This window comes from Parus major, chromosome 2, assembly GCF_001522545.3.
Source record: "Parus major isolate Abel chromosome 2, Parus_major1.1, whole genome shotgun sequence".
Lineage (NCBI taxonomy): Eukaryota > Metazoa > Chordata > Aves > Passeriformes > Paridae > Parus > Parus major.
In genome coordinates this window covers 85,903,380-86,047,558 of record NC_031769.1, presented here as the reverse complement: position 1 = coordinate 86,047,558, position 144,179 = coordinate 85,903,380, and the positions used below count along the sequence as shown (strand labels likewise).

At 38.5% G+C, this 144,179-nt stretch overlaps 2 protein-coding genes across 4 annotated transcripts; both read left to right on the top strand.

Moving 5' to 3' along the window:
- The first annotated feature begins 7,003 nt into the window (after nucleotides 1-7,003).
- On the top strand, nucleotides 7,004-24,314 carry FRRS1L (ferric chelate reductase 1 like). Its single transcript, XM_015619985.1, has 5 exons — nucleotides 7,004-7,238; nucleotides 8,968-9,052; nucleotides 9,525-9,663; nucleotides 12,799-13,045; nucleotides 13,517-24,314. Exons 1-5 carry the CDS (start codon nucleotides 7,031-7,033, stop codon nucleotides 13,687-13,689), a joined length of 852 nt encoding a protein of 283 aa, XP_015475471.1. The 5' UTR covers nucleotides 7,004-7,030; the 3' UTR covers nucleotides 13,690-24,314.
- A 1,761-nt stretch (nucleotides 24,315-26,075) lies between these two features.
- Nucleotides 26,076-105,342, top strand: TMEM245 (transmembrane protein 245). Of its 3 annotated transcripts, XM_015618536.3 has the most exons (18): nucleotides 26,076-26,573; nucleotides 36,083-36,200; nucleotides 37,357-37,458; nucleotides 38,362-38,469; nucleotides 43,458-43,682; nucleotides 47,788-47,957; nucleotides 52,750-52,773; nucleotides 58,246-58,350; nucleotides 59,725-59,807; nucleotides 61,988-62,078; nucleotides 62,874-62,972; nucleotides 64,871-65,002; nucleotides 71,939-72,061; nucleotides 75,958-76,103; nucleotides 93,423-93,523; nucleotides 94,840-95,014; nucleotides 97,167-97,361; nucleotides 98,403-105,342. In XM_015618536.3, exons 1-18 carry the CDS (start codon nucleotides 26,115-26,117, stop codon nucleotides 98,446-98,448), a joined length of 2,502 nt encoding a protein of 833 aa, XP_015474022.1. In that variant the 5' UTR covers nucleotides 26,076-26,114; the 3' UTR covers nucleotides 98,449-105,342. The 3 variants fall into 3 exon arrangements, with proteins under 3 accessions (XP_015474022.1, XP_015474023.1, XP_015474024.1); XM_015618537.3 differs by lacking the exon at nucleotides 52,750-52,773; XM_015618538.3 differs by lacking the exons at nucleotides 52,750-52,773; nucleotides 58,246-58,350.
- Nucleotides 105,343-144,179: the final 38,837 nt, after the last annotated feature.

The following is a 144,179-nucleotide window of genomic DNA, read 5'->3' as shown; positions in this document are numbered from 1 at the left end:
CCTGCAATGTCTTCCTTCAGCATGTGGCCAGAGCACAAAAGGCCTAAGGGAGTGGAAAAACTAATTTCTCATGGTCCATAAGAATACTCAGAGGGCAAATTTAAACTGTCCATATCACACAGTAAATATTGTTTAATTGCTCTTTCTATGTCTGGGTTCAGAGTTTGTGCTCATCAACCTTTATGGAGAAAAATGTTGCTGTCCCAGTGTGGCCTGAGCTTGGTAAAGCTGTTGGGTGTCAACCCAGCAACACCGTGACTGCCTGTGGGTAGTGGCAAGAAAGCCTCTGTTTAGTGCTCTTTTGCTCTCCACTGCTACATTTTTGGGTGGTTGACATATGTGAATATTTCACAATGGCAGGGAGAGGGCTCTGTGTACATGTGGGAGAACCGGCTGCCAGAACAGGAGAGCTTGTGCTTCTCTTCAAGTACCAGATTGATGTCTGGATTTTTTCCTCATATTTTTTTTTTTCCCAACTGATGAACAATGTTTTCAGTAAATGCTTAGAGACTGTTTTCCTGTCCCAAATTGGCATGGCAACAGCGTCAGAACAAAACTCAAAAGCATCAGCTTAATGACATACTGAAATGGCTTCGGAATTCTTAGCATGCTCTCATTTTTTTGAAGTGTAAGGGAAAGGATTATTGCAAAGCATGGGGAAGGGACTACTACACAGCATGGGCTGTCGGAAACCTTTCCTCCAGGCAGGTATTGAATGCCAAATGATGATAAGCCAGTTAAATACTTATTTTTAATTAATCCTTGTAAACATCTGTATGAAAAAAGACTGAATTGACCCTAGGATATATTACATTCCTCCATAGCAGAAACAAGAAAACAAGTTCAGTATTCTTTATGGCTTGGGTCACATGAAGATCTTAACCAGAAAATCACAACCATCTATCAATGCTACAGTTTTTTCAGTTAGTAGAAAAAAGAGGTGTAAGAGTGGCTAGAGATCCCCAGCTTCACCTCAAACAGCCATCAAATATGATGTTATTAACTCCACATTAAATGGTATTAGTGTTTCTTAATCTTGTATTTTGCAAAATGTTTTGCCCTGTTAAATAACACTGCTTTATTAACATTCCCATATTCTAGACTGTCTGGATAAACAAAGCATGCTGAACTCTCAGTTCATTGATTTTTTGAGGAATAAACCTGACTTTGCTAATTTAAATATTAGTAGCAGCTTACATAAATTACAATGTTAAAAATGTCTCTCTTTTTAACAGAGTTAAAGAGTTTAAAAGCAGTTCAAAACAATATATCAAGAGTCTACAAAGTTGTATGTTGTCATGCCACTTTCAGGTGTATGGGATCTTTTCTACATCAGAGTAACTTGTTCTGTGTTTGGTTTGTCCCTGCATCCATGGTTCGAAGACTCCTATGCACCTCGAGGATGTTACCAAAGCCTGGAGTAAAGTTTTTGAGAGGTATAACTCTTCTCCATTAGTATGAACTTCTTTGGTACCCAAAGCTTTCCGCATAACTAATTTTCCCTTGTTTTTATGTGAACAAAAGAACAGATTATTTTTTTTTATTTTTTTTTTTTTATTATTAAAAGTCAGTGAAGCCACTTGTGCATCAGACTGGCTTCGTCGTCTGTGGACATGTCTGTAGGTAGTGAAATGCAAGGAGGGAAGCTTGAGACAAAAGCAGGAATTTGGGCTGGAATTTCCCTTCCTCGCTGTGTAACTCACCCTACCGCTTCAGGAAGCTTTTCCTTGCTATTGCTTAAGAACTGAGAAGTCCGACTTGCAGTCCCGCTAGTTTTCCAGTCACTTGTGTGCGCTCCTTGTTCGGGATGGTCAGCAGGGATGATCCCGGCTGCCTCAAGCTCCCCGGACTGGCTCTGAGAGGCTCCCCGGGCAGCGTCCCGTCCATCCCCCTCCTGCTGGAGCGAGGGAAAAGCCCCGTTTCCCCTATGTTTTTCGGGGAGCCGGCCGTCGCTCGGTGCCGTGGTGCCGCTCGGCGGCGGGCGGCTGCCACTGCCAGCCCCGGCTGTCCCCGGCGGCCCCGGGAGATGCTCCGGCACACGGCAGGTGCCCGGCCCGGGAAGCTCCTGGCACCATCTCTGCCCGGCATAAACCGGCTGTCTCCTGGGGACACTCAGATCCATCTCCTCGATTTCTTCTCTCTCGTCTGCCCCTCCTTCCCCCTCTCCTCCAAAACACCCCGAAGCTGCACTTGGGGCTGTAACGCAACGCGTTGTTGCATTTGAGGAGGGGAGAGGAAGCACCTGTCCTGCAGCCCCGGCCGAAATTGAGAGTAGAGAGCGCTGGGTGTATTTGGGCAGGGGGCCAGCAGCACCAGGAGCAGCAGGGAATGACTGGGATGCTTTTTCCATAAACCAGACTTGGAGCATGTTCCTGGAGTCTGGGGGCTGCTTTTCACCTGCACTCTAAAGACTCCAAGAGAAACAAAAAACTGCCCTAACGCCGGAATTTATCCATGTTTGAGACAAAACATACTCTCCAGTAGCCTGTACTCAGGAGGGGCAAAGGCCTATGTCCCTCAAATCCCCTGGCTGAAGATGCCTCAGTCAGGACATATAGAAAGCACCTTCACTGCAGAGGAGTGAGCCAAAAGCAGCTCCTCTGCTGCCTTCTCTCACCCACTTGAAATCACCTAGAAGATAAGGGCAGCATTATTATTATTACTATTATTATTATTATTATTATTATTATTATTATTATTATTATTATTATTTTGACTCAGAGATAGCTGTATTAGGATTGGGAAAAGGCTGTTTTAAGTGGTTATTTTTATCCAGGCAAACTTACAGGGCTTTTACTGTAACTCTTCAGATGAAGTCTCATGAAGGAACAGTTTCTCTTTTTCTTTTCCCCCTCATTTCTGAATTCTTAAATAATTAGGATAAAATGACATTGTCACATGTGGAATTAATTGAATTAATGCTGCTTAAACTCTTTAAAACATTCCTACCTAAATGAACTCTTTGCTAATACAAGCTGAATTTTTCTGCTCTCCAGGCCAACTATTGCACAGTAAGTAAGTGGTATTTATGCACAGGGAGGCCCCAGTGTAATGCTCTTTATTACGAATTCTAATAAAAGGCTGCTCTGTTTTGGATCCTAATTAGAATAATACTAAAAATAACCTCTTTGTAATGAGGACTTTTTTTAAAAAAAAGTGAAACATTTTGCTCCAGAATCTCCTGGTGCAGATTGTGCCACCATCTGGTAGATCTGGCTTTCAGGGTAGGTATACCTCCCAGAACTGCATCCCAGCTGGGGTAGTAAAGGCTTCCAGAAGGTAAAAGAATGCAGTCTTGGGAGAAAAGTTATAAACTACCTGATGTAAACCAACACACACATAAACACCCAAACAAACAAAAAAAGCTGCAGTTTTAATATACCTTGGGAAGGGTACATATTGCTTACTGAAGCAAAACCCTTGCTGATTTAGTTCTGGACTTAGTCTTTAGATTGGTGTATATTAGGCTCATAGAAAAGAGCCTGGAGACATTGTTTTTTCCTACATTAGATTAATTTTACAGAAAGAGTGCTGTTGTGAGCAGTAATGGCTGCAAAGACATGATTACTATTGAAGCAAGACCAGACACATAACTAAGCGACAGCAGAAAATGAAAAATTCAGCAGTGCTGAGCAAAAGATGATCTAAGGATATAACATAGTTTTTATTTGGATGATAGCATATTAAGAGTTTATATTTTCTTGCCTTTCTCCAGAAGACCTGAAGCAATACCATGCCTCCAAAAAGCTCACTCATCTCTTTTGTGAGCAGCTTTCAGAAATAGCACACATATTTTTCCCTTGTAATGCTTTGGTTTCTCTAAGGCAGATACTTCGTTTTCACTTTTCTCATAGGAGATGTACTTCATCTATTGGCATTTGACATATTTTCCATCATCATTCTGTTTTGTGGGCTGTGAAAAAGCTCTGCTTTCAAGAAATTCCTACCATTTTTTCTCCCACATTTTAGTCTGAGTAATGAATACCACAAGCAGGCTTCTGTAGAGCCCCAGGTGGTTAATTAGAGCATGGGATAAATGACTGCTAATGAAAACTTATGAGTCAACAATTTCTCAATTTATTGTTGTGTAATAAAGGAAAGCCCAAGATAAATCACTTGTAGAGTAGATACATTCCCCACATTGAACAAGAGCATTGTAAGGGTTTGAGAAAACTGCACAGGAATTACAAACTCTGGTTCAGGTTACTACAGATTCACTGTAAGAAAACTGCTGTCTCAGGAGCTGTTTTCTCAGTCAGCACTGATGGATACATACTAATTTTTCAGTACATGCTGATTGGGTGGAAATGACCAGGAGAACTAAACAAGATTTTTTCTGAATGTCTGTTATATAAAGTATGGCTTATCCCTGAAACTTTAATTTCTAGTCCAAAAGCCAAAAAAATCATGAGCCTCCAGGGGAAAGGTATACTTTGAATGACAAAAACAGCCAAGAAAGAAGGCATGGTGGGCCTCAAGGATAGGCTGGGGATAAATCTGGTCTCCAGTCCTGGGTAGACGCCCACAGACTGAGTGCTAGCACCACAGAATTCCCCAAACTAGAGCAATCAATCACCCAAAGAATTTGATTACTAGATTCCTCTAAGGCAGCGGGCGATGATGCAAGAAGTGGTGGAAATGCTCACACCTCTAATTCAGCAAAAGCAAGAAGAGTCTTGCTGCCAGAGGATGGCAATGCCTTCCAGCCTGATGTTCTCACACTGCTTGTTTGTGTCTCCTCTAAGAAAGGCGTTGCAAGCTGAGAAATATGGCATTCAGAGAGTTCAGGCATTTGAGGGTTAAGGCTGCTCATGCAATTACAGTTTGGGCTCTTTCTACTACTGTTTTGTTTTTTTTTATGACAACCTCAATTACTTAATCAGATAAGGATCTTTCTTGCAGTAGTGATGGCAGTGCTGTTAGTTGCAGGGTAGACCTTTCTGCCTAGTGAAAACTGAAGGTATTCACTAGAGCTCCGCAGGTCTCAGTGTGATGTTGCTTCCCATGAGCAACCCATTTTTGAGATAGGGACAACCTTCAGACAAGCACAAGAGGTTCCACTAAGCAACAAAAATTTCAGGAGTATTTTAGTTTTAACTTTTAAGGATTTACTAGGAGGAAGGTCAGTTTTTTAGCCATAGCTTCACTTTAGAAAATCAGTGCAGCTCCACTGTAATCACAGACAGTTATTTCAGCTGCCAGATTTAAAATGATAGGTGTCATGTAGGCACAAACAATACATGACAAATATCCTTAGTGTTTATGGTAACTGTGAAGCATTGCCCATATCTCAGTGTGCTAAAGCTTGTTTCCAAGGAGGAAAAACCAGCAAGCAGCTGACAGCTGCTCTCTCACTGTGCAAATGCTTCTTCACAGGCACCACAACCCTCAGCTAGCTATTTCAAAAAGAGAGATGGGGGGCCTTCATCAGAGTTAATTACTGCCAGAAAGCTGTAGCCTTACTTTCCTGTTAGCCTGATTTATAAGGGCTTTTCTATTGCCATTTGTTTGCTTGTTTTCCACTAGCCTGCTAAAGTTTGCCAAGCTCAGCGAGGTAGGAAGAAGGGACTTGACATTTTGCAGTTGAACTTGCTGTTGCTTTCCTATAGCTTTTTCCATATGCTACTGGGAACATGTTGAATTTGCGTGCAACTGGTATTATTTTTGCAAGTTATTTTTTTTCTCTGTGAAGCTATTCCTCTACCTTCAGTGAGAAATAGCGTGCTACTCCACCAGACTAAACCATGGAGATGTGAATTACCATCCTCCCTGTGATGCAGCTGAGAACACTCCGTGTATGACAAGCAACTGCTCAGCCCAAGGGAATGAACTTAACCCTAATGCAGCCTAGGTCTTGGGCAGTCTCTGTGCCCCATCAAAAAGTAACTCAGACATTGATAGTAACTCAGTAACTCAGTCAGTAACTTAGTCATTGATATTAAAAAAGGAAAACATTCAAATTGAGGGTTATTTTAATTTCTAGAGTACTACTGACCACTGTGTCTTCTTCTTTCTCCCTCCTCCCCCCTGATGTTTTGCTAAATTTCATTCCAGACTCTCAGAGGAGGAAGTGTGGCCATGCATAATAATATAAAAATGAAAATGTTGTTAGATAAAAATATAAAAGACAGCAATCCAAACCCAAGAAAAAAAGCCACTTTTACAAATGCAGGGGATGAAAGGGCATGGTTCCTCCATCAACTCGTGGATACCAGAGCGCAGCAAGAATGCAGCTGCATGCTTAATGCCTAGTTGCAAGTCCAGCTTCAAATACCAGAGCCCAAGACAACTTCGAGGGCAACCTGGGATTTCCTTCAGTCCTGCCAGGTTTGGAGTATATTGGTATCTTTGCAGTTACATTGTATAAAATAGAAAGCAAGAACATGCAATCAGATAACAAAAGCTCACTGCCATGGGGTTTTACCTGAAAAGAATGTTAAGTCGCGCTGGGTCTCCAGTCCCATCCCAGAAGTCATTAAAATTATAGTAATAATAATAAAATAAATTTTAAAAGATAGGAAAACAGCTAAGTTAGTCCGGCAATTACCGAGCAGGATTTATCACGTCCTCTTGAAGCACATGGCAAGAGGCTTTAGTGAATCGAGGCCACGGGGGCAGCCAGGAGTGGTTGGGTACTGCCCCTCGACAGCCGTGCCCGGGCGGTGGGAGACGTCCCGGCGGCCGTGTTCCTGTGGGGTGGGGCGCGCTGCGGGATGCGGGAAATCAGCGATCCAGGGAAGGCCACCGCGCAACCCCTGGGCGGCGGTCCCTGCCGGAGGGCTCGGTGCTGCCGGGGCTGTGCCTCTGACCGCCCGCGCATCCCTCTCCCGGCGCATCTCGCTCCCCCGCGCATCCCCGCCGCCCCGACACCTTTTCCCCCAACACCCTCCCACGCCGTCCCTTCGCCCAGCACCGCCGCGGTCCCTCCGGCACCGCCCGTCCCCGGGGCTGGATGCCCCCGGCGGCCGCCCCCGCTCCCCCGCGGAGCCGCGCTCGGGCGCCGCCGCCTCCCCGCCCCGCCGCCGCCGCCATGGCGGAGCGGAGCCGCGGCGCTCGGCGGCGGCTGCTGCTGCTGCTGCTGCTCCTGGCCGGCTCCGCCGCCAGCCCGGCGGAGGAGGGCGGCGGGCGGCGGGAGGCGGGCGGCGGGGAGCACGGCGAGGAGGCGGCGCGGCACCACGACTCCTCGTACGGCACCTTCGCCAGCGAGTTCTACGACCTGCGCTACCTCTCCGAGGAGGGTGCGGCGGCGGCCGGAGCGGGCGGCGGGGCCGGGCGGGGCGCGGCGGGCGAGGGGCCCGGCCCGGCCGGGGCCGGGAGGGAGCGCCGGGCCGGGCGGGCGCAGGGGCGGCGGGCGGGAGGCTGTGGCAGCGTCGTTCAGCACGAAGGCCAGCGCCCGCCGCCATCTTCCGCCGGCCGGGCGGCCTCAGCCTGCGCTGCCGCTCGGCAACGGGACCGCAGCGGGGGCGGCTGCCCTGCCCCGCTCTCCGGAGAGCCGCCGCCTCTCTCCACGGGCATATCCCCGGACACGGGCATCCCCCCGGACACGGGCATATCCCCGGACACAGGCATCCCCCCGGACACGGGCATCCCCCCGGGCGGGAGCTCGGGCTGGGGGCTGTCGCCTCCCTGCAGAGTGGGGCCGGCCGGCGGCGCCTCGCCTTCCCCTCTTGCAAAGCTTTCCGGGCTGGTAGCGTAAAAAGGAGCCCTCGGTTGTGTGGGCTTCGAAAGGACATGTGATGCCGTAAAGTGTCAAGGAGCAACGTGGTCGTGGGTTTTGGTGTGGTTTTTTTTTTTTTTTAAATTTACGATGGCGGAATGTTAAAACTCCACTTTTGCGGCAAGGCTGCATTGAAAACCATTTGTTCAGTGGATTTGAAAAGAAGTAAGGAGTGAGAAAATTGCATGTCCTGTGACCTGTGTTTCAGTAATGCATTGATACACACAGCTGTGAAATTCTGCAAACTTATTTATGCGGGGTAATTGACCCGGCCCTCGACACAGTTAGTGGAACTGTGATTTGCAGCTTACAGCATACTTTCTCCATTGCCATTGTCAGAAATCTAGGGAAGTGAATCAGGGCTCCTGAATGCCCAAAATTGTGTAGGTCAAAAGTTTGTGTGCTGATGCTGTAACTAACTGCAGTGTTAATTTCCTACGCCATGAAGCACTCTTCCTACTCAATGAAGCTTTTTCAGAGGACTTTCTAGTTCTACAGCTAGCATTTTGGTTTTCATCTGTCTAAGTAAAAGAACATCCTGTTAAAATATCTGTGCTTATGCAACAGACACCAGCTCCCACAAGCCGAGACTGGATAGGTCTGCTAGTAAACGTTCTCACTTTCTCTTTGGTACTATAGTCCAGCAGACTGGATTGCTTGGAATCATAACTCTCATTGCCTGCTCTTCTGGGTCTGCCTTCACAAGTGATTGCAGGCCAGAACTGCAGGCAATTCCCTGTCCTGATACTCTCTTACCTTTTATTGCAATGTGTGTTTTATTATTCTTCATAAAGGAGGATGTATTATAAGATCCTCTCAGTATCAATTTCTACAGCTCTGCATTTATACCTAATGCTGTCATTTATGGCTAAGGAGTCAGTTGCCTTATGGATTTCCTGAGGGGACTAGGAGTGCACAAAGAGAGAGCTGAGCGTAGATCCCTAATTGTTAGTTGACTGCAATAGTCCATGGTCCTGCTGCCTTATGTTTAACTTTTGCCCTCCAGCATTCTTATCCCTCCTTGATGAAAGTAGGAAACCTTAGAAATTTTTTGTTTTCAGTTATTCATGTTACATTGGTATCTGGATCCAGGACCATCTGAGCAGTGGATTGTGTACATCAGAAGGTAGTCGCTCATCTGAACAGTTCAGTTATCAGCAAAGTAAATGCTACTGGAACACCTTCTCTTTAGTATTGTTGATTTTTAGTCCTTGTATTTTATTTAGTAATGGTTTATTCTGATTATACAGGTTACCCTTTCCCCACTGCTCCTCCTGTGGACCCATTTGCAAAAATCAGAGTGGATGACTGTGGGAAAACCAAGGGATGCTTCAGGTCAGTCTGAGATAAGAGTGCAGATACCTTTATGTTTACAGATGCTGGCTGATAATATTGGAGACTTTGGTTAGTGTTTCATAGTCATTTTAATAAATGCTTGTTATTTAAGAACATACTTTGTAGTACAAGCTATATTATTTGAGGACAGTGTTTAAGAATACATGTCATAGTTCTGGACCTACAGTTCTTCTTATATTTTCGTGAAGCACTTTAAAAAAAACAGAGCAAGGAAGGTCAAGAGAGTAATATTTTGTGTTATTGTTTGCTGTACTGTTTGAATACTATATATTCTTACACTAAAAGAGTAATAATTGCGAACAATAAATGCTACTTTATGCCCAGCAGAACATATGCTTTACTGCCATTATACCAAAACACATTATTTTAGTTTTTTCTTATAAAACCTTTATTAAGTTTTGTAACAGGAAATTTCAGGGAAAAAGTTCTGTATATTTCCAATTCCATTTAGGTATGGTAAACCTGGATGCAATGCAGAGACTTGTGACTACTTTCTAAGTTACCGTAGAATAGGAGCTGATGTTGAATTTGAGTTGAGTGCCGACACAGATGGCTGGGTGGCAGTTGGATTTTCCTCAGACAAGAAAATGGTAAGATATGAACAGTTTTTTATGTGTGCAATATATGCACTTTCCTGTACTAGGATACAAATGGTTTATATACATTTATATATTTGAGCAGTGAGAAACAGAGCATATAAGGTAAAACTAACTTGTTGAAAAGAAAGCACCATTCAGTAGCCCCCCTGGGAGCACTGCCTCACAAAAAACTGCTTCATCCTTCCTAACATCTCCTATTCCTCCTTCTGTGAGAACTACAACAGAATTTCAGTTCAGCTCTGAATGTTTGAATGTCACTAGCTTTTTGCCTTTTAATTAGAAAAGCCCTCAGGGATAAGCCAATTCACATGGAAATTTTCTGTTGCACTTTATGTCAGTGTAATTTGGGCAAAAGACACATCATAAACTGAATAGCAAATAATTTTATTCTTCAGAAAATCAGCTGACTTTCAACAGTATAAAATTTTATTTCACTATTTAACTTGGGAAATTTTTGTGTTTCTTTCATACCTATTTGTTGTTCCAGGGAAGCCACAAATGTGTGACAAAACGACTCCTGCTAATTTAAACCTTTATACTGAAGAAGGCAGTCTTGTTAAAATTTCCTCTCTCTCTTCTGGATTTTTATTGGGTTCTGTACTTATTCCTGTACTTTTTCATTCAAAAGCTCCACTTTTCATTGAGTTCCAGTGAGCAAAACAGAAGCATGTAATATGTGGACTTAAAAAGCCTGTGCAATAGGTGACTCATGCAAAGAGGTTTTGTGTGTGATCCTTGGTAAAATGTTTAGGATTAAAATGAAGTTTATAATATAGGTGTTCATGTATAGGAACTCTCCTGAGTATATAGAACAATACTGGACCTATGTTGTAAGTCACAAGTCAAAGAAAGGACAGTTTCTTGTAGTGTTGGAAGTCTGAAAAAATACAGGAATTAGATGTCCTGGGCTAGGATCCACAAAAAATGAACTGGAAGACTTGCACTGGCTTAACAGGATTTTTACTAGACCCAAAATGAGAAATAGAAAGAAAATGTGAAGATAAGTGCTTCTCAGTTGTTACTACATATGTTTTAATATGACACTGTAAATAAACACAATGACAGTAGAAGGTCTTTTGTATCATAAAGAACAGTTCATGTCATAAGAAACAGTGTGTGGTTTTGATGTAAAGAGCATCTCTGCAGCCAAATTTTGGGAAGAGTTTAGAAGCTTGCCAATGCAGGTGCTCAGCAGGGTTTTCAAAGCAGCTGAGTACCTTTAAGTATTTGTCCCCAAGCTATCAGATTGTGTTACCAGTTTTGTGACTGTGAGGTACCTGTGGTGGACCCCAGGGTCCCACTGCCTTCCTGTCATCAGCCACTTGGAATGCAGACACAGCAAGCAGCAGGTTAAGGCTAAGCTTTTGGTAAAAAGAATAAACAAAGTGTAAAGTAAAAGGTTTTGCTTCCAAATTTGCTCCACATATGTAATGCCCATAAGTCAGCTGGGCTAAGCCAGCTAGCATCTCTCAGTTCCTCTCTGGCTCCCCTGCTGACTTCATCTTTTTCATAACTTCCAGGATGTTTCGGTGTCCTGGGATGCACAGGCTTTGATGATAAGTTGGCTCTGGGTCGGAACAGCTTATCTTTGAGAAATGGGCTGTGCTTTGGAGGCCCTAATCAAAATGGTGTGGCCTGGATAGCTTCAGAAATTAAGGAAAAAAAAACTACTTCATGTCCTCAATAGATTTTTTTAAAGTCGTATGACCTATTTCTTTGTCTCAAATAACATTATGCCTTTCCACTTTAAGGCTTTTTTGCCTTGGCAGTATTTTGAAATATCATTCTGTTAACTGAGATTCAAAATGCTTTTTTTCTTTCCTTTTTAATCATTTTCCTTCAGTGTAAAAGCACCTTTATTTTTGCCTCTTTGTACTTAAGAATGAGGGATTTGTGCTTAGACGTATAGAAGTTAAACTTGGGAAATAAGTTACGGAGAGCAGTGATCGTCTCAAGATAGAGGGTGGAAAGGTTGTCTGCAGCAGCACCAAGGTGCAGAAGCTCTTCAGGCATGTATTTTACCTAGTTGTCCACTCTTTCCCTTCACTTCTGGCACATCTTTTACAAATGCACATTGCAATATTCCCATAGTGCTGAAATACACCCTTTTTGTCTCTTTTCCCTGTAATAAAGAACTGAGGAATGATCACACTAGCAAGCATCATGTCTTTCATCAGTTTGACATATCAGAAAGATGAGTATGGGAGGAGTAGGGCCTGTGCTTAATACAACACTGATAGCTGTGGCACTCATCCAGCTTGAATAGTGTTCTAATGGCTCTTGCTGCTAGGGCTTCTATGAGATGGCACTCCTGAAGTTAATGCTCATCCCTGTGCTCTACCACACTGTCAGTCACCTTGAGTAACTATTCCAGCAACTGCTTTTGTATTTCGATGAATGACCTCTACAAATAAGTGTCTCCTTCTTCCTTCTGTCTGTTGCTTCTTGGGTGGCTGTTTATGCTAAGTGAAGAAGCACATATTGATTATCTTTTCTCTTTTTATCTTGGGGTATACTATATTCTGTTATTACATGCTGAACATTTCTTACAAGAAATAAAAGAGATACGAATAATGATGTTCCCTTAAGTGAACATGAGAAGAGATATAGAAAAGATTTACTGTAATTGATGCTATTATTTTCTCATATGTAGTAGGTTTATTTCCTCTGTCTCACTAAAGTATATTGGTTTTCTGTAGTGTGATTTGATGCTGTGGATTTTGTACACATCAGGGACCCAAACTGCCACATTTTATGAAGCAGTATGCCAGAACTTCACAAATAACAAAAGAAAACAGCCTTCCACAGATCAATTAATTATACGATGTCAGAGTGATATCATATCCCACAAATATATGTTAAGTAAAATAACTCTTAGAAAGATCCAAAAGAGAATTCAGAGATAGTAACAATGTGTAACTATTGCTACCCACTTAATGTGCTTTTCAATCTTACTGAAGACACTTGGTTAGGGGAACAAATATTTGCGTATATATAACTTAGAAAGAAGGAAAGAGCATCCCAGGTCTTGATTAGTTTTGAGTAATTAAAATTACATACATAAATCAGGAAGAGTATTATGACCCTTTTGCTTCCCATCTTCCAATTTTTTTTTTAAACTTGTAGGGAGGAGATGATGTCATGGCTTGTGTTCATGATGATAACGGAAGAGTCCGAATACAGCACTTCTATAATGTTGGTCAGTGGGCTAAGGAAATCCAGAGAAACCCCGCTAGAGATGAGGAAGGGGTTTTTGAAAACAATCGTGTAACATGTCGATTCAAGCGTCCTGTGTATGTTCCCCGAGAAGAAACTATCGTAGATTTGCACTTGAGTTGGTACTACCTGTTTGCTTGGGGTCCAGCAATCCAGGGTAAGTTGATCTCTGTGTTACCAATTAAATTGATGTGCCAAAATTAATAAATGTCATTCAATTGCATGATGCTTTTTAGACATGCCCTCTCCCCCTCTTTTTTTTTTTTTTTTTTTTTTTAATGAACTACAATTCTGGCAGCATGAGGCTTAAAAATGGATAAAAGATGGAAAGAAAGAAGTCCAACATGTCTTATTTTCTTGGCTATACATCTACTATCCCCATTTCCCAAAGCTGAGTTTAGAACTTCATAAGCTGAAGTTCTTAATTTCTTTAAACATGCTTGTTGTTTACTTGAATTTATTTTATTCAGTACTTTAATTTCAGAAAGCAATGAGCCTAGTCCCTGACAGTGTAATATTGCATGCTTCCATAGGTTTGCAAATTATCTGTCTGCCTACCTGTTTCTTCAGTAGAGTTATAGAAAAAATTGCATCTGACGTTACTTCTTTCTGCCCTTACCTGCTAAAGGTTCTATAACTCGTCATGATATAGACTCTCCACCCGTGTCAGAGCGTGTTGTCAGTATTTACAAGTATGAAGATATTTTCATGCCTTCAGCTGCCTATCAGACCTTCTCTTCTCCATTCTGCTTGCTCCTCATTGTTGCACTGACCTTCTATTTATTGATGGGAACCCCATGACCAATGGAAAACATCAAGAATTTGCCAGTGGAAGTTTCTCAGGATGGACGGCTATATGGATGGACAATGCATTTTTCTATTGGAATTTATATCACATCACCATCCTCATCTAGCTGCTTTTGAACATAGTTAGCTTCTCAGAAGAGTGAAATAACCATCTCCCTTGAGTGGCAGAGTGGTGACAAATCATTTAAGAATAATCAGTGAACACATAGGAGAATATTTTCAGTGTTGTGATTACTTGCTTGAGGAACATGAGATTTTTGTAAAATCAATGTGTGTGTGTGTTTGGGAGGGGTGCCTGTATGTGTGTTTAGGTGAATTTAGTGATGGACATCTTATCAAATAACAAAATTGCCTTCCAAATTGCTACAAAAAAGCAAATCTGCTAAAACACTGCAATGCTGCTTGGTACTTCTACAGCAGACAGCACAACTCGAAATGCAGTTTCTGATCTTAAGATCTGGAAACCAACACAGCAGTATAAAAGCTGCTCTTCAGTAGTGGACAATTCTCCCAATTTTTTTTTTTTCTTTATGTTTATCAAGGTGTACTTGCTGTGGTACTTTCCAAAACCAAACTTGCATACTCAAGCATTATGATTTTTTTCTTTCAACAGAAAGAGTTGATGAATGTCTGTATTGTGTTTCAATAACCTTTTTGAAAGAAATGGCTACTTCTTTTAAGAATGAGATATAAAGTGATTTAAACCAGGGCAAGGGAGAATACAGCAATATAAATTCTTCATACATAGGAAAACCAGGTGTAAAGCACGCAGAATATAAAAGTTTCCAACAAGCCATAGGATGTCCTCCTAAGAGATGAAATCAATTTTTCTCTTTTTATGAAAAAACAGCAATTTTGCTGACATGTAAATATATTTTTCAGTAATTGTGCAGTAGTATGAAGTAATCCCTTTTTCTGTGTTGTATGCCACTAAATCCTGTTCATACTAAGGGTGACTGTGGGCAGCTGGTGTTATCTTACAAAGAAATATAAGTGAAATTACTTGTAAGGAAAGACAGGGATTAATAAGAACAGCAGTATCGTTCATTCATCAAACCAGTGCTAAAATACAGGCATTGTGCAAAAAAGATGAGCTAAAAAGGAAACTCATTAGCTGTTTTTAACCAATAAATAGTAGAAGAGGAATGCTAAATATTACAGAGTTGAAAAGTTCAAAATGCATTTATGAGCCACAGAATATTATAAAATCTTTGAGTGGAGAATTTCTGTTCTTCACGTAATAGGAAGCGTATGACACGTTTACATGTAGCAGTCAAATGTGCTTAGGTAAGGTTACTCATTCACTTTCCAACTTACACTAAAATTCTACTTAGGTAGAATTAAAATCTAAATAGTGCCAAAGTTTTATCTAATGTGTAAACTTGAGAACTCTCTAACATAGAATCTGGTAAAGTATATGTAATGAGACTCCTTTCTATTCTTATTGCTGCATGGAGTATAAAATGATTAACGAGCTTGGCTGGGTTTGCATCATTATTCACAGACTGATGTTTGTAAACTAAGTTTTTTAGGCTCAGAATTCTTCAAATCTATGCTTAAGGTATATGAATTAGATTGAAGATGAACTTATCTTCATAACAAACACTTTATCCCTATTTCAAAAGATTGATAAATATTTTATATTTTCATGGATGTCTTTAAGGATTTTTTCATTTAAAATTACTGGACTAGAGTTCAGGAGAAGGAAGAGAAATTCAGAGGTGAACTTCTAAAGTGTATACAGTAGCTTTATTTAGTATAAATTACTTCTCTCAGGTTGGTTAACTTACTCATCATCTGGTCAAGTAGAGACCACCTAATAAGGCCTGCTTTGGACCACAACAGCTGTGTAATTTAGCCTTAAGATTGGCTGGAGCAGATAAGCAGAAGCCTGGATAATAAGCTTTACATTTAGCAAACAGGTGAAGTGAAGAAATCATTAGGGTAAATTCTTTCTCCTTTGTGCTAATTTTAGGCAGCTAAGATATTGCAGTTCTTAGAGCCTAAGGGTTGCTTTAGTTTATGGCTTGTTTTTTACTGTTTCAGCCATTTACTTGATTACCCACTAAAGGGCTAATTTAATAATTTAAAGGTACTGAACTTGGATAGAAATCCTGTTTGGCTCCTCTTTTCTTCTTTAATAGAACTCTCAATTTAAGATAGCCTGGTTGGACCTGAGCATGCAGGTATGTTATAGATGACAATAATAATACCAAGGCAAAATTGTGTGATAGCTGTCAATCTGCTTTCTACATGTATGGAGTCAGATGTGGTTAAAATTCAGGATTTGAAGCAAGAGCAAAGTATTTTACTTTATTTTTTTTCCTTTTGAAGAATACTTGTTAGTGTGCTGTGGTTTTGTCATCATATTTTTTCTCTTGTTGAAGTACTAGCACAAATGTGCACTTCTGAAAAATATTTCACCTAAGCTCACAGTACTTAATTAGCCTAATAAAGTGTTTCTAATCAAAAGGGAGGAAATAAAAGGCCACAGGAAGCAGCAAAACAATCTATTATCTGGAATTTAAATGGATGGTTGACTTTAGCATTGAGTTTATCTAAGAGTTCCTCTTCACAGTGGGAAAACCAGGACTACAGAATTCAAGCTGACAAATAAAGAAGGTATGAGTATCTAGAAATTGGTAGCTAGGATGAAATCTGAGGAGTAAAAAGTTATAAGGGAAACATGGTGTGTAAGTTTGTATGGTACTTGGTAAGTCTTAACATTTAAGTGGACATAGTAACTTGTCACGGAAAGTATTTTGGCTTTCACATTTTGCCTTTGTTTTTCTTTTTAATATTGAAAAGCAAGATTTCTTATTGTTTCTTCTGTTACTTCATAGTAACTTTGTTGCACAAAGTTACTAGGAAGTAAGTCTTCAAAGTAATTTTTAATTGATTTTGGCATTTCAAAGATTTTTTATTCTATTATTTTTTCTAATAAGTTTTTCTACCAACACAAACTAGAAGAAAAGCCCTGCTTTGGAAAAGGAGGCAGATATTTTCTTCTCCAAATGACTTTTTGGGTTTTTTTAGTGCAATTACTACCAAACAACTGTTAAAGAATGAATTTCCTAAGTGCTCTAATTTTAAGATTTTTTTGCTGCAGAGTGACTTAATACAAAGGCACTGAGTTTAGAGAAGGCATATTTAGAACATTGTGGTGTTTGGAAATTTGACTGTGGTTACAAATTTGAAAGATTTTTTTGTATATATTTTTTTTTTTAATTATCAAATACCTGGGTTTTTTTTAGGTATAGGTGAAATCTAATTGATTCACACACCCCCCCCCAAAAAAAAAAAAAAAACCAAAACCCAAAAAAACATGTATCTGATTTGGTAATGTCATTGGATAATGGGCAATACTGTCTTCTAGTATTACAGTGGAAATATTCTGGTTTTGAAAGAGAACATATTGATGAGCAAAGTTTGGACTCCCTCTGTGGCCTTGTTTGTCTTGATGGGTTTTGCAGTACTTGGGTAGTAAGAAAAGAAACACTTTTGGCCTCCCCTATCTGAAGAAACCCCCAGTTTGGGTTAAATTATGTTAAAGCTGCGTTTGACACTGACTCTCCCAATCTTCAGCACAGGGATTAGAGAATGACTGGAGTGTGTCATCAGCATGACACCCAGGCAGTGATCTTGAAGCTCACTTGGGGCACCATATCCTGGGTCTGAACCAATAAAAGAGTCCCATAACTGCCTCTGTGTAATAAAAACTATGCAGTTATTTCTAAGTTACTGCAGTAATTAATATAACTTCTATAAGATTAAGGGAAGGCACAGGCCTTCCTTTTTTTTATTTTTTTTTTTTATTTTTTTTTTGTCTTCTCCTTGCCTTACTTTCTCATCCCTCCAATGCATCAGACATTTACTGTCTAGCCTTTCAGATCTTTTCTGGGTCCATTGGAAGTTTGCATGCTCCAGTACTCCAGAGCCAGAATTAAAGTTTATATGCAAATTATGTAACTTTTATAGCATTTCAATGGTATTTTGTGACTCTGTAGTTTCATTGGTTTGGCACACTGTTGTGTAGCAGCGAACTTCCCCTCACCCTCGTCTTGTTTTAACATCTCCAAGTAATTTCCCCAAAGTAAAGTATTTGGTAATAGACATAACAATAAGGAAATATGTATTTCAGAAAAATTACAAAAGGTCTAATACTGGTTATATTCAGTAGTAACTATTGTGTTAGTGTTTTATACAAAATATGACTTTGCATACAGCCTTCGATTTATGATAGAATCAGAAATACTTTTAAATATTACAGTGTTTCAGTGCTTCATGGAGCTGTGGATATACATAGTTTACATGAATTGGTATGATCCTTTTTAACCCCATGCAATGAAACTGGCAAAGCAGTTTGCTTGAATGCTGCACAGTGAGACATTGGTGACTCCAAAGAGTTTGGAACAGAAGAATGGAGAGACTGCTAGTAAATGGACAAATGACAAGGAAGGGCTAATGCTTTTGGCATTCTTTCTATATTTGTATAAATTTACATATGGCAGTGCCAGTCTGGCACTCTTTATCCAAGCAAATATTTCTTGATGTAGGGTTAGGAAGGAATAGAGTATGATTTGAGAGATTTTGCCTTTTAGGCAGGTCCCTAAGGGCTGATGTGAGCATCACATGATCATGCCACAAGATGTCCTCTGCTGTCAAGCTCCAAGGTAAGAGCTGAAGGCTTGATCTGGCCTTCAGAGATACAAAAACTCAACAAGACCCCAGAGGCAATAGCAGCAGTTGGCTGCAGCAGGGAGTATCTGCTTAGTTTGTAGAATGGCTGGTGAACAGGTACCCTCTGCTGGCTGCAGTCCGAGTATAAAAGATGGGGGATCTAAATCTGAACAGCTTTGTACATTAGCTCCTCTGATTTAAAATTTCATTATCAGTATTTCTGTAGCAGTCTGTTTGGACAGCTCTCCCTCTACCTGCCAGATATGGATCTAACTGGAAGATTTTAAAGAAAATGTCAAGTCCCTGTGTACAAAAATTAATAAATAAGAAAATAAGTTTTTTAACCATATACCATCTTTTTATATTCTTTTTCTTATCTAGTTATTGATATGCAATTTGTATATTGAGGTGTCTGATTTTTGCAAATACAGAATAAGATCTAGGTAAGCCTTCCTTTTCTAAACATTTTTATTAATATGAAATAATCACTTTGCTAACTTTGTTTTCTATTTTCACAGTAGGTTTGATAAAATTACATGTGCTTAAACATGGTTATTTAACTTACCTAATTTGGGCTCAGATAGTGAGGCAAAAGCAGTGCAATTTTGAAATGTCAGAGAGGATGTGTGCAGCTTGTGGAGTTGATAGGTGTGAAAATGCAGACTTAAAAGATATTACTTGCTTTGAAAATCTGTTATGACTTGGCAATAGCAACGAATCTGCTGTAAAGAAAGGGACAGATTTTTTTTTCCCTTGGATTACTAAGTATTTTGAGTAGAACTCATAGACTATTTCAGGTTGGATGGGACGCGTAAGGATCTTGGAGTCCAACAAACACTGTGTTCCTTACAGGACTGCCTAAAATTAACCCATATGACTCAAGAGCATCATCCAGATGCTCCTCAAACTTCTCTGCAGAGCCTGTTCCAGTGACTGGGCACCCTCTTAGAGAATAACCTTTTCCTAAGGTCCCCTCAGAATTTCCCCTGACTTGGTTCCATAGTCATTCAGAATTGTTGCTTTTGGCTGCTTTCTGTGTTTCTTAGCTTAAGTAGGAATGTTCTTCCAAACCTGTGTGAGGTTGGAATAAGTGCTGGACTTAACAAACTGTATCTTAGAACAGCTGCTGCTTCACATATGCTCGTTCTGATCTGCAATTAGAGGCTAATCAGGAATGTCCTTACACGATGAACTTTTATGTGGCATTCTTAAGACATTTTCTGTAAAGGTGTTGTACTCTTTATGGACCAGAGCATTACAGAATTAGCAGTACTTTCCTGAGCTATTTCTATATGATTCTTAAATTGATATTTGCATTTTTGAAGAATTAATTGGATTTTTCAGAAGTGCTGAGCAGCTGCAAATCTGTTATGGCTCCAATGCTTACTCAGGGAAGCGAACATTTTATGGTAACTCATGATTTAGCTTCATATCTCTCTCTTAGTTTTGACGTCATTCAGTTGGATTTCCTATGGTGGTGTTGGTGGAAGATTAAATAAATGAAAAATTTACTTAGGTTTTGTGCCAAGGAATAAAAATATTCCTGTTGACTTTTCACAACAGTGATCTGTAAGGTTTAGATAATGAAAAGTATTCTTCACAGAATCGATGTTTAGGAAATATGATTTAGGTGAAGGTATTTGTGTGTGCATGTAAAGTCTGAGAATCATACAAGGATTATCCAAGAGTCTAAAAACAAAAGGCTAAATTCTGCTCTGGAGACAAGACAAAACACAGAATCTTACATGTTGCCCGATTCCTATCTGATTTTGGAGAGACAGAATTATTGAGGAAAAAAATATATAAACCTGAGATATTACATATGTGGGAATTATATTTGCAGTTCTTATACACACACCTTCTTTCTTCAGTACAAAAATTAGCCTCACAAAAAGTAGCCTAGTATGTCTTAGACATATTACAGTGTTATTTCCACTTTTTTCCATACAAGCTGGAATAAAAAAAAGTTCAGTAAGTCAAAAGAAAGTTGTCATAAAGAGTATTAGGGTAATAGGAAAGGAAGCACAGAAGCCACAGTTAAACCTAGGAGGGAAAAAAAAAAATCATTTAACTCCAGAATATGATGTCTGCTTCTGAAAAACCTGACTGTACATACAGAAAGCAATGGGTTCTTTGTCAGTTTTCTTACCTTTGGTGATATGAAATGAATGATGAGTATTGAAATACAAATAAATACCACAATAGAATTCTTAAAGCTGCAATTATCATACAAATCTTGACAAAGAGATTTAAAGATGAAATTTCAAACCTATTAACTCTTTAGAAAATTAAAATAGTGGGACCTTGACATTTGTGTGTGATGTCCCCAGCCTTTATTTAGACAGATATATTTTATTAGCATATTGAGTTTGTTTAGGTTATAACAGATGTCTGGTATGTCTTGGTATTTCTGATTTATATATCCTGAGGTCTGATTTGCTTTAACCTCTTTGCAAATAAGCAGGCTATCGTAACTGTGTGAACTTGTTTCGTACTACATGAAGTGTAATGGTTGAACCTGTCTACCTTTTGACTTTATTCACCGTTATCAAGACTAATATACAGATAAAAGATACAAATAAGAAACTTGTAACTATAGTGTTAAGTGGTGTTCTGCATTCTCTATGCCAGGCTTCATTCTCTATGCCAGTACCCAGCAGCCATGTGAAGTCAACAAGCATTTGGTTGGATACAAGTGCAGAATGGAGGTTTTGTAGTCCAGAAGAATTTGCCAAACTTCTTTGTATTTGTGGTCTAGTCTTTTCAGCAAAAATTACACTGAGTGAATAGATAATGAAATTGCAGTAACCTATGGGACTACTTTACAATCAGTGCATGCCCTAAAGTATTGCTTTGTAACATCTGTTTTATACTAAATGTTGGTGTTCAAGTGAGCCTTGTTAGCTATTTGACAGTGACAGACAATGATATTTATAAAACTGTTGCAATAAATGCCGTTTTAGTCTAAGAAAATGTGTGGTATGGCATTTATAAAGGGGGAAAAAGTCTCCATGAGATTAAAGAAGTCTCTGCTGCTGCCTATGTTAATAATTCATTCCCATGGCATGGGCTTGAATTTATTAGCCTGACTAATTCTATTTAAGTCAGTGAGGCTGGTCACATTAGCAAATTAACAGTTGTGAAAAGACCACCTTTTTTTTTTTTTTTTTCACTATGTGAATCACAATGAAGCTGTAAGATGGTGTCTATTTTAGCAAAGTATTAACCACATTGTCAGTTTCTATAAGGATGTAGAATTTAGAAGGCTCCTGTGATGACCTCTGTGCTGTGTTTTTGTAATCTATTTGATACAAATACGATCAAGTTGCAATATTACAAATTTGGGTGTTCTTTAACTGTCTTTACCACCCTGTTCCTTGGCCAGAATGGCTTCTGAAGCAGCCAGAGCAGGCTTTTGGAGAAAAGAAGAAAATGAAACTATATTAGAAATTGGCAACAGAGAAGAGGAAGTGCCATGATACTCAGCAAGCAAAAGCAGCTGTAGAAGTCTCTCAAACAGGGATGCTTTGATTTGTGAGATCTCTCAGGTCTGAGCAGGTATTTTAGCGCCTTACTGGTGGACTGAGAAGAACAGTTGGTTCAGAACAACAAGAAATGTACTGCTTTTACACTTGTGGTCTGTTTGTTGTGTTTGTAGTATTATTGCAAGCTTGTAGTTGCAGGCTGCAAGAAAGGATGGATCATGTGTGTGACAGCTACTTGTGCATTGTCCAAGCCATCATCATCAGTAGAGGCATTACATATACCAAATAGATTTAAATTATATTCTGTTTGTCTTGCAGTACATGACTACTGACAGATTGGTGAGGAATTTGTCACATTTGTCACAAACCTGATGAATCCCAAACATTCTTCAGATTACTGTACATCCACCTCTTATTCTGTGCATTCAGCTATCATGTCAGGTAACCCTGCAAGATAGTGCTCTGAATTTTGTCCATCCACAACGTCCTCTGGGTGCTCTTTTGCATGTTTTTTTCCAGTGACTGAACATTTTTCTGTCGGTGCTATTGACTGCTCTGCCTTAAAACCATGCATTTTGCTCCCCTTGTTAACTGAACAAGATTCACAGTCTTCTGTGTGAATCATCCAAGTGTCACTCTGCTGATAATCTTGTACACTTTAACAGAGATGTTGAACAAAGTTGTTTCTGCAATAAAGTCAAGCTATAATCTCTGGGTGCAATAAGACATAATGTTCCCAAGGATTGGTCTTCATTTTATTTTCATCAATATTTTGGAAATGACATTTAATTTGGAGCCTTCTCATCTTAGCAGTTGAGCTGCATAAAATAATATTTTTTTCACTAGCCCACAATGCAAAGATATTTGCAGATGACCTAAAAATGCAAGGTTTATATCTTAAATCATTAACTTTTTTTTTTCTTTGCTTCTGGTACTAGTGAAACTATAATAGTTTACATTGAGCATTTTTCATTGCTCTGAAGATGGTATTACTTTGTCATTAAACTAAGGTGAATTTATGAAGTGAGATTAACCTCAACTGAATGTTCACAGATGTTGACTAACACAGGTTAAAACAAATAAAGTCTCTCATGCAGGGATAGTTATTTTCTAAACACACAGGCCAGTGCTGACACCTTGTGGCTTTGTTTCTGACTTATTTCATAGCTCCATCTGGTTATGTTGTAAATAATGATTAACTTGAAGTTGCTGGCATTGTCTATCTCCTCTGCTCTGTGGCTGCCTCAGTGCCCAGTATTTTTGTATCGTGTGTAAGACAGCTTGGAACTTTGGTCTGAGTTGACAGCATATTGAGTGAAAAAAGAGCTAGGGGTGTCTCTGACCTCTTGAACAGGACTTGAAGGGTGTCAGTTCAGATCACAAAATCATGGGTGCTAGTGCAGAAGAAGACAGAAGTTACCAGTTTATCTTTTACCAATTAATACCTGATTTTATACTTCCCTCTACATAGGAAAGCACCAAAGACTGTCAGTACTTATCACATGTATTTTTAGGTACCTACATATTTTCTCCACTGATGTAAAAGCATTCCTTTGCTGCCCTCTTCACCCCTGAAGAATACAGGAAAAATACAATCAAAGAGACTGTTATAGAATTTCTGGCAGTATAAACACCTGAGATGTGCTATTTATCTTTTGTAAAAACGCCTAAATCAAATGTATCAGTGCAAGTTATACCTAAATGGGCATCTAATATAAAATCTCTTATTATTTCAGATCTTAAACAAAACCAGCTGTTAAGTTGCCATTTGAAATCTGCTGTGGAATTAAGCTATAGAGGCTGAGGTGTGTCTTGTGAAGATCACACATACTCCCTCAGCTGTCAAAGAGATTTCAGAATTCAGAGATTGTTTTCTGATGTTTATGGGTCATGTCCTTGTTCTTAAGTGATCTTGTTGTGGTGATACATGAAATAGAAATCTTCATTTTATTGCATTGTTGTTTTTTTTCTCTTTCTAATATATTTAGTTGTTTATAATGGATGGTGAAAAATATGTTTATGGAAAGGTCTTAAACAGTAGGGACCAGATCCTTGGCTTATGTAAATCAATATTTATAGCTTCACTTAAATCAAGGAGATGACATAAATTTCTGTTTCTGCAGAATATGACTGAGTCTGTTAAGAGAAATTAAGAAACTAGTAAGGATATACCTATAAAGATTTGATTTGCTGTCATCTCTGTTTAGCTAACAGGATTAGAGCTCTCCACTCTCCCCTTGTGTAAATCTTAATTGACACTTGCTAATTGAACTTTAATGCAATAAAGCTACTGTAATTAGCCATTAGAGCTTGGCTTCTGAGCTAAAGAGAAAAGTTCAGGTCATAATGCATTCTTGTTACCTACTTCAGCACCCTGCCAGGAGACAGATCTATCTGATCAAAGAGCTGTGAGTGACAGTATCAGTTTAAGGTTCAATAAAAACTTCTCATATGGACAACTGCTTGTAATCGTCTCATTATCATCAGGATCAAACAAAGTGCCTGTAGGTTTATAAGTGCTTTCATGGCATGAAATTAAAGTACTTTGTTGAACCTACACGTGATCTATTCAGCAAAGGGAAAACAAGGAGCTGCAGGAGCTCAGAGGAACCTTTGCAAGTGTGAACTTCTGTGTAACTGGCAGGAAAGGCTTTGCATGGACAAGTCAGGACTGCAAAACCTCAAAAAACTGGCTTGGGCCCAGCTCTACCTACAGCTTCAGGATTGCAGCATCGTCACAGGAAGTGTGTGGAAAACCACTACCTTTCACCCTTGGTATTATGATAGGGATAGGTCTTATCCAGCCATTGTCTTGGTATTCCTCTGCATTTAAAAGCTAGGTATGAATAGGGGTGTTCCCACTTTACAAGTTAGACAGCTGCGCTCAGGATAATTTTAGCTTTTTAACATCTCCATCATGCAAGAAATGCTCTGCTAAAGTCCTAGTGAACTCAAATCTAGTGTGAAGTTACATAAGGTTAAATGTGCATGTAAATTCAAAATAATACAGGAATTTGATTATTTTCTTCCTTTTTTTTAGTATTTGTAAACTTTTTATATGTTTAGTGGTATGTGATCTCTTTATTATGATGTACACGATATGCTCTATCTCCTTGAAAATAAAGATCACTCTGAGGGTTTTATGGCAGCATTACCAATAGCTTAAGTACCTGCTGAGGGGTAGTCTTAAGCCATGGAAGGAAAACTGTTTGGGAAGCACGGTGCCAGCATTTAGTTCAAATGTTGACTTCCACCCTTGCAAAACTCGCTCAGACCAAGTGTATTTATTGCAGATGCATTTAGACACCTATAAAATGTTAGCAGCTGCCTTCATGCCTGGACTCAGGCGTGTGGTGTATGCCAGCTGAAGGAAATTAGCTCCTCTCTAGATTATCTGCAAATAGCATTTGATGCTACACAGTGTCATAAACATCAGGTCCAAAAAACCAGATGGAGCAACTCCTTCTTCAGTGGGCCTGACTGCCAGTAAAAGAGCAGATGCTTCCTCGTTAAATAATTTGTTGCCAGGACGTGTTCAGACAAGACAAAATCCTCCAGCTGGCCTAACCAGTCTTGCTCTCCACCATGCAATGACACTTCAAATCCCCGACTTCGTTCCATTCCCCGACACTAGAGCAGCAGTAGTGACAGGAGTGTTCATGGCAGCAGGACGGAGCTGCACTTCTGGGGTGCCGCAAGCTGCTGGGCTCTTCCATGCTGCAGCCTTTGGCCGCCTTCTTCAGCGAACGCCATGACGGCGCTGGGCAGCCTCGGCCCGCGCTCGGCGGTGCCCGGGCGGGGTCAGGGCCCCCGGACGGCCCCGCACGTTCTGCCGGGGGATGAGAGCGCGGCCGCCGCTCTCCCGGAGCAGAACTACATTTCCCAGCTCGCTTCTCGGCCGGCACCGCCCCTTTCCCGCCGGGCTGGGCGCACGCCCGGAGCCGCGCGGCGGCGGCGACACTACTGCCCGGGGCTCCTACGCGCCCTCGGGCACGACCGCCCCGGCAGCCCCGGCCCCGCTCCGCACCCGCCGCGCCCGTGTCCACCATGGCTGACAGCGCAGAGCCCGCGGCTCCGGACGCCGGTCCCGCCGCGGCTCCGGACGCCGGTCCGGACGCAAGTCCCGCCGCAGCTCCGGACGCCGGTCCCGCCGCGGCCCCTCCGGGCTCGCCGACGCGCGAGCGGCGGGCGGGCGGCTCCCCCGGCGCGGCCGTGCCGCGGCTGCCGCTGGGCGGCCCGGGCGGGGCGGCGGGGATGTCGCTGCCGCGGCTGGAGAAGCCGATCAAGCAGGCCTTCTACAACACCGGGGCGCTGCTGTTCGCGGGGCTGTGCTGCGGCGCCGCCGTGCTCGTGTACTTCATCCTGGAGGCGTTCCTGCGGCCGCTGCTCTGGGCCGTGCTCTGCGGCACCTTCCTGCACCCCTTCAAGACCTCTCTGACGGCGCTGGGGCGGCGCTGGCTCGGCCGCCTGCACCGCTCCCGCACCCCGGTACTGCTGGCCGCCCTCCTCCTGCCCATCTGCTTCGCCGACTACGGCGTGGAGGCGCTGGGCGAGCAAGTGCTGCGGCGGCGGCGGCTCCTGCTGCTGCTGGGCGCCGGGGGGCCGCTGCTCTACGGGCTCTACTGCCTGGGCAGCTCCCTGGGCGTGCAGGTGCTGCTGGCACAGGCCGCCCGCATCATCTGCCAGGGGCTCGACTACTTCAGCAGCCAGTGGGTGAGTGTGTGAGGGTGTGTGTGAGGGTGTGAGTGAGTGAGTGAGTGAGTGAGTGAGTGAGTGTCGGTGTTCCGCGGCCGCGCTTTAGGCATGCCCCGCTTCTGGAGATGATGTTAAGTCAGAGGTGATTCAGACGAGTTCTTGGGCAAACAACCCAGGCTTGTTGAGGACTAAGGTATGTATTAAAGTGTTGTGAAATAGCAGCACTCCACAAGTGACCCGGGGTGAGGGAAGGCACCTTAAGGCTTTTTTGTCAGTGTACTGTGTAGGATTTTCTTTTTCTTTACAGAGTATCAAACAGTGCAGACGCAATTTGAACGTTAAAAAGTAAAGCTGTTTCACTTACAGATGTCACTGGTGGTGACAACCCTGGGAAACTACTTTTCCCTGTATTCCGTTCAGTAGGTAGGATAGTTAGAACTTCTGGCAGAATTCTTCTTCACTTCATTAGTTATAACAACTGAAAATACAAAAAGTACTACATACCAGAAGCAAGTGGATGTGTGAAAGATCAGAAGATCAGTAAGTTATACTGATACTCTTGTTAAATACTGATTTACAACTAGCATACTCAGATTTCTTATTGTCAAAGACTTTTCAAAAGCTGCTCTATTTCTTAAACAAACAAAGTCTGCCCTTTCCCTGGGTAACAGTGTTCCTGAATGGCAGAGGATATTTTGACAGACTACCTCTAGTGTGAATAGAATGGACAGGAGAATGTGTTTAGCCTCTTGAAAGTAAACAGGAGGAAAAGATTTTCTTGACTATATTTGGTGCTGGAAGATGTCAGAGGACATGTGTTTCTGGTCCGTTTTGTCCTCAGAAGTATAATTAGGACTGCGTAGACAGAGATGCATTCTCTCTTTATAAAGAGGCAAGATACTACCATGTTTACTTTCAGCTGAGTAGTAGGAGAACTAAAGCACGGCCTGCTACTAGTGGGGAACTTTGACTTGTTGCCACATAATTTGCTTGGTAAGCTTAAGATTTTTTTTAAGAACTTTGCACTGACCTCTTTGTTTTATTTTTAATAAATCTATAATATTGCTGCACTAACTGACTTGGCTAAGTTAGGCTTTTATTAAAAGTTTGTTTATTAAGCAATACTTAATACTGTGAAAATACAAGGGTACTGAAGGAAGCTGCACTTATTTAAACTTACAACTATGGCTGTAATGCACTGCTGGATGTCTGTGCCTGCTCAGTGCAACCTTGTTTAGCAGTCTCTGATCCTTCTAGTTGGCACTGGTGTTTCTGATTTAACACTTGTGTTTGTAGAACTGTGGTAGGATTTTAACGGCACAAAAGATAGTAAGCTCCCAGAACTCTTCAGACTTGAGTTTCTTGGGAAGATTTTGGGTTTGTGTCAAGGTAACTGATCACAGATCTCTTTAAGCAAACCAGTTGCTTTCTAAGCAAGCTGTCTGTGTCTATTTGGGGGGGCTTTTTAGGAGGAAAAAATTGTGGGCTTTCCTTTGTGAATTACTGCAACTTGGTATGGCATCATCTGTACACTTTGCTGAGTTTTCTTAGTCCAGTTTGTGAATTTTGAAGTTGCTTGGTGTGTATTATCTCAGATCTGTAGAAGGATAATTTAATTTTATCCATCCTGCTGAGGAGCCCTGAGCTGGATCAGTTAATAATGTCAGTTTTAACTTCAGTTAAGCACTTTAAAGCCCTTTAATTGCCGTGTTATATTGCGGGACTCTATTTGCATGCTTATGTTCTGCTTGTTAGCTGCACAGGGATTTGGGATATTATGAGTTGGTTTCTCCATTGTACTGTTCTCTGGGCTCCGAATGCTCCATGGTTCCTTCTGTATGTATGATTGTCTTCTCCTGTTCTGATTCCCTCTCCTGTACTAGAGAAGTGAGTGGATACCTATTGTTAAAATTATGGGCATTTGGAATACTGATTTGTTATTCTGTAACTAATGGTATTTTTATGGCATCTACTACTAATACTGAGACAGAAATTCTCCTCTTAAGTTCTAGAAAAAACAAAGTTCTTCAAATGCAGTAATTGCGTGTGACAATGACGTGGTAAGGTGTACCTTGGCACCAGTATGTTAAAGAGTTTTTCTGTCCCACTGTCCTCAAATCTGGCAAAACCATTCATGGCGTTGATGAGTCAAGATTCAGAAGTGCCTGTATTCCATCTGTGGTTCTTAAGTCACACCTGCAGTTCAGGAATTTGAGTACCTCCATGTTTGGATTGTTTGATAGCTGATTGCAAAACATTGCATTTGAAGAACAAGTTCAGGATCTTAGGCTGGTCTACAAGCATCATGTTCCCATGGTCTCCTTTCCCTTCAGGCTTTATAATCTTTGAAGAAGCTAGCTTAAGAAATGCAGTTGGCTGCTGGGCCTTAAATTAGAGGATGGTTAAAAATTCCAGATTAGTTCCTTGTTCTGGCTTCAGACTTCTCTTGGTTATTTGCAGAATTCTTATGCAGAGGGCCCTGCACGAACGGCATTTCATATTATAGGGAAGGGGAATGTTTTTCTCTATAGTTTTTTTCTTGGAAAGGATGGGAGTTTGTCCCATAGTGGTCTGAATACAGTCCTACATGCTTTTGGGCTGCAGCAATTTCACTGGTTTTGCAGGAGCTACGCCTATGACCAGCACTATATCTAAAAAACAATTTTTTTTTGCTTTGAAGAGGCAAAAGGCTAATATATATCCAATGCCAGCTATTCATTATATTTTCTTCTTTTTTTAGAAGAAGAATTTACATGTTCACATTTATTTGGAAAATGGGTTGTTTGTAGATCCCAGCAGATGCAAAGAATTACACAGCTGCTCTATTTTGGCTCTGAGGTTCATCTTAGTAAATTAAATTTGATGCAGAATTTTCTGTAGTGAACTTGATTACAGGGCTGACGGAATCTTTCTCTCTGACCAGCCCTTCTTCTTTGATTTGTTGCAGGTTATTGGTCAGGCTCACAACTGTGTAGTCATGTGTGTGTGTCAGTGTATTTTTTTGTCTCTGACTGTACTAGGTATAACTAGGTATAATGAGGTATAGGGTGTTGTTTTGGGGGTTTCCAAGCAGATCACTTAATCTTATCCTCACCCAGGTGCTGGACGGATCTGGAAACACCATTGCCCACCATTGCCATGACTGCTGTATTGGAATATTGTCTGAGTACATGTTACCTATTTTTTCTGGTGTACTGTCTGCTTCCCATCAGGGATTCTGTGAAAGACATCCACCAGGGAAACCTTTGTTTGTGTTGGCACTAAATGTCAGGAGTCCCCAGGCAGCCCTTGTAGATTGAAATTTTCCAAGCAAGCATCCTTCCTGGCAAACACTTTGGGTCCCATGCTCTGAGATATTTGGCTTCCACAGTCCTATTGAATATCACCTGTGGGGGAAAAAAAGCATCTATGTTTTATCAAGTTCACATGATGGGGCAGTTTCTCTTCTAGTGAAGGAAACGGCACAGTTCTGATTTTTAATGTGCACACAATTTCTATTTCTTTGAGGGTTTAGGGTAGGTGGGCCTTATTTTTCTTCCCTTTCTTCTTAGAGCAGGCTTGCAGGTTTCTAAAACTTGCCCACCATAAAAAAACCCCAAAACCAAAACAAACATTTGAACAAGCTCTTAAGTATTTTTTCTGCTGTTTATAATCCTTTATCATTATGATATTCTGGGGTGTAAATCATAAGCCAAGTACTGACTGTAAACACATCTTACCAAAACCACAGCTTTTGGTTTGTTTTCACAACTTTGCTTGGGTAGAGATAAACTACCCAACTACTGTATAGAGACTACATGTGGCCTGTTTGAAAACAAGATGAGGAGAGGCAGGGGAAGTCTGGGATGTTGATAGTGTTTTCTTTTTTACTGTTGTTTTTCACTTCCACACCCAACCTCAGTTTTGGAAGAGCCTACAGTGAGATTGCTCTCTTGGAGAGGCTGAGGAGCTTGTTCTGTTTTATATGCAGGAACTACAGCCTCAAAGCTGGCACTAACCTAAAGCCTAATGATATGTGCTACATAATATTAGTTATTCTTTTGTATTTATATGTATTGGTTGAACACAATGATGTTTCTTTTTCCATCACCTCTGAAAGGAATGAACATTGCGGAACTGTCCAACAAAATTTTAACTCTGCTCTATATAACAAAATAAGAAGTTGAAGAAATTGTGTGTGTTGAGGAGCCATCTCTTGCAAAAGTGTTACCTTGAAATATGTCAGAGGAGTGGTGCTCTGTCTGCAGAGTATACATATATGTATGCATATATATATATGCATATACAGCCTACCATATGCCTGAGAAGGCACATGAATTTGATGTGCTCTGGGAAACATCATCTTGCAAGAGAATCTTGATAAATTTGATTTCTGAATAGCATTTTTATTATGAGTTTCTCATGAGTAGTTTTTGTATTAAGACAGGAAAAGTGAACTAAAGGGGAAGTATTTTCAACATCTATTGGTGCAGTCTTCTGGATATCTTAGATTTAATGTTTATTTTTCTTAAATTCAGTGTGGGAAATGTTGCAGGATACATTGACAGTCATTTTTAGCCCATGTGTGGCAGTGTTGATTTTGAGGGTCAGTTTCCCCCTGCCCCAGGGTTCTAGTTATAAGTTCATACTTTCATCCCTTTAAAAAGGGGTGAAACACCATGTTTCAGTTTCATCTGGTTTAGTAGTCTGTGTGTTTTAATGCCAAAAATACCAACATGGATATATGTCACATTTGGGGGTTCTAGAAGAAACAGAATGGGCACACTGTTCTAGTTCTTTGGACAAGGAGTAACTTACTTGTGTCCACTTTGAACCTGCTTTAGGTAAATGACAGCTTCCTAAGTATAGGAAGGAGGGGGTTGTCTTTGCCTTGTGCTGAAAAGTAAGTCCTACATGTGTGATTAGTTGGAGTTTGGGTATTTTCTTACATGTTTGATAAAGGCTGTCTCCATTCTGGGACAGGTAGTTACACACTCTTATTCTTCCAGACTCTGCACATTATGGGATGTTTCCTCCCGTGTGCTAATGAAAATGCACTTAAGCTACATTAAATTAATTTTGGTTCTGGAAACTGGAGTCAAAATGACGTTTTCATAGTTTGTCACCTGCCTCATTATATTTGATATTGTTTAGAAAACTATTTTCAAATGAACAGGGAGATAGAGATCTTTTTCAAAGGACAACAGCTTTTAGCAGTGCATTTAATGTCTTTTCTGGCTTCATTTTTTAAGTCCAGCACTTCTGCTCAGCTTTTGTGGTAGGTTCATTGTCCTTTGTCAGCCTACATCACCACTGAGGAGGGCAATGTAGAAAACTGGTGTCATAAGATCACCTCTTTTAACCATCTTTACTCTGCAGCACTGTTTTAAAAGTTCACAAAAATGCTGTGTTAATGCTTGGTTAATGTTTTTAATGATTTTTTTTATTTTGATAAAAACTAATGAAAATCTCTATTTCCAAATGAAAATTTTGTTTTAAAATATTAAAGGTAAAGGGAACTGATAAGGTAGTTTGGCCTTTTTTTTTTTTGTTGTTGTTCAAAACACTGAGACTGGAAAATAGAAAACAATTTGAATTAGATCTGTAGTTCCATCAAACGGTTATAAATTTAAAGTTCAGTTAAAAATCCCTCAAACAAACTAAAACATAAACCAAATTCTAAAAAACTATCAGGGAAGGAGCAGCCAGGGGAAAAACAATTTCAAAATGGCCAGGTGAGAGGCTAGAGCTGCAATTGGAAGAGGAAGGAGTTCAGACACTCAGTTTTGTAGGTGCTGACTTGTTAAAAACTGAAAAAATTTGGCAGGTTGGCATGGCATGTATTAAAAGAAGTAACTGCTGGTTTATCTTCTCAGTCTTCGCTGTTGTGTTTATTTGTGGGGTGGTTCATAGAATCATAGCATATCCTGAATTGGAAGAGAGCCAGAAGGATCACTGAAGTCCCACTCCTAACCCTGCACAGGATCACCCCAAAAATCATACCATACGCCTGAGAAGGCACATGAACCAGGTGGGAAATGTATTTGCTGCTGGATGTTGAGTTGTTGGGGCAGCATTCCAAGGAAGACTAAATCATTCCAACAGCTTTGCTGTCTTCTGCAGTAGGAAGCTCTTCTTGCTTATTCCACTTTTGACATATGCTTCTTTTGCTCTGTTGTTGGTGCCTGTCATATTTCTGTGAGCCTGTTTTGCTACTGAATTACATGTAGTTTTTTTATGAGCTTAGGGAGCTTGAGCTGGCTAGATGAATGTTGAAGCTGTTGTGCAGAGGAGGTGGGACTGCCCAGCTGGCTGTAGGAGACAATGAATTGCCACTTTCAGTAGTAGTGAATTACTGAATGCACTCATCTGCAAAACCTTCTCCACAGAGGTTAATTCGTTGATAGGAAAAAAAGGAGGGAACTGTGTAAATAAAGATTTTACTCTCTAAGATAAATCAGTATAAGTGTTGTCAAAAGCTGAGTAGTCAGAGTTTGTTCTTGAGAAATGAGGCCAAAGCCAAAAGAGTGGCTCAGATTTTCAAATCCTTCAACTTTAACAGGAAAGGGAAACAAACTTTCAGTAATGTTGATGGTAGTTCATGCTGATAAATCCTTGACTTTCCAGCACTGAAATTTCAAAGAAAAATCACTAAAGCAGATGCTTGAGTTTAACATAAAAGCTGCATCTTTCTCTGGTGTAATTTTGTCTCCAGTTGGCAGTTTAAAGAAAACTGAAGCCCTTCATAGTTGCCTTAGACACCTCTTAAACTGTACCACTTTAATATAGAAATGAATGCTGAAATCCCAAGAAGTTACTCTACGGTCTTAGCATTATTTATTCAGAAAAGTGGGCAGTTTTACATGTCTAAAGGCAAAGCAACACGTTGTTCAGTTTGTGAGAGATGCTACAAAATTCAGAGGAGTTGTGAAAAATGAGGTCATTTCTGTGTGTTAAGACAACAAAGGCAGGGGAAGAAAGAAGGGCAGTTTTTAGGATTAAACTATCCCCAAATTGTTATATATGGAAGTTGTGCATGTCTGTGAATAATAATTGTGATTGAGTAGTGATTTAAAATCTCAGAGTACATGGTGAAAGTTAGGCATCTCCAGCTGATTTCATCTTGATAAATAGTTGATGATAGCTAATGCATTCTGCAAAATCTGAAGTGTATGTATTAGTTACCTGGTTAACTGTACACTCTTACAAATCAATAATTTTGGCTTAGCATGGAATCTTATCAAGCACAGTTTTAGTGCAATAATTGCAATAGCTTAATTTTAGTGAAAGTAGACAGTCTTTCATTCTTTTTTTCAATTATGTCAATTCTTGAGAATGACATCTTATAGTAGAGAGGCTGTTAATTCTCTAAGCTCTTCAAGCCAAAATCTTTGGATACCATCCAGAAAAACAATGGGAAGGATTATGTAACATGCTTTTAAAGGGTTAAGGAAAAAAAAAAAGAAGTATGCTGTTGCCAAGTTGGTATGGGATGAAATCCTAGTCCATGTCAATTTAAGTTAATTTGCTTTGTCAGTTGCTTTCAGCTATGAATTGTTGGAAGTAGGCTACCCTAGTTCCTGTGCACTGGTTCTTGCAGTGTAGGGATGTGCTTGGCCATAACATTAACCAATAATGATTATGATGACTGATTATTCCATGGTGTCACCGAAATTAAACAGATTGCCCCAGTCAGTTGAATACACAGTTCTTTTTACAGGGCCTCAGGAAGGTTATTGTTTATCTCTGAAACAGAGTGACTGGTAAAAATATAAGCTGTTTCTCTCTATTCAGTAGAAATAAATATTTTTACTTGGGTCATTTGCCAAGCTTTTAGAAGAGGGAACTGATTAATTATTTTAACTTCAAACACAAGAAATTATTAAATATCTAAACCCCATAAGGTTTAGTTACATGCATGGCTAAAAGCGGTGCAATGTGTTTTGCTTTGTTGGCTGTTAAACATAGGCTTATACCCTGCTAGCCTCCTACTTTTGGCTTGTGTTTAAACAGAAAGCTTAAATTACTGAATGTACTGAGTCTTCTGTTTGTAGTTTATCATTAAATTTAAAAGCTAAAGGGAAAATTGGCTTGGAATGGGAACATTCGTCATATGAAGATGCTGTGCAGCTGATGTTAGGGAGTAGGATAGTATCTTTGTGATGAGTTATCTCTTGCAATTAGAGCTGTGCTGTAAAGTGCCTTATAAGTGAATTTATGTTTCAAACCTATGCTGTTAAAGGAGTGCTACTGTGCATTAATGGTAAAAAAATTTGTTTGTGATTTTAGTCTTGGTGTCCGTGGGTTATGTTAGTTTTAGACATTTATTTTGAGTCCACACTTGGCCATAAGCATTATGGAACTCTGTTGATGCTGAACTGGAGATAAGTGAAAAGTTGGAATGATCTACTTAGATGAGAAGTATTAGTGTGTAAAGGCATACCTTTTTTCATGTATCTTAAGTGATTTTAAATTACCTTGCAGATACGATCATTCCCTCTGAAGTTATCAGGAACCATCACTCAGCTGCTTTTCTGCTCAATTCAGTACAGCTAAGATTTCCTCTCCAGCAATTAGATACGTGGCAGTAGTCACACAAGCCTGTTTTTCACAAGGACTGTTGTGTTTTCAGCGTGTGTTGTATAGTGTGCAGAGTAGAGGTGAAAACTCTTCTGGTGTGTTTTGCCTAATTACTTGTTTCGTGTCTCTCTGTGCATTCTTTCTTCTTACAGTGATGTCTGATTCAGCAAATGCTCTTAATAGAAATTTTGTTCAAACTTCATTTGGATTTATGGATTTATAAGTGTAAATTTGGAGGTGTACTTCAAATGGTGATGGATAGGGAATGTTCATTGAATTTGAGCCAGAAATACCTTTAGTTATTTAAGAATGAAACACTGGGTTTTAATCTTTACAGGTTTTCATGCTTCTTTTATTTCACATTCTCTCCTGAGTAGCAACTTTTCACCTCCTGTTACCTCTTCTGTTTCTGCTTCCTTCTTCTTTCTTTTCAGCATTTTCAAGTTCAAATTCATCATCTCAAGGTTCTTGACTGCAAATCTGTATTGTGATTTATCTGATGAGTAGAGTAGTAGAAGGCAGTTAGAAGCAACAGACCCAAACTGTCACTGATGTCTTGCCGTTCTTCCTTTTTTTAGTTCAAAAAATGAAAAAAAATATGTGTCACACATCCTGTAAAGTCATGCGTTTTGTGAACCAACACCACGGAGAAAGAGCAGTTTTTGTTGTGCTTCCCGATAACTTCTTTGGCTTAACCTCCCTTTTGTTTCTTTGGACTGAAACACCGGAGCTGGCAAACTGTTCTGTGCAGGAATGAGTGCAGCTGTGCTCGCCAGCTCTGTCTCCCCATGGCCACACAGGTGCTGTTGATGAACTCATATAATTAATTGAAATGTGGGCTTCTTAAAGACTTACAAGCTGACTTCAGTTCTCTGTCTGTGGCAGTTACGGGTGTGTGCATAAGTGTACACACATACATGAGTACAGTAGAGCTCTCTTTTGATGTATTGTGTATCTTTTTCTTAAAGATTTGGACACTGGTAGTTGGTTACTTGCTGATGGTTTCATTCAAGTGGAATATAAGCACTGAACGTTACTTAAAAGCAGTGTCTGTTCCTGTCTGGATTATGCTGCTCTTTCATTTAGGTGAGTAACAAGAAGTTACTATTCTGATAACTGAGGGCTCTGTCAACAGAGGTCCCTGCTTGCTCTTCTGCTGTATCTGTGAAATAGTCTTAGCTGAAATGCAAACTGTTTTGTCTGTTCAGTAATCCTGGCTGCATCTGTCCAGAAGGGAGCATTGAAGTAGGGAATGGGAAGGCATCAAGATGCTGAGCAACACCTTCCACTCCTCATGCCTAATTTGTACTTCCCATGATTTTCCCTTATTTGGTTTGCAGACGAGATACTTCTTGACAGTGAGGAAGGACTGGGGTCACATGAGGCTGTCTTTAGACTTTAATTTATGATATTTTATTGACGGCCTGCTATTAACAAGTTAGACATACTATTAAATGCAAAATGCATTTAATAGTAGTAACAGAAGCAAAAAAAAATAAATTCTATCAGTAGTCAACAAGCATATCATAATGATATCAGCAGTATAAAATACATTTGTCAGTAATCTATATAATCTGTTTATATAAATGTAAGATTATAGTTATCTTCTAGACTTAGGTTGCACATTTAATGTAATAGATTATCATCTTATGTTCCCAGAGTTTACAGAGGAAGGATTGTGCAATTAATGTAAGACTACCATGATATAAGGTTTCACAGTGATTTACTTTACATGATTTACTTTAGCAGCAGGTTTCAAAAGTTGTTCTGACCATGTGGGGATGCTTCCCTGAGGTTTAAGCTATATGTAGTGGCTTTGGATTTGCTTAAATTTTGAGTCTTGTATTTACTGGAAGTACAGGCTGAATAGGGAAAATCCAAGAAAAATCCCTTTCAGTGGAGACCTAACAAACACACACTTTTTGGGGGAACTTGGCTTTTCTCTGAGATCGAAAATGCTTTAATTTTGTGTGTATTTTCATGTGATTTTGAATGTTGTTTTCAAAATGGTTCTCTATATCAATATACTGTCACTGAAATTGGAAGAGTAACAATTTGGTTTGTTCATTGAGAAACTTGTTCATGTTTGTTTTCTGTTTTCCCTTTTCTTTAATGCAGAAAGCCTGTTTATGACTTCTTTGTTTTTTGGTTGATGTGCTGCCTTTCTTGGTTTTGCTAAATGTAGTGTTTGTTAAGAGTGTAATTTTTCTTGTAAAAAAAATCTCAATACTGTATCTTTCAGCTTCTGTGGCAGGTTCCTGGAGAATTCCTGTATTTCTGGTTATAGTTGTTCTGATGACAGTAGGCATGTTGCATGAACAGCAGAATGGAAAGGAGTCTTCTGGTAAGGAGAAGTTACCGTTTCTTTTATTGTTGGAGGCAAAAAATCACTTAAGTCATGTGAAATAATCTGGGCTGTATCCCCGTAAATTCTGTAGCAAATGGATTGCAAGAATTTACTATAGGATGTTTAGTGTGTTGTAATGTGGTTTAATCATGCTGAAGTGAAGCTTGGATTCTTTATGGAAGATTACTGAAGTGGACTGATGTTTCTTTTCCAGGGTAAAGTAGCATCTCATTATTAAGCCAAATTCCTTGAGTTCATAGATTTCAATATGTAGTTCCAAGCATGAGGGTAGCCAGTGCCATTTGAAATCAGAGGATAATTTAGAAAGAAATGAGCAGTGTGGGTTTAGTAGATCCTGTTGTACTGGGTATGAGAGAAACCAAGACAATTCCTTCCAGCAAGTTTCCAAATCCAGTCATTTGTTTTTAAAACAGTTTCTTAAAAGTATGTTTTGTGTTTAGATTTTGAGAAGAATAGTTTTTTCCTGTTGCAAGTGAGTTTTGAAAAAAGCAAAGGCATTCTATATTCCTGATGAAGGAAACCTTTTTCCTGCGTGGCTGTTTTAGTTGGTTAGTAAGGCTGATTAATTGGTATAAATTTTTTTTTAATAATCAGACTGCCAGCAACTGTGAATGTGTTGGTTGGTAGCAATTCATTATCAAGAAAAGCACTAAGCAAATAACTGGTTTTGAGTTTTGGCTGCAGGTGTATTGTAATACTAAAATTAATAGCACTCATTCCTGTTTGATCATATTGACTACATATAATACATACTAAACACTAACAGTGTCTATCCATATAAATTCTATTGCCTGACAGCTCCAGTGGATATCTAACACCAAATAAAACATTTTGAGACTTAAGCTTTTTGTTACATACTTACACATATATATTTTACAGGTGCAGAGCTTCCTGGTCAGATGATTTCCATTGCTGCTTCAACAATTGCCATGGCAATTTCAATGACAGAAGATGAGTCCAATAATGAACATTCCTCCCAACCCTCAGGTGACTGAATACTCTGTAAGAAACATTTGAATTTGCTCTAAAGGCATGAAACTGGAGGAAATTCAGAGAAAAATTCAGAATAGTCCATAACCTCTTCATTTTGTCCAAAATTGTGTCCAAATTGTGAATCGGGTTTATCTATTAAAAAAAAAATGTTGAGAAGATGCAAGTATAAAAGCTGTTTAGCAAAGGGTAATTTATGTGGCTGTCGAAGGCCTGATTAGAAGGATATATTATTGTTTTGTGGGTTTTTTTTAGAATGAAGGTATAGTTTTTTCCCTGTTCTTCACTGATAATTATTTTAATTTTCCTAGCCTTTTGATTTGTTGGCAGTTATATGTTCCATAGCTGGATTTCAGGACCAGGTATAGACAGACTGCAGGAATTTTTCTGTAAATTGCAGTGAGAAAAAAACCCCACCACTTTAAATATGGCATGCTCAAAGTCCTTCCTATAGTGAGTTTACTTGAGTCACATGATACTTTCACTTGGAATATCACAATTGGCTTAAAAGGGTTCAGATAAAGTGTTTAAACATCCATCACTGATTTTGAACTTTATCATCATCTTTTTTTTGGGTAGGTCTTTGATGAAATGTGATACTAGAAAATGAAGCTATTACTGAGATCTCTGGAAATTTAAAAGTTTCATCCATAAACCAAACAGATCATTCAACCTGACAGAATGTGAACTTCCAAAACATAGTTTTTAAATCTAAAAACGGCAGCTTTAAACAACTTACTCTTATTTTTTTTATACATTTTACGTGACTATCATCAATACAAACATAGAAGCCTATGGAATTATGTCCTGAAACTTGAGATCAGAACATTATGGTGACAGTTCTCCTGTATTTCTGTGTCTAATCTTTAATTTTGGAAATGAGAAATACTTTTTTTTAGCTGAATTTTGAAGTCTGGAAAGGTAACAGATGCTCAAAAATGGGCTATGGTTGTAAGTAATGTAAGTGGTTGTGTTCTTTTGTTGCTATTTTTTTAACTTACCAGTTCTTAGTTTTTCCACTTCTTTAAGACAGTTTTCTTTCTTTTTTCAGTAAGTTTCTGTTTACAGTTTTTCAAAGGTGTAATATATATCTTTTATGGGTTTTTTTGACTTCTCTTGAAACAGCTAACCAGATAAGGTTTGTTTTTTTTTTTGTCTTGTGAATTCAGTTGTTTACCTTCACAGCAGAAAAAAAAATAATGAAAGTTTTCTTTTAACTCCTATCAACAGTTAAAATAATTTCCAGCAATCTGGTAAAAATTAGTATTCTGTTCTGTGGTATGTTAAGCATAATTTTGGCCATCTTTGGTTTGGATCTTTGGTGAATGATGATGAAACATTCTTATACAGAAAAAGTTTTTCTCACAGGCTTAAGAACTTACAGCTTTTTTGGTTTTCCTGACACTATATTAAATCTGTTACAGAACAGCCAGGCTTAAAATTATTAAAAGACCATGAGGGGATAATAAGCTTTGTTGATTTTATATTTTTTTCTGAACATGCATGTTTTTCCACATTTTATTGTTGAATACTGGTATTTAGTATTGGGAGTGAGGAGTTTAATGATACCAGTTCTTGTGGTCTTAAGTGGTCCTTCCTGGTCTTTCAAGAGTTTCCAGTGTGTACAGCAAATTAAAAATATGCAATTTCTGAAGAAGATACCACTGCAGTACTTTGTAGACAAGATTCTGTTGTCTTGTTGGCTTTAAATATGATAGGTACTAAAATCCTTAAATGAAGTCATGACACTCAGGTTCTCTTTTGCCCTCACTTCTTTGTTTTATTAGAAAAAAGCATAAGAAATATTTTTCACGTGAAATTACAGAAGGATGTGGTTCTTCATGAAGGAGTACCTTCTCATCGTGATGTTCTGAGGACTTCTGCATTAATAGTAACAAAATGAATGTTTTCCTAACTTATTCCCTTTATAGAGCTACAGACACCTGCCTTTCTGTTTGTGTTGCTGTTTCTTTGTCTTCTCTCTGGGGAGGAGAATAATTCAAAATTCTGTGAGAACAAGAAATTGATTTGACAGAGAACATACTGTGTAATGAAAAGAATAGGTCTTTAATAAGAACCTGGAAAATTTGCTCTTTTTTTTTTATTGTTCAAAGAAGTACCATTCATTCTGATTTTGCTAGAATTTTTTCTGAGTGTTGTGCTATCTGTTTATACTATCATACCTTCATTAGCTGGAAGATAGAAAGGTGTTTTTCATGCTCTCAAAATATCATGAAGCCCACTAATTGGGATTTTACAGAAACTGAAGTTACTCAAAATCACTGTGCTGACAGTTCTTTTTTTCTGTTTGTGTTGACGAGGCGCTCACGCCTTGGTTTGCAGAGCATATCTTGCCGGAAGAAGGTGACTTTTCATTTGCAATTTTGGTTCTTTTCTGGGTGGATCATCTTTGTGTGATGGTTTATGAGAGTCATCTAAATGGCAGTTCTGATGCAGACCTGTGTTTGTCATGAGGAGAATACTGGGTAGGGACAATTTAATTTTGTTGAAAGTGGAGGAGAGCTGCATTCTGAAAAAGCTGTGTTGCCTCAGGATCCCCTATAAGGTTTTCTTTTTTTTTTTTTTCCATTTCCCCCCCTTTACATACTTTTTTTCTTCCTTTTTTCCATTTGTTTTTTCCTTTTGGTTTTTCCTTTTTTTCCCCCTTTTTTTCCTTTTTTACCCACTCATCTCTGTCCCTGTCTGTTTTGTGTTCTATGTACAGTCTGCTTACAGGGAAACTAAGAAAGGCTGTTTAATTGTTACTGCTTTTAACATTACTGTTGCTGTTAATTAATTAAATCTTTCTTCATTGCAAAAATCTTTCAGTCAAATTTTTTGTTAGTTAAAGAAGAAATGTTCTTTTTTATTTCCTAAAGTTGACTCTACTATGAAGCTTTTGGGCAAAATATATTGTATAACTTTAATCTTAGGCATAGACTTCGGCTAATCATTCTGTTTTGGCTTTTAGTGCTTCCTTTTGTTTGATAAATTTTTTGCTTGTTGTATTTTATATAACTTTAGCATTCTTTGCTTTGCTCCAACATAAGAAGCAAAACAGCAAGAAGTGTTGAATAAATTGAAGGGGAATATTCTTTATTATGGTTTCAAATTTGTGTTCCTTTAGTGCATCCATTTGTTTCTGTTAGCACTCTTCTGCTTTATTGCATATAGACCAAGAAGTACAGGGAAATCATAGGCCCTCTTCTATATGACAAAAATATTTTTGTCTTTTTAGGAAAATTTCTGTTTACAGGTAACTTTTTCTCTCCCCTTACAAAATATTATTTGTAATTTGTATAGTAGGGCTGGCCGTCATCCCATGGAGATACACATTGATTTGCCAAGAGCCTCCCCCCCGAAGCTTCTGCTGTGCTTAGCTGCTTGCAGAATTTCTTCTTTCAGGTTGCATGCCATAGTTCCTTTGTGAATATTCTGAACTTCACCAAATACATAACCAACAACAATCTGATGTTTCTGTCATCATCCCAGTGTCAATCCCAGCTGAATCAATTGATTTGCACTGTTGTCCTTGTGTGGTGGGAGAGGTGTTCCTAAGCTGTAGTAGTAGTTCCACTTACCTCTAGAACACTGCAGATTTCTGCAGCAAAAGAGAAGTATTCATCTGCTGTGTGAGGATGCAGTTTGTCTCTTACTGCTGCTGTATGACAAATGAGTCTTGCCTTTTTGAACATTTTAGCTGTCATGCTTAGAAATGGCTTTTGTGACCCGCTGCAGCTAGAAACATGTGTGTGGAACACGAGTGGTTTGATTGCTGTGCATGTAGGATGTTGTATGTAGTACAGTTTTTATGCAGTTTTTCTTCATGGGAGAAGATGTGTCTGTGACACAAGTCCAGTGAAAGAGTTGTGTTCATCGTTTTCCAGCTGTGTGGTATGTACCAGCATATTAAATTGCCTTTTATGCTTCAGCATGGAGTAAATTTTCAGGTTTTCCTGTGTGTGCATTCCTCTGCTATGGCTGCGGACTTTTCTTGAGTAGTGATGTGTGAGAAATGTGTGCATTTTGACAACAATACAGGGCCTCAGTAAAAATGTGCTGGTATTCTCAGGGAGATATTTTACATAGAGTAGCTGGAGATGGATTTGGTGTCATCCAGCAACTGAAAGATTAAATAAATAAATAAATTGCCATATTCTGCATCCAAGAATTTTAATTTAAATATAATATTTTTGCATGAAAAGACCATTGTTTATGTATAGGGTCTTTAACACATCAGTTTACATTTTTGAATTTAATTTCTTGTTTGCTAACTTATGAGTGAGAGACTTACAAAATTTGTTATCCACTAATTGGTGCTTGATGTTACTAATTGTTACACAGAGCAAGGAATTTAGGGTGACAGTGTGAATGCTGCTATGTTTGTGTTGTAAGTGATCTGGAAAAGTAGTAGTGAGACAGTTGTAAGATACAAGCTTTCTTTTCAATATATACTCTGTATTTTTTGTTCTGTTTAAATGAGTTTTGAGCAAATCTAAGATTCCTTTTTGAGTGCTTGATATAAAAAGAAGTGGAAGATTTATTTTAAGACTTCAGATTTCTTTTAGAAGTTAGTTATATTTAGTGTTTTTCATGGTTTTATGCTTCTTTGATAAAACATATTTGGCTAGTAATTTACCTGCAGTGACAGGAGCCCTCTTGGAGGCTGTAGCAACTTTACATCTCTCCTCCTCTCAGCACTGCTTGGCACAGTGATGCAGGATGTGGGAGAGTTTACACAGCCTTGTTCTAGTTTTGAAAATGCAGATCAGTGCCAAGGCTGTCTCAGTCTTTTAGATGAATTAAAAGAAAAAAAACAACCCAAAACAAGCAACAGAAACACAGCCTTCTGCTGCTATCCCTTCCTTCACCCCCACCTTCCAAAAAAAAAAGAGATGTAATTTGGGAATAGAGAATGTATTCTATTTTGTAGTGAATATTAATGTGATAATTTCTACTTCTTTGTTTGCATGTATTTGTTTTAGGAGCAACAGCAGAAGGTGATCAGCCTCGACCTCCACAAGCTTCATCATCTTTCAGCTCCTCCTCTTCATCATCTTCTGGGAACAGACAAAGACCTGAGATTGGATCTTTTCTTAGAAAAAAGAAAACTAGTGATATTTACTTTGTTACTCTTGTGTGGGCGATTGTCATTGTTCAGATCTGGCTGAATTTTTGGATTGTGCAGCTATTGCCAGTGCCTTTTGCAGGTAATAATCCAGTTATTAGAAATGTGTGGCATCATGTTAAATAAAATAGGAGGAAAGGCTTTTAGGCTTGTATGAGTTTTAAATAAAAACTTTTTCAGGACTTATTAAGACAAGATGAACTACAGCTTAAAAAAGGATTGATGTGCACTGTCTATTACCACATAGTGGACAGCTCTGTTAAATTGCTTTGTCTATTGACTGTTGTAGTTACCTGAAATAATACAGTGCCTTACCTTACATAGTCATAATACTTCTGGTTTAGACCAGTTAGTTTTTCTTCCTCCTGATGTCATTTCTCTCATATTGTTGCACCTATAAATGAAGAATATTTTAGCTGTTACTCAGCTGTAAAGTAGAGCTCATGTTAACTTTTAATTTCTGTAAAAAGTGGGTTTCTAGGCTCTGTGGACAAGTCACAAGATAAATTTGGTTCCAATTTTAGCTCTGAGGTTAATTAGCTTTGTTGCTTCACATCTGCATGAATCTCTTCTATATATCAGGTGGAAGAATTGGAGTAGTTATGATACCTATTGAAAGACAGTATTTTAAAACTGGATGCCACTTTTTCCTCTATTCTTTTGGGGGGTGAAAAGGGAAGATGGGAACTCTAGTAGTATGTGTGAACTACTATGAATTGGAAGGCACTCCTTCCCATCCCTCTACTGTAAAGAAAGTGAGTTTCCTAGTTTGCTTGGATTTTCTCTAAACTTCAGTTAAAATGCAACTTTTTAGCATTTTAGTATGGATCAATAGCTACTTGAATGTAGCTGTTTTCTTTTTTACTAAGTGTGGTAGGTTGGCCCCAGCTAGTGGCCAGATACCCTCAGAACCAGTCATTCTCTCAGTGTTTTAATGTGGGCTTATCCATGAACTTCATTCCATTTAGGGAAGTATGGGCTCAGGATTTTCCTTATCCCTAGCTACAGTCCCTCAAGAGGTGCGTGTACCTTCTCCAGCATGGATCCTCTGTGGGCCATGGTCGCTTGGAGTGGTGGTCCTGCTCCACTGTGGAGCACTTCTGCTTCCCTGGCCTTTTCATTACCTCTCTTCCTTTACCTTACCTTCCATTACCCTCTGTTCCTTTTTCCTCTCTAGTCACTTTTTCTGTGTTCCTTCCTCTTCTCCTTGCCCAGGGATTTCTGCCCTTCCTTAGAAAGATTTCCACTGAAGCACCACACCCCTGCCTGGTGGGCTCAGCTTTGCCCAGTGATGGATCTGTTGCAAAGCCACCTGGAACTGTGTCTGGCAAGGCAACCCTTGGGGTCTCTTCCCGTGGAGGCTCCCCCAGAGGCCACCCTGCTACCAAAACCCTGAGATCTGTGCACAGTACACAAAGCTAGTGTAAACCATCTGGAATTTGTGGCTTGAGGTCATCCTTGCAGATTTGAAGGGCTGTGAACTCTGGGGCATGGAAAAAAGAACAGCTGCACCTTTGGCTGTGGCACTGTGGCAGCAGCTAAAGGGTAATGTGATGGCAAGACATATAAATAGCTGAATGCAGGGTAAGAGCAGAGAGGGGTTTGACCTTTGTTTCGTTCCAGTACAGTTATTACAGAATGAACTTCCCAGTTTTGGTTGTCTGGGTGTCATGGGAGATGGCAATCACAAGTGAAAAAGGAATTAGAAAATAAATTATAGACTAATTAGAAGCAGAGCTTATGTGGCTAGTTCATTGAAAAGTCAAGGAGTAACCTAACCACTCTTCAGAAACACCTATGTGTAAGGAGAAAGGGAAGCAGTAGTTTTACAGTTAGACAGCAGTGAATGGTTTTAAGCTTGAGCCACACAAGTCTAGATTAAAGTACACATCTATGAATGACACAGATGAATACTGCTCTTGACAGTCATTAGGTCTAAAATAACTACCCAAACAATAAACTTATGCCAAAAGAGAAATTACTTTTGGGAATATTTGTGACTTGTTGCCTTAGCAGTGACCCTGGGCCATGAAGTGCTTTTTTGAGGTCTATAACTGAATCATCAGAAAAATATTACACATAGGCAGTATAATGATGAACAGAGCCAAATTTAGAACAGTGGATTACATTAAATATCAGAAGGTGAGTGATGATAATCTTCATGGCTAAAAGAGAGGTAATAGTAAAAATACTAGGAAAATAAGAAGGCTAATAAAGCAAGTTTCCTTGCAATGATTCAAGTTTGAAGAGACTAATAACAAGTTGAGGCACTTCCTCAACCTTAAAGAACCTTAAAGAGGATGCTTCTAGTATGTAAAAAAACTCCAAAAAACCTCCCCAAAACTTTAAATAGAAAGGTATTAATTTTACCAGAGTTCCTTATGTTGGTAAAGAGGACTCATACAAAGTAGCATTTAGACTATTAGAAACATCTTGGTACCATTGACATTTTTCCTTGAATGCTTTTGTACTTCAGTTGGAATGAAATGGTCTTTTAAAGTTGCTTAGTGTAGAGGGTGGGAAAATTAGACCATAATTACACCATAAAATGAAAAGGTGAAAGAACTGCTGTGAATTGAAAAGCTTAGCAATGAACCACGTTGTGGAACACTTTTAGCGTTTTGTTCAGTGATTTCAGCCTGGAAATCCTGTTACTGTCTATTTTTAAGATCTTTCATTTACTTCTTTGTCCTGTTGTATCTTTTTATTTTTTTTTTTTTTTTATTTTTAGATGACTGTCTTCAGGTAATTTTCTGCTTCCTACAGATGTTTGGAACTTGTTATTATGCAGAATTTTTCCTGTTTTGCTCACTGCTTTCTAATAACAGTCCTTTAGTTTTTCATCTTTTGTCTCTTTTTAACTTAATATAATTACATCATGCAGTTTGATTGACTGCAGCACCTCCTTTGCAATGAGTGTACAGTCATTTATTTTAGAAGATACTGTGTAAGCACTTACTCTTCAATAATAGTGGAATATTAGAATGCCATTTGAGGTATGTTGTTCACCGTATAAAATGGAAGCCTGCCAGGCTTTTCTGAGCAGCAGTTTGTGTTGTGACCATGAGCTGCATTTTGTCATGCAAAACTTCAGTCTTTAAGTTCAGTGCTATCACTCACACTTTATTTTCTCCTTTTTTGTATGTTTGCTGCTCATTTTAATAGAGAAATTACTGGATTATTCTGTTTCTTCAAGACAATAAATCCCATATTTGCCACATGGTGGTGCCAGAGGGTAAATGAATAAACGTCAGCAAATTGTTGCATTGGCTCTCCAAAGCAAGGCCAAGAACATAAACTATTACACGTGTGGCTGGCAGTGAATAAGCTCTTGTGGAACTTGGATAAATGCCCTGTAGGCAGTAAAGTTAACCTTTTTGGCTGTGTGTGCCGTTTTTCACGTCTCCAAGTAGAAACATGATGTGAATTTTTGATGAGGAAGTGATGTTCTGCCAGCTGCTGTGGAGCTCATGTATGGCAGTAAGTAAAGAATCTGGTTTGGAGAATAGTCACAATAAAAAAAAAAAAATAAATCTAGAAGTAAAGTTATTTGTAGTGACAGGAAGTTCAGTATCCTGTGTTGCCAAGATAAAATGCTACTCTCAAATATTTTTTTTAGCATTTAAAAGCAAAATCTATCAGTACTATTTGAAAAGAAGATTTAAATAGATGCTTCTTGCTGTGGAATTCTTTGTGATGTGGTGTTTCAGTTCTTCAGTTCTTCAGTTCTTCAGTTCTTGAAGGAAAGATACAGTTTAACAACTTAGAAGGCCTAACACTTAAGAATTTAGGCTGAAAATTTTCTTTTATTTGTGAAGTTCTGACTGTGGTACTTTATGTGAAGTCATTTGGTATGGGGTGTGTGTGTGGATATGTATTAAATCCACTGGTCTGGAATCATGGAATGGCATCTTCTTATCCCAGGCCTTACTCAAGTCTGTTAGCTGCATTATTGTGCAGTGTGCAGTCACTTTTCTTATGCTGTCATCTAAGTTCCATGTGGATAAGCGCAGCTGCAAAGCCAGTGAGGAGATTAGTACTAAAACCAATGGAAAATTCCAGAAGTTTTTAATGGGAAATAAGTATTTTCCTTTCTTTTTCATCAATCTTCCAGAATATAATAGGTAAGTAGTCTTGTGCTGCTCCTCTGAAATCTCTGATACTTAATTTCCTTCTTGTCATTACAGTTTGGGCTCTTAAAAAATTCGTGGTTCATTTTGGAGTTTTGAACTTCATGGCAAAGCACTGCAAAAGTTGGTGGCAACTTGTTGAGAATTTTGTTAAGGAACGTCAGGAAGCTCTTGCTCCACGGCCCATCAGAGGACTTGGAAGTGTTATGCTAAAGCTTGACAGTAAGGTATTTCTACTTACTTCCTTAAGCAACTTGAAAGTTTGTTTTATTCTCTGTTCACCATATATGAGATGCTTTAATTCTAAAATAAATGTCTGTCACTAATGGGGATATGTCTTTCACGTGAAACTGTAACTGTTTTATGGTGTATTTTAGATTATGTCTCTTCTGTCACTATTCACACTTAAGCGCACATTTGAATTTGTTGAATGGTTGCATGCAAACCTTGACAGAAGTCACTTTTAAAATGTTGACTCAGCTTTATAAGGTTCCTTATCTGAGTAAGGCAAAGTTTTCACGGTTTAATCACCTTACCTAGTTACAAAGGTTTTGAATTTAAACCTAATGAGCTTTAGTCTGAAGGATAAGATGTTCCTACTTTTGTGAAAATCTAATTAAAAATCAGACCATTGTGTTTGGTAAGTAGGGCCCAAGTTAGTTCAGACATACTTGTCTGTAATGTGTGGAAGCAAAGTTGTTGTACACAGTAGTATGGTGATACAAAAATGAGCTCACTCTGTAAGTGAAGAAATATGTGGGATAAAGTATTGGGGAAATGCCATAGAATAAGGCTTCTGTGTTCCCCTCCTTTCTTCCCCATGCAAAATATGCCTACATTTGCATTGCAAATAGTGTAGGAAACTATATAAAGTTTCTTTCATTAAGAATTAAAAGTTTTCATGTAAACAGATTATTTTGTTTGTAGTAGCTATGGCACTGTGTAAGAATGTGCTTTCTGTAACTGTGTGCTGAAGTATTTTCTGCTCTGGAAAAAGCCATTATCTTAGGACTTCTGTAACTGGAGAGCTGAACCCTGAATCCTGTAAGTACTCTGATACATCAGAGCATCTGTATCTTGGCAGATTGGTCTTACAGTTTATAGCTCTGAATTCCTACAGGAGAGGGAGGAACTTAAGCCTGGATCTAATGGGTGAATGGATGAAAGATCATCAAAAACATTAAATGGCTCTAGGGAGTAAAGTAATAATTTCACAGGGTTCATTGAGGAAGAATTTGAAAAAGGAAAAGCCTTTCATTATACAGCTATAAACACAATAAAGTGGTGTTCCAAGGAAAGTGAAAATTACTAACATGGGGATAAAAACTTACATTATACAAAGCTTTTATAAAAGGATTTTGTTCTGTAAGAAGAAGTCTCTAGACACAATGTTGAATGTATTGTTGTTTCATGAGTTGTCAAGTTTGGTATCCTTGTATTGCATAACTGTATGATACAGTATCCTTCCTAATTTCAGCAAGTCTTTTCTCCTTAAAGATGGTAGGGCTTTAATGTGCAGCAGAACCTCTCTCTCTTCAGCTTAAATGTACTTAAGGTCAGTTTATTTACGTGTTGTTTTTGTCTAAGCAAAAGAATAGTGTTGGCCAACTCATTTCCCCATCTCCCTTCACCCCTCCATTTTTTAGATGACAGCTGTATTCCTCCTGAGTCTGCACTCTGTGTATTAAGCTTTCCCAGACATTACAAGAAGAACACTTGATAATCTGCATGATTCTGTTGTCCTCATTGGTGCCTATTCTAATTCTGTTTCAGCCAGCATTTATCATGGGTGGCTGGGATTATATGTAGTTTTCCAGTGCATATCACACTAATTCCATATATTTTTAGTTCTGTTGGCTCTGCTTTTTCTGTGTATTGTAGGATGATGGATGCATACTATCTCAGAATTTGGGAAGCAATACCACAGACTATTGGCATTTGACATTTTTTGTATGGAAAGGGCAAGACGAGCAAAAATGACATCCTTGCAAGATTTTTTAAGTTGGATTACTGAAAGTTTTGACGTCATAGGCACTGTTGAAGAGGAAGTAAAAAATAACGCAAACACAAAATAGAAATTTGGGGAGTAAATTGTTACAGCTTACCTTTTATGGGTGTGCATGAGAAACCAAGACTGAGGGGTCATTCCCTTTGCAAATAGAAGTTTAGTTTTTAATATTTTGTTTTTAGCTTATTTTCATGGGAGATTAATCTGCTTAGGGTTTTTGTTTGGTTTGGTTTTTTTGTTGGTATGCTAAGTTAATTGGAAACGGAATCTTAGCATCAGGATGTATTGGGACTCTTAGCTAAGAACAACAAGCCATTAACAAGGTCTGTTTCACACAAATACTTAATGGTACTATTTGGGCTGGAAAACATGGTATGCCCAATTAGGATATAGCTCCAGATTTGAGTGAAATGTAGTAAGAATGAGGAACATATCTTAGAGTGGCATGTCTTTTTCCCAAACAAATTTTAGGAGGCTAATGTAGATAGTCTGAAGAATAATCCACTGTGAGAAATGGGTGGGTAGTGCTCATGCATGCAAATCTGAACTTTACTGATTATATCCATTTTGAAACAAAACCATCAAGAATAGAACTGCTTCTCTTCTTTAACAATTCTCATTTACCCCTGGTTATCCTGGGAGTGCGGAGAAATTTGAAATGAGAGAAATTATGGCCAAGAGAAGAGAAAGGGCATTGCATTTTCTTCATTCAGTCTATGTCTGAATGTGTCTCCTTTAAATATGGACTATGCAAATTGGATGTCATTACTGTATTCTTTAGTCTGTGGCTGTGCATTTACCTTATGGAGAGTCAACAGACAGCAGTTCAGATGTGAGAGATTTCTTGGAGGAGAGAGTATGGAGGCTTCTGTTGTCAGCCACCAAACCACACTAATTGATAGGGTATTATGTGCGTTCTTATCAACAGTAGAAAATTGATAATTTACTGTTTTGGGTTTTTTTTATTTTGAAGAAGGTTGTTGTCTTATATATGGTAACTGCAGTTTGATTGTAGAAATTGTGAGGGAGTTTAGTAGCATTGGCGGTGGCTCAGCTGCATGCACTAGACTTTTACTTGTTAGAACGTACTAATATTTTACATGCATGCTTTCTGATTTACTTGAATGAATCATGTAGTTGTTATATGTTTTTTCCAGGTATAGTGCACTAGAATTTTATATGTGGATTGTTTAGTCTGTTTGGATTTTGGGTAAAGTCAGCTTCTATTTCTTCTGGTACCAAGTTCAGCGCATAGTTTAACCAAGCACAGAAAACAAGCAGAGTCTCTGCCAGTACTTATATTATTATAGAAAATACTTTCATAGACATGTAAGATCTTAGATTAATAGTTTTCCAATAAAATACCAGAAAAGTGGCTGTAGACTTAATAATTTTGGACTTGAAGATTAGAATTAAGCTGTAGCCTATTTTCAAATGTAGGTTGATTACATTTGTAGAACTACCTTAAACATCAGTAGTGGTAAGCTGGTAGGTGGGTAGAACCTCACAGGTATTGTCTTAAACATTTATAAAAAATATTGTTGTTTTGGACATACTATGTTCCTAATTACTGTATCTATCACCCAATTCCCAGAGGCTGAAATTATAGAAAAATACCAAAGACTTCCTTTCTCATTCTGCTAAAATCTTAGGGCTCATTTGTTGTATTTTGTAATACAGTGGAGCAATACAGCCATGAGATGTAAGTTTTTTCAAAAATGAACCTCATTTACAGATAGTAGGTTTTGAAGTGCAGAAGTAAAGTTAAAAGTATGTAATTGAATCAGAAAACAACTTCCCCTTTTTTACAGATCAGTTATTCCATATGTGAAGAGGTAAAAATAGAAACAAATTCTACAGTGTCAGTTTGAAGATTTTGAAGCTTTTAATTTGTTTTCTCTAACTGTGACTCTCCATGGGTAGCAAAAGCTAGTAAATGTGGGTGCTTTGTGACATATTTTGTTTTCATTTTTCCTGTTCGTGTTTCTTTGTAAATCTGCTTCTAACTTAATCAGCATTATGAGATTTTTGTAAGTTTGAAATATTCTTACCTTTTTTTACATTGGGAGCTAATGTAATTTCTGGGAGCTGGTGAACATGCTAGATTTACTGAGAATTCAATGGTCCTGTTTTCAGGGAGAAGCAAGCCTAATCTCTAGCAGATGAATAACAACATAAAAGCTCTTCACTGTTGTGATTATGCTACTAATTGGTTAGTAATGGTTAGAATTAAGAGTATAGTCCTACATAAACTAGGTTCTAAAACAGGTATGCTTTAGCATGTGGATGAGCATCAGTAAAGAAAAGTAACTTAGTGCAAAAGGAGAAATTGACTGTTGAGAAGTGCAAGAAGAATTACATGAAATCTGTACATTAATATGATCTACAATTTGCTGTTGTGTGTATATCAGACTTAATTATGTATTTGATGTTGTGCCATTGAATATGAACGCTTTAATATGAATGTGATACCACAAAAACATAAGAAATCTGTTCAACAATACAACACAGTACTTTCCTACAGGAGAGGGAGGAACTTAAGCCTGGATATGAAATGCATAGAATGGAAATATTTGAATGCCTGGATGGGAGTATTAATGCCATAAACAAGTACCTCATGTTAAGATTTGGTGTTTTGCTGAAATAACCTTCTCAGAGTACAAGTCCTGCTCTGAAATCTGTTGGTAGCTCTCAGTATAATTAAACTGGAATTGTCCAAATGTGCTGATAGCTCTGTTAATACCATTAAAGTTGTTCATATTTGTTATATCCCTCCTTGTTTCAAAAGTGCATGTTAATAGTAAAACCCAGGTTCTTGCATTAGAATTTGTTATGATCTTTTCTTCCTATTGCAATTTACCTTTGTGTCTAGAACAATTTCATTTTCATTCTGTGGATGACTTTGCCTGCCTCTCATTGCTTTTTTTCCCCTATTACTGCATTTTTCAATAATTTTCCACTGTATTGTGTTTTTTTCCCCTTTTCTTCCATCTCCCCCTGCCACTGACAAGCTGTGGCACTGGCTTAATAAGAAGGTAAATAAACAGAAAAATTGTGATTCCAACTAATGGATTCTTTGGTTTTGGGGAGTTTGATTTTTTCTATAATTACTTTTTTTTTTTATTTTGCAGCATGAACACTCCTTAACATGCCTTGCTTCATACAGATTTCTCTCTCAAATGCCTCTTTTCCAGCTCTTGGTATAAGCTACTGAAGGTCATATAATTGTCTGATCTCTTCTACTCCAGTGAATGCACACAGTTGAATGTTTAGCACAGCAGAGTATTGCATTATCTTTTCTATGGGGGTAGAGTGATTTAGGAGCACTTTTATTTAAGAATAGTTGATCTCCACCTGGTCCCCACTTGTACACCTAACAAAACCAGTTCTCTCCCAGTCTGGAGAGCTGTTCTCTGCTCAGAGAAAGCATCAGTTAACTGAATTACATGGGGAGTGGCAAGGGTGTGAAGCACAGTTGTATAGCTGTAAATGCTTGCAGAAGTAAATGCATGGACTGGTTTCAGTGAGTGCTGTCAATCTTTTACTTTTGAAGTGCCAAACTTGCCTGTGTACACAGGCATAGTATGTAGTGTACCAGGAGTGAATGCATATAAAACTAGACTTTGCAGGGCCTCAGAACTGCTGAGTTTTAACAAGTCTGAAGGGAATATAAAGGCTAGTTAAAAAAAAAAAATAAATAAATTAGTATAGCTAAAACATTTTTTCCTGTTGTGTGGCTTTTAAAAGTGTGTGATATGTTTTCATGATTCAGTTATAACTGTCCATGAAGACGAGCATTTTTAATGTTCTTTTGCCATTGACTGTATTTCTCCTGTTTTAAAGTTAAATTTTTATTTCCCAGCTTTGAAATTTTTATCTTATGTGAGTGACTTGTGGTTAGTAAATAAGTGCAATCATAACCTGTCATAATTTTTTTTTTCTTAGATACTGTTCTGTTAGCAGAGTTCAGGTGAAGAGCTGAGTTTGGTGAGCCACAAGAGAAAGTGTAGTCTCAACTGCTTTTTTTCTGGCTAAGAATTTTTCATTTTTGTTGAAAATTCATATGAGTAGAATGGGTTTTTTTCTTTAATACTGGTAGGCTGTAAGAACAATTTAACTGTAATAGCTTTAAATGCTAAAATGTCTGGATTTCATTTTTAGTTTAGAAATTTACCTTATTTGGCAAAACCATGTGGATGCAGTTTCTTAACAGAGTGTGTTCTTTTAGTTCCTTGGAGTTATCTTTGAAAACTGTCTGTTTAGTTTACAGTTTCATAAGTAGAAATCCTGAAAGCCCTATAGTATTACATACAAGGTTGACTTCTGTGCTTGAACATGCAGTAATAATATTATAATCAAGATTTTTTTAAAAAATGAAAAAATATACAACTAGTGGGTTCATTTTGTTGTGTGTAGTGTTCTGGTGATTTTTTTAAAAATTAAAAAAAATGTCACACTCTACCAGAGTCAATAAAGGGGGTAAAAGCTGTACTGCAGAACACTAGTTTCAGTTAAAAGGTGATTCCTTTTCTGCCTTTCTCCTTTTTGCCTGTCTTTGAAGGGAAGTACTTCACAGACCACAAAGATAAATTTCTGATAATCCAGCAAGAAATTAAAAATCAAATGGATATGGCAGAGTTTGAAAGGATGGTTGATTATGACTGCTAGTGATAAACCTTGGCTTTTTAATTCCTGTTCTTGGTATATATAGCCCAAAATATAGACTAGATTCAGTTAGTCCAGCATAATTTGTTCTTAATAACATTGTCTATGTCAGGAGTCTTTAGAAGGAATTGCTAAATTCTTCTGTTGCTTTTGGAGGGATACTGGTGCAGGTAGACTTGAGACCTCACACAGACTGTTCTCTACCTTTTCTAGCTTAACTACTTGGCTGACTCATTTCAGCATAACTTTGGGATGTGTTCTGGTTACAGACTTCCCCTTATTCTCTACCATTAATGAGATGGTATCCTCAAATATTAATTAACTAAAGAGAAATGAGAAGTCTAAGGAATGTCTTTTACAAAAATCTTCATAAATAGCAGAGCTGTTTACAGAAAAAAATAAAAGTCCATGTTGTTAATTTTATGTAGACTTAATAAAAAATGAAGTAGATGCCTCGGTGTGCTTTGCTCTTTGGGTAATGTAGTAAATTAAACATACTAGAAAAACTACTGAAGGCTATGCAGTATGAAACCTGCAAATATTAATTCATAGATGATGTATCATATTGCATAACATGAAGAACCTGTCTAGATAGCAGGATTTCTGATTTTTAAGTATTGACTGTAGTTCTGTTACAGCTTAGCGTAATACGGTTTGTGTCATCATCCAAAAGTTGAAAGAGGGTGTACTTGCAAATTATTGAGGAGCTTTCTAATAGGATGTAACTCAATCATAAAAAGCCTTTTCAGAGTGAGCTAAATTAAAATAAAAACCTTGATAACCTTTCCTTTCAAAATTGTGACAATTAAAGATAGTTTTTTGTGGACAGTCTATCACAGATCAGTAACATTTCAGTTTGGTTTTACAAGTGTGACCTTCTGTAGCTTAGGAGCCTGGCTTTTCTTTACCTTTGCATAATCTCAGATGTTGTGGCAGCCTCAGCTTTCTGCTGTTGACTAACCTTTAGATGAAAAGCTTGGAACCAAATATAAAACTTCATGACCTCTGGCTAATGAATGCATTTAGTCAGTACATGTTTGTCTCTGTGCATGCCCATGGTTTACAGGAAGGGTGTAAAGGGAGGTCCGGCAGGGTTGGGGTAAGAGTGAAGTCTGGACCTGATTCGGTGATAAGTACAACCACACAAGCATTTAACAGTGCAGCTTCCCTGCAGTGAGTGTCATATCTGCACCTATGCATTTTTTAACCTGAGTGTGAAAAGGTGAGGGATTGATAAGGAGGTATGGTGGGTTAATGCAGGGGAAGGAAGTATGTCTTAATAGAAGAAAAAAAAAAAGTAAATATAGCCTTAAGTGAATGTTGTCAATCTGCTTTTATTTGTACAACACTCAGTCCAATCCAGTCTTCTGCTGTGATATATCTGTACCACTTACATAACTTGGATCCCCTTAAGTCTGTGTTGAGAGATGAAATTGCAATACCTATAGGCTTGCCAAAGCTAAAGGCAAAATCCTTTCATCAGGCTTCCTTGGGCTACCTGCCTGAGTAAATAGAGACAAGGTGGGCTTGCATGGCTGAGGTTGCTGCTGGTACCAGTACATCATCAGTGCTGCCATGACATAACTAACTAGATTAAAGGTAATCCAGGATTCATGTGCACTGCAGCTGCACCTTTGTGGTAGTCCGGTCATATCTGAACCCTCAGCATGAATTTCCAGGAAAGATACCTTGTCCATCATGTGCCATCTCGGAGAGAGTCCTCATCCTTGTCTTTTGGAGCTTGACATTCCAGTAGTTGGTCAAATATCTAAAGCATTCAACCTCACCTCCACTGAGATTTCACCTGTTGGATACCACTCACACAATCACTGAGCCTAGCATTTTTGGAAATCTCTGACAGTACTTCCAGTTAAATGGATTCAGTGAATCTGATTAAGGTGCTACATGTAAGACTACTGGATTTCTTTTAACTCTGACTTAGAAAGTAAATAGCAGTTTGAACTTCATCTGAAATGACAAGGGCAGCTTTAATTTTTAATAGCTTTGTTTTGACGTCCACGCTATAAAATTTTCTTTCCCTGCTTATCCAGTGGTGTTTTCTTGGTAATAGTTTTTGTTTCTGTCCTTTGAAACAAGGACTTTGATTTCTTGCTTCTCTTGCATAATCATTAGATGTACATGAGGCTTGGAAGGACACAGAAAATCCCATTTCAGTCTTCTTTCCCAAGAGGTAACCCCTATATATACACCAGATATATGCCCTATGCAGGAGATACTCAAAGTTTTTCAGAGAGCTGCAGTACTGCTGCAGGCAGGTCACCTCCCTCCAGCACTGGCAATGCATTTCTGATGGCTGAAATATTTTAGCAATGCTGAAAACCAAACTTAGGTTAAAAATACCTAAGACAAAAGATTTTTCACGCTCCCTCATGTTTTCTGAGTTCCTTTCTGCAGTTCTTAATGTAGTGCAGACTTTGTTACAAGAACTTAGTTAATTTAGATCAAACGAGGAGCTGGTTGTAAAAGCTTGAAGTTCAGAAATAATTACTTGATGTACATAAAGTGCTCAGATGCTACCAGATGAACACACACACAAAAAATCCTTACTTTTTTCAAATAGGAGATCTAACTTCAGTGTTGACCAATTTAATCATCACACAGCAGTCTGAGAGGTTCATTGTTCCTGGGTCAATTTCATGTGTAGTGATAGGGTAAATAATGAAGAAAAAACTAATGTAAACCATTAGCATGCATATTAGTAGTATTATAAGATCTCTAACTAAAAAATTACCAACTTAATTGTTAAATATATAAAGTGTACTTGAAATTATTTGTGCTTTCTACACATTGGCTTTGACCTCAGTTCTCGTAAATCACAAATTTTACAATTGTGCTGTTGCTTTTTCCTTTAGTAATGCCAAATGGAGTAGAAATAGACCTGGTATTTGAACCATAGGAGCTAGAAAAATGTATTTGGTCATGCTTGCATGTGCTTTCACGGCTTTTTATGTAAATAGTCAATTTGTGTATGAGGTGAAGCTCAGCTTGCACTGTTCCAGAGCACTCTGCAAAGTCGTGTGACTGAGCAGTTTCAATGTTTTGAATGACATTATCGGAATTTCTCTACTCAAATGTGGTTTCACCATTTGCTTATGGACATGTATAGATAGAATGGGCCATTTTGTAAACTGACAGAACAACAAACGTGCCTGTTTCCTGTATCGGTCAGTTTAGCTGATGCATGCTTAATGCTGAGCATCCTCCCGAGACTGGAAGTGGATAGAAACAGTTGGTGCTGAATAATTGGCCTGATATTCAATAATGTAGAACCCCACCTGTCCCGTTTCAGTTCAGAAGGTGATGAGACAGCTTTAAAAATTTTATTACTTGCAAAAATACCTCATTTGTCATTTAGATGGCTCTTAGCTATTCAAATCTGAAAGTTACGGTTTTGCTTTAAAGTATACCTTGATTGCTTTGAAGTCCTGCGCAGACAGCATCTGTAAGTTTCAAAGTTGCTGAAGGACAAGAAACAAAGACAAATTTCTGGGTTCTAGCTGACATGAATGTCTTCTTTAGGTGCTTTTCTAGGTCTAGTAAGTAACTGTCGAATTACTGCTTGCTTTGCAGAGAGCTTGCCATGTTGTGTGGTAATGTGTACATATTTTTTTGCAAAATCACATCATACCATGACCTTAATCATGCTAACATTGCTTGTTAATTGTTCATTTCCAAGCTTGGGCATAAATGCTGTTCAATTAGAGCCTGATTTTGTACTGTGATTGTAAATAAAAATAACAATACTGTCGCCTAACATACAGCATTGCTTTCCTTAAAGATTGATTTATGTGCTATAATTTGTTCTTTTTTTTTCTGCACAGATTATCGTGTGGTTGGAGAAAATGCTAGATAAAATAATCAGCATTTTCATAATATTTTTACTGGTGATAGGAACTCTTCTGCTAGCTCTTCTCCTTACTGCAAAGGTACAGTGTGCTAACAAATAAAATCATAGAGCTCATTTTAGTTGCTGATGAAGGTTCCTGATACTTGTACAAGATTTTATAGCTTAAAGTATTTTTCTAAATGTTTAGGAAATAATTGCTCTGCAGTTGAACTGGTAACAATTCCAAGACTATAATATATAGAAAAAATATATAAAAATCCCAGTATTTATATTTATTTGTATTTCTCTGGTTTTTGCCTATATTACATGGCTAATATGTAGACATTTGGAAAGACAAAATTTATTCTAGTAAACGAATTACTAGCTTATGTATTACAGGAACAGATTGGTTTTGCATCCTGTTGACACTGTCCTTGTCAGCAGAAGAACCACTTCAAATTTTTTTCTCTTTTATTTACCTCACATCAGAAACATTTGCAAAATAATTATGGTGTGTTTGTCAACTTTTTTGTCCAATTGCCTGTAATAACCTCATGGTATCTTTTTCTGAGTTAAATGTACTGAGATTCATGATCAGGTATTCTCTGAAATTGATTTTTGGTTTATGGTTGAATTTGGATGGGTTTTTGTTTGCTCACCAGAAGAGGTCACTCATGTACTTTTTTTCCCTTTTTCCTTAATGGAGCTGTATTCATACTTGAAACAGTCAATGGAGACTGAATGCTTGACTTGAATACAGTTAGAGAACAAAGATCAGTGGGTTCTGATGTCAAAAATGTAGGCATATGTAATGTTGAAAACTTAAAGTTGAAGACTTAAGAAGTTGCACAAACATTCCTGACTAAATCTCCCGTATATTCATAAAAGGACTTTTAAGATATTTATAAAAGGTGTATTTTAGCATTCTTGCTGAAGACTTTGTTTGGTCAGGCATTTCATAGCAGGGCTGGTCATATTAGAGCTAAGTATTGATTAATTTTTACACTTCTTTGATCCATGTTATATCAGATATACCAAAAAGGTATATCTGAAACTTTGTATTTTATTATTGTTAATATTTAGTATTAAATTATATATAGTTAATATTTAATATTAACTTTGTATGTAGTGCTTCTCTTTTCAGCACTGCTGTTAGTGTTGAATCTTTTTCCTCTGATGTGATAAAGTTTAAATTTCCATTTGCTATTACTAGTGACCAGAATTTATTATTGTATTACTAGGTGCTTCTTGTGTTAATGAAACTTCTTTGTTCATAGCAGGTTGTTTGCACTGGAAGACTTATTCTTCAAATGTACAAACTGGTCACTGTTCCCCTTCTCACCTTCCCCCACCCTCTTCCTTCCAATCCCACTCCCCCTCCTCCTCCCCACCAAAAAAACAAGAATTATTTCAGAATCTAGGAAGAGTTGTAGTTTGCATTGCATAACATTTCTCCTCTCTCTCTTTAAATTAGGTACATCAAGAGAGCGTTCACATGATTCAAGTCACAAGCAGCTTGATCAATGAGACAGTAGCCAGTCACCCAGAATGGGCAAAGTAAGAATGCTGAAGTTAAGCGAATAGTATAGGGTGGATGAACAAGCTTCCAGGTGCTCTTATGCTTAGTTTTTAATTTAAAACATCCCCTAGGTGAACAGAAATGTGGGTGTCTCTCTCAGGCAGTTTACTGAGTTTACAGTTTCGCTGTAAAAGCTAAACTCTCAGACAGCAGGGATCTTTACGCATCACTCTGGGGGCCTGTCAATGTACTATCTGATTTGAGGGCTGGTTGGATTTTGGTGGTAAAGAGCAGCTGTATGAACTTTTCTAGCTACAGTTGTGGAAGAGAAACTTGTATAGTGCAGAGAATAAGGAGATCTGTATTTTTTCCCTTTCTCCTATGAAGGAAAAGTGCTCTCACTTTCTAGAGCACGCTTGCTCCAGAAAGTTTCAAGATAAAGTTAAATTATTTTTTAAATGTAGGGAGATGTATGTGGAGTGCATTTGAAGGAACAGGAGTTGAAGACATTGTTCCTAGAGTGAACCAAAGAAAAGTTCAAGGGTGGAAAGAATGGTGGATGGGAGGAGTGAGGTGTGAATCAGTTGGGCAGGCCATTTCTGTGAAGAGTAGATGTGTATAGTGTGGACTGTGAGAAGTCTGTAGGGTTTAGTCTCTGTAATGACTAAGGTAAGCACCAAGACAAGTAGCGAGGCAGAGAGAAGGTTTTGAGAGAAATGCATCTACAGGAAACATGGGCACACTGGTGAGCAAAGGAGTCATTGCATGAACATCAGAGGGGGAATAGGTGAAACTGAAAAGTGTGATTTTAAGGGGAGCATGCACCAGATGGCTATCATTCTGCTTCAGCTAAACAGACATTGGGCAAATATGAGATACCAATTTAATGCCATCAAAAAAAGATCTCTCCACAATAAGAATGCTTGTCTCTTTCAAGGTCACATTCTAAATAAAAGTGATGGTGTTTTAAGAAGGTTGAAAGAAAGCAGATGCTATATTATAAGAGCAAAACAATTTTTTCAAAAACAGCACTAAAAGGATATAGTTAATAACCACTGTAGTAATATACATGCTTTAGCACTACTAAAGTAATCACATTCATGAAAACAGAAGCACTTAAAGCACTTGGGTTTATTCTTTCATGGCATCTCCTGTGTTATTTGGCCTTTCTGTTTTGTAAGATGGAAATAAGTGGGACTAATGAAGGTGGAAATTTGGCTGTCAGAAGCTTACTTACATAATGAAACTGCTGGAGCACTAGTTAAATAATTTGCAGAATTCTCATGTAACTTTTTACTTCCAGTGTTTGCATCCAAATTTGAAGTATCCATAACACTATATTTTAGTTCATTAAGGGTAAGAATACCTCTTGCCAAGTCCATGAGCCTTTACTAGCTTTCAGAGCTTGATGCTCTTATTGTGTTTAGAGGTGAGTGACAGAAATGTCTTGCAATTCCAATCCGGAACATTTCTGAAGCGTTATATGAACAGAAGAGCTTCCATGTTGATCTTCAGTCAGGTGAACAAATACAGCAGTTCCATTTCCTGAATGCTTTCATTTTGTTTTGGAAGGGCTCCATCAAGTGCCATTGAATCAAGATGTAAAAAGAAAGTCAAAGCAGAGATTGTGTGCCCTGTATTCACAAGTGGTGAAATGCTGGCAACTCAGTAGGCTACATTGTTTGAAAGTGATGTGAGTCCCTGAAGAAATTCACAAGCAGGTGGTTTGGTGAGGACTTAGAAATAGCTGATATCCAAACCTTTTGTCAGCTGGTTGCTTTTTCATGGAAACTATGTTAACTAGTTACATTCAACTTGTAATTCAAAAGGTTGTTTGCAGGTAGATGGGACAGCTTCATACAGTGTTTTCAGGAAACTCTGAGGAAAAAAAAAAAAGAATGTCATGTGAATAGCACACATACAGATTGAAGAGCAGGTCTCTTTTGAAAAAGTTGAGATATCAGTTCCATAAAGGTTTCAGAAGCCTTGGAGGATTTTAAATGCAATGACATGCCCTGGATTTAACTGTGCTTTGCTTATGGGAAAATCTGTTCCTTGATATGTAGAAGGAAACATTCAAGTTGTGATAAGTTTGTATGTATTTAATTGTAATGATTTGTTGTTTCAGAAGGTTAATTTGGCATGTGTTTTGGGTGTAATGAAGTGGGTATAATATATAGCAGTTAACTTTGTTTTCCCTCTTTAAAATCCCCCGCAGCTGGCTCCCAGAAGCTCAGGTCATTCAGAAGGCGCTCAATTCTGCAGCTAACAACGTATACCAGTATGGCCGAGAATGGATCACACACAAGGTAAGGGTGAGCTGTGAAGAAACTCCAGTTCTTTGGGGATTTTTTTCATTTCTTGTATTTCCTAAAAGTAAAAAGAAATAAAAATAAATTTGTCAGTAGTTCTTTTCCATGTATTTAACCATTTTATTGACAGATCTATTCTTTCCACTCTGGTTTGGGACTTTTGAAGGAAGAGTGGGAGCGATTTCAGTAGTCTTTTCTGTTCAGAGGATAGTTTCTTTTTAAGAACTGAAGAATCTGTCATCATTCTAATGATTTCCAGTGAAAATGCATCAAATAAAATAGAGTAATTTTTTTTTTAACTGGCTTTAGGTGTCCTAGTGTAGACAATATAGACTTCTGTTGTGACCACTGCCCCTCCCTCTCTAATTTCTGTGTGGGCTGGGTGTGGTACACTGCACATTTTTTTAATCCTCACTTGTGTAGTTAAGCTAACTTTCTTCAGATGAAGTTGACAGGAATTTTATTTATATATTTGACATCTAGCGTACATCTCAAATGATTTTAAATATTTACTTCAAAGATATGATCAAGGATTTTGGATTAAGCATTTTAGAGACAGCATTTGTTTCTCAGAGCAGAAAGAAGTCCTTAGTGCAGCAGAATGTTTTTTAGCGAAGTCTTTGTATCGTGAACCATGTTGTCTGAGGTGTGTATTTCATACTGATAATAATTTTTCTATTAACTTGGTTTGAAATGTGCCTTTACAGACAGTCTTATGTTATTCATCAAGCTTCATCAGTGGGTGCCTGCTTTGTTCTGTCCTGTATAATAAAAGATTTTTATGTATTTTAGCTCCATAAGATTTTAGGAGAAAAAGTAAATAACACTGCTGTGATTGAAAAGCAAGTGCTGGAGCTCTGGGACAGGCTTTATCACTCTTGGTTTGTGAAGGTGGGTAACTTATTTAAACGGTATTCATATAAACTATCACTTAGTACTCTGAGATAATTATGCTAAGTATGCATTTCTGAGGAAGAGATTACCAGAAAGCTGGAAGGTTGAGTAAAGGTCAGTAAAAAGAAGGTAAAAATTTCAAGGTAAAATTTTCAAGTGTGTAAGACACTTCCTTCTAGAGTCACAGTTTTAGTATAGCCAGAGCTGTGGCCTACACCTAAGTAGTTAAGTGTGTTTTTGTGTGTGCCATGTTACAGTTTTTTTCACTTCTTATAATTAGTATTTCATAGTTTAGCACTTTCTGCTGAATTTTTTTGTTGTTGAGGTCTTGGGAAAAGGCAGCTGGTCTTCTGCATGATTTGTGTAACTGTTATTAATTTGAAATTGTGAGAAAGTAATTGTCCTCTCGTTAAGTTTCTTACAGTGCTTTTTTGCAGCCATCTTATAATGGGCTCTGTACACTGAATCCTGAAAAGTTCCTAAGAGTTAAATCATTGTTATGCTGACAATGATGTTGCCTTTTAAAGGATAAAGCAATTCTTTAGCTGTTGTGCAATGGAAATACCAAGTCCAGAAGTCATATTCCTGAAATACTTCTGTATATTTAAGTGACTGCAATTATATTAACACATTTCTTTATGCAGTTATTCTTCAAATACGTCTAAAGTTCCAAGAAGACCTCTGCATTAAAGAAATAACAGTTTTGGTATAGAACTAGATGAACAGATGATGGGTCTCCATACAGTTTACAAATACAGAAGGCCTATTGGAGGGAGATTGTTGACTACTCATACATTTCTACTCTAAATTGCTAGCTCAAAAGAAAGATCTCTCTGTTGGCAGTGGATTGTTGTAGAAGGTTGCTAATTGTGCATCACAGCATGTAACAGTGCATCTAGAGAGAACTGGTAATAAGTGGAAAACGTAATGCTCTTAGATAAATCAGTGCAGGGACTGCACTTGGAATGTTATTTGCCATATGTGGCAAAAAAAAGATACTGTCATTTTGAATGCAGGATACCAAGGCTTAAAGTGTGCAGAAAATTTTAACAAGTAGTGGAATTCTCATTGTAAATATCAGAGTTAGTAACTTGAGAAGTCTCCTATTAAAGACTAGGATGTTGTAGTCGGCAGGTTTGCTTGAGCTTGCTTATAGAGAATTTTGGCATCCTCTGAAACACTTGTCACAGTCCCAGACTGAGTCAAATAGCCTCATTCAAAGTGGTAATCAGGTATGATTCACTGGACAATAGGCAACTTCATAATTAGGGAGGATCCACTTAAGTAATTAGCTGTTGTTTTATGGCCATGTCCTGTTGTTTTGTTGTGTTGCAGTTACAGAGGTGTGTAGTCAGAAAATATCCTTGTGCATCCAGTTTAGGTTTTGGGTTTTGTGTGATTGAACATTACCTGTAGAGAGGTAGAAAAGAGGTAGAAAGAAGTAGAGGTAGAAAGAAGTAAGAAAACTACTTGCTTGGACTTCTGCTTGCATTTTTCTTTATGGGCTATGCTGGGAAAACTTGTATGTTGCAAACACTAAATTATGTAGACAGTAACTGAAATCATTACCTCTTTCTTGTGTGCTTTCATTAAGAGCAAAATAGATACCGTTATATCAGAAAAGCAATAAAGTTAATTTTTAACAGAGGTGAATCAATACAACACACACATATGTAATTAAATGGGATAATTAACTACAGTTTTCTGTCAGATTTTAATTTTTCCAATGTACAGAGTATTTCCAGATATTTTTGGGGATGCTAGTTAGAGCAGCTCTAAGTATTTAGATGCATGTTGGATCTATTCCTCATTAAGAAAACATCAGTCTAAAGCATTAGCTTTTGACTATCTCATATCTAAATTTTATTTGAATGTCTATTTTCTTTGTTTTTGAGAATGTAACACATTCTGGAAGACACAAAGGACACAAATGGCACATAAACCGTCAAAACAGCTGGCTTGGAGATATTCTGGACTGGCAAGATGTTGCATCCTTTGTTCATGATAACATCGAAACATTTCTCTCCGTACGTATTCTTTGCACTTACTTTGAAATTGGCCTAATTTTTAACTGATAGTAATTTCTCTGTGGAGTGCCATAAGGTTATGGATTGAAGTAAATGGAAAATTATGGCTGTTAGTGTTATTTACAATTATCTAATCAATTATTGAAAGCTTATTTAAGATATAACTGTAAAATAAACAAAAATGTTTATGATAAAGAAGCTCTTGTACTTTCAGTATGGATACCAGCTTCCCAGACATCTTCCTGAGGCACATTGTTACCTGTGTCACCTGCAAGTTGATTCTCAATGCATTATTTTATGTAGTCTTTTCTCTTTAAAGAAGAAACCAATTGGTTTAGGTTATAACTAAAGAAGCTATTGACTTAAGAGGTTGTGAAAACAAAATCGAGCAATAAAAGCAAGGGTCTTATCTTTTTTTTTTTCCCCTCAAATTATTATTATTTGTTGGGTTGAAAGCAGGTTATTATTCTCTTCTTTTGTGAAAGTCCTGTGGAGAATGAAATTAATGTTTTACACAGTGTGAATTCCTGAATAAAAACATTTCACCTTATGAGGAGAAAAAGAGGAAGAACTAAAAGCAATCCAAATTGAAGTGCTTCACTAAAAAATCATGTTAAATCCAAAATGCTTAATACACAGAGTCAATCCCCAATATAGTCTATCTTTGACTTGAGCTGTTGTCATTACTAGAAGTATCTTCAATTTTGGAACACTATTATTTAAACCTATCTGCCACTATAGCATTCTAGTGGATGCAGTTAGAGCTAGTATTTGCCTCCAAGCAGTTCTTGATTTAGACTGATAGGCATGTGTGCTTTTTGTGTCCTCCCCCAATTGCTCCTTAAGTTGTTACAGCTTCTACTATAGACAAAGATGTGAGACAAGGAAGAGTTGAGAGAAACTTTGCTGCAGTAATCCTTTTTTCAGTTAATTATGAAATTTGCTTAATACTTTCTCAAAGTTAGCCATGCATGCTTGAGGCAGAGGGTTTAAAAATGCACAACACATCATGATTTAAAATAAATGTGGAGTTTCCTTCTAGGCAAGAGGCACAGAAGGAGGAGAAACTACCTGATAAGAGTGTGTCATTTGCAGCATTGCTGCACAGTGTTCAGAAACCATGATGTAAAGTGTGCTTCAGTAATCTAAGCAGACTAGAGAGAGGCGAAGCAAAGTGTAAAGAGAATAAATATTTAAGAATGAAAAACATTAATATTAAAATTTTCATCTAGCTAACATGATTGCTTTACTTCTAAAACTTGGTTTAGAAGTTCAAGAAAAAAGTGCCAGCAATTGACTTGCCTTCCTGTTTATTTCCAGGAACTATTTACTCATCAGCTGTGAGGAAACACCTGTCTTTATTCTCCATATACTCATGTCCTTAATAGCAGACTGTAAACCAGTCAGCTTAGTCTAAAGCTCAAACCCTGATTTCACATCCTTAATGAGCAGTGTTTTCTTTCCTGGCTTGCTCATCTACAGTGCATTGCATAAATATTACTCACACTAATATTTTAAATTAAAATTGACAAAACTACAGTCTCTGTTCTGGTTTAGGTCATTAAAACTTGGAGTTTATGAAAATAAGAATAGCTTTTGCTTAAGTCTGGTATGTTAAAGCAAGTTTCTTACCTAGCCTATGATACAAAGCAGCCTTACTGTATTCAGGATTTATGTTCTTACCAGAGCATGAAAACCTTTCTCCTGGTATTTTGAAGTGGAACAATGGGTTACTAGAATGGATTACTGAATTGGGAGGCGTTACTGTTTTAAATTATGTGAGTGCTTTTGGGAGCGTATGTTCTGGGGATTTAATTTTTCTTTTGCTTAAGTTCTTTAGTTTGGGTTTTTTGTTTCTTTGGTTTTTTTCCTATTTTATGGAACTTTGGGTGGGGTTTAGACCAGATTAGATGGGGCTTTGAGCAACCTGGTCTGAGGAAAGGTGACCTGCCTATGGCAGGACGATTGGGACCAGATGATATTTAAAGTCCCTTTCAACCCAGACTGTTCTATCTTTTTAATTCTTGTTTGAGTGTGTTGTTCATGGGGACAGTGAGGTTGAACACTTGAAATCAATGCTAGCTTGAAGTTCTTAAGAATATAGCAAGACACAATACAGTCCCAAAGCTGTGTTGACAGTTTTTTTTAATGTACAGATAATTTAAAGGCAATGAGATAGCTGTAAAGAACTGGGTAAAGAAGCGGATATACAGCTCTAATGAGATTTCCTCCACTTTTGGAAAAAGAATAAATGTGTATGATTACACTACTTGTATGTAACAAATATTTATGCATAGGTTGGGTTTACCAAAAAGTAACTGTCTTGCTAGCCCCTTCTTGGCTTTCTGAAGTATTTCAGAATAGAACAAATGACAGTTTTCTCTGAAAATACAGCTATTTGACAGTGTCATATTACAGCCACTAGCAGATAAGCTCTTCTCCACTGATGGAAGTCATAGGAAGTATTCCTCCTCCTTAACACAAGAAGGAGTGTTTGCTGTAAGAAAAATGTTAAGGCAAGACAGATGCTAGTTGTTCCCTTCAGGCTTTTCCTGTATTGGAAGAAATTTTCATTTTAGAGTTGAAAGTATATAATTGAATTACTGATGTAGGTGTGCTGGGGAATTGCTGGTGTTCATTTAATTTGTAACAACATGCATGGATTCAACTTTGCAACTTTGAGTATCAGGTAAAGCTCGGAAGGCTTCTGTGCCCCCTTCAAAATGTGCTGTTCATTATAGCAGTTATGCTTAGCTGTAGTTTGATGTAGGCAGACCTTAATTATTTTAAAGTAATTTATTATATAAACATGTAAATTGCTTGAAGATTTAATATGAAGATAAGCTCATAGTTTGCTTTTTTTCCTAAAGCTTTGTTGTTAGCAGCATTGCTGCCTTTTTCCAGTATTAGAAGCAGTAGTGTTAAAAACCAGCATAATATAATCAGTGATGTGTTTCTGAAGTGGGGTTTATCTCATCTCATTCTTTGCAGAGAGAGCAAGAGTGGAGCCTCACTTATTTTGCACCCCATACTCCACTCTAAGGAAGTGTATCAGATGGATGAAATAGGCAGCATGTAGCTGGACTATTAAGACTTAATTTCTGAAAAATAAAAAAAGACTCATTCTTTCCTCACTCATCTGCTCTTCCATTCATAACCCTTTTTCTCCATTTCTTGTATGCTTGTAGCATTAAGAAAGTGAATTGCTGCTGGCTAAATCTGAATGATGACTCAGAGCTCCCTTGATGTTACATGAGACATTGCTAACATCTTCTTAATTTGATCTTTTGGCTCCTTGCACAAGAATACTCATCATTTCACCAGCAGGTGGTATCTCATTCAGAGATCTCCCAGACAGGAAGACAGAAGACCTTTCACAAAGATACACAGCAAGTTTCAGCTTAGTTAGGTTTCCCTTTCCGTGCTTTTAGCATGACTGATCTGTGCATTTTAAATCAAGTCAGTTTCTCAAATATTTCACTGAGATACTACAAATCCTAATATTTTCTCTGGCTTCAGCAATTTCTTCAAGTAATTTCATAAGTTTATAGCAACTCAGTCCATTTCTCAGTAATATATCAACTAGCACGTTGAGTTGGGTTTTTTTTTTATCTTTGTGTCCAATTTTTTTCCCTTTATACAGAATGGAGTTAGGTACACAGTTTTATGTGACTTCCAGTTTTCTGACTTGAAGTTCTCAGCAAATTACTGTTCTGGTCAAGTGCCTTTTACCCTCATTTTCAGATGTTGACCAGTTTAAAAGTGGCCCAGAGGACACCCTAGATGCCTGAGAACATTGCGTACAGTTTTGCTTTCTTGTCTGTTACATATTGGAAAGGTACAGTAACTGATACTGATGGTAGCACAGTACAGTGTGATGTATAAGAGAGTCCTGAATTCTGTACAGCTTTGTAGCTCTTTTAAACACTGATCCCTTACAGCTGCTTACAGAGCAGTGGTCTGGGGAAAGAGGTTTTCTGTTATTTAATAGTAAAAAAGTAACTAAAAGTAATGTAACATTATTGCATAAATATTCACACTTTGTTGTGCTTTGCAGAACTCAACTGGGAAGGTGTTAACAGTTCTTTGTGTGTAGTAGGTGAGCTCATCAACTCTGCTGCAGTAGGCTCTGGGAATCAAACAGCATTATGAACTCTGAGGTGCAGCTGCATGTAATTTGATTTTGTGAGTGGTAGGGAAGTATTTGAGCACTTTCTGATACTGTATTCAGTAATGATTCATGTCTGCTATGTCTGTCTCCTCACCTTAGCTATGAAAAGCTTGTATCTTGAAATTTTAATGGTACATATGTGTAACGAGGAATTACTCTCATTGGAGACGAGTCCTAAAAGATGCAGTTGCTTTCATAGGACATACCAAAGCTGTAGAAAGGCACTATCTGCACTTAGTCTAAAGCAGATGCTGGTGATAACTAGTCCTACAGTTCCAATTACTGACTCCACCAAACAAGGATGTTCACTTAGGAGAACCATTCCTTATGCTAATTGAACAGCCTGATACCTACATTTAAACTACCTGCAGTTGTACATTCCTGGTTATCAGCCCTCTGGATAAAGCTTCTAGGGAAAGTGTTCAATAAATCCTGCCTATACTGGAGAAACATCCTATTTTGAGGAAAACTTTCACAGTCTCACAAATTCTGTGCTCTCCTCTGGCAGATGGAAGAAGTTCCTCTCCTTGTGAACTCTCACTGGTATCCGTTCAGCTTACCTGTTGCGAATGAGGGTTTTAACAATTGCTGTGATTACTAGTCAGAAGGCTCTTAAATCCAGCTAGTTTTACTCTTTGGAGCAAAACTTTACTAGACCAATTTTCATTAACAGCATGCTTCATGCCAATGATTTGCTTAACAGTCTCCTTATCATTATCATTATGTACTGAAAGTGGTCAGTCCATAAAAAACATGTCCTACATGATCTGTGAGGCTAAAAAGCCATCATGATGGCACTGTGTAGTTAGCACCAATAGAGGCTGTCCTTAATGATCTGAGTCACAAGAGTCTAAATGATCTGATTTAAGAGCTCTTACATATGCAAAGCTGGAACTTGATGGGCATAGTTTTCCCTCAAATTAAGGAGTTTGTCCTTTCATAAGGTGTTTTTGTTCTGGACAACTCCCACCCCTTGACCCCTGACCTGCACTATATGCTGTGATACTTGGGAAAAGTATTACTTTTCCAGGTCATTACAGGTGCCTTGTCCTGTTGTTAGCCTGTTGTGTTTTTACCCCCCTTTCTTAGTTCCTTCTTAATTTTCTTGAAGGAAAAGCAGTCCTCCTAGCTCGTATTGTTGTGCATCTTCAATGCTTTCTTACTGAAAGCACTGCTCATGTTTAAGAGGCCTTTGTTTTCAACCTGTATCCCTATTTTCAAGGCCTTTGCTGCTGTTCTGTGATTCAACTCCACACTATAGCAGAAGACCTGTGGCACAGAAGCTCCTGTTCAAATGCCAAGTTCTAGTAAAAAGCTTAAATATCTGTGAGGGAACCTTGCATACAACTTACGGCCTGCTATTAGCAATGGTAGCGATATCCTTCCTAAATACCAGCTGGAAGGCCTGTGCTTCAGCTACAAGCCATTCCCTCAGAATTCACTGTCCTCTGTGTCTGCAGTCCTCATGACATAATGTGCACATGAAAATGGGCACATGAAATGCAGGAATTTGGTGCACTGCCGCACCCCCAGAATGAATTCATAGTCCATAGAAGAAGCAAAGGGACAGGTACCAGTGGGAGAACATTTTTTAGCAGTGTCCTCTTTGCTTCTAGCCTCTCTTGAATTCTCAAGAGACACTAATAAAATCTGTACAAAAGATGATCTTTAACATCCATAATTCCCATTAAATAGTAGGAAGCATGAACTGAATTGGTCTTTCTGTGTTGTAATTCCCTGTCATTTCCTCCAGCCCTTATTCCTTCTCCAGTTCACGCCTAATGAATTATGTTTAATATGATTCACTCCTAAAGGAGAGGAGATCACATGCTTACACTCCTTTGTCTGCTCTACAAATGCTGACTACTTAGGAAGGGTTTTTTTTTGTTTTTAGGGAGTTTTTGGTTGGTTGGTTTTGTTTTAATTCAGTCTAATTGTGATTTGTTAAACCAAGGCTTACAGTTGCTAATTTTGAAGTCTTGTCTTATGGCTTTGAACCTGAAGAGCTTTTGTGTCAGAGCTTTTACAGTCTTTCCAGTTACATTAGTTAGTCTGAAAGAAGACTTGTTTGTGATCTTGCTTCTTTTATATGTTAGAATCACTTTGGCTTATACATTCTTACTGTATTCCTTCTGGATGAAATATTTGTTTGAAACTAGTGTGCATTGCATTTAGGATGCCTCTATGTGCCTTCTTTTGATGCATCAAAACTAGTCTTTACTGTATGTAACCATAAGCAATTGGTTCCCCAAGCCAGTACAAGTTTTAGTAGATTATCTAATATTGTTGGATTTATTTTAAGTAATTACTTGACCAACTGATGCAGCCTTATTCAAAATCACAACTTCTGCATTTCTCTGCAAATATTATTAAAAACATGCATTTCATTACCATGAAAGCTTTTAACATCAAATTTATTGAAGTATTAATTTGATTATTTGACTGGGAGCATCAGATTTATTTCTACCCAGTTCTGCTTTTGAAAAGGTGAATATTTTCTCCCAAGACAAGATCTATTTGACAGCAGCTTTGAATATTGAGAGAAAAATTCCAAAAACCGTATAATCAGCTACATAGAAACTTATATTTGATAAAGTGGACGTTTTCACTTGATAGAACCTGCTGCAGTGTAGGAGTGAGGGAAGATGATTTTCTTTTAAAGTGATCTTTGCATAGCTTGATGGAGATGAATCACTCAGCAAGTAATTCTCTGTCCTTGCTAATAGCACCCAATGTCTAACTGTGTCTTCTCCCTCCTTTTTCAGATCCTCGAGTCTCTGTGGATAGTGATGAGTCGCAATGTGAGCCTCTTGTTTACCACGGTTACAGCATTAGTGACAATCCTCTTCCACAGTGGGACAGCTCTTCTCAATTTTGTGCTTTCAGTGGTAAGTAGTATGTCATTGATTTATGTGGTCCATTTTACTGGAGTAACCTAATTGCACATATTGTAACAATGAAAACTCAAACCTAAAGCATTGATAAAATCTTCTAAACTTATCTAATACCAAGATTCTTTAAGATTTTACAAATTTGCTTTTTATTTGGAATCATTCTTGATGAAGGGCAAGATTAGGAGGTAGTAAGTCTTCCTGTCATTCTATTAGTGGGAAATTCTTGTTTCAGGCCTTGAAGGTACTAAGCTATAGCTTGTAATATCTTGCATATAACTGCTGAGGAAATCTTATGCTATGTCTGCATAAGCATATCTCTGTACAGGGCATTGCTTTCAGGAGATGGAAAAAAAAAATTGCAGGGAAATCACCAATTTAGTTCTCTAGTTGTCATATAAAAAAAAAAAAAAAGATTGCATGAGAGTATTTTATTTCTTCTTTAGTCCACAGCTTCACCCAAGATGGCACATATAAAACTGTGTCCAAAAAGTTAGCATACAAAAATTGCAAGCTTGGGAATGAATTGCCAGTGATTTCAAGGCACTCAGGCTCAGATGCAAAATTTATTTTCAGATGCCTTATGACTTCTAAAAAGTTTGTTGTATGCTGTTGCTGTGATGCATGATCCTGACTTTTTGTCTTGCAGCAGAGTCCTGCCTCTTGCTGGGGCACAGTGCAGTCAGCTGAGGTAGTTGGGATCTTGCTGTGTTGTAATTCTTAAAAATTAGATGCTTGAACTGTACTTTTATTTTTTCATTTTTCAGGTTTCCTAGTTGCTACAGAAAAGTTTGGAGTGGCACAAACTAACTTAAATTTTCCAACAAGATAATGCTCAAAGTGGTTAACTTTTCTACTGATTCCATTTCAGTCTGGTTTTAGTCATCTTAAATAGAAATTAAAATACTGAATTTTATGTTATGTTTTAAAGTTTGTTCTTTAAAGCATGGAAATAATGGACACCTTGTTCAAAACCTCCATTTTTGAATAATACATCATCTATCAAAATATTAAGTAGGAATGTTGATCTGTGTATCACATCCATCCATGATCCAGTAAGACTGTGTTCAGATCTTCAACAGACTTATGAAAACTGATTAGTTACAGAAATGTCACTTGTATTTCACTTCTGAATACAAGTTCCTATCTGCACACACATGCACGTGGATGTATGTGTATGCCTTTGTGTGGGTGTATAATTATGCACATGTTTACTCACATATGCACAAACACTTTCATTCATTCTGCTCATATTGTGTTACAAAGTTTGGAAGAGAAAAAGCTCCATTTGGCTCATGGGCATCTACAGTCCTGCAGGGAATGCACAGATTTTGAATGCTGTTAAAACACACAACTAAACAAACAACCAGAAAATCCAAAACAAGCAAAAAACTCCCAACAAACAAAAACCCTGAAGCTTTTCAGCAGAAAATAGAGAATGAAAAGCAGATACAAAAATATTTACTGAATCAGTGAATCTAATTCACAAGCAATTAGGTTGTGTATTTCCTGACACCTGTGGAAATGTTGAATTATGCTTTTGGGTAGAGAGTGCTTACCCAGGGTTTTCTCCTTGAATTCAGTCTATGCCTTCTCAATTTAGAGTATTTAATGTTTTCAGCTACAGGACAAATTCTACAGCATGAAATTGTAATCCATCAATCGTTTAACTATGGAAAGGTCTTACTGTTTTGTCTTTGGTAAATTCTTCCACATAGTCATTGGCAGGATCTTAAATTGTTGCTTAGGAAACAATTTAGGTATCTCAGATATCCTGTAAAAGAGGTCTGAAAACTTTTAGCGTCCTGTTGCTCTAAGACAGTACATATCTTTTGGTGTTGAATGTAGTATTGAGGTTATTCTACTTTTTGGAAGAGTCAAAAAGCCATTTGATAATACATTATAATATTCTGTGACTGCAGCTTCTTTTTGCATGTCTACACCTATTGTGCTAAAGGAAATATGTTAATTTTCCAAAAGGCAGATACTACAAAATTCAGTTAATTTTGTATGGTGCTGTGGTTACATCCACCTTCTTCTAGCAGAAATTGAATAGGGTTTGTACATTTTCCTGGCTTGTAATTCAGCTTAACATCATTTTATTCCACTGCTGTTCATTCTCAGCCATCGCTTTGGCTTTTACCCTTCAGGTGTGTATGTCTTTCTTGTGTCTTCTTAAAAAAACAAGTTTCTTCTGTAAACACTGGGGAAGAACAGTCAGGATAAGCAGATATTATACTTACTGTGCTTAGAGCAATGTGCTGCTCTCTGTGTTGAAAACTGCACATGCAGAAGGATCTGTAGGCTGAGCTCAGTGGAAGACACAACATCATCCAGGTGCCTGATTCAGTATAGAATTTTCTAGTGAAATCAGGAAATATTATAGTAGCTTAGAAATGGCAGAGCCCATCAAGGAAGAAAAATAATTGCAGAATTACAAAGGATGTTAAAATGTGATTTTAAGATTCTCTTACTTGAAGCTGTTACAAAATGTAGCTAATCCTGCTACTGAAACTAGATTATTTCCCATTAAAGCAAGGCTTAATTATTGTTACTATTTTTTTTAAGCTCAAAATGAATGATAACAGCATGCTATTGAAATCTGCTAATATAATTACTTGTTTTATTAGCTAGATTGGTTTATCTCCCAAGGCAGATGCTAAACACCTGGGGAAATGGAATATAGCCTAAGCTAATATATGTTTTGGACAGGGGTCATTACAGGTCAATAGTTGAATGTGACTTTCAAGTTAAAGTCTGTGAGGGTAGAGTAGGGGGAAAATGGTAGTAGCATTTTACTGAGTGTAAAGAAATTAGGAGCAGAGACAGATGTCATTTTGAGATTGGTTATGATATATTGCAATGCTGCCTGCATTTTGTTTTCTGAGCATTTTCAGAGGGATTGAAGGAAAAGAGCATGAGGTGTCTGCAAACTGGATAAAATGCTTGAAAGTAAGAGATTTATGGGGATTAGCTCAGATTATAAACTGTTTGCCATATTAAAAAAAGATTAAGATGTGGTTTATTCTAGAATACAAGTAGGTTGGAAACAAGGAAAGTGAAAGAATTCATTTTAATCTTGGGAGAAAAGAAAAATATCTGAGTCTTGTGCACGAAGCAGATACAAGCCATAGTGTACGCTTCTTGCATAAATAATGGATTTTTCTTGTTTGAGGTATTCTGTTTCGAGATGGACACAGTTCTGTGATTTATTCTTAACTAAGAAGTTTCTGAGGCCGCTAACAGGAAAATAAGAGAAGCACAGTTGACTGCAACATAGAGGAAGTTAATCCAATCTGGTTGTAATTCTTTTGTCTTTTAACTGAAACTTCTGTAGTTTGAGATTCATCATCAAACTCAGAGGAGGAATATTCACTTAGGATTGCCATCTTAACATGAAATTTATGATTGTGAATTTTTGTGTAATGCATATCTGATACTCAGCTGCATAATGACTCTTGGGACAGCTCAAATTTACTTGGCGGTTTTGTTTGCTTGTTTTGAGAATAGATATAACTATTCAGCAATTTTTTGATCTGTTAAACATGCTGAAAAAGAGCCAAAGAACACAACAACTAGAATGTTGATCAGCATTCTAGTTGTTTGGTCTAGATGTGACTTTGGAGAGGGGCTGAATAGAGGTAGAAATTTTACAATGTCTAGATGTAAGTGTTAAGTCATTTTTGGAGCAGAGGAGGAAACAATTATTTCAGCTCTGTTTTTCTAAATCCAGGCTTGTAGGAATATCTTGTTCCCTTCCAGTAAAATTCAATATCTGAAGCATAGCTTCAATACTATGAAGTATTACTTCATAGTATTGAAGTAATACTATATACTCCAATTCTATGAAATATTTATTACCTTGTAATTTAAAACTTCAATTTGTTTTGCAGGTGATTTTTCTGACTACGCTGTTCTACCTGTTGAGCTCCAGTGATGAGTATTACAAGCCAGTAAAATGGGTGATAAGCCTGACACCTTTGTCTCAGCCAGGTCCCTCCTCAAATATAGTTGGCCAGTCTGTGGAGGAAGCAATAAGGTATAGTGCTGATTTCTTGTCCTTTGTTGAAGATTCTTCTTTAAATTTGATGTTCAACTGGAAATAATTAAGAATTGCAACAGCTTGCATTTCAAAGATGAGTTGCAATAAAGATTTCAAGAACCTAGCATTGATGATTTCTCCCCCACTTTGATTGTTAATAAAGCAACTTGATTGGACATGGCTAAAATTTTTCAGAGGTCTGTGCTGTCATGAATATTAGTGTTATGTAAATCTGCTACACCCATGACATCCCTAATTCATCAGGAAGCAGTGTTTGTGGTTGTGTTGGCAGTAACAGCTGATGCAGCTCAGTAGGAGCAAATGCATGCAGGAAGACAGTAGAAATGGAGGACCTGACAGCAGTGCTGTACGCAGTTCAGAATTATTTCGTTTGAAGTATTTTGTCTAATATCAGAGAATAAGTACCCATTTGTACTTGGAATATATTAGATACACTTCTGGAGTGTATTTTCCAGTTCAGTTTCACCTGAAAGAAATCTAGTTCATGATCTCCGTAAACCAAATTCAACATCAAAGGGAACACCAGGGGAGCGCTCTCCTTATCACACTTGGAACACTAGGTGGGCTGCACCTACAGAGTGCAACCACAGTGTTTCATGCTTAGTCACCATTTTTTTTGTGTTGGCTCTAATTTAATTTAAGTAATTTAATTATTTCATTAATTAAAGGAGAATTTTTTAATGTTTTAAATATGGTTCGTAAAGATTTCACAGTAAAGCTGTTTTGGGGTGTTGCAGTAAAGTTCATTCATCACAGATGAATGAAATCACCTTTCAGCTGTAGGCAACTTGAAACACTGATATGCTGGTAATGTAATAAACTGGATTTTAAATAAGGTGTTGAAGTCATAGTGTACTTTTTAAAAAGTTGATGGTCTGGACAAAGTGAACAGACTTTGTGCTGAATTCTGTATAGCCGTTGCCTCTTACGCCACTGCTTTCTGTGTCATCTTGTGCATACATACAATACATGAGTAGGCTTTAAACTGGGGAGGTATTAAAGATGCTTTCCAAACTCATTGCTAAATGTTTGCCATTTTAACAATGGCAAGGTTATATTATGTTGCATAGGATCTTGAACAAGAGTGCTAACTGCTGTAGTCATTTGAAATGAAGGGGCAGTTCAGGTAGAAAGCAACAGATTTGGAATTCTGCCATAAAGTTAATAGCCTTTCTCTTGACTGACTGCTATTGAGTTTTCATTGATCACATGGTTAGTATCTCAGTTCTGTCTTTTCTGAGTAGTGTGAGTGGATTTAGAAACTGATACTTGTCTCACAAATTGTTCTCTTTAGCCCATGGTAGAGGGGAACAGTGTGGAAAAGTAGGATATGGTTTATCTGGGCATGCATACTATGTGAGGAGGATTGTATTAAATGCAGTTACAAGCTTACAGGTATGTGACATATGTGACCTAATGTATTTCTCAGAATTGGAATGGAGGAAAGAAAGAAAATCATTTTAGAGAAGCCACAGGAAAATGAGTAGGAAAGAGCCAGCATGCATCAGTAACTGCAAATATGATGGGAAAAAGCCAGTGTTTGGAGAATCTGGAGAATGTGGAAGGGGAAACAGCTTGTCATACACAAGGGACCTCAGTCTGTGTATTCACTAAGCCTGAATCAGTCACTCATATTTGGTTGGAGTAGCCTGTACTTGGTGCATTATTTGAATTCTTTGGAATGATTCTTCTGAGATTTTCAGAAGTCCCTCGCTTCTCAGTTGTACCTAAGGATTTATCCTAATGATTCTCCATTAGCTTGCATTCCACTCAAAACTTACTGTGATCTTCAGTATGTAAATATGGTGAGTGTCTTAACAATTTCTCATTAATTTATCCATGCCCAATCTGTTGCCATATGAAAAACAATTGCTACTTCAAGCCCTGTCTTTTGTCCCAGAGAAGCAATAATTCTTTCTTTTTGGAGATGAGTTGTTGTTGCGGGAACATAAAAATGGCTTTTTCACCTCATCTGTAAATGGCATGCAAAATGGATGTTAGTGCTTGGTTGTAAGATGGAAAAGGCTCCATTTGTGTTATGAATTGTCAAATAATGAAACATCTGTAGTTGTTTTCATCATTGGACTATGACAGCATTACATAGTATGAATTCACCCTCAAAATATCCATGCTTTCAAGTTGACCAAAAAAATTAATAAATCTCAAAAGTCATCAGCTGTGTTCCAGCTCCCACCACTCTTCAGCAGGACATGTGTAGTGGTTTACATTCACTGATTTGAGTTTCCTGGCCAATGCACCAATTAATGTGGTGGGTTTAGCGCTGGCTAAACCAGTGCACTTATTCATTTCTTGCTTGAGATATGGATTAGGAGGAGGGCAAAACAGGCTCAAAACTTAAATAAAAGGTATAAAGAAAACTTTATTAACAGAAGAATAAAAATAATCAGACTAAAACCTTCAGAATACCTTTCGTCCCCTCACCCGACTTCTTTTATTTCCCAACTGACAATGTAGAGACCAAACCTGTGATTTTAAATCAGTTACCACCTCTACAATAGTCTTTCATCAGTTCTTGTAGGGAGAGGAGCTTTCTCTTGCCATGCCATGCATGGAGACTTCTCCGCAAGAAACAGTTCTCTCATGGCTTTTAATTTCCACAAGTAGAATCTGCCCAGGAAATAATTTTCAACCATGAAATTCCTCCCATTTTCCCAGCCTTCCCACAGCTGAGTTAATGGGCCATGTCAACTTACAGGGTATTATTTTAAGGATGAGCTGCTCAAAGGCAAAGGTTCTCTTCATCTATCTTTGAGATTACCTTAATCTCTGGGAACAGAGGTCTTCTTTCCCTGGGGACAAAGGGTCTTCATCATTCTCATCTCTCTCTCTGTTCAAGCTTCTCATGGGATCACAACTCCTCAGCCTCTACTCTGCTTCATTATGGATACCTCTGCTCACATCTACAGTTTGAGCACTCCATCCCCCCATACTTTCTCATGAAGTAAAGGAGATATTCCAGTATATCATAGTCCATCTCCATGGCCTTACCAAAAGAACTTTCAACCTCAATACTAGAGCATCTCCTCATCCTCCTTCCATCTGGGACTTGTCTCCTTCTTTACTGACACTGGTGTCTTCACGTTGTCTTTCTACATGTCATCACTCTGTCCTTTTCTCTCCCTTGAGTGAGGATCAAGGTTTGCAGGTCCCATCTCTGTAGTAAAAGAATTAATATCTTGTCCAGGCCTGCAGATGGCTGAAGCAGTCACAGTGATGGATTTCAGGCTGCACTGGGCTGCTCCCTCTGCCCAGCAGCAGCTGGGGCTGTGTGGGGGCCACGGCAGAGGGGGCCTGGCCCGGCCCAGAGCCACTCCCTGGGCCTGGTGGACCCCGGCTGGGCATGGGCAGCAGGGGCAGGGCTTAGTGTCAGCCAGATGTTAGTTGTGAACTGGCCCAGCTGTGGCTGGGGCCCCGTGGCCTCCAGTCTCCCTGCCCCAGCCAGGCTGTGCAGGCCACAGTGGAGCAGGGCTGGCCCCACCAGAGCTCAGTTACCTTTCAAGGCCAGAAGCAAGAGAAAGATTTCCTGGGCTTGCCTGTTTTTAAAATGTAGAATTCACAGAGGTGGACCCAGCTTCTAAATGGTTTAATAGGTTGTCAATTCTCAGAGCTAGCCAGCTATTGGTGTTCTCCAGGCACAGAGGAAGCTCTTAGCAGCTTCTCTCAGGAAAATCACTGCTGTGGGTTGTTTCTTCCCTCTTCACCAATATCAATTAATGCAACACCAGCACAACATATCATATGCACAAAGCTAGGACAGCATCTAAGCAGTCCTGTCTAGAGGGCAGGAATTGTCCTGGCAGGAGACAGACCTAATCTCTCTGTTGTACATAAACCAAATGATATAATCATCCTCCATGTTGTCAGTCACTTCTGTGCTCTTTTACTTAGACTGTGTTTGTGAAAAGCACTAGGAAACTTAGATGTAATCAAGAAAGTCTGTTCCCTTGTGTGCTTTGCCATTTATTTCAGAGGGAAAGGGCAAGGGGGAAAGGAGGGCAATTGGCAACTCATTTCTGTAGCCCAAGAAATCCCTTATTTTACAGATGTTACCCAGCAGGGTCTTTAACAAAGAGCTTTTCCCAGTTCAGTTTCTCTCACTGGAACTGTGCCGTGGTTTTTGTTGTTTTTTTATTTTATGGACTATAAATAGCTATATATTTTATAAATACTTTCATAACTGCTTTGATGATGAGTTTGAAAATACAGTGACAGTTCTCTGTTCACACAAATAGATTTATGAGCAGTATAGGGGTAAGAGCAGCTTTCCAGGCTGCTTTGAGCCAACTGTTGAATCTTAATGTTTCTGCCAAAATACCACAGATTATAAATTTGAACTTGAGTAGCAGGAAAAAGTAGGTGCAGCTGTGGTGACACTATAGGAGTTTTGAAGAAGCTCCACCCAAGGGCAAGTTGTGGGAAAAGCATGAGCCTTGCTTTGAGGAGGTGACTGTCCTAGTGGGACCAGAGGACAGCAGTGACTGACACTTGCTCTGACTTCAGGAAGACTCGTGACAGCTTCCCACAGTAATCATCTGGGTGAGCATGAGCAGCAGAAGGGGACGGCTGTAGGAGCACTGCTGTGTGCCCAGCAGGACAAGTTCCAACTCTGGGAATGCTGCTGTTAGTGGTATGACTCAGGACAGTGATGGTGCTGTTGCTGGTGATGGTCTGGAGTGAGAGCTTGGGTAATGGTGTGAGAGTCATCTTCTGCATGGCTATGGGTGTCCCTTCCCATCTGTAGAAGGCAGGACAGCTGATGGAAGGATTCCCTTGCCATGTGGGGAAAGCAGCAGCTTAATGGAAGGAAAGTTCTCTTTCCCAATCCTTCAGGCCTCAGTGCTGAAGAGATGACACCTTTTCATGAGGGACAGTGGGAAAGAAGGGGCCGTGCAACCCTTGACAGTCAACAAAAGAGTACTTTTCTAGGTCTCTCTAGGGACTGGAAGGCAAATGGCAATCTAAGGGGCTATTTGCTGCTGGTTTGGTCTTTTTCCATGTTGTGAATGTGACTGAAAGCTGGGAATTTGCATTTACCCCAGATACATGCCTTTGACTGAGCTTTCCCAATTCTCACAGGCAGTGCCACCTGCCTCCAAGCAGCCCTCCACATGGGAACTGGCAGTGTTTGAGCTATGGAACAAGCAGAGATTTGCCAATTGGTCATAAACCAGCTTTCCCAATTTTGCGTTACTTTCATAATGAAAATGCTCCTATGATTTTAGACTAAACACTTGTGTGCGCTTTGTTGTCATATACTGCACTTGCTTCTCCTCATTGTTGCACCTTGTGGAAGGCAGAATTTAATCTACAGGGAAGGGGAGAGGTCAGTAGTTATATGATGATTCCCTAAAACACAGCAGACAACTTTGGAGGAAGATTACTACCAATGGCATATGTGACCGCAGAGATTTCTGACTGATATATGAAGTACTGGTTCTCTTTCAAATCAACCAATGAATTCAGAATTCCATGCTGGAATTTCATGAGCCATTGCCTGTAAATGAGGTGGGAAATAAAAATTTAGGAAAGTTATAATAATCCCAAGTACTGCTAGTGCATCAGCAATAAAAGAGCTTCTGTTCTCTAGCAGTTTTGGTCCTTCAAACCCAGTTGTTTTCCTTCTTTGGTTTGCAATCTCAGGTCTTTCTCAGTCTAATTTTCTTGGTGCGGCCACATTTCATTACTCTTTTTTTCTTCTTGAGATACTCTTCATTTGTCCTTTGCATTTCATCTCTCCACAAGTTTTCTTGGGGTTTGGGTTTTTTTTTTTTCTGTTTTCCATATTGCATAAGTGGGTATCAGGATAAAAATGTGATGGATTACAAAGGTAATATTTCATCATGTGCAAGAGTCTGCCTTGACTGACAGTGGTGGTCAGTTGCCTGTAAATATAGTAAATACATGATTTACTTTGAGTGATAAGTCAGCCATAGGAACAAAGAAAGGGGAAAGGGAGAGGCCTGAGGACTGTGGCAGAAGGATTATTCCAGACTAGGTTGAGCTGCAGGAATTCTTTTGGCACCACTGTGTCAGGTTTAGGAAGATGATTTGCTTTAGAAACATGAGGACCACTTGGACCAGTTTACTGTATTTAGATAATTTTAATCCTCAATTGTAGTTAGTGATTTTTTTTATTGTAGCTATAATTAATAATGTAGTATTTTGAAGGCTGAGGGGAATCATTATCTGCCCATAACAGTGTGGGAATTCCTTTGTTCAGATGGGTACTGTAAAATAAAGTAGGTTCATGAGTAATCTACTTTATTGCTTAAGTAGGAATATTTTATTCTTTACCCTTGCAATAGGGAGGGGGTGCTCTTGTCTGGATTTTTATTTTTGTTTCATTTTTGTCCTGAATGGATGAAGCAGTAAGTCTCCAAATCACAGGTTTCCAAGTAGTAGCATGCACACCTTTGCCTGAACCATTTTCCTTTCCCTGAGCAGCATGTCGTTCTCTTCCTGAATGCACCATACCCTTCTTCCCTGAAGCTCCCATTCTGCTTGCTCTGGTGGAGATATTGCACATTACTAAGTTGCATGTTCTCACGGCCTCAGTGCAATTTAGTGTGTGCGATACTTTCACATGAGTGCATGCACACGGGTATGGCTGTGGCTTAAAGTTACTGCAGCTTGCAGTTTTGGTGGGGCCTAATTACATTGTGAAATGGTCTTAAACCCAGATCAGTGTTTGAGTGATGCCTTGAAACGTGTTAGTGGAAGTTTGTTCTGTAATGCCAGGAAGATGAGTACTGTTTGTTTTCAATTTGAGAAGGGTTATCATTATTTGCTTCATTTTCTTCATTTGCCATGCACACCTCAAATTTGATCAGATGTTTCGCTGGTTATAGAAAAGTTACTTAAAATACTAAATATTTCTAAAAAGGAAATTGTTATCCTTGGCTGAAATTGGTTAGAAAGTCGAAAGAAAAATGTGATGTGAAAAAAACCTAGAGTGTCTTGATGGATAAAATAGGTTCTTAATGAAATTTCAACTTTTATTTATTAACATCTAAAGAGATCTGTAAAGAGCTAGCATACAAACAAACAAACAAACAAAAATTCTCAGCTGTTTAAACATCTAATTGGTTTGCTGTGGCATCCTGGCAGTGATTATGGAGAAAATGAGACAATGATACAATTCCCACAGAAAACAATAATCTTCCAGCATGTTAAGCTAATGCTTAGAAAAAGCAAAATGTGTGATCTTGTTTATTTTACTGCAACATTAATAATTTCTTTCAGATTAATTTTTCAAATATAACAGTTAACTGATTATGTTTTGACACAATTTTTGCATGCAGTGAATGTTCTTTAGTAGCAGGAGTTACTTCCTGCTGAAATCTTTTGTAACAGGAATGCATTTAGTAGGACATTAGTGAATTTTTTCAGGCTTTACTTATGGTGTATGTTATGAGATGGAAATAGAATTGAGCAGTTGTCCTAATGATTCTGTCTTAATCGTGAAGCCAATGGCATCCTGGCTTGTATCAGCAACACTCTGGCCAGCAGGACCAGGGCAATGATTGTCCCCCTGTGCTCGACACTGCTGAGGCCACACCTCAAGTCCTGTGTCCAGCTGTGGGCCCCTCGATGTAAGAAGGACATTGAGGTGCCTGGAGCATGTACAGAGAAGGTTAACAAAGCTGATGGAGAGTCTGGAGCACAAGTCCAGTGAGGAGCAGCTGAGGGAGCTGGGGGTGTTTAGCCTGGAGAAAAGGGGACTTGGGGGGACCTTATCACTTTCTACAACTGCCTGAAAGAAGGCTGCAGCCAGGTGAGGGTCAGCCTCTTCTCCAAGGCATGAGAGGAAATGGCCTCAAGCAGCACCAGGGAAAATTCAAGTTGCACATAAGGAAGAAGTTCTGCACAAAAAGAAGTTGTCAAGCATTGGAGTGGACTGTCCAGGGAGGTGGTGAGATCACCATTCCTAGAGGTATCTAAGAAACGACTAGATGTGCCATTTAGTGTTATGGTTTAGTTTATATAAACCATATGGTTTACATAAACCATAGTTTATGGTGGTGATGGATCAAAGGTTAGACTTGATGATCTTGAAGATCTTTTCCAACCTAAATGATTGTATAATTCTCTAATGAACTAATTGCCTAGTTTAAGCTGTGAATAACAGACAAAACATATTTTAATTACATTGAAGAAAGGAAAGCTTCAGTTGAGTTATTGGAAAAAGAGTAGAATGTGGTCTGTAAATCTATGAGAGATGCCACATTCATATGCTGAACCAAACTGGCAGTAACCATAACCTGATTATCTTAGTGGGGTAGATAGTAGTATTTTTAGGCTTCCTATTTTAGTAGCAATAAACACATGACTTGCTCACACCACTTTTTTAGTCTTAAGTATTCTCATATTTCCAAAAAGAACCACCATAGGATTCATCTTTACATGTACTTCCTTTTATACAGAAAATACTTGTCCTTAATCACCAAACCTGTCTATGCATTGCTGTATGTATACGTGATTTCAGTCAGTTATTCAAAGAATATTTCAAAGAAAATTAGATCTTTGAAGAAAATTTCAGAAAATAATTTATTTGCTCATACTTAATCTTTACTCCAAAATTTACCTAAAACTATGAAAAAATGTTCATTATTATATACATGTAATTTTGGTGAAGCGTGTCACAGTCTGTAAATGTAATCTGAATTTTACATTTTACTACCTCTAGTTCACAAGATTATCTAAGTGCATAACCTGATGCTGAAACAGACAGTTATGGTCTCTCTGCCCTGCAGGCTATTACCAAACACATTGAGAGGCTGCTGAGAACTCCTGGCTTTATGAGGGACAGTGCTGATATTTTGCCATTGGCTTCTTTCATATTCCAGATGGTGTGTTCTGTATGTTCTAACAGCAGTTCATCTTGGTGCATATTTCTCGTGTGTAATTCTGTGGCTGTCCAGTGTTTTTTAAGACTGAAAATATCTGTAGGTGTGCAGAAGATGTGGGTTAGTGCATGTGCGAGCATGAGCACACTTAAACACATAAGCAGATTTCCCTGCAATCTCTGAGAGTAATGTAACTACACTGCATCTTAGGTACTAGTCCCTTAATTATGTGTTACACATAGGCTTTTATATATATACACACTACTTTTGTTTACTACAGCACCAACTTTTCAAAAGTTATTTATATGTCAAAACCTATTTGAATGAAAGGTTAATTGGTAATGACAAACTGTATCAGCAAAGAGTGTGATGCTTAAGTTACATCTGGAATTTAGATCAGCCAGTTAGCTTTTCTCTTTGCTTCTACAACAGGCTAACTGGAAGGGATGGAAAGAAAAAGATTGTTGAAAGACTTAATTAAATATATAGGGGAAAGATATTCCGTCAGGTATTTCTAAGAATAAAAGTATAATATTAGAATTATTTTTAGTACAGTGTTGCAGGGTTCTATATTTGCATATCTAATAATTCTTCATGTGAGATTTAATGTTGCAGTATATGTTATTATAACCTTGGTTAGATTTCTGCTATCTAAAATACAGATCTGTTGCAGGATAAGACGGTAGCACGAAGTCTTACATAAAACTTTAGTATTTCCTGATATTTCAAAGATTTAACATCACAGCTTTAGCTTTTCACTCTTCCGAGTTATAAAGTCAATCCATTGTTTATTATCTCCATCAACATAAACAATGAAAATACTCCTTTCTTTATGCTTGTGTTTCCTAACTTTATAATAGGAATAATCTCAACAACCTAGGAGTTTCTTAATAGAAGACCACAATGGATCTCAAGCAGTATTGACTCAAACTAGCTGTTGCTCTCCTTCATGAACTTTTTATGCTAAAATGGAAATCTTAAAGAATTGACATCCTTACAAGTGGTGTGGAGAACAATAAGTATTAATGCCAGTGCATGCTAATAACTGAGTAAGGCTGAAGGGGAGTGTGTTCCTGAACAGCAAAATATTAAAGGCCATGGAAATGAGAAACTATCCTCTTAAAAGCTGAAGTTTTCACTAAATAAATGAAAGGATCATAACCTTCAGCAGATAGAAATTGCCCTAAAGTGTGAGGGTGGTGCTGAGTTGGATTCATTTACTCAAAGCTCCACAAAATGCTATTAAACCAAAGTATAATTTTTCAAATGCGGCAGGAGCAACAAGGAGTCAGAGGGCTGAGGGATGACAGGGGGCAGTCAGCAACCACAAGGCTGCTGCAGGTTGTTGCAGCAGGGAGGTAAATTGATGCTGTTTTGCTTGTTGCTGTGAAGGTAAGTGAAAGGAGTCACATTGTAAAACCCTTTTTATGGATGAGCTGAAGCAGAATCTCTCAGAAATTACAGTGACTGTAGAAGAGCTTCTAGAAAAAAACAGAGTAAATGAGCAATAGCAAGTTGTTGGGAGTGACTGATGATAACTCACTATAGAAATATCAAGGACTAAATTAAAAAAAAAACAACAAACATGTTCCAGGAAACCCAGGAAGTACAAACTTGTAAGCTGGGTAGATATTGGTACTGTACAGCTTAGTAGAAACTTAAGGACATACCAGCACCTGGTGAATATGATTTAGTTGCAAAGAATCAGTGGAGTTTTCACAGAAGAAAGTTCTGCATCATTCCTCATGTTCTTTGAAGTGTGGGCAAGCAAGACCCTTAATAAGTTCATCTGTCTGCTATGTTCTACCAAAACTTAATAAAGGCTTTTTACAGTAACACTTTCCTGAGACTTTTAAGGATAAGGGGTATTGTCTTTCTAAAGGAAGATGGTAGGTTTAAATTAAATATAAGGAAGAAATTCTTTACTGTGAGAATGGTGAGACACTGGAACAGGTTTCCCAGAGAAGTTGTGGATGCAGCAGGATTGTAGACAAACTCAGTTAGAAGAAAGCAGGTTCTGGGAAATAAAATGTCTGATGAAATGTAGTGTAGATGAAAGTGATGCATGTGTGGGAGAACCAGTCCTAACTTCACACATAAACTGATTACTGCTGTGCTGACGCTTATCACTTGGGAGCTATATTTTCTGGTACACAGGCTAGCTCAGTGCTTGGTAATACTTAAAAAACAACTGCTAGGCATATCAAACATTAAGATTTGTTACCATAGGCCTAGGCAACAGAAACACAGAATAGTACTCCCATTGTATGAAGCTATGATTTTCCTATACCCTGAGTTACTGTGTGCCATTTTGTTTCCTGCATCTCAAAAAGCTAGGAGTGCAACAAGACTGCTTAGAGAAATGAAGGGCATGCATCAATTTCTCTGTGAGGAATGACTGAGCTGACTAGGACTCTTCAGCCTGGAAAAAAGGATATTGCACAATTGAAGTTTGTAAAATCAGAACCAGTGTAAAAATGATGACTGAGCTGGATTGCCTATGACTGATCTGTTCTAGGATAAAATCTTAGTGTCACCAAAAAGCAACCAGGCATTTCCAAAAAATATGTTGGTTCATGCAGCAGGCAGTTGGGCATGGGTAAGATCTTGCAAAAGAATGCTGGAGTCGCAGCAACTTTCAGGATTGAACAGGACTAAGAAGATATATTAACTGAAGATTAATTAATAGAAAGCCTACATGAGGTTCATAGCATTCCCTGAGGTGGAAGTACAGGTTGGAAGAATGCTCAGGGGGGATTGTTGAAGAGGTTTGTCTGTTTCTTTTGTTCCCTTAGCATCTCCTTCTGGACTCTACTGGAGATAGAATGCTGGCTAGATGGATCTTTGGTCTGAATAAGTTTGCCTTTTTACATATTATGTTCCAAGATCAATTTTAAGATGAGTGCAGTATTGCACCTAGTAAGCATCATCTACTCATGAAAAAAATCTGGAAATGTTAGAAATACGTTATTCAGAAATAACTGGTCCTTTCAAATGTGCTTCTCAGGAGAATAATTGTAAGTTTACAATTACAGGTCAAAGTAGTAATTAAAAAATTACAAATGCAATGGCATTTAAAATAATCAGATGTAGAATTTCTTACAGGTTAATTGTTATTTTTCACAGAATGTAGACATTTCTCTGTTAGGGAAGAAAGTCTGTGTGCCATGGTGTCCTTCAGACAGTCTCTAATGGTGTTCTGATAAAGTCATTGGAGCCTTGTCCTGCCTTGGGAGGTGTATGCAGTATTTGCATCAGTTATACCATCTGGAGGAATAGTGCTTTGATAGAAGACTATCACTTTATCTGATTAGTGCCATTACTAGCCTGCATATGTTGGGGCTGTTTATGTTCAGGTGTATCATTCATGAGGAGAAATTAATTTCAGCAGCAAAACTGTTGAAATCTTGTCATGGAGTCATCCCTGAAAGTAATTTGCATATTTATATTGCTTCTGAGATGATCTTACTCCGTCAAGAAACACTTCCTGCCACTTCTGCTTTATTCATAGCTGGAATCTGTCTTAGTGCACTTAGCTTGCTTTCATGTTAAATTTGAAACTGAAATATAAAGAGGGTAATTTTTTATCCCTAAAAGAACAGAGCCCTTAAAGAGAGTCAAAGAACAGCTTAAGAGGTTTTTTGCAAAAGGACTTCTTTGAGTAATTCCATTCTCCAGTGTTCACCTGGTGATCACTTGAAATTTGGGGGATCATTGTAGAAGAATAGGTTGGCCTTTCTAAAGATAATGGCTGTCATTGGTAACTTTTCTTTTGCAACAGATCTTGGTGGTGTGTGAAGAGAGAAAGTCCATCACACACTACCAAGAGTTCTTTGAAGTTATGGTGACAGTGAGTGTTAATTTCAGCTGGAGTAAGACAGCACTGTGTTCTTTCTCTCCAGCCATGAATGTTTCTTTCCTGGTGGGAATGCAACCATTTAAGCCACCGCTTATGAGTTGTCTGAGTGGAGACCTGAGCTGTTTTGTTAAAACTAATCCATCATGTAACCATTGTCATGAATTCATTGTAAAAATGAAAAAGCTGAATTCATTGTAGAAAGTGTCATGGCACATAATGAAGACTGTGCTGGCAGGTAGATAGAGGAAGAGTCATCTGGGACAGAAGTGAATCTTTGGAACAGGGGAATGGGAAGGCTCCTTTCCTGGGACACTTCTGAGATAACCTGATCTGAAGATAAATTGTGAAACCGTGCTGTGAAGTTTTGAATGCGTTTCACTTAAACTTTGAACTCCCTTTTAAAATATAATGGTTATATTCTCAAAAGAAACTGAATAGCTGAGGTCTCTTAAGGCATAGTTTTGAATTACTTCTCTATACAGAAAGGTTTACAACAAAGGGTGTAGTACAATCCTTCTAGTGTCTACTTGGAGAATATGGGAAAATACCAATCAGTGGTATGAGGAAGATGTGAGATCTTATTCTAACAGTATTTTTGACCGAGGGTGTTCCTGTTACCAAGCTTGCATTTTAATTGGATTGTAAACTGTTGTATGGATTATAAAGTGTTTTGTAAGGAATTTAGAGAAACACTATTTCTTGCAAAATTTTTCAAACATGAATACCACTTCTGTCTAGCTTATACTCTTATGCCCATTCACAAGCCAGGGTTCATATGCCTGTTAATATAAATTTAGTATAATAACCAGAAAATCCCTCTTCTGAACTTATGATATGCTTACTCTAATCTTTCTGGTAACTCAAATTCTCATTATTTCAGCCCATATGTTCTCCTTTCCTCCAGTGTTCTGGGAACAGAGAGATCTAGAAAATCAAATTAACTCCAAGGTCAAAAAATCCATGATCTGAGCTGATGGGCTCTTTTCAGCTGGGGTTGTGGCAGTATTAGGTTGAAATTTTTGAAATCTCATTGTATCAGTAACAGTGAACAGACTTTACCTGCAGGCTTTGTGAAGAGAACCTGAATTCAGGTGCACATACATTTGATATAAACCTCAGTTGTCATAAAAGGAAAGCTCTAGACGTTTTATGGCCAATCGGTAAAAGAGAAAAAAATCCACAAAACCTGTAAATTGAAAAGGTGGCCCTTTCCCTTGTGGAGTCTACAAGCAAATTCCCTAGCTTAGGGACAGAAATTAGTCAAAGAAACTTTTACCCAAAGGAAAAAAAAAAGTAGGCCAGCTGTGCAGAAGCATTTCACAGAAGCTTCTTCATTTTTAATCTGAATAATGTGAAGCATGACCCTTGTCCTCTGATTATTTTTTTTTTTAATTTTACATGCTTTTCAAAGCTCAGTAAAATGGAATATGTATGTCTGAGTATGCTTTATGCCAAATTGGCATGAAGTGCTCATAAATTACACATTTGCAGATGACAGCTCTTGCAGGTAAAGTGGTTCATCCAGATACAGTGCCAAAGTGAGACGTGAGCAGCAATTGGATTTTCTGATTTCTGAATCATACAATTACTCTTGTATATTAAAGGAAGCTGTATGTGTGCCAATAATGTATTAAGAGATGAAACTTACTGTCATAATTACCCCAAGAAGGTCTGCATTTTACAGATGGTAATAAATTCATGCAGCACTGGCATTAGCACACCCACATCATCTTTAAGCTCTGGTATCTCAGGTGCAGAGTAGCTGAAGCAAATTGCTGATAAGATTCTGGTTAGAATTATTTTTTTTGCTGCCTTAACCATGAAGCAAAATAGATATGAATTTCCAGACTTCAAGATGCAATTTTTAGTTTTTGTGACAGTTACCAGAAAGTAACAAATACGACTTTTCAGAGAGATTAAAGTTCTCCTGGTCCATACTTGCCACAAAATAGTATCCTCTGTGCCTTTATTATGACGTTTTATGACTTCAGTAGAGGCAGACACAAACAAAGGGGAAGGAGAGGAGGAGAATGAGACTAGCTGCAGCCTCTCTCGCTTTCCTGCTTGACTACTGGTGCTTCCCAACATCCCAGCACTGTGTGATGATTTCTCCTCTAAATTGTATTAGTTGTATTAGAAGCATAAAGCCAGAGAGATGCTGTGCTGGTCTACAGTCTGTCAGAGGTATGCACTGTTTGGCCATTGAAATATATTATGTCAGCTTGCAGAATTACGTCAAGCCAGGACTACCTCTTAGTCCTGGACTATTTTTCTGTTGTTCTACCAGTGCATCTGACTGCTAAGTCCTTGAACTGAGACTAAGAAAGCAACTTGTTTTATAGACACCTTCAATGTTTTTTTCCCCTGGGTTGCTGTCTCTCTTTTGGTTACCATAATAGCACTGTGTTCCTTTCTTTTGTAGTCTCTCTGGGAAAATCTAAAATGATTGCTTGTAAATGGATATTTGAATTTCAAGTGAAGTTGATACTTCAGGTACTTCTCACAAGCTGGAGGCCTGTCTCACCTCTTGTACACTGAAATGTAGTTTTGGAACATGCATATAGAAATTGTTAAGACCGTGTTAATTTTACTACAGTACAGAAAACATCTTTTTGGGAAAAATAAGGAGCTACTCAAGGATTGTTATAAAATATTTTTGACAACTGTGATGTATTTGTGTAACAGGTCCTTAGATGAGAAAAATATTTGCCGGAAGATTACTGCACACATTCTTCTTAAAAGGATGTTATGCTCCTATGATATCATCAGAAATAGTAGATATGAATTAAATGTCACAATAAATGCAGAAAATTAAGACTGAGCAGCTAAAAAATGAGAGTATTTGAATTTTTAAGGCAAACTCACCTTTAGCATTGTTACTGTGGCCTTGGGTTTTGGGATTTTCTTGCCTCCTTGCCAAATTATTTTTTATGTCTGAAACATCTTTTCTTATAGCTCAAGTAGAAGTGAGTATGTCAAAATTAAAAAGTATTTTCAAAATTCATAGATTTTAGAATTTTTGACTTGACTTTCCATTTTAATATAATAAAAGTTCATCAGAACTGAGAAGTGTTAAAGCCTTCTTTTACTGAGGCCACCACATATTTGTAAATGTTCCCTGCCTTTCTTTTTGCACCATGTAATTCTTTCCTTTCAAAGATTAGACTTGTTACTTCAGGTCATTCTTTAAAGCTTGCTTTTTTTCTTTATTTTCTCATTCCCTCTTTTGGAGGGGAAAATGGCTAGTTGTTTCTGGTTAGTCTCTTAAGAGAATCTTGCATTTTGAACAGTAGGGTTGATTTGTAGGGTTTATTATGCACTCATAGCTTCCAGTGAATGAATTTCAAATAAGAGAATTTTGATTCTGAGGTCATGTAGAAATCTAAAAGTGAGGCCTTAGGTAGGAAACAAGGGCAAAAATATTGACACTGCCTACAGAAGTAATAATGAAGATAGTGGCTAAAGAAGCAAAAACTGGAAATCTTGGCATTCTTTTTGGTAGCTGAGAAGAGATTCTACCTAGTAGTTTAATATCATAGAAGGTTTCTTTGCTACAAGGCTTTATGGACTCAATGGAGGAAGGAAACTGTGCTGTTAAAGACCTTAGATCAGAAAGGGCTGGTTTTCTGTGCCCTTCAAAGATTCCTGTTGTATGTTTTCCTGTCCTCTTTGCCCTGCTGCTGGAGTTCCCAAAACTGCAAAGACACAAACACCAAGAGTTATAACCTGACATCAGGAAACTTCATGTTTGTCTCTGCTGAGAGGGTGTATGTGCCACCAGTTCTGCAATGATGTAGCTGTTAGAACTGAGTTGTGGGACTTGGTTACTTGGATTCAAGCTGAAATAGTGATTTTAGGAAACTGCACTTCTTGAATATGGGTGAAAAACTGACATAATACATTAATGAGACTTAGCAATTTGAGATTATGGTTTTTGTGACTGCAAACCTAAGGCATGGGTTTCCAGTTCAGTTACAGGATATTCCACATGTGTACCTGCCCTAGTGCTGTAAAAATATCACAGAACTTAGCTGCCTGCTTGCTGTCTTATGAAGCTGTGGTCACACTTAATAGAGGAGAACTCTGGATATAGATCCACCAGGATTGAATTGGGTTACCAGTTTTACTATTTAGTTTATAGTAATGTAGCCCAGTAAGCAACCTAAAAGCTGGGGGGATCCAGTGAAAAAGAGCAGGTAGAGAAATGTAAGCAGATAAAGAAAATGAATGAACACCTAGAAGTGGAAAAGAGGAAAGACAAAGTAGTTAATATGTAGAATGGTACTATTTCTCATAGAAAAGAAAGGTTATTTTTGATAGAGAATTAGTCTGATATTGAGCAGTCTCTTTCAAGGAATTTATCCCTGGAACCCAGTGTTTTCTGTGTCTAAATGCTCTTAATTACACGTGTGGTGAATATTTATTCTTCTCAGAGGGAACAGATGTATAAAGGGTTCAGTGTTACATTTTGAGATGTGTTATTTGTTATTCAGAGCAACCTCTGTGCATTTTTATATTCTTGAATCCTCTTGCTAATAAAAATTAACAGAGTTTCTTTGATCATTTTAGAGGTGTGTTTGATGCTTCCCTCAAAATGGCTGGGTTCTATGGACTCTACACTTGGCTGACTCACACTATATTTGGGATTAACATAGTCTTCATACCATCTGGTAAGGATTTGAGCAATTATACTTATAAATAATACAATGTAATTATTTATTGTACAAAATGAGAAATATTAAGTGTTGCTGACAAGCTTAGATCTGGTCATGCAGGGTATGGCTGTGGGAAGGGCGGAGAGAAGGCCTTGATTGCTGTCTTACTTCCGAGCCTTGCCTTTTTCTGTTTTCACAAAACATTCTCTGCCAACAATTTTACCTCTTCTTTCTGTTTTGTTTGCTGGATCCAATTCTTTCTCCCTTGTATTCAGTCCAAGTGTTTTCAGTTTTTAACTTTATTCTACCTGTCCTGGCTTCTGTTTCTTTCACAGTTGACACATACTGATTTTTCATCCTAAATGCAGTGAGACGTGGTATCATGGAAATGCATGCTAGAGGAACAGTTCTTATTCTCAGTATCATTGTGTGACTGTATTACCAGCCTCTGGTTTTCTTTTATTATTTAATCTTAGTTTTGGAAATGGCTGGACAGTTTCTCAGAGAAAAACCTTCTCCCCTGTTCCTCTTAGCCCTTCCTTCTCTAAAAAGAATGATAATAATAGTAAATGCAAAATGTTTGTGTACTAGAAAGCATAAGGGGAAGCTATGAAGCAACAAACCCCAATATAATGGGAAATGGCTGTATTGTAAAGTGCAACTACATTAAAGGCAGTGACTGTCACTATACCTCTAGTCAGTCTTATTTTTTTCCACAACATGCAAAATCTTAAAAGTTTTTGCTTTCTGGTTAATGAGACCAAAGAAAAAATAAAAAAAAAAAAAGAAAACAACCCACTTAATTATGCTTCGTATTATTTTTATTCCTGGTGCATTAAATTATAGTGGCAGCAGATCTGTACTGCTTTAGATTACAACAGGTCTTTCTTATAAGCAGAAATGTGTACACACATTTGCATACAGAAATATGTAAGTCATAAATCTCATATTTGCCTGCTTTCTCGCTATTAGGGATGACTGCAGGAGATGCAGTAAGTTAGTGACACTTGGGTTTGTTTGCTTTCTTACACAGTAAGAAGTGTATGTGATTGGTATAACTTCAAGTTTCCTTAAACTGATGCCTCTTAACTCCTTATGACTGTCAGTTGCTGAAGCTCTTTTGTACGGGGAATGGTGGAATTTTCTTTTTTCCTAAACTGCAGCTATAAAACACCAGGAGCCTCATGTGGCACTTCTTCAATGCTTTATTTATAACAGTTGATGGAAGTGGGACTTACTGGTGTGGCAAAAGTGTCAGAATGTAACTGTAAATATATTTGTGAAATATGTTGCTGTGATCTTTTTTTCACTTCTGCTTCTGTGTGCTCTAGCATTAGCAGCAATCCTTGGAGCAGTGCCATTTCTGGGGACATACTGGGCAGCAATCCCTGCAGTCCTAGATTTGTGGCTTGTGCAAGGACAGGGATGCAAAGCCCTTTTGCTCTTGGTTTTTCACCTCTTGCCAACCTATTTTGTAGATACAGCAATTTATTCAGATATATCAGGGTAAGTACATTGAACGCTTCTTAAAATAAGCATTGTAAAAATGATTGACAATCACTGATGCCTTTAATTAAACTCATTTTTCTGAAGCATGCAAAACAGTATCTTCAATCACAGGAATAACCTCATAATAAGCAGTTTTTCTGGCCTAAGTGCCTTCTCTTTCTCAGGCCTCTTTTCTGTGAACTTTGACATTTCAGAGGTCTTGAGCTCAACATCAACAAAATGAACTCTTTATTGGGATTGTTAGAATTAGTTTATATTTTCTATTTATCTAATTATTGAGTAAAGGTGTGTCACATTTCCTTTTTATCTCCTAATGCCAGATGATGCTGCAAAGCAGATAAAACCATCAGCTATTTAGAGACCAAAAAAAATAGAGTTAATGTAGAATAAGGACATAAAGTGGTTCAGTTCTGTGTTGTTAGAAATTAGTATTTTTGTTTACTAAATATAATTACACTGAACAGAGAGTATGATATGATAATATACCCAATTAATACTAGTTTTCATAGACTGGCTTTAGTTATTTTGCATTAATTAAAGCTAACAGGTGAAGTACAATCAAATTACCTTTTTTTTCCAACAATAAATTACAGATACATTTAAGACTAGGAGCTATTTAAATTGCTAATAATTCTTCTGCTTCCTAGAATACAGTTTTTTTGAACTGTAGAGGATGCAAATTCTGTTTACTGTCCAGAAAATATATGGGAGAGGAATTGATTTTCTGACAGTGGAGGAAAATTGTATTATTCCCAATAAATTGAACAGTAAGCATCATGATGTCTTGCAGATCAGATTAAACCTATTTGAAATAGCTATAATTAGGTTATGCAGGGTTTTCTAGAAGGACTACCTTTGTACTGTAGTCCTATTTCATCAGGTGATCTGTTGTTTAATTTAGAAAACTAGGCAAAAGAATGTTTAAGCGGATGCAAATGCTGGGAAAAAAATGAAGTTTTTAAAGGTTTAGAGGTTAATAATTTCTATTGTTAGAGAAACATAAAACTTTAGGCCACGCTTGTCCCCTTGGGAGAGCAATCTGGTCCTGCCAGTAGGTTAAGTTTGATCTGGGTGGGACATGACTGAGGTGTGTATGATTTAATAGGTCATGTTTCATGGCCTCATTTTGCATAGAGTTGTGTTGAAGGCAAAGATTTACAATTTGGGTGGTTGAGTGGAAATTAGGACCATGATAGAAAACTCAGGAACTGCTGGAGCTCCGAACTGACTAGCTGGTATTTTCTATATATTATACTCAGAATTTAGAGGAGCTTCCTGAGAATTGCATGCCAAGTTTCAACTGTAGTTTTTCTTCTGCAATTCCATATTGCCGTCATTATTTTAGGTATAAAGGATGAAGAATGATGAGCCAGTTTTGTGTAAATGCTGTTGGTAGGATTCACATTTTGTGGCTGAGCACAGGTGCAAAATGTGCATCTGAGACACAGAAAATAGAAATGGCATTTTTTACTTGCTGCCATAAGAGCTCTTATCAATAAGCTCTTCTGGCTCAAACTTTCCAGTAAATATTAATATGTTCATTAAAATCCAGTTTTGTTTTTCATCTGAGAAGGTTAAAAGCTAATGATAACACTCAATCTGAGAGGCTTTTTTATAACAAAATGAGAAGACATGGATATCCACATCTTTAAGCCTGTGTTCTTTAAAGACTGCATGCTAACTGTTATTTAAAAGATGCTCTGCAAGTTGCTATCATCATGTAACCCAGTGGCTTTGCTCAGGGGTCCTCATAGTGCATGTTGCTAATTGTGTTAAATTTCAACAGTTCTTGACAATAAAGCGTGAACAGTCTATTTAACCAACCATCTTTCCATTCTCAAAATGGAAGTGTGTTTGCCACTAAGTCCTTCAGACATTCTTCAGCAGATGTCTGTAAAGTAACTACTCCACTGTGGATCTTCCCAGCGTTCCATGCTACAACAGTGTTTGATCTGTTGCGCGAACACAGCAGAGCACAGCTTGGAACCTTTGTGCCATTCTGACAACAGTTTATAGTGTAAATATGAGTAGCTATAGCTAGCTGTGTCGTTTCCTAAGCTTAATAAAACTTCAGTATTAATTCACACTTCGTAATCGATAATGCTGTGTTTTTGTTGATCTTAATTTAATTTTATTGTTCTTGTGGCAGAGGTGGTCACCCTTACCTAACAGGCCTTGCAGTAGCTGGTGGAGCATATTACTTGGGGCTGGAAGGGGCCATCATAGGACCAATTCTACTTTGTATACTTGTGGTTGCTTCCAATATATATAGTGCCATGTTGGTGAGTCCAACAAATTCTGTGCCCACTCCATCACAAGCAACGTGGCCTTTGCAGATTTACCGGTGAGCTCTGAATGTCTTACTTGTATGAATTATGTTTTCACAGACATCAGTGTATACATGCACAGGTGTAGGGAATGTGTGCCTGGGTTTTATGTGAGTGTGCACTCACATCCACATGACTCTTGTAATATTGGAAGAGGATTCAGCTGTTCCATATTATAGAATGAAAAAGTATGGCTGAGTAAAGACTCACTGGAACATTTTTGTTCCAGTGGAACAAAAAAAACCCTGGAATTTACTTAATGTCTCAGCCTCTTACAGAAGGCTCCTTTAGAAAATTTACTGCTAATTCCTTTCTGTCCTATAACTTAGATGTTGCTGTTGTGCTAGGAGATGATTTAACATAATTTTTGAACTCTTACTCGTGGGTATCTGGGTATCGTGGGTTCATTGCCCTTAAAAAGGGGCCTGGCCCAAAATACTTCATTTTTATGTCTTAATGTACAATACTGAAAAATATAAAAATACCTAGATTTTAAAAGATGTGGTATCATTTATGCCATTTTTCCTTTAAAAGTATGGTCCTTCATAATGTCATTATTGAAGTTATGAAATTATGGAAAATAGAAATGTATCTTTAAACTGTACAGTTAGAAATGGGATAATAATATAGTTAGGAATAAACTCATAATTGAATAAAGACTTAGAATTGTAAATCACATTATGACAATATTAACAACAGTAGCTATTTTAATGTTTCTACTGTCTTGTTAAACTATATAGATTAGCTCATTATACATATATCTTGAAGACGATTCTCTGCTTGTCAGAAATAGTTCTTTGTCTTATTCACATGAATAGTGCTGTCTTTTTTCATCTGGGTAATTTAGGAGAAACAATGCTAATTGGACCTGTCTGTAGTCTCTGGATTTTAAAAGTTACAATACAGTTGCCCTGTATGACACAGATAGAGCTTCCATGTACACAAAAAAATCTTCACGTGTGTTTGGTTGTCCTTTATTATAGGAGACAATTGTTTGGAATCACTGTGCAGATTCGTGTCTTACTTTTCACTTTTCTTTTCGTCCCTGCACCTCCCAGGTCACCTAGAGAGAGTCCCGAGGAGATGAAAATGTCTGCAGAGTGATGGAGGTGCTGGGATGCACCTCTACAACATGAGGGAATCTGTCTTCTGTCTTGGGTTCACAACAGCCATGGCCTTCTGTCCCTTCCCAGCTGTGCCTGGGGGCAGCTCACAGGGAAGCATAGACTGGGTTTTAGGAGAAAGCACTAGAACATCTGCTGGTGTTGCATTATTGTGCACTTTGCTTCGTCGAGAGAGAATGTCTACTTCCCATGGCTTTGCATACCAACACACAGTCAGCTGCCTTGTTGAAGACTTTGAAGACCTTCTGTCTTATCAAAAGAATAGTTAAGAGGACAGGTACATCCACTGGAGTTATTATCTGCTGAAGTTATTAACTTGGCTTTTATTTATTGGGTTATTTGTCTTATTAAACTGTAGTAGCTTTAAAGAAAGCTGTACTTCCAAAATATTTATTATTAGGCAATCTGGTGGCAAAGAAGGGCAAACCACTCATTGTGAAATGAAAGTATAATATAATAGTTTGCTCCCCCTCAACGTGTTTCTTTATAAGCTTCAACCATCATCTGTAACTCATAATAACACTTAAATATTATTCTTTTACACGCACTGAAATTTAATGTTGTTGGAGACTGGTATTTTTTAATACCTTCCTGATATTAATAGAAATGGAAAATGTTAAATGTGGGTTTTCCTCTTACTGACATACGAGGACTTGTTTAAATAGTTTAAATCTTGCCCCCATGTGCAGCGAAATCTGATAATATTTTGCTGTTTGTCCACCCTCCCAGTGGAGTCATCTTGTCAACTAAATTTAATCAAAGGCCTTAAGTGTTTTCAGAAAGTAGTAATGTAGGATAGTTGCATCTCCTTCCAGTAACTGGAAGAAGTTTAATGGGGATTGTTTAATGCTGGTTTTCAAATGCTGTGGCTGAGTTCAATTCACTTTTTAAACAATTTTACTACCAGAAAGAAAGGGGAGAGAGCATGGATTTGGTTTACTTTAGTTGGGGCTTTTTAATCCTGTAAGTGTCTGGCCAAATAATTTTACTGAGATATAGGATATATGCTAATATATTAAGGTTTATCTTATTAATAAACAAAGATCCTGAATTTCTGAAATTATGTATTGCCTAGGTCACAGTGTCAAATCCTCTAGTATTTTTCTTCGATACGTAATTTTGCTTAAAATGCAGCTTTGGTGACATTTAAGGCCTTTTGTATTGATTGTCAAAACATTTTGACACAATGGATCTTTATAAACAGATCCTTTTTGTAAATGGGAAGTGGGGTTTTTTGGAAAATATTTCATACTTGCACAGCTTTTCCACAAATCCAGTGAGGCCCTAGGTACAAAGTAGCAGATGCACTTGCTTAACCAAAGAACCACCATTCAGTTTCTGGTAACTTGAATTGATTTCAGAGGTTGATTGATAATGAATTGTACAAAATACAGGCATGCCTTGTATTTGCTGTTGACAGTAATTCAATGCTTGAAACAAAGGGATCTTATCCAGGGATGAAGATATCTAAGATGTGTGCACAAACAGCTTGCAGTAACAGAGGTGTTTTACTTGACTTCTAGGAGTGCTGACATATTTGAAGGTTCTTTCTATGATATTGCATGTATTTTTACGTTGTTTTGAAAAGCACATTGCCATTGCAAAGTGATTGGAAAGTACCCTGATACTGAATAAAGTCCGGCTATAGGTTCACAATAAACAGACTGCCTAACAAGACACAAATAGTCTGTTCCTCAGATTCTCAAAATAAGCTGCTGCAATTTTACTGATGAAATTCTATGTTTTAAGTGAGAGGGGTTGAGTATGCTGTTTGTGCACGCTTGCATGTATGTGCTTGAGGGACAAACTTGGGCTTAATTTACTAGGTTGACTCAGGTTTATCAAAATAAGGAAACATCCCATTTAATATTTTAAATTCTGAGATATCTGCACATCACTTTCAACTAACTGAATAAGAAGAACGTGTTGCTTGAATCACATATCTGTTTTATCTTCTTGGGTTTTTGGCTTACAAAAATGCTTAAATGAAACACATTTTTATAATTGTTGCTGGCGAGGGTGGAGGATGTGGGAAAACCTGAGGCTTTCCTAAAATACTTCTGCAGCTTTCTAACCAGCTGGAATGAGACCACCATGATATTTAGGTAACTATTGTATTACTGGTTTTTTTAGTTCACACTTTTTCACTGAATTGTGTTCTTGTTATAGCTTGTAGACAACATTTAAAACACCTCTTTGCTCACTGGTCAAGACATGTTTATTTTCCACATGTCCTATCCCATTTTCTGGGACAATCTTTCATACTCCTGTGGTACTCTACTTAGTAATTTTGAAGAGTCATTAAAAAGCATTATTCTGTTTGGTTTTAAGTTGTCTTCTTCCCCTTCAATGGATTGCCTTAGGTCAAAGAAGGGTCTCTGCTATGAAGATTAAAACCGTGATTGTGACACCGTTAACTTCAGTAATGCAAATGAGTAAAATTGCCTGAGAAGATACTCTGCTGTTTTGAAATGTTCCTTTTCCAACGTGAAATCATTTTATATAGAGAATTCACATCTGATGGAGTGTTGTTTAGTTTGTCCTCCTTTGAAATGAGGCTTCATTTTGATGCTTTCTGTTCCAAATTGAGCTCAGACTTGCCAGGAAGAACCATCCATAGTACATCCTTACGCAGTAAATGTAGCTTCAGGAACTCATGCTGTGTGCTGTATCTGATTGAGGAACCAACTGTATGGTTCAGTAATGGTGCAGTAACATATACATCCAAAAAGCAAAGAAAAATATGGAACAAAACTTCCAACACCTTGGAATAGGAAATAGTCACTGATTTTCACCATGTTTAGAAAAAAACCACAAAAATAACCCCCAAAGCCACAATATACCACCTTATGAAAGGGCATACTTCCATTTTTTGGGTTTTGTGTTTGGCAAGTGTCTAATTACCAGCAGAAATGGAAGACCTTGTCGTTGGGTATTTAACAATCCATATTATTTTCTAAGCAGACTCAGCTGTAAGAACAGTTTAGTTTAGATCAGTCTCACATTAATGTGAACATAATCAAACAGTCATTTTGACTTCTGGTCTTTGAAAAGTGCCAGTTCATGGTTATATTGCCTCACCTGCAAAAACAACCAGCAGTTCAGTGGGATAAGTTTTTAGTACATTGATTGTAGCTTTCAAAAAAACCAACTCAACTCACTCCCCCCTGCAAGATCCCACAACACCACCAACCAACCAACCAAAAGGCCCCACCACTCTCTGCAGTGCGGTTTTCTTAGGAGAGACAGTCTTTTCTGTAATGCTTGTAGGCAAGAAGTTGATTGCATTTAGCTTTTCTGTAATCAGTCATTCCAGGAGCAGGTACTTACTAAGTGTATTTAGTGCATTTAGTGTTCAATAATTTAGAGTTCAGAAGGGAATGCTTGTGGTAGTGCAGGACAGTGTTGTCTTACGGTATTGTGAAATTCAGCTGTGCTGGTTTTTGTCATTCTCCTTGGGCAATTGACTTGTTGCAATTTAGTGTGGTGCCAAAGGGCTGTTTCTGGCACTCGAGTCTGAGTTAGCCTTTCCTTCCTGTACCTTGGCTGAACACTGCTGTAGCAGTGCAGACTGTGTGCCAGTCTACAGCCCAGCATGTTAGCTTCAGGTCACTGTAAATACTGGCTTGATTGGATCCATGAAGGAACAAGCTGCAGTGGGCAAGAATCTGGCACACATTTCATTCTGCCAGCCTTACTACTGTGTAGTGGCTTTCAGCACAGGTGCACTGTGGCCAGTTGGGAGCAGAAATTACTTATTTTGAAAGGCTGCTTAAAAAAACCCAGTTTAGCATTATATTAATACATATGATGCACATTTTTCAGGAGTTTGTACCTACATGATCTTTCTGTGCACAGTGCTGTGTATGTGTGCAGGTTATCTATGGTGCACTTGGGCTTGTCTGATTTCAAGGTCTGTGTGGCTTTTCTTAAAGACACAGGAGAGGAGGATACACTGGATGTGTATTTTTTCAGTGATTATTGGAATAGCAAATCCATAATCTGTTTAATTAAAATAAGAAAAAAACATTGTTCAGGGGAAATTGGATTCTGTCTCCAGTGTTATCCATTGTGGGTATAAGCATAACTTTTGAAATAGGTGTAAGGCTGCAATGTTAAACGTTGTTTTTCAGAAAGCCTGAAAAACCAAAACTGGATTAAATTGTTCTCCAGTAAAAGCACCAGCTGAATTACCATGCTGCTGATCCCTAGTACTAGGAATACTATAGAGTGTTACTTTTCCTATGGACCTGATACACTGAGAATGGAAAAATACCATTATTCTACTGAGATTCCATAGCTTTGCATCATTGGTAGTGGGTGTTTCCACAACTGCCCTTATTCAGACATCGTGTTTCTATTATGTTGACTTAAATTTGTCACTGTAGATAGTGCCACCTTAATGGATGCTACCTCTGGAAACAGCTATGATTTCCTTTGAAGGTACTGAAGGGGGTTGGGATTGGAGGTAGCGTTCATTATGTTTAATAGCAGAGGTAGCATCATTCCTCTAGAGATGCAGTTGCTTACCTTGAAGTTTGCAATTTTACAACAGAAAATTGATTTGCCAGATAATCTTTATTGAGTGCCAGCTGACATCTCTTAAATCCATGGATGCATCATCTTTAGAAACTCTCTGTTGACTTGTATTTCACAGAGTTTCTTCTTAGTACTATTTCCTGTACTTTTTGCTGAAGACAACTTTGACAATTTCCTTATTATTCCTATTTGTACAAAACTAGAATCACTTAAAACTCTTAACAAACATTAGGGAGATTTGATCTTTCACCTGGTACTGTCTATCTGTCAGTTTTACTAAGGTATCTTAATGCTTTATGGTAAAATTTTCCAATATTGCTTTTAAGTGATAAAATTGGAAATAAGAAAAAAAAACAATGTGGAAAATTAATTTGATGTTTTTAAACAAGAAACAATGCCAGAAGTCATAAACATATTCAGGGATTCTACATTGGGTTTGTAAATGTATATATTGGTATGCTGTGTCACATAAATATTGGGAGTCTCTGTTCTATTCAGATTTTCACTGAAATTTTGTCTTCTTTCTTTTTTTTTTTTTTGTTGAGATACCTGAGAACAAAACAGTGCCTGTATATAATGAAAACAAGCAACATTTTCTACAATTCATGTTTACTTGATACAGATTGAGGAAGAGACAGGCAAATCCTGGTAGTGTGACTACCACTGTTTCATTGTAGTTCATGTAAAGTAGGGGAAAGCTGCTAGTAACGCATTGCTGAGAGATTGCTGTTCCTGGAAGTATTTGCACACATCCTCTGAAAAGCTGCCAAAATTAATAGGTCATGAAAGACATCTTCAGTTCCCCAGACTCCTAAACTCATCCACACCTCCTCTGGTATCTTGTCTGGAATATGGTCTAGTACATGAGAGTATTGCTTCCATCCCCTTTTGGGAATTGATTCCAGGACCTGAAGGCATGCTTTGAATGTCCATATTGAAATAGTATGACCAATTCAGGAAGGAAGTGCTGATTGAAAGTAAATGCATCCTTGATCTGCTGTGCATATGGATGGACTTGGACAAATATAATTCATGTTGCATTGAATTGAAGATTAATTTTTTAATATAAATACTATTTGGTGGCACCAAAGCCAGATTTGAGTGAGAAGCAGGGCAGATTTGCTTGCAGTAGGGTCAATCTGCAAGCTAATAAAGCAAGAGTGAGTGCTCTAGCATATATATATATATATATATATATTTATATATGAAGAATTTTTAGAGCTGTGTTTTTAAAGTAAAAAGTTGATTTCTTCTCATAGCTTCACATTTTACCCACTACAGTGTTGTGTACAGTGATCCAATGAGACATAAACTTAAAGAAATGTTTCATGGTATTCATGTAAATTAGATGTAAGAAACATCACAAAGCCAAAAAGTAGCCATGCTACAAAAGTCCATTAGGCTTAAGAACTGGCATCTAGATCATAAGGTTGAAAAAACAAAATCCCAGTATTTGCTAATCTTCCTTCCAGTATCAGCCTAAACCTGAATCTTTCTGAAGTATCAATAAAAACTGCTTCTGTGTTAATAACCTACTGTCTGTGTAGATCAATGTTTTCAGCTTGTCATCTGTCATCATGAGTATATTTGTCAAGCATTCAGTTTTGTTCACATTGTTGCCCTTAAAAACAGATTTTCTGTGCTTCAGTGATGGCTGGATGGTTGGAAACCAACTTTTTGTATCAGTAGTTAGGTGCTGTTTTTTATATATATATATATATATATATATATATATATATATATATGCTGGCTAGCATTTGATATTTTGGTCAAAAGAGGAGGAGGGTTTTTTTTCCCTTGGGAAATTTCACCAAACCAAATCCAAAGAAACTTTTGACATCCTATCTTAAGTCTGGCTACACCCTACTCAAACCTAGCAGCGGGTGCTTTGCATTACAGAGCACGGGTTGTTCTAAAGTGTGTGTTCCTACCAGGCCCCCTGGGGGATTTGGAGCAATAACTTCTATTGTCTGTTGACACAAATTTTGTCTGCACATGCTATGCATCTTCAGAATGGAACTATGTTCAAAACTGATGTTATCATAATTGGGTTTGGTACAGTACCTGGTTTTGCATGTATAATACAATATAACTCCTCTGTCCATCTGTGGCCCAATAAAATGTGTAAGTTAAGGTTGAGAACTACTTGTGTAGACTGCAGAGGTATTTAAAGTAAATAATTTTGATTGTATGCACCAGTCCTCATCCTCATAAAAATCAGTTTTGTAGCAGGTTTAAGAGGCTTTTAACTTGATATTGTATTCACATTGCAGTCCTTTGTAAGCACAGAATGGTTAATATATTTTGAAATAAAACACCACTAACATAAAGAGAACTGAGTTTGATTTGAATGATGGGCTCTTTGGAATCAGCCACAAAGGCAGCAGTTAATCTGGTGAAATAACAGGTGTGCTGGAGGCAAAGCAGGATCTGCAGTCCCTGTGTGTAACTGACGTCACTGAAAGGAGCCATACTTCGCTTTTTCCTTACATTTTCTATGGGAAAGGGAAGGACACAACTTCCAGGGTAACTGTGGCTCAGCTGGCACCTGGCAATTTGCTGCACTGCCTGCAGTACCACAACCACACATCCAGACCCTACAAAAGCTCCCATTCGGCACCTGTGGGTAATTCAAATGACTTCCATTATGGCCTGCTCTCTGAACTGGAAATGGTTGTTTAGTGCCTAAGCACAGTTTTAGATCATTCTATTGACTATAAAGTAAAAGTGATCCAATACTCCCTGCATGACTGCTCACCTTTTGAAATGAGAAATGGGTGATGTTCCAGTTTCCATCCCTCTCACTGTTTTGGGAGCAGTTGCCTTGAAGGATTTCCTACAAGAGAGTCAGTTTTAGCTGGTACATCCTTAGCTCTCTGAAGGGGTCAAACGTGTTTAGTGCATATACAGCTGGGGGGTGGGGGGGAGGCGTTAACAGTTGATGCTGGTAACATAAATATGATTTAGGGTTTTTTTTTAATTGAGACAAGTTCTCCAAAATGCTCAGAATTCCTCTGTAATCAGGCAAGCCAAGCCAAAGCACATCTACTTCTGTGAGAAGCCCTTAGCTCTTGTATGGGTTTTTTAGTCCTTTCATTGTGCACATAATAGTGTTTTTATTAAAGAAAATAAGGAGTTCTGTTCAACACCCATCTCAGATAAGGCTTTATAATGATGTAGTACCAACCTATTCGCTCAGTCTCAACTGTTTCTTCAAAATAGCTCAGGAGTTACATGTCCAATATTCATGTTCATTAACATTCTGGGAATGGGAGGGTAAAGAATATGAAGGAGTTATCAGGCAGATAACAAGCAAAAAATGTGCTTTTGAGTTTGACCAGAGATACAATTTAAAAGATTGCCATCTTCTAGCTTTGACACTTAGAAAATAGCAATTGGCATTTTGAGAAAAAATATACCCTAGGCATTCAAATACATCTAGTTGACATCCAAACACACAGTGAATGATAACAAGGAAGACTGAAAGCTGTTCAAAAAGGCACTGAGATGGTATCTCATGCTGTGTATAAAATTTTGTGCTGCCACTGAATTATAGTGTGTAATCATATCAAATGCAAGAGTTTAGCTTCCATATTTTTGACTGAAGGATGTTTGTATCAGTTGGCATAGCTTTACATCAAACAATTAATAGCTTTCTTCTACTTTCCCAAACCAGAAATTATTCTGTGCAAACTGTTTTTCACAAGGATGTTGGTGTTTCACATCACTGCACGTAGTTCCTTTTTTGGCTGTTTTATACGAGCTAATCTTTGAAATTAGAGTATTAATGCTGCCATTGCCTGTGCTATGATGGGCCCTGACAACTTCTTTGAGGATCTGATGATCCTTGAAGTCCTGAGCATTCACCCTTGCAAGTGTTTTGGCAAAGCTGGCAGATGCAGGGTAGTTTAAGGAAGAGGCAGGTTAGGCATGCTAGACTCCTCCACTGTTTCTGTACCATCCTTGGTGTTGCAATAATAACCATAAAAATCTCCACCTGTTACTTAAGCATAACTTGGTTTTAAACACTGAGGGTGCTTGCAACACATGCAGGTGAAAGCAGGGCTCAAAGTATGCACCAACAGCTTTGTGGAGTGGTTTTCTTGGGTTTTCTTTCCTTTTTTCCTTTGTAGACTTACAGCTGTGCACACACTTGCATTCTTGATTCACAGATGGAATCAAATCCTTATGCCTTAGATAACTAGGCTCTTTGCTTTGATTTTTCCTTTCTTACCAGAATCTGATCTTTTTTATTAATAAAAAATAAAACCAAGATTATCTTGGGCAAACACCTGTTTTGCTTTGCTTTAAAAGACAAACAGTAGGGAGGAGACCATTGTGATAAAACTGAGAACTTTTGGTGCATTCATAATTTGCTGATAAGTATCTTTCAGCTGAAATTGTCTGACAAGTTTTAGGGAAAATCACACATAATCTTGGCTGGCCTGACTTAAGCCCTCCTTTTGTTTTATGTGAGAGAAAAATGTTTAATTTAGAAGCTTGTATTACTTAGCACATCCTTTTTAATAAAAACACTGCTGACTGCACACTTGGATTGCTCAGAGAACTAGAGAGAAGTCAGGTTAAAAGCTTTACACCTCGTGTTTCTGAGTTTTCTAAATAAAAATTTCATTCTGAAGGTCATGAATGTAATGGCTTGTTTAGAAAATGTATACTTTGGTAAATTTTGGCTTGTTTGAACTTACCATAGAATTATAGAATATGCTGCATCAGAAGGGGCCCATCAGGATCACTGAGTCCAACTCCTCCCCCTGTGCAGGACGTCCCCAAGAGTCACACTTGGTGCTGTAACCACTCCCCTGGGGAGCCTGTTCCAGTGCCCAGCCACCCTCTGGGTGAAGAACTTTTTACTGATATCCAACCTAAACCTCCCCTGACACAACTTCAGGCCATTCCCTTGGTCTTGTCACTGATCACCACAGAGAAGAGATCAGTGCCTGCCGCTCCTGTTCCCCTCATGAGCTGTAACTGCAGTGAGGTCTCCCCTCAGTCTCCTCCAGGCTGAACAGGCCAAGTGACCTCAGCTGCTCCTCACACAGCTTCCCCTCAAGGCCCTTCACCAGTTCCTCAGTTTCTTGGGACATTCACCCTTTTTCTGGTGAGCCAAATTTGCTGCCCGTCCGGGGTTATGTATTGAATGGCTGGGAGCATTTGATGGAGAGTTAGAAATTAATCAATGACCAGTGGTACAAACAGGTTCATGATCTCCAGACTAACAATAAGAACTATGACAAAGAAGCATTTCCATATAGTTCTCTTCTACCTCAATTTTACCAAAAGAAGTAACAGCCTTTTCACAGTTTAAATAATAAATCTTTCCAAGACAGTGCAGGCAATTACTTGTAATGATGAATATGTTTATAATTACTGTTCAAGGAAGTATATCCAGGTAGGTTTATCAACCTGGAGGTACTTTCAAGACTTAGTGTCATTAGCTTTATAACTCAAATTAATGATGGCAAATTTGGGAAATGGCTAGTTTGCCAGCCAGAATCATTCCAGGGATTTTGGCACTGGACTGGTGATTTGGAGGCTTTACAAGGTAAATGTCAAGATGACACATGTTCAGTAACTGTCCACAAACAGGTTACAAGCCCAAAAAATAGAACTAAACGATTGATTGCCAGTTACAGGATAACTTCATTATTTTATGTTTGTTGGTTGAAAGGTGGAAGCAGGATTTTTTGTGACACTGGGGATATCAGTCTTGGAGCGAGAACAATGTGAGGCTCCAAGAGGACTTTGTGGTGTGGACTTTTGTTGTAATATTTTGCCTAAATTTGATGCATTTCCAAAAAAAACCCCAACCAACCAGTCTGTGCATTTCAGAAAGGGAATCTGGATCTGATTTTTATCAAAGAAAATGGTTGCTTAGAAGCATGTCAAAGAAAGGTCCTAAAAAGGTCATCTTTCCCTGATACGTGCCAGAACTTTTTCTTGGTCAAGACAGTTCAATTCTGCTCATTTCAATTCAACCTGGTAAAAGTCACGGCATCCTGTTCAGATGTCTGATGGAAAGCCTAAAACCAGATTATATCCCCTTCAGGAGGCAGCAATGTCAGGTTTTCTTTAGTTTTGTTTGGGTTTTTTTTAATCTTCTACAGAGTTTTTCAAACAAATTCTATTCTGTGTAGAGCAAAGGCTGCTGGCTTTTGTCAAATGCTGGTTTTGCTGGAGACTTTCAAGAAGTGAGTCAGTGACAGGGCAATTCAGAAACTTACACACTGAGAATGCCAAACCTTTTCTTGTGCTTTTCGGTGGTCTGTAACTGACATGTAATAAGTTATTTCTTTGCTTTATGAAACACAGTTAGTAGGTAGGTGTAGCCAGACTGTCATTGCTGCACTATTGCAGTGGTGCTTTTTCTGCTCACATTTTTTGATACATCCTGACAAATATAAGCTGCCTGTACACTGTAGAACCAATTTCTTCGCGAAGATTTTAAATGATTTTTTTTTTTGCCTTAAAGAGGAAATAAATTTGATTTTCTCTTTGAAGTGTTGCCAATTACTGTGAATTGATAGAGTCCAGTATGTTTTCCTAGCCATATTTATCTGGGAAAGATAATTTGAACTCTCTGCTTACCATCACCACTGGTTTACAAGCATTTAAAAGCTTGCCTTCAAAACACTTCTGCTCTTTTATGAGAGCAAATGAAAGCCCTGGGATGGCAAAAGCATCCAATATATTTAATTTTCTAGCCAGAATGAACTACCTTGCAGTGGTAGCTACTAAGTAGCTAAACAGAATTTTCTCAGTATCTGTACAAGAAAATCTGATTTGCCTGTGCATTTTCAAATGTTGCTGTTCTCTTTATCTCTCAGGAATAAATATTTGAAGAAAATGATTCTGAGTTTTTAGTTCTCCCAGTTGTAAGAAATTCACCATGGACATAGAGCAAATACACCAGCCTCTTCCTAGATAACAGCAGCTGGATTTCTATGCCTAAGTCCTATCTTTCACAGTAGAAGTGCTCTGAATGTTCATATGAGTTAAATAAAATTTGAAAAACAATTATTTGACTAAATTTCAGGGGTTTCATATATATATATATAATAAAAGGGAATAAAGGGTTTTCCTGTCTTCTGGACAGTAATTCACATGGCAGGTCTTGCCAAGGGAATGCTTCCATTTGGATTGACTGTGAGGACTTTTGTTGACTTCATGGACTCCTGTGAGACCTGACAAACACCATGTCAAAATGAGATCAAGATTAAAAAATTGGTAATGCATGTGAAAAAAATTATAAAATAGTGACTGTAGAAATAATAAGAATACTTCTTCCAGAAAACACTGTGATGTAGGAAAAAACTTTGTAACTACTTGAAGGTTTAAATGTGGTAGCTCTCAGGATTTGCATTGACAGGTAAGAATTCTTTCTGAAAAATCTTGGTTACTTGTCAAATTGATCTCATTAATAGAACCAGATACAAGGTTATGCATTCACAATTACACATCTTTTATGAGGATTATATTTTGGATGCTAATACCCCTTAAATCATGCAGGGTTCAGTTTAGATAGCTAACAGGGTGAAGATTAGTGGTGTTACCTGATGATTAAAACAAATCATCCTATATTAAAACAAATCATTCTATAGGTGGCTGGCAGATGTTTCACCATCTCCAGCCTTTTTTCTTATGGGAGACTTTAACCTGCTGGGTGTCTCTTGCTGTCTTGCTCCTCAACACAGCAGCAAGGAGGCAATCTAGGAGGGGTAGGAAATTCAAATTAGAAAACATAAGTCGCTACAAGGAAGCTTCTGGAGTGTTTGGAAGAGAACTTTCTCACACAGCTGGTAAAAAATGATCCTACAGGGGTGATGCCCACTAGACTGTGGTTTACACACAGAGAAGTGTTGGTGGGAAATGTGATGGTCAGAGGCTCTCTTGGGCACAGTGACCATGAAATTATGGAATTTTCAATACATGGAGAAGTAAGGGGGGGGGGGGGGGGGGGGGGGGAGGCTAATCAAACAAAACCCTCTGGACTTCCAGATGACACAGATTTGGAAAGTCCCTTGGGAAGTAGCCCTTAAAAAAAGGGGGGCTCAGGAAGGCTGGATGTACTTCAAGAAAGAAATCTTGAAGGCGCAGGAGCAGGCTGTTCCTGTGTGCTGGAAGATGAGCTGGCAGGGAAGAAGACTAACCTGGCTGAACAGGGACCTTTTGCAGGAACTCAGGGAAATAGGGTTTATCTATTCACCTTAGGAAAAGGGGACGGCAACTCAGGATATGTTTAAGGATATCATGCAGAAAGAAAATTAGGGAGGTGAAAGGTCATTTAGAACTTAACCTGACCACTTCTGTAAAGGATAATAAAAAGTGTTTTTATAAGTACATTTCTAAACATTAATAACAAAAGTATACATTAAATAATAACAAAAGGAGAGCCAAAGGAAAACCCCATTCACTATTGGGTGTCAGGGGGAATATAGTCACCAAAGGTGAGTAGAAGGCTGAGGTACTTAACACTTTCTTTGCCTCAGTCCTCAGCAGTAGGACCTGCTATCTTCAGGACCACTGGCCTCCTGAGCTGGTGGACAGGGCAGGAAGAGAAAAGGACCCCCTGTAATCCAGGAGGGAGCAGTCAATGACCTGCTGAGCCACTTAGATGCTCACAAGTCCCTGGGACCAGATGGGATCCATCCCAGGTGATGAGGGAGCTGCTGGAAGGGCTCTCCAAGCTGCTCTCCAAGCTGCTCTCCATCACTTGCCATCAGTCCTGGCTCACTGAAGACATCCCAGGTGACTGGAGGCTGGCCAGTGTGACACCCATCCAGAAGAAGGGCCAGAAGGAGGATCCAAGGAGCTACAGGCCTGTCAGCCTGACCTTGATGCCCAGAGGAGTTATGAACAGATCAGCTTGGGTGGGATCACACAGCACCTGCAGGGCAACCAAGGAATGAGATCCAGCCAGCCCAGGTTCAGGAAAGGTCCTGCCTGACCAACCTGATCTTCCTTTATGACCAGGTGAACCCCTGGTGGGTGAGGGACAGGCTGGGCATCTGTCTACCTGGACTTCAGCAGAGCCTTTGACACCATCTCCCTCAGCATTCCTGGAAAAGCTGGCAGCCCACGGCCATGTGGGACATGTGGGACCCTTGCATGGCTAGGAACTGGCTAGATGGCCAGGCCCAGAGCAGCTGAGGGAGCTGGGGTTGTTTAACCTGGAGAAGAGGAGAATTTATCGCTCTCTACAACCACCCAAAAGGAAGTTGTAGCCAGCTGGGCGTCAGTCTCTTCTACCAGTAAGAAAGAACAGGACAAGAGGACACAGTGTTAAGCTGCACCAAGGGAGATTTGAGTTGAATATTAGGAAGAATTGCTTCACAGAAGAGTTGATTAGATATTGGAATGGACTGCTCAGGGAGGTGGTGGAGTCGCCATCCCTGCGGATGTTACAGGAAAGACTGGACATGACACTCAGTGCCGTGGTCCAGTGGATATGGTGTTGGATCATAGATTGAACTCAAGGATAACAAAGGTCTTTTCCAACCTAATTGATTCTGTGATTCTGTGAAATATCATCCTTGGATGTCCAAAAACTATAGCACCATGTATGTCTATGGCAATAATGGAACTGAGAAAATAGTCAGGCTAGTTCTGAGGCTCACACACTGGAAAGGGTGTTGGACTGTATAAAAAAGTTCTGAAATCAGAAAAAAGCAATTCAGTCCTGACAATTTTTTCTTCTAATGTGAGATTAAAAAACCTTCATTTTGGTGTTTGGTCAAGAAAGAGGTCATTGACATAGAATTGATCAAAGTCTAGGGAAAAGCAAATTGAAAAATCAAAGAGGCCTCATTTCAAGTCAATAATGTCAATATCATGTAGCTGGAAGTTGATTCCAAACAAATTTGGACTCATGTTCAGGCACATGTTTTAACACTAATTAAACAATGGAAAAATCTCATTGATGAAGGTATTAATCATCCTTGAGGACTTAAAATCATTCACTGCACTGTCTAGGACATCTGAGTTTCTGAAACAAAATTCTATGGCCTCTGTTTTGTAGGCTGGAAAATAAGGCCTAGAAGAATTGCTTTATCAGAAAACTCCTGTGAATACTTAGAATAGGGAATGTTTCATTCAGTTAAATTCCCTCTTGTATTTGAAGCATCCATAGTTGTCTGAAGAGATAAGCAAGGCCTACTCTCTTGGCGCTGCGAGATCAGCATATTAAATTTCAAGATAGTCTCTTGCATGCTACGGAACTCTGTCCTTTAATGTATCTTTTTATTATAACACAAAAATGGTGGCTGCACAAGGGCATTTTTGCTGGGGATTTAGGAATGGAAATGGTTTCATGAATCATGCTGAAGCCAGATAAATTTTTCAGCTCTGTATGGTTTTACTTTGATCTTAGCTTGTTGACTTTCATGTTTTCTAAATAAATACCTGTGATGTCGAATGAAAAAACATTCTGTATTTTCTGGCGTTTTCAAAAAATGATGCCTTGCCTTGATCTCTCTTAACAGCAACATTTGCTGCTTGAGGTGCTGGAAAATGCTGTCAAGTTTTCTGGTTTGCTTAGGCGCTGCTTCATTTTCCTCAGTCAGTATGTTTTCTGGAATGGCCTGTAGTTACTACTTATCCTCCAAGCATTAATTGTTCCTTAGTGAAGGAGCAATCTAATCCATAGTGCTCCAGGGTACACAGGAATGACCTTGTAGGTTTGCTGAGTTGGTAAAAGTATAGAAAAGTCCCACTGCAGTGACTGTTTTTTCCATTGGCTTTGTTTTTTAATCCTTGTGAAACCCAGTTCAGAAGATGAACTGGGTAAACTATTGCTGGCAGCAGCCTCTTTATCACAGTTAAGTGATACTGAGGCAGTGGTGCAATTTTAGTAAAGAGACAGACCCTTTTCATGTACTGTTTGCGCATGACTAAGTTTTATCTTTAAAACTGTTTCCCCCCTCATAACAAAAAAAAAAGCCCCAAAGCAAAAATCTATTGGAACATTTTTGCTGATACATGGAGTCCTTTGTGGAAAAAGAATGGATATTCTTACTGCCAGACAGTTCTTTTTTCCTTAGCTCTTTCCAGATTAGGGTATTTGGGTAACTTGTTAACAGCAGATCTCAGCCTACTGAGAAGCAGGACTCTGCTGTTAAGTGTTTATTATTCACAGATAAAATGAGGTAGTGGGAAATTCTTGGTGGGATAAACAACATAGAAGTCACTGCTTTCATTACAAACAGCAGGAGTTAAATCAGATGCTTCAGAGGCACCAGAGTTAAACCCATGTATTAAGCGATAGTGAAAAATCCCACTCTGCAGAGTTCACTTTGAAGATGAAGAAAGCCAGGGGCACAGCAGTAGAAGAGATCAGGATTTTGTTTTCCTATATGTCCTACCTGTATACAGACTACATCACGTGTCTGCCACCAAAGTTGCTTTATCTGAAACAGACTTTGGCTTGTTACATCAGCAGGAGCCAACATGGGTTTTGTAAAGGTTAAGGCGATGTGGGTAAATGGGTTGCAAGGGGAAAAGAGCCCTTTAAGTGTAACTAGAAGAGCCAGTGCCTCAGGAGGGATCCCAAGGAAGGGAAATCCTGGAGGGGTGAGGCTGCCTCCTGGCTGCCTGTTTCCTGGTGGCATTCTACCCTTTGAGGCAGGAGGAAACTGTGGGAAGTGTGCACCCCTCTCCTGGACCTGGTCTGAAGCTGTCTTTTGACTCAGTGGGCACCCTTATGACTTCTGTGGGCTTGTTTAAAGTTCAAACCAGTTGTAAACTATTGAATCTTCTTGTTGCCCACCACAGATTGGATTTACAGCTGCCTTTTCCCTGCTGAGGATTTACAGCTGCCTTTTCCCTGCTGAAAGGCCAAAAAGCAATCATGGCTTTGCTGATGGTTCTGGCAGTGTTGCTGTGTCAGGGTTTCCTCAGGCTCTGTCACAGCTGAAGTCTTGGACTCTCTTTCTGACTGCTGAGAGTGTTAATTATCTTTTGGGTTTCATTCCGCTTTTTCTTTCCAGGCAACTCATTTCTTCTCTGTGCCAACTAGTATAAAATATAGGCAAGCAAGGGAAGCTGTTATTTGAGTGTTGCTCTACATCTACTCAAAGACACAAAGTGGTGGAAAGGGAATTGCAATTTCTATGCCCAGTATCACAATTGCTATGTGATTGAGTTCATTTTAATCTTCAAGGAAACAAAAGTTTGTAGGATTACTGTTTTTATTATTGTGTTCCACAAAAGCTGTTTTTAGATGAATCTTGGCAGAGTTTGGCAGACCTGAACAGTTCAGAAACAGAGAGACACCTGAGCTCTCCCAAACCCTAACTAGGTGTGGTTCTTCTGCTTCTAGTAGCTGCACATACTCTCAGCTAACCTATATTTTGCATGTTTGAATTTTGGATCTTGGCATAACAGAGAAGTGACTGGTGCTGTATTGTGAAGCAGGGCCAACATAAGCATTATATGTGGGATTTTTAAGTTAGCTTGGTGGTTTAAACACTAATTGGGGCTGCAAGATCAGCTTACATTTCTTCATGAAAGTAGCCTGTGTAGAATGGGATGCTAATTCCTTGCTGCTGCTGCAATAACAGCTTCATGTAAAATAGGTGAATTAATTTTTATATGTAGTCTAGAGGCTGCTGCTCACTCCGTTTTAATAGGTTTTTAAATATTCAGTGTGCAACATAACAGCTTTAATTGAGCAAAGAAACCACCTTCCCAGCTCTAGACGTGGAAAGCAGTTAGGAAGGAAGAGTAATATTTTAATGTCTTAGGCAGAAAAGAGTACTGAACCCTCTCAGGCAGGTTTTCAAACACACAACATTTGGGTAAAAAACAGGCTGGATGCAACCCTCTTTGTTTTTGCTGCTTGTTAGGAAAAGAATTATACCTTCCTCTTGTCCATCAGAAACATGCTTTTAGGAGGAAGTTCCAAGATTTTAGTCCTAAGCCAAAAAATGTTGCCCAAATAGTGCCAGGAGGGGCACCACTGAAGATGTATGTAAAACATCTTTGCCATAAATGTCCAATAAGCAGCACTCAGACAATGGCTGTCTGTGTTGGAGAAGAATGGAAGGAAAAAACCCCAAGGGTATGATTCTGAATTCTGTCAGACTTGTCCATTTAACTTGCCTTTTCTGGAACATCTGTAGGTTCCTGACTGGTTTCCTTCTTCAAAGGAAGAGCATTTAGCCAAAAGGTGAAGGCACCATAGCATTGGCTGTGTACTATACCCCATGTTCATGGAGGAGTAAGCCATCCTAGATTGAAATGAGACTTCACAGTTAAAAATAAAGAACTACTTGGCAGCTTACCTTATAGAAACTTCTCAACATCTTTATGGTTAGGAGGATTTTATATTGTTATTTTCAGCTGTGCTAATGACCATGTTCTTTCTAGGACCTGCAGTTCTTTGGAAAAATTATTATCTTGCAAAGAATTTTGATGTTTCAGAATGAAGTTGTAATTAAAACAGGAAGTGAAAACAAAGGAAAATAGCATAAAATGAAAACGCAAGCCTTCCCCATCTGAATTTAATTTAAAATGTGGTTTTCCTGAAAACTGAATTTCGAGTTTCTTTCATCTGTCATTGATGTCAAATTGACCAAATTTCAAATTTTCCCAAGGTGAATGCTGGGCAAAATTTGCATTGAATCCATAAATTTCACTGAAATATTCCTCACCAATTACCTGAAATATTTGCTGGGAATTGTCATGTCCCTGTAAGGGAAAAAAAATCCACTAACAAACTTCTAAGAGGTGAGTTACTTAGGGAAGATTTTTGATTGTCCCATTTTCAGACGATATGGGAGAATAGCCAAATAAGTGCAGCCAGGAAAAATTTACTGCTGGCATGTTGTGGGGCACACCAGATTAAAATATAAATTTCATTTTATCTTCAACAACAGCCAAAAGATGTGGAAGAATGTTTTGCAGTATGCTTCCTGTTTCACATTTCATGAAGCAGCATTCAAAGCTCTCATTGATTCTGCTCTGAAAAGTCCTTTCTGGTAAGGAACACTCCAGGGATTACACTGGGTCTGTTGACCTTCAGGTACTGTCATTTGTGTTCTGACAATGACTCTTGTGTGTGTAATGCTCCTGAAAACCCAATGCCAGCCCAGGGCTTTTCTGCACCTTGCTGCAGTGGCTGGTGACCATGGGAGAGACAGATGTTCTGCAGGCAGCTTCATACTTCATAACAGTCTAAAGCAGACTCTGGTAAAGAAGGAAGTTTCAAGTCTCTATGCTTCCCTTATTTCACCTTGGTAAATTTGATTCAGGTTGTGTGGTCAAGTTAAGAAAGAGTTAAAATATGCTGGTATGGAATGTGATGAGCAGCAGGAAATAACACCTATTTATTGTGAACCCACAAATTAATTCAAGACTACCTTCCTTTTCAGACCAGCCTGGAACAGTAGCTTAAATAGACATTTAGGCAAAGAGTTGAAAACAATAATTAGAACTTAGACATGAAGAGTTACGTGTTACATTTAAGTAAATTTTTAGGCACAGCCAGTGATGAGTGCAGTGGTTGATAGGAAAGAGTTTAATATGTTTGGTTATAGAAATGTGTATTTGAGAAATAGCCACAGACTTCAGTAAATAAAAACAGATACAAGTGATGTCATAAGAATTCTCTTAAGGCTTGTGTTTAACATGCAGTCATTATTGCCTGTCAATATTATCACTTTATTGGCAAATCGTTCCTAAGTTTACAGCTGTGGTATATTTTTCTTTAAAGAACAATGCTTCTGGGGAGACCAGCACCCTTGGAAGGGAAAAGATACTTGATCAGCAAAGCAACAAATAGGCTTTAAACTTTGTAAATAGGAGTGTTTTTGTGTAAAGACATTGCTACTGATCCTATCCTTAGCTTAGAAACAGATCATTTGGAAAAGAAAATTGATGAGAATACAGTTTTTGTTGCAGTGGTAGTTTACCAAGCTAGAAATTTCCATGCCAACTATAATCTCAATACACTTCTATAATCCAAATGCTTTTGCAAAACAGGTTCTCAGCAGTGACCTTAGAAAATAAAGGGAGTTCCTTTGGTTCAGGAAAAGTGTGGTTTGCAAACCTGATCTAACTGCATTGTTAAAACACCGACTCCCAGGGAAGAGATCCTGATTTGCGGGGAATTTATCTAATTACTCACTGTGGTGTGATAAATTGTATTATCTTTCTAATATGAACTGTAAATACCTTGGGAGAGATGTGTGGTATTTGCATATATTACAGTTTTATCTCATTGACACTTGATAAATAACAATAATCCCATGATCATCAGAGTCAGCAAATAGTTTCATCTTGGGAAGAGCTTAATATCAGGTGCAATTACTGGCTAACTCTTAAGCCAACAGTTCTGGAGAAACTGCTACTTCCAGTGGATTATTTCACAATTTTGTGTGCAGTGTTGTCAAGAGACTTACACTGCTGTACAGTAAGGCTATTATTTTTTGGGGAAAGTATCTGTTGATTTGCTTTGTCTTAGCAGGAACTAAGGCTGTGTTGTCTGATGCATAATTAATCTGAAAGCAAAGGTCACTGAAAAGCTTTAGCTTTATTTAACAGATAGTGCTGGCATGCATTTGAATACTTTTTTATTTCCTGTCTTGAAATATTTTAAAAATCTCAACTATGGCTTTTACGTACATAATAGAGCTGGCAGCTATTTAGGCAGCACTTACAAAACTTTTCATAAATGTTTCCTTGGCAGCTGAACATTTCTACCTCAAGTATATATTTTTCATAGAAAACTACACTGCTGCCAGTTTCATTCTGAGGTCTGTGAAGGAAAGGGTACTCTGCTGTTGATATTTTCACAGGATTTTCAGGTGTTGCTGTAACTTTTTACTCCTTTGTTTTATACCATCTGTCTTGTCTTTGGCCAAAAGAGAGGAGAGCAGTCACACACTGCTTCTAGGCATTTTTGAAATGGTACAGGAAAGTCTCATTTTGAGTACCTGGTTACCTTTGGAGAATTCAGCTGCATCCTGAGGAAGACAAGTGAGGAATCCAGAGACTGCAAATAAGTCAGAGCACGCTGGTACACGTCTAAATGTGATTCAGTTGGATTTATGAAATGGAAATATAAAAGACAATACTGACTGTGTGTTTATGTGTATCCTCGAAGAAAGATCCCCTCAAGACAAGAGTGCTCTTGAACATTTCCCAGCCCTGAGCACAGCCCTGGCCTGGGCTTGAGCTTTGCAGTAGGGGGGAAGTTCTGCAGGTGGGTAGTGAGACCCTTTGCTGTAGACACAGGCTACAGATTTCTGCTTTTGTCCCTAGCAATTACTTTGAGCTGTAGAGAAATGCTCTAGCTGCAGTAGATGATGGGAGTTTAGGTGGAGGGTGCAGGGACAGAGATATTTGCCATTCTCCTCAGTCTCTCACTCCAGTTAACATCGAGTTTCTGTTTGTCCTCTTAGTCCAGGGAAAATGCAAGTTGATTTAATAAAGTGTGTTTCAGCAGTGTTGCCTTACCTTTGTCTGTCTCCTAGTATTAGAACATGTTCATCAGCTATTTTTAACTGATGCTAAATAGCTCATAGGACCCAGGTAACTTAGGTGTATGTTCAAGCCATAAGGTGTCACCTCTGAAAAAGATATGGGGAAAAATAAAATTTCATTAGTATTAAAGCACAGAAATATAAATGTTTTATGTTAAAAACCTGACATTTTAATTTCTGTTTAAGCAGGAAAATTTAAGAAACCACTGGATTTACTCTGTAATAGTTATATTTTGAAAGCGTAAAAGTTTCAAAAGTCTGACTTCTTTAAATACTGTTTTCAGTGTAGCCCATGAAGGCTAGATGCTGTTATCTAGAAACTCTGTGGTACATCCTGTGAGATCTGCCCTGAAGCTGATAACATATATCCTTTGTGTATGATATTCTTGAGGCCTCAGCAGTGCTTCAGAAAAGATGAATTCAGCCTGCCCTTCTGTAAGGGGGTGTTCTGAAGTGCAGGAGAAAGGGGAGCCCATGAAATACATGTTAATTTGTCTTGGTTTCCTCTCGCCTTTCCTACTGCAAGAGGTCTAAGTACAACAGTTATCAGATGATTTTTTTTGCATTCTTTGCAGTGAAATAAATACAAAAACATTTTATAAATATTAATTATGTTTATCCAAAATAATGATGAAGGTTGTCGCCCTGAAAACTCAGCTTCTGAGCTTGCTGACATGGTTTTCTAAGGACTTTCCCAGGACAGTAATTGTAAACATAGATATGTGTACATTCTTTCTGTTACACGTCTTGTGATGGGCATCTCTCATGGCCAGTGCAGTGAGAAAGTGTTATCCTGACCATCCAATCCCTGGCCATGGTCACAAGCCTATAAATCCTGGGAGGAAAAATAAACTCTGCTCTTTCTTTCACCACACTTCGACCTGTGTCCATGTGATCTATTCATCTTCAGCAGCAACAAAGGTAATTTTTTGTATTGGATGAGCAAGCAGCTGAAGGGCTGTGTGCAAAAAAGTACCATAGTTGTATATTTGTGCCTGCATTGCAGAGACACTAAAGAATTTATTTAGCTTTAGCTGAAAAATCTGAAGTGATAATTACATCTGTGTGTTTACCAAACATCTGCAAATTTTTCCATTTCAGTGAGCACAGCTAGTGCCTCCCACTGGTTATTTCTAACCATCCCTCTGAATCAGTGTCATGAAGGGCTGAGATTTTTGGAGCATAACAATGCAGTTTGCTATTGTGGAAATAACAGAGTCACATGCTGCCTGATGAAATGTCAGCCATAAAGTTCTTAAGTCTGAAAAATTGTGCAAAAGCAGTACTGTAGTAAGAGAAACGAAGCCCCAAACCAAACCAAGTAAAAAACCAAAAAAAGTATCTGAAAACATTCCATATCACACTTTTGTGAATAGTTTGAATGTATTTTTCACAAGTTGGTATGGAAGAAAAATTACTGTTAAATGTGACTTTCATGAAAAAGACTTTCATAGCCTTTTCATGGCTATGTAAATGCACTAGATTTTCTTTATTTTAAAGACATTTTTCTCTTAGTGTAAAAGAAGTTGGTGCATTTTCTTTAATTAGATACAGTGCAATTACTATTTCATATTTTATTTTAAGATGTTCAGTAAAATTTAAATGAGGAAACATTAAATACAAGTTTGAGAGATTTAGGTACTGTAAGTAATAATGTAAAAAACCTCTTCTCCCCCCCCCAAAAAAAAACCCAACAGCAACCACCCTACTACAACATATAAGGATGTGAAATTCTGCAACTTTTACCCAATTTAGAGACTCTGTTGCACCAGCACCTGTGACACACAGGGAATAAATTCCACATCTGGAATGTTTTATGTAGGATGGATTATCAGATTCCTTAATTTTGAAACTTCAGTTTCTTCTCTACACATACTTATCAGACAGGAATTTGTATAAAAATTAAAGTAAATAATTCATCTACCATTTAAAAAAAACTTAGCAAGTTTTAACAGATTAAAACCAGACAGGGAGTCCATCAATTTAAATGTTCAGTTTGGCAGACCAGTGAGATTCTCAGAATAAATAGGTGAAGTGAGGTTAATTACTGTCTTACAGCCTTGATTTCCTATACATTATGAAGGAGGAGGTATATATGAAGGTAGAAATAAGATTTGATTTTAATAATACTTTCCCTGGAATCAATTCAAGCTGACAGCTTTAAGACCTCAGTTCTGGGAAATTCTGAGCACCTGCAACTGTGAGCAATCAGCAGCAGCCAGAAGTGTTATCCTTCCAGGAGGTCAAGCCCTCTGTGACTAGGCCTTCTCAGTGGTGAGGAAAGATGCATGAAGGGGTTGAAAGAGTATGCACATGATATAAAACCATTTAAGAGGTAGGTATGAATCATGTTGGGGTGTTATTACATGTGTATGCATTGTTTACTTCTTGAGAAAATGCAGCACAAATACAGTTTTTTAGGTGAACAGGTTTGCAAGAAAATAACTGCACATTTTCATAAAACTATGTGGCATTTCTTCATTTGAAATGTGAAGAAATATGATATTTACCTTATGTAAAGCATTTGTGACTGTCTTTTCTATTCTGAATGCTCCATGATCATCCAATAGGCAGTGGGCATGATTTGCTCATGGCAACATCACACAAGTAGACAGGAGTCTCAGGGTGATGATATAAGATAGGAGAAAGAAACCTCCTAGTGTTTTCAGGAAGATATTTTAGTTTCTAATAAAACAATCACTGCCACAAGCAGTGACAATTCAGTGATGCCTTCTAGAAGATGTTACAGAATATTCTGGTGAAAAAACAATTCACTGCCCATGGCACATAGACTCTAGGAAATGAACCACCACTGAAAGCCTGTGTTTAACAGAGTAGCTATCTAAGTTGATGTTAATAGCAGGCATCCAGCCTTTAAGGTTCTTAAATCCACTTCAGTGGGTATTGATTTGGATAATAAGAAATATTTCCTTAGGGAAACACTCAATAAAAGAGCTTAAGGCAAGGGAAAGTGATTTTGCACAGCAGTGAATGTGAAGAAAGAGAATATTTAGCCAAACAGCAGTCTCTGTGATCAGCTGTGTTTCTGACTTTTTGTGCATCTTATGTGTTTGGAAACCTCCCCTGGAGCCTGGAAACACTGCTCCTCTCAGGGTGATCCTACCCTTGACAGGAGGAAAGCTGCTGGTGTTCATGTGTGTGCTTCCTGAGCTCACCTGGGAGAGCAGGCAGGGCATGTTAGCCTGTGGTAAAGTCAGGGCTGCAAGGGCTGATTTCCAGAAGGGCTCTGCCTCTGTGAGTGGGGGCTGCCAGGGTTCTGCTCTGCAGGAGGGTAATGTGCCCAGAGGCAGGAGCTCTGTGCCAGGTTCCTCCAGCACCCCCAGACCTTCAAGTCCAGTCTGCCACTGATCTGATGACGTATGGCAAAAATTAGGAATCATTATGGACAGACCTTACCTTAAGTTTAGACTTGTTCAGCAGCCCAGATTCTGCCACTTCAGCCATCAGGGGCAGGTTCATTGCATGCTGCATTTATGCCGGGATACTGGGATAGCAAACGTGTTTGAAATGTGTGCTCAGGAGAGAGGTACTAGCAAAGAGGGGAAGACAAGCGATCAGTGACAGACTTTCTTATGAAAAAGAGTGACTTCTCCAGTTATCACGAATGTTTATTTGGATCTGTGTTTTAGTTTAATCTAAAGATACTTAAATTAGAGCTAAATAAAAATATATCTTTTTTTCTGTGCCTTCTCACCTTCTACTGCAGTCCAGACCTGCTTGACATTTTCCAGATGCAAGCTAAGCGCTGCCCCTGAGGCCTGTGCAGTCTTCCCTGTGCTGCTGGAACAAGGTGATGATCTATTTGGGGAGGGTGAGGATGGTGTCACTGAAAGCAGAGATGGAGCTACACTGGAAACATTCCTTTAGTTCACCCCCTTTCAGTACTCATTTGCTGATACTCAGTTCCCTGAACATGGGCTCTTTTTGTTTAACTGCACACCCCTCCCCTTTGCTTTGCGTTCCAAACCTACTGACGCGCAGTGAGGGCCCCTGTTCAGATCAAGGTGACTTGAAAGAGTCTGAGTGTGGAGGATCTGAGGAAACTGGAGCTTGGTGGGAGCAATGCCCAACAGAGCAGCTGGAAAGACCAGAGGGAATTGTGACTGAAAGGGGTAAATAAAATGTGAATGCAGTGGAGTGAAAGAAGATTACTGAAAGATGGGTTTTGGTACACTGCTGGTGTAACTGGAGAGCTTTGAATGAGTAGTTAAGGCCTGGTGTATTGGAGAGGCACTCTGATAATGGAGTTAAGGGATTAAGAGATGTGGCAGCAGTGACAAGGAGCAATTTGTGATTATTTTCAGCATGTCAGCCAGATCAGAGAGAAATGGAACAGGTGTGGAGACTGGAAAGAAGGAAACAGATACAGGAGAAGACACAAATAAAGAATTTAGAGGCAGAAAAATTGAAAGGATGTGGATTTTGTAATTCCAGACAATTTTTGAATTACCTGTAGAATTGAAGAACAGATGCAAAGTTTGTGGGATAGTTTATATCCTTCAGAATAGAATGTTTCATTTTTTAAAGATATATGTATGACATGCAGAGGTTTTTTGAGTAAAGAGAAAACCGGATTTTATATACAGCAAATTTCAGTACAGTGAATCTCTCAACTTTCAGGTTCCTGAATATTTCAGGAGGATGGTGGAGAAAAGATGGAGAATGATAATGTGTTTCAAATCAGTTACCTTCAATATGTTTTGAAGAGGGAAGGAAATAATAAATGTCAGCCTTCAAATAGGAGTTCAGCATGAATAGTCTGGGTATAGGTATATGCCAATCTTATTAGGGGGGCAGCTGTCTCATATCTTTGTCAACAACATAACTGACCATTACTAGAAAGTATCTTGATAAAAAGAACTTGTGTTCTGCAATTCTTCTATTTAAATGCATTTTGGTAAGCACAAAGAACTGGATGCAGCTATGTCAATAGTGGGAAAAAGAGGGGAGAGAAGGTATTGTGGATTCATTAACAAGCACTCAATCCAGCTTGGAATATGCAAAAGATGCTGATGAGAGAGGGAGAAGAAAAAGTCATGTGAGTTTGGGTTAGACCTTGCCTGCAGGATTGTATCCACAATTGCAAGTGGTCAGTGCCTCAATTTTTCATTTTTACACAGGACTTGGATGCCTTGAGGAATGCTTTGAGATGACATTTTATACACCTTTTCAAAGGCAGCAGTAGCTTGAGATGAGTGAAACCTTTTGAGGGTTTGTGAATCTGTTCTTTGAGGTCACACAAGCAGATTGATTTTGTGACCTTATAGTAAAAAAAATATGTGGTATGTACAAAAGCCTTGTAATAGAGTTGACAGAAATAGAGATAGTCATGGAAGTAGAATGTAACAGATAGAAGGTAAAAGTAAAAAGTTAATAAAAGAAGATACAGCTCAAGCAATTACCCTTCTTCTGTTCCTATGGCAGGCATTGTTACCCATTCTTGTGATTGTTATGTCACAGTGTTTTTGAGGTTTTTTTAACATCAACTGAAAACAGAAGAAAAGAAAGTTTTGAAAGTATGCTTAGAAGTGGTAATAATGAGAATTTGTGAACAACATTGAAATTAATAAAAGCGGGTACTATAGGGAGCAGTTCTTAAATTAACCATCATATTACAGCCAGTCTCTACATGGCTTGTATACTTTTTCATGAAACATTTAGGCTTTCCTTTCTTCTCTCCAATTACAAAGTCAAAAGGTCGGGCTGCTGCTTTTTTTTCAGACCTTTCAGAGACTTAGGGTGCTCTATTTTCTATCTTGGGTTGTCACCTGATTCTCATTCAGAATGCCCTTTTGATGGCAACTTTACAGGGTACTCCAGTATTCTAGTTAGGTGATTTTTGGTTTGGTTTCGGTTTGTTTAATTTATTTGTTTTTAATAACTGCTGTTGCCTCTGCATGTTGTACACAGTACAATTTATAATTTACCTGGCTTAGTCACAGCTCTCTTATAGTGACTTGCCTTTCTCTTGCTTGTTTGTTTTGTCTTGAAGGTTTGTAGAGCCCTAATGTGTTTCTCACAACACATTTCCAGTTGAACACAACACCAGCAGCTCCCAGTGAAAGCATCATTCCTGATGTTCAGACCTTACAGTGCTCAGTCAGAAGCTTTATTTTCTCCTAACATACTTCCTCAGACTGTTCATTGCCCCTGCCCTGTGTGTACCATGTAGAGATGGACCTGTTCTAGTTCAGTAAGCCCCTAAATGTTAAAAGCAGCACTTGCTCACCTTTGCCATTTACCCCCATGCTTTACCTCATTCTCCTAGTGAGGATTAGCTCACTATGACAAACCCTCCAAACGTGTTTTGTGACAACCCTTTCCTTGCTCACACTGGTGTTTCTGATACTGCATTTATCCAACCCAAGCACCCCTGTGGCTTTTAGGCTGAGCATGTGCTCAGTTGCCGCAAATTTTTCCATGGTTCTAACTGAAATGTTCTCCTTGACATACCACTGCTATCTCAGTTGACTCTTGAATATTGCCATATAATTCCAGGTGCACTAACACGTGTGAGAAGAATGCATATTCTTTGTTAATGCTCTATTTACTATGAACATATAAAAAAATAAAGTTTTTCTGCTTTTTTGGGGCTCGGTTCTTTAATCTGACATGGGGGATTTTTTTTTTTCCCAAAGCTTCTTACAATGTTTAACAACTAGAAAACATTAATGTCACCAAAAAATGTTTTTTGGTGTTCTTTGTGAGCCACTATTAAGTATATGAACTACTTGTGCCTGCAACCACCCTGTAGTGCTTTGCTATGAATTGGCTCAAGTTCAGTTTTACTTGTTTGGTTTCTGTGAGTCTCCTGCTTTTTGTTGCCATACTGTGAGCTAATGAGAGGAGGTTTGACTGGCTGAGTTTTCCAAATAAAACTTCTGTGGTGATTGTTATCAAAAGGTTTCAGGAACAATAAATACATTCTTCTCAATTTCACCTTCACAAACATTACTCTTGTATATCTTCTTACATGGTGGATAACTCAAAAGCTGTTTATTTATTTCTTCACACTTGATTTAGATTAGGGTACTATTTTATTTAGACAAAAACTTTGGCATGATCAGGGAAGACTTTGTTTCAACTTTCTCTGAGAAGTTTGGCTTGACTTTTCTGAGTTTTTTTCCTTAGCCAGAAGAAAAAGACAAAATACTTGCTCTGCAAGAAAGTTGCTTACACACATCTATGTAAAGCTTAATTGCACTAAAAATAATGCTCTGTGACACTACTGGCTTCCCCCGAAGGTCAGAATGAGGGACACAGATTACTGATTTATTATACATATTTTAATGCATGTGTAAAAGTATATATTTCTGAGGCTTGGCAAATTTGACAGGTGAGGCATCAATTTTTGGAAATGCTCTCTGTAGATATTTTTGAACTGTTTCTAAAATTATTTGTGGCACTTCTGGGGAGGATTGGGGGGTTGATGAGATAATGTGGCAGTTAAAAATTGCGTGCATGAGTGCTATAACTTGAGGTGATGGAAATATCTGTACTGCATGACTATCTTTTTCTGTAATATGCCATGTTGACAGTATTATTTTCCCACTGTCATGACAGAATCATGGTGGTAAAGTCATGTTTCAAGGGTAATTGCATGAAATTGATTTGGTTAGGACACTTCAAGCCTTGCTTCTCTCTGGCCTTTGATGGAAAGAAGCTACAATCAATATTGTTTACTTTCTCAATTATCATGTGTAAATTCAAGTCTAAGCTTCTGCAATTCAACTACAACAACCCTTAGATAAGCATTCACCAATCATCCATGAAGACACACTACTTTTCCCACTTTCTTGCTTTTGGTTGAAGAGAAACTAGAGAATGAGCCTCATCTCTAAAAGATATCTACCTGAGAGCATTTATGAATGCACTGGAAGTGTTATGACATGTTTAAGCAATTTGTACATCAAAATGTAACTTCTCAGTTTTCACAGCCACCTTGCAGCTTAATTGATGAATTTAAAACTAAATGCAAAGCCACCACTATATATTCCTGTCTCCCAGGAATATTTTAGTATTTCAGGCTAAATAAAGAAATAAAGATCATTTCTGGGATGGCTGATAGTCTCACTTAGCATAGAAATAAATTCAGTTAAAACGTGGCAGTCTACAATCTACCGTTTGGGATTTTTTTTATTATTATTATTTTTATTATTTTTATTTTACTTTTTCTCTATTAGATCTAACTTTCTGGAAAGAGAGATGAATATATGTGCAGTGCTGTAACCTGTCTTTTGTTGATCTTATGGAAGAAACTGCACTTGACATGGGTCGGGTGGCTTTGTGATGTTTTAAAAAACTGCAGTGATTTTGCAGGTAAGTAAAACCTGTAATACCAGTGAATTTCTTTACTAGGTGATGTATCTTCTGACTGTTGTATCCTCTGATGGCCTTTCTTTTTTGGCTCAGATGTCATCAGTATTTCTCTGATGCTGCTGGGGAAGACCTTCAAAACTCTTGAGGACCTCTTTATTTAACTGAAAGTCCTCAAGTAGCACTCCTGGATTGAATTGGTTAGTCTAGAAATCAGAAGATGCATGAATGCTAATTCTCTTGCACACCACTTATCCCTTTTTATTTAAGAGTGTGGATGTAGTGCTGGTAAGAGGTGTGCTTTTGATAGTGCTAGAGAAGAAGATTAACTAGAAAAACTGACTGTCATACATGAATGTGCAAGCATGCCTAAGCATGTGAGACATGGACGTTTAAGGAATTTTTTTAGAAACAGAAATTAGTTGAATCTCCATGGTCCAAGTAGGCCTGGTCTCTTTACCCAATGTTCTAACTACTGCAAAGTGCAATGATGAACTAATTTGAGTCAGAGGACCAAATTGCATCCACGTGCCACCACTTGGCCTAAATGGAAATAGAATTTAATCATCACTGGCAGATAAAACACACACCATTGGATCTGAGATGATTAGCTGTGCTCTTGGGACAATGCCAGTAACTTTTCAAAGAATTTTGAAGTTGTATAGTTGAACATGGAATGCAAGAGGAAAGGTTAATTATGTAATCTTTACTCAAACATGGATCAGCTTTCACATAGTCGCAGGCCTCAGTTTTTGTAGAACACGTGTGTTCCATGTCTGGCTGTCCCAGGCTTCTATCACTCAAACTAACATAACTATGGTAACAGGTCAGGGTTTCTCTCTCATGCCTGAGGTGCCTGTACAGAATGAATCACTCAGTTTTGGTTCTGAAGTTAGGGACTCTGGTAGCCAGCACTTTTTCCAACACTGTGCCTTCAACAGTAGCTTGACTTTCTGGCAAGGTGTAGAGTGGTGGCTGGAGCAGTGCTTACACGCAGACTTGCAGCATGTACAGGTCTGTAGGTGTGGCCTGTTTGCTCTGAAAGTAACAGGGCAAAGTCATTAGATTGGAGTCTCATTTCAGTCTCCAGTATGCCTGAAGTGCCTTTGGGCAACATGCCATTTTTCTGGGTGGAAAAATGTGTGAGACACCATTTCAGAGGGAGATACGAGCCCCACTACCCCATTTGTGTAGGTGCCATGGGCAGAAGTGCCAGAGGCCTTTATACAGGTTTGTAGTGGACACTGGGCAGCAATACATGGTATCCTTCCAGGCTGGAGACAGTTATTTGGGGAAAAGTTTTCAAAGATTTCTGAAAAATGTTGTTTTCTTCCATTAAGTATTATGACTACTGAACCCTGTAAACAAGTACTGATGAGGGCAGAACATCCAGGGTAAGCTCTTAAATAGGTATTCTTCCTGAAAGTGGGGCACTCCAGCACGTATTAATTGTAAAGACATTTACAATTTACATATTTTTTAACTGCTTGCCTTTTACTTCCCAGAGTTGAACAGCATGTTGCATTGACACTTTCTTTTTGCTTTACTTCCTTCTATGAAACACTGTCAAAATATATTTATTACATATCCTTTGGCAGAAGATTGATTTCCTGTGACTTCTCCTGCCATACAAAGATGTGTATGTATCATTGTCCCGGAACACTGGCCCTATTACTGGGTTGTAAGTTGTGAGGTCTCAAGAATGCCCTATGACTTCTAAAAGGAAGAGGAAGCTAATGATTTTCTAAATGTCTTTTTCTCCACCCTTTAGATCCACTTCCACAAAACAAACCCTAGAGCCCATTTCATAACCTTTTCTCAATTGCAGAGTTCAAGCATGTTATCTGTGTGCCAGAGGAATGTGGGGGCTGGGGAGAAAAGGGTAGAGTAGATATCTAGGGAAGATTCATTCTCAATTTGAAACATCAATTACTCTAGCTATGAGTAAAGAATTGGACAGGGTGGGCTAAAACAAAATTGAATATCAGTTCTCCATGGAGCTGGATGGTTGTTAAACTGTAGGAGCAATTTCTTTACTACAGCCACAACTACCAATGCAGGCTGTGAGTGCCTGTAGCAGAAAGGTAGTGAGAATATTTTGTAAGTTCTTGTTTTGTTGGTTATGGAATGGAAACTTGGCCAAGTGTTGGTTTTCTTTTAAAAATTAACCAAACACTGAACAAAACCCCAGTATTAGGACTGTTCATCTTGAGGAATTAATACTTTATAACTGACACATATGTACACAACTGCCAACTAATTTCTGTTCAGTGTGAGCATTTCTCTTTGATAACTGGAGAGCAACAGTGTGAGTAGATACTGACTATTCCTGCACCAGGACACTCCTGCCATTCTCCATAACTCTGCAGGTGCTGGACACCATCCCTCAGCTGTGAGAGAGCTTCCTCTGGCAGCTCTCCAGTCTCCCGTGGAAATCATCCAATCTGAATAGAAAAAAGAATGTGCATATTACCAGGCCTTGGATGGTCACATGCAGGCAGTAAACAGGGTTACAAGCAACTCACTATATGTGTGCAGTTTCCTTGAAACCTTAGCCTTAATTAGACACAACCAAGTTGAGTCTAATTACAGTCTGCAAGGAATTTTATGACTACTTCACTTTTATCTACAATGAATAATTAGGCTGGAGTTTTCCCATTCACAGTTTCATCCTTCCAATTGGTATTTTTCTGATATTTGAATTTTAAGAAGTTCAGATTTTTTTTTAATTAAGAAAACTTCTTCTGTACCCTGTGTAAATTTAGACAAGGCTGAAATTAGAATAACTGGCATTTAAATCTCCTTGAAAGTTCTTACTGTATTTTGAGGTTGTATCTTGATGAGATAATTGAAACTGGTGGGGTCAAAGCATGAAGATGAATGAGACAGGTTGGTGTGTCTTGTGCTGTTTTGGGAAGCATGAAGGTGGAAGTGCTGAGGATCTCAGAAGCACACACAAAGCAGAAGGCTGGAGGTTGGCAGCAGCTGGAGGCTGGAATGAGCTCCTGTTATTAACCACCTGCCTTAGCTGCTCCTAAACTCCAGCTCATTGTACCTAGTCTCTAACTTTTCTGTTGGAGAACTTAGCAAGGAGGGGAGAAAGTAATTCACTTTTGAGTTTTGTGATTTCTCTACTACTGTCCATAATGCAGTCCAGGAAATCATAGAATATCCTGAGCTGGTAGGGACCCACCCACAAAGATTAAGTGCAACTCTTAGACCTGCACAGGGCCATCCCCCAGGAGTCACCCTCTGGATGAAAAACCTTTTCCTGATGTCCAACCCAAACCTCCTTTGACTCAGCCTCATGCCATTTCCTGGAGTCCTGTCCCTGGTCACAAGAGTGAAGAGATTGGTTCCTGCATCTCCAATCCCCCTCATGAGGATGTTGAAAACAATGACGTCTCCCCTCAATCTCCTCTTCTCCAAGCTAAACAGACCAAATTACCTCAGTCACTCCTCATAAGGCTTCCCATCCAGACTGTTCATCATGCTTGTGGCCCTCCTTTGGATGCTCTCTAATGATTTAATGTCTTTTTTATATTGTGATACCCAAAACTGCCCCCAGCACTGGAGGTGAGGCTGCCCAGGTCAGAGCAGAGCAGGACAATCCCCTTCCTTGCCTGTCTGGCCATGCTGTACCTGATGCCCTCCAGGACAGGGTTTTGGCCCTCCTGGCTGCCAGGGCACTGCTGACTCATGGTCAGCTTGCCACTGACCAGGGACCCCCAGGTCCCTTTCCATGGTGCTTCTCTCCAGCATGTTGCTCCCCAGAATCTGGCACTAGCCCTTTTTAAACATACTGGAAAGAGGAACAGTAGCACATTACCTAGGAGCTGATGTAGTAGAGGCAAGAGACTTAATCGTATATAATGCATGAGAATCAGGTCTGTGACCAAATTATTATTGTATTTTTATCCTGATTCTAATACTTGCTCTTCAAAGAGCTGAGCCAGTCCTTTTCACTGCTTTGGTTTTGTTAATTTTAAAATAGGTGGGAGTTTATTGACTTGTGGAGGATTATAATGGCTTCATACTCGGAAGATTGTTATGGCATGCTTGGATCTCCTGCATACACTTTGAAAATGACATTGAAAAAGTGGAGATAGGGCTGCAAAGCATGACTGGGAAACTGTAAGATACATCTTCCAGTGAAGGACTTACAGAACTCCATTTGTTTAGCTTCATTGCACAGAAGGGTGACTAGATGAGTGAATTTCGCAAGTACTTTTATGAGAGGAAAATGCTGGGTTCTTAAAAAGCCCTTTTATCTTGCAGAAAGAAGCATAACAAGAAGCAATGGCTGGAAGTTAAAGCCAGACAAAATCTATTTGAAAGAGGATCAGCTGAGTTTGGGGGACAATGGGTGTGATTTTAACAGGGAGAGTAGTTAACTGATGGGATAAACCAACAAGCCCTTGAAGTTTTCTGCAAAATGATGCCTTGTTGCACGATATACTCTAGCAAAATAAAAATGTCTGGGTTGAAGCAGGCTTCAAAGGCTTTTGCTGTATGGTAGACTGAAGTAAATTATCTAGTAGTCATTTCTAATTTTAAAACACAGAATTCTGTGCACATACCTCGTCTCTTCATCCATATGTATGCATGCAATAATTTTAAAATAATAAATATTGAACTGTATGCCTAGATTATACCTCTACAATATTTAACATCTTTTCCAAAATACATAGTACAAAGCAGACACATGCAATTTTTATTGATTTAATTTACACATATAATAATAAAAAAAATTCACTTTTAGGTATAAAAGTGATTGTCAAAATGGAAATATGATATTGCTCACAAATACCTGAGTTTCCAGCACCTGAAGTTACTTTTAATTTATAATTTTTTCTGTAATTTTTCTTTATCATAAATTGGGCTTCTCATGATAAAGTAAAAAACAAAGACAAGCAAAAAAAATTAATCACAAATCAAAACATGTATTTGATTTTGAAGAAAGGGCATTTTTCCAGTATCTCAGCACTGGAACTCTGAAGGGCAGAGAGTGTATTCATTTTGGATTATGTGTGCTTTTTTTCTTTCAATATCAAAACAAAATCTGAAAGTGCAATAAACAAAAGAATTAGTCAAGTAAGCCCTGTAGTTTTATGACTTTGAGGATAATCTTCCTCTGGTTCACTTGTGCTTTTAATTAGTGTGACAGTTACTTTATTTTTTTGTCTTAAATAAGCCCAAAAGTAAGGGCTCAAGATGGAGCACGCAGAGTTCATCTGCAGATTTTTGGTTTAAGATAAGAAACTAGGAATATTAGGAGTGCAATAACCTGGTTCTACTTTTGTTGTTAACAGTATTTATTGGCCAGAGTGCTGTTACCTGTTTCCCAAAGGTTTCTCCATCAGGCCTGCTCTGCAGACATTTACCACTTTTCTGGCAGCAGCCAATTGGCTCCCCAGCGTCAGGGATGTGGTATAACTACCCCAGCTACTGGAAATTTACTCTCCAGAACTGGCCTGTTCTTCATCCTGTGGTTTGTGAATGTCTGCATTTTAGGGCACACCCTGAGCAGTGGTGTTTTTGGAGGTCCTGAACAATCTAGACTGCATGCATGGAGCAGGTTTTTTCAATCTTTTTCACTATAGCAAGTAAGGTGTTTTTATGGAGGCTGCCTTGGATATTTAGAATTTGGGGGAAGAACTTTGCAATATAATAAAAAATGTGCTAGGTTGTATCTACAATTAAAAATCTGAGCAGAGCTTGGTACTTTCCATGTCAGCTTTATTGCCTCCTTTATAACAGAAAAATAGTGAAGAGATCTCTCCATTAACAGCAGCTGACATGGACATTTCAAGTTAAGGCATAAATAAATAAGGGAGGGGAAGGGAGAATTGGCTATGAATAAATAGGAATCCAAGAGCAGATGATTGTGGGTGCATGTGTGGATACACGTACGTGTGCGTGCACAAGCACAGAGGTCACTACAGTGGATGTCTTTTGCAAAATAACTTTTTGCAAATGGAAAAGCAAAGAATCCTCGCAAATGGGGGAAAGTCAAAGGCGAAAACAGAAGATTATTTTCATTGTTAATGCAGACTTTTTGAAGAAGAAAGAGCAGCAGGGAAGGTTTTGGCTTTGCAAGCAGACATAGAAACCTCTGTCAGCTCATAATGAACCTGCTTTTGCCTTGGTTTTCGCCTGAGTTGTCAATGCTTGTGTTTTCCCTTTTCCTTCCTAGCTGAACTTCTTTCTTGATCAAAGCTCCTATTTTATTTTTAAACTTTTCATTCCCGTAAATGACTGGAAGCTCTCCAGCTGAGCTTGGCTACAGCCAGAGGGGACTGGAAGCAAAGAGCAAGGACAGACATAAGGACAAATTACAGACACTTGGGGACACTCCTTTAAAGCAGCAAGAAGCAACTCCTTCCTTTCCTTGCATTTTAGCTCTTTCCAGTTTTTTCTAAGGAGCAGAGAATTTCATTTTGCATCCCAGTGCAGGAAGAGATGTCAAGGAGACAACTTGACATCAAGAAAGACCTTGGCAGTGCAGATAGCTAAGATGTTTTTAAAGGATGTGAATAAATATTTCTGGAAAGTTAAAATCACCCATTTATTATGATGTAGGCAGCTGCACATAAGAATTAGACTGAAATGACAGGTTTGAATGCAAAAACATTAGGACTCAGCCAAAGGGCGCTTGCACCTGAACAGTTTATCCCCAAATAACCAATGATAGCATCTCAATATCTACCTGGCAAGAAGTAATAGGCAGTAGTAGTTTTTGGATGCAAAGAAAGGCAAACTGCTCTGTAACCAATTCAGGCCCCTCTTTGCTCTTACCTGAGGCATGAAGTGCACCAGGCAGATGGAGAACAGAGTGGGGAGACAAGGTACTTGGGTTGTTTACATTACTGATGCTGGCCTTGCATGACCTATTTGTCCAAGACTGTCCCCCTGTGAGGGATCCATGGATGAAGGATGAATGCAGTAATTCCTAGTGATCATGGCAAAAAACTAACAGGATCTGTTAACATTAAGGTGACAAAAAAGTATTCCCTCTTCTTCAGGCACATTTAAACAGTAATGATCTTAGTAATTTGGTGTGCCTAATCAGTCATATTTTCACTTGCTCTTAAGCCAATTTTTAATTTACCCTTTTAGCACTGTTTTCCTGTATACCAGCTGAACTATCTCCATTTAAAGAAAGATATTTTACTAGTATTACTACCAATGTCTCAGTAGAAGAAGAATGTCTGAGAGTAGAAGAAGTGACAAAAGCGAAGGAGACAGTCATGCCGACGCTAGGTGGAAATCAGCTCCTTTTTCACTCATACTAGTGAGATGCCCTGCAAAGTGTGGTCCAGCTTTTGGATCACTCTCCATTCTTGTACCAGCTTTATAAAGGGACCTGATAACCTTCTCTCAAAGATTGTCAAAGTCAAGCTAGGCCTGGCGTGAAGGAGAAGTTCATATATTTATAGGAACGTTGAAATTTATTAGACTGTAGAATTAACTAGCCTTAACTTAAAGAGACATTGTCAGCTTAAATCTCACCCGTTGTTAACATCTCGTATAAATAAGCTGCAAAAATTACTGTGCCTGATAGGGGAAAAAAAAATCTTCTCTATTTAAAATAAACAAATGCAGGCATTTCCCTGAACTGTGTGAAAACCCAATGCACAAAGGAATGACCCTATGTTGACAGTAAGTGTCAAACAGAAGTGAAATAAATTTTATGTCTGTGCTGAAAAAAAGAGAAAGCTTCCTTTCGGAGAATTACAGGCGATGAACATCACTGTTACTCTGCAGTAGTTTCACAGTCCTGCCTTTCTGTGTTGGTGTCAGAGAATGTCAGATACAACAGTTTATTAATGAAAATCTGTTTCCTGAACTGTCCTATCTGTGGTGTAGGCCTCTCCCACACCCTGTGGTTTGGATAAACCAGGTGCTGTGCACAAGCATGAACATCCCACAGTCAGCCCTGGTCTTGTTCTATCCTTGATGCAAGGTCAACAGCAGTGCTGTAGATCAGCTCTGTGCTAGTTGCTCTTAGAACTGTGTTCTGCTGAGCAGCTGGGCCTGGTCATGGGATGAGAAATGGACCACAGGGCAGATCCTGAACTAGGTATCTGCACTCCAAGATCCAGGCTCAAGGAGATCCTTTGAGGAAACAGTGCATCCCTTAATCACTGCTTAGTAAGGTGTCCCTACTCGTGTCCTCACATTTACCCGAGGGTCTGTTTTCCTACCAAATTGTCCCATGTCTTTTTAGTGAATAAAGCTTGGAAAGACAACAAGGCTGTAGCTTTTTGATCCAAAGAGCTGAGAGATTTGGTAACAGTACTAGATCTATGTTGTTACTCTGAGAGATGGCTTCTCTTGATATCTTGGTGCTCCCACTCTTTTAAAAAGTTTTCCATTTCATTGGTGTCTGCCCTCACTTCCAAATGATCCTCTAACTGTCTTTCTTCTTTGACTGCAGAGGCTGCTAACCTTGCAACCTCCCTGTAAACCTCCTTATTCTTCCTTGGCATTTCATACATAGAAAAGGTCCAGAGGCTTTCCTACAAGAAAGGCGCTCCCACATGTTTCTACCCAAATAAGCATACAGCTGAAGCTGAAGCTAACTTCAGTCAAGATATTTGCAGGATATTTGAGCTCTGCTGTTGGGTCTGTGAATTGTTTTCCAGCAGTGTTGCCGTTGTTTGAACATGTGTAGTGAGTTCAGAGCAGGATCAGTGAGGGCATCACAGTGTGACTGTAGGCCAGCTGAGTATTTCCTGATGGAAAGAGCTTGGAGTTACCATAGGTCCTCTGCTGTTAAAATGCCTAAGACTGCTGTTACCCTGACAATTGTAAAGTACATGATTTGTCCTGGCTTGGATCTGAATATTAATATGAATCATTTTATAGATTGATCTATCAAAATTACATCAATGAAACACTTGTTCTTCACTAAGAGTTAGAAAAAGAAATGTTCTGGGTTTTTCCTTGACAGGAAAAAAGATATTTTTATGTGCAGAGTTCCGTTCTCAGCCCTGTCACAGACTGGGCAGATGCTTAGCTTGCTTGTAAAATACAGAGAATGATCCTGTCAGTTGTCCAGAACTGTGAGGGTAAAACAACTGCAGCTATTCAACAACAAGGCAACACATACAAATACGATATAAAAATGTATGTAGTATATATATATATAAATCTATGGTATGTGTGTATATATATGTGGAGAGGGAGAGAGAGCACAAAAAAGCCATTCAACCTTTACAGTAGTAGCCATCCTTCCAATGGGAAATGAACCATTTTCATACCTGAAAAGCATGTGAAAATATCCCTGGAGCCTTAGATCACTGCTGTTGAAAACTAGTGACAGATCTGAATACGCTGATAATACCTTAGAAAGCTCTTACTATTCCTTTCACAAGTTTCAGATCTGCCCTCTCAGCAAACATATGCAACAGGAGGACAAACAACAGTTGCCCTTTTAGTTCTGATTTTCACATCAGATAAGCTAGTTTCCTCAAAAGCCTTGTGGCAGATCACATTTTAAAATTGCATTTTATTCTTCTCTTCCCAAATTGAGAAACCCCTGTGGCCCACACGCTGGGCAGAGAGCTGATGACCTTTTGTGCAGCACTTAGCAAGTTTAGGGTCAAATTCCAATGGTCTCGTAGGAAGCCTACAGCTTCCAGCTGTGAGACTTGGCTGTATGGCCTTCAGAGGTATTTGCCAGTAGTCATCTGAGTTCCCTACAGAGAAAAGGCAGAAGGTTGTGAAGAGCCTGAGTGGGTTGCCTTTCTAATAGACTTGCAAGTATTTCTTCAGGTTATGTTCTTCATTGGGCTTCACCATTTTATGCTAAGAGCTGTGTGCAAACTTGTTTTTGTCCATTTGAAAGCAACCTTCTGTATTCCCAGAAGACAACTGGGAATCATAGACTGAAATGGATCAGAGATGCCAAACATTCACAATAAAATAATATTAATTTAGAAATGTGTCCTTTTCCTTATGGATAAGCTCTCATTACATAGATGTGTGGTTCTGTTCCTTAGATATCTGGTGCTGTATGTCTTGGTTTCTTAAGTAGGTGGGTTAGACAGAAGGAAGTCTGTTGTTATTTTTCCAGGTTTTCTTTAGTTGCTGACAGAGTAAAAGTTGAAAGCTAATGCCGGAATACTTTTGCTGTCATGTGATACTTGTTCAGAGTGACTAGACCAAGAGGCATTTTGTTTCCTGTGCCTGATAAATCTTTGAATATCTAATTTTTTTATTGTTTTCCTTAAGGGAAATGTATGAAAGCAAAATGCTGTATGCTGGTATTTTCCATATTGTCACATTTGGTAATGATTACTTGTGGTAATCACATTCCCTCCTCTTCAGATTTGCTGTTCAAATCATACTATTGCATACTTACATTCCCCTCTCAGCCTCCTTCTGCTAATGAAGGAGAAGAGAAGCCATCAGGTTGTTCCAGAGAAGATGAGCAGGAATTCTCATTTAATTCTAGCACAGCTGGTTTCCTACATTTTATCATTACAGTGTGACCTCTCCCCTCTGAATACAAGGAGTAGAGAAATCAGAAGAATTTTGCCACCCAGGCTGAGACTTTTCTTTCCTTGGTCTGCAGCAAAATGGGAAAAGAAGCCAAAACCAGAACTTATAACCAAAAAAGTCAAATGAATATTTCAAATTTTGTGTTTTATTAGAAGCAGAATTACCCTAGATCTTAACATGATAAAAGCTTAACTCTGCAGGCATGACTGATTTCAGAGTGTCACTAATGTGGGAAGCACAAAACCTTGCTGGGAAGCAAAACTAGAATAATTTTGAACAAGTTTTTTGTCTGTGCTGTGATTTCTTAAAGTCACTATGGAAACTGAGCTCAGACTCTACTGCTTCCCCTCTCCCAGCAAAACCTATATCCCACATTTAAAAGGAGTGCTTTAAAACCACTTTGGTCTCCTCTTCTAAATAACACTTTTTGGGTTAAAAAGGCCAAATGGGCAAAATCTGTATAGCAAAATATTACAAATGCATATTAAACATCATTGCAGGCTGCAGCCTGAAGCTGCTGGGGAATAGTTCCAGTCAGTGACTGGCTGTTGCACTTTAAGACAGAAATTACTAAATTACTTGCAACATGGGTAATATTCTGGTAGAAACATGTATGATCCCAAATTGCTTCTTTGATGAGCCTTCAAGTTCTTTTTCATTTTCTCTCTTAAAATTTAGTGATGGTTTCTGTTTGTTTTTTGTTTGTTTGTTTGTGGGTTTTTTGCTTGTTTGTTGTTTTGGTTTTTTGTGGATTTTTTTTATTGGTTTTATGGTTTGGAATTCTTTCTTTTGTGTGTGGGGTTTATTTGTTTGTTTTTGTTGTTTAGTTTTTTTTTAATGAAGTCCATTGCACCATCACCTCAACAAAATGGAGGCTTGGAGTTTATTCTGTTACAACTTCTTTTTGCTTTCATCATATCCATAAGTTCCTAAGATTATGAACTGATTCTGCCATAACACATATATTATGATCTACCAGTGTAGTGCTAAAATCAGAGATATCCAGGAAATCCTTGCTTGCTGTAGCGTAATTGTCTAATTCCTCCTTCAGTGCTGAGTTCATCTCCTCAGTGTAAACTCTGTGAGCTCATGTGAGTCTACATACTCCAGAGCTGTAGTGAGGACTGGTAATGCTTATGGCATACACCTGTACTTTCTCACTATTACACCTCCAGTGCTCCCCACTGTGACCCCACAGACCTTCTGGCAATGCATTGGTTTTTTTGGACTTGGCATAGGTATCCATGACTTGGCACAGGTACCTCTAACCCTTATCCTTTCAATGCCTTAAACAACATTTTAATAACCATGTGATTAAAATGCAGAAGCAAGGTAAGCTAGGTAATTTCCTTGTACTGTAGGAAAGCTGGTGTCAGGCTATTTCTTATGGCCTTAATGATGATTGTTCTCCTTTGGTTTCTGTCAAGGCTGATATTTTAATGTCTTCTAGCAAGGTAGATTGTCTTACTTCCTGTGGTTTTCCTGATCGCCTGCAGCCTTTTTGGTATCGTGCCCTGGACATTTTGCACGTATCCTGTTGTTGAAGAGTGATTTTCCCACTGTTGCCTTCACTATTTGTTATACTTGGCGGGAGGCCCTGGTGGTACTTTATTTTAGCTAAGATTTTTTCCACCTTGTTCATGAAACCTCAGAAGCATAGCACAACCTTGATGATTTTTCTGTCTCAGGCATTTAATGAATTTTCCCTTACCCCCACATTAAATTTTTGCAGCTCCGTCTGTCCTGTAATTACCAACATATTGAAAAGATTTTTGTCCTATTAGTATTGAACCTTTCTGCCTTTTTGTTTTTGGGTAGTAATATTTATAGCTACTAGCTGGGCATTTATAAAATATGTAGTTAGTCATGGGAGAAAGTTCTCTTTTTCCAGTTTTGTGTGCTTTTATTCTCCCTAATGATCCCATTGCAAACAGTTGCCAGAAGCCCTGTAGGTGTACAGCTCTGCATTCCAATTTCTTGCCAGGGTATAATCTAGTAAATAATCATAACCACCTTGCAAGATGAAAGTCAACTGTCTGTGTGATAAGCCAGTCAGTTTGTCTGCGTGCTACATCCTCTGAGGCTGCTGGTTAAAAAATAGAAACAATTTGTGAGATGGGGTCCATCTGTTTTAATTTTCATTATCTGTTTCTGTCCGCTGTATTCTTAAGCATAGCTGGAATCCATGGAGTGACTCATGTGCTAGGACAGGGACTATTGAGCAATTCATTTGTGCTGATTTAGAAGAGCTGCTATGGTGAAAAGTGAGGAGTTAGCTCTCATTTGTCCCATAAGCACTAATGAATGTGAAGTCCCCTTCCCCATGTCACTGTCATTTCTTATGTCTGGATCTGCTGCTTCTACAGGAGAAATTCTTCTAGATCAATGATCAGACATCTTGCTTTTTATTTTCCCTCCTCTTGTTTCTTTTTTTGGTGTGGATTTTCATTGTGTCTGTTGTTTTGGTTTTGTTGTTGGTTGGGTTTCGTTTGTTTGTGGGATTTTTTTTGCTGGGGGAGGTGGGAGTGTTTTCTAACGAATAGATGACAGCCAGAACAGCTTTGATTGAATACAGTTAGGGCTCATGAAAGCAGAACTGAAGATAGCCTAGCTGAAGTAGCCATGGACTTTAACTAAATCATTAAACTTTCATTTTTGTTTTTCAGTCATGTCTTCCTAATTGAATATTCTGCTTGAAATCCTTTTTGAAGTGATTTGAACAGAGGATTGAGACGTGCCAGATAGTAGATTAGAGGCATTATATTTGGAATGACTGAAAAACCATGTGATAGAAAGAGAAACTCACCTCTAGTAAGAAAAAGCCCTTGTTAAATGAATGCAATGAGAAAGTTCTTTCTTAGAAGATCTAAGATAGAAAAAGAAAGGGAAAAATAATATAGGCAAACAGTATCTTGTCCCACCTTAGCACAAAACAAAGTCAGCTCAACAATTAAGTGCTTTAATTAAGATCCAAACCAGTGATATTTGACATCAGTTGAAAGGGAAAAAAATTACTCCAATGTTCCAAGAAGTGAAGCAGGAGGAAAAGACACCCCATGCTGAGAATCATTACCCAAAAGTAATTCATCACAGGCACAACTAACCTTATTACAGGAGAGTTGCATTGTCTTCGTGGTGCAGGCATTGATTCCATGCTAGGAAATGAACATAAAGGCGCCTTTAGTAGTAAAAGCAAAAATATTAAATTGCTTCTGAAGATTGTACATGTGCTGTTTACTCCATTAAGGAAGGATAATGAGACTGTTGAGGGAAGTCCAGCCAGCCAGCTTAAGGAATGTATTTTGTTAAATTCTAATTAAAGACTAATTTCTGCTGAACACCGTCCAAGTGGTGAATTATTTATTGAAAAGAGGAAGCCCAGGGGAAAAGAAAAAAGCAAAAAGACAAGATATTTCTCTTCAGCTGTCAGAAGCCACCCAAAATTTTTGTGAGTTACCCTCCAGGTTAACTGTTTATTTACCACAATTACTTGCCTAGTAGCAAAGAAGAGAGCTCATCTTTCTTCCTGCTGGGCTTATTTGCCTGTTAGCTAAGGGCCTCATCACTGCCATTCATAGACTAATGGGTCTTGCTAGAATGTAGAGAAGCTAAGCAGCCTGGGGCAGAGACAGCCCCGTGGCTTGTTGAGATAGTCTGGGTCTAAGAGGGTCAATGCCTAACTCAAACTGGCTTGAACACAAGGTGGTTTTGTGTATAGCCACTGTAAGCGTACGTGACATATTTTTCTTGGTGTTTCATATTACCCAGGTTCTCCAGGTATTTTTGCTGTCTTGAGTGAGCAAAAAAAGTGAGGTAAAACTAGAAACATCATCATTCACCCCAGATCTGATCATTAATTAGCAGTTTAGTTCACAAGTTTGTAGAAGTCTGGAATTTGATTATTAACCTAATAAACCTAATTATTACCTAATAGAGAGCTCTCTGTTCTTCCACAGGCCAAAGTGGTGGGATGAAGTTGCTTTGAAAGTCAGTAGGCAGGTTGGATGTACTGTCCTGGACTGTCTCCTACTGTATGAGTATTGTTGAACACAGATCCCTAGACATCCTCCGTGGGATCGGGGGAGAGATCTTGGAGCATACGTGGCACATTCTTTGCTTATACCACTGAGATCTTTCAAGGGATAGCAGGGAGTGGGAGGGAAGGATGTGCATCCTGGTCTCATCCTGATGTGCTGCTATGTGGATTTGGGCAGAAAATGCTGCTTTGAAAGTCAAAACCTGCTGGAAATAGCTAAGGAATGCTCCTTTCCTACAAATTTAAGACAATCATTTAAAATCCTTAGTAATTCTCCATGCCTAAAAGCCTGGGTCCCTAAAAAAAAAAGACGTTTTAGTGGTTGACAGGCTGAAGTGAGAGGGTGTTAATTGAATTGGAGGGTGATATGAGGAGACTGGTGTTACTGTGAAGTCCTTGATCCTGCTGCATCTTAAAGAACATCCTGCGGACAAGGGATCTCTTGTTCAGAGTCAGAGCTGTGACTGCTTCTGTAGGATAGGTAGCAGAATACTTTAAAAGTTTGGGCTTCTCCAGTGACAAGGGACAGCAGCCCCACCTGCAATTTGACCCTTTCAAGCCTGGTCAATGGGATAGAATTAGGAGAGAAGTCTTTTAAATTAAGGCTCCTTCTGGCCTTAGCAGCAACTTCCAGATGTTGAGGGAAAAGCTGGGGCCTGGCCTGCCAGTGAAGTATCTGACTCATTATTTGGACCTTCCAAGTTCCTGTTGCTCCCTCTTTCCTCTGCATAAAAGAGCTGTTCATTTTACCCTGGGATTTTTTGCATGCAGGTGTGCATACTGCTTATCATCAATGCTCTTGTGGTGTAATTTAATTTCAGAATGAAAACTATGCATTTTTTTAAAGAACTTTGAAAGTCAAACTGCCTAGCAGAAAGGTTAGTCCATGACAGAAAAGAAAATTGATAAGCATTCACTATGCTTGGATAAAATGACAAGCGAATTGGTTGATAAACCAGGCAGGGAGGTGAAGTTGTGTTATTTTCAGCTTGAAAACTGAGCAGGTTCATCCAGTTCAGTGCTGGAGAAGCACAGATCATAAGGGCAAATTCCTTTCAAAAATACAGTCCATCGGAGCTAGAAGTTTAAGCATCTTTCCCTACAGGTAGCTCCCCGTTGATGTGGCAGTTTTGGGGACCTAGATTTGGTTTTGAACTCTGCTCTCCCCATGCTACTCCTCTTAGCATCCAAGTCCCCTGCCTCTGATAAAGATTCAGAAAGGAGGCAGTCATTCTTTCAGTTTTCAGGAGTTTAATCAGATAGAATAGATTTCAGTTAACGCTTGCTTACAGAGAATCTTTCATAAGAAACAGATCCTTTCCAAAGCTGCAAAAATGATGTGATGGTCCAGGTCCACATCTTTTGTATCACAGCCTAATTGGCTAGAACACATACTGAGAGAAGGTGTGACCAGGATAAATTCCTTTCTCAGCCTGAAGGAGTTTTACCTTTTGTTCCTCACCTAGGAGAGCCGAGGAAGTGCTGAGTGGCAGCTGTTTTCCTAGCCTGAATCAGGCTGCCTTCCAGTAAACAGGGCTGGTATAAAAATTGAACATTTCTTTGATCAAAAGAGAAAGGGCATTACTGCAGTGATTAAGGCCTTCTCTGTGATTTAGATTATTCTTTTACTTTGCTCCAGTGACTTTACAGAAGGAGGAAGCAGAACTCATGACCACCAGTAAGATTTAATGGGCTGATTAGCACCCTCTCTCTCCTCTGCACTCTGGCCCAGAGTGCCCAGAAAGGTTCCCCCATTTAGCCATACTTAACAAGTGTGTAAGGTGGGTCTTG

Bases quoted from the DNA above. Each gene is read 5' to 3' on its own strand.
- TMEM245 (XM_015618536.3), top strand. From the start codon at position 26,115: ATGTCGCTGCCGCGGCTGGAGAAGCCGATCAAGCAGGCCTTCTACAAC. The intron at 58,351-59,724 runs GTACAGTGTGCT...TCTTTAAATTAG, and splicing joins CTCTTCTCCTTACTGCAAAG to GTACATCAAGAGAGCGTTCA. The intron at 62,079-62,873 runs GTAAGGGTGAGC...TATGTATTTTAG, and splicing joins GAGAATGGATCACACACAAG to CTCCATAAGATTTTAGGAGA.
- FRRS1L (XM_015619985.1), top strand. From the start codon at position 7,031: ATGGCGGAGCGGAGCCGCGGCGCTCGGCGGCGGCTGCTGCTGCTGCTG. The intron at 9,053-9,524 runs GTCAGTCTGAGA...AATTCCATTTAG, and splicing joins AAAACCAAGGGATGCTTCAG to GTATGGTAAACCTGGATGCA. The intron at 13,046-13,516 runs GTAAGTTGATCT...TACCTGCTAAAG, and splicing joins TTGGGGTCCAGCAATCCAGG to GTTCTATAACTCGTCATGAT.